The following is a 105696-nucleotide window of genomic DNA, read 5'->3' as shown; positions in this document are numbered from 1 at the left end:
TTCTTGGAGTTTTCTTTCTCTGCCTTTCTATTATGTTCCATTACACAACCACTAGGTGGCGCTGTGGTAGAGAGGTTCCATAACCACATCAGGGTTCTGTAATGCCATTCAGAAATATACTAGACAGTAATCATTAGGGGGAAAAACGTGATAATGGTTGCAAAGCGTGGGAAAAGCTCTGGAGGATGACGACATCATGTAAAGGACCCACAAGCTACCATGAGTGAAGAATCACGAGCTCATAATAAAAGCCTCGTATAGAAAGGCTCTCTCCCGCTCACACCCACTCACACACTACTTTATCCCACAGACATGAATGCTTGCCTTTCCTTCCTATGGGGGAAAAAGTAAAGCTATGCATTTTAGGACACTGTTGGTGAGGGACACCCCTGGCTTCCAAGCCTGGCCCTAGGTGGCCAGAGGGAGACAGTGGTCCATTGCATTACCTCACTCCATGCAGCTTCCCTGTTTTAGCAGAGGCGTTGCCTAACCCTGTAAAGAACCTTCTGACTGGAAATGCCAAGGACCGGCAATGCTAATGACAGTATACAGGACCTGTACAGGATACAGGACTCTGTATGACCATTCCCAGAAGCTTTTGTGACTGTTTCCAAGTCTCTGGAGTAGGGGTGGAGAACTTTGGGGAGTCTGGCAATCATTTTCTGCATCCCGCTGAATTGCTGCTGAATTTTGGTGACAATTTGGCAGCAAGGAAAAAGCCAGGGAATACGTGCCTTGTTTTAATAAAAATTCAGGCTACTGGAAGTCCCTGTGGAGCACAATTTTGCTTTAAAACAAGGAATCTGCTCTCCACATGCTTTGTTTTAAAGCGAAAATATAACTTTTATCTTGCTGCCAAGAAAATTCAGCAGTGCAGCAGAGATCTGGGGATTGTGGGAGCTGCAAAAAAGGACAGGCAGCCACATGGAGCCTGCGTGTTCCCACCCGTGCTCTGGAGTCTTTGGGGGAAGCAATTCACTTGGGTTTGTTTCCTATTCTGCTTTAGATTAGAATTCCGTTTTCAGAAATTGATTGGATTTTGAGGTTCAAATAACTGGAGAAACTGTTAGTTGTTGGGGCATGAAATTAATAGCGACTCATTCATCTCGGGGGTGGGAGAGTTGATAACTTATTCACCTCAAAACCATTGTGTGGTTTTAGGGTGATCGTTGTGTTTCAGGGGCTTCACTGTGGCCTACTTTATAGTTCTGGGCAATTTTAAGATTGTACGTTAGTTTATTGCATTGTTGAACACAATGTTTCGATGTTCTTTCCGACCTATGTTTAATGTGGGATGAGAATGAAGAAACTTTGTTTTGTTTTGCATGGATTTTTACTTTATCTCACTTTCCCTGATTTGTATTTGGGGGAAAGACTTGTGTTAAGGCAGTATTTCCCGTATTTCTAATGACTGAAGCATGCATTGTTTTTTCTATAGAACCAGAGGTGCACACACCATTGTTATACCTGAAGGTTTGCTCTTAAAGATGCCCCCCGCCCGCCCCTGTATTTCTGGATGAGCTACCCTTCTGGGAATACCTCCTGAGTTTAGAAGGAGTACACCTGGATGCAAAGTCACCATTGGCAGCTCTCCACTAAGGGCAGGGAATTCAACCTTATCTCTTTATTTGGAGTGTATGAACTATCCATTCACACCTGATGCAGAGACAGGGCAGAATTACTCCTCCTCGTTTCCAGCAGAGACTGGTTTGAAAGAGAGGAAGGGTACCAGCCCAGTACATTATACAGAGAGAAACCAGGTAGACTCTCTCTCTCTCTCTCTCTCTCTCCCCCTCCCTCCCTCCCTCCGTCCATCTGTCCATCCGTCCGTCTGTCTTGCATTACGTTATGTCTTGCAACACAGTAGCTAAGTTGCACTAGAAGTTCTCTCACAGCACACTGGGAAGGACTCAGGGGCAATTCATGTGGCCCTCTTGGGCAAACCAGTGGGTACTCTGTGCTTTTTCTTTTCTTTGTTGTTGTTGTTGTTGTTGTTGAAAAAGACCAATAATTCTGCAGCAACCTGATCAGAGTTCTGTGTCTTATATATTATGAAGGCCTCCAGACTTGGTGTGTGTGTGTGAAAAGAGCATCCTGGAGCCATGGGCCACATTTACAGGGAGAAATATGATTAAGGATTTGTTGGGGGGGCGGGACTTCCTGGTGGTGGTGCAGCAATTTTTTTCTTTTTTGCTGCCAATGCTCTGGAAAGGGTGGCAGTGTACAGGCAGTACTCCCCCCCTTCTGGTGGTTACTATTTCCTCCCCATCCCCAGAATGCCCCTGGAATGGTGCTACATCATAACGTGTTATTCCAAGGGCATTCTGGTAGGGAGGGGGAATGGTGGCTGGCAGAAAGACAGGAGCACTGGGCTGGTGCATTTTTGCATCCATCTAACCTGAATTTCACAGACGAGCATGCACACACATCATGTTTTGCCACCTGCAAATGGGAGGGTAACAATGGGGGCATTTCGCAACAGCCCTATAAATCAGTTTGAAGAAATATACACAATTTCTCTTATTTTGCGTATGTTTGGCTCACTTCTGCAAGTCGTGGAGGGAGGGGTAAAGAGCTATGCAAGGCCCTAGTGTCCTGTCCCCTGAGTCTGCTCTCATTCTAAGTTTCTGGGACTTCACAAAGTATTGCTCCTGCATGTTCAAGTTTATCTTCACATCCATAAGTGCTAGAAATGTGCTTTCTTGAAAATTCCTTGAAAATCTTGAATTTCATCCTTCTGCAGAATCATGGGATACACACAGCCCTGTTCTTAAGGTAGCAAATTGTGGACTACGCTGGGCAGATGATGAATCTGTGATCGAGTTCGCTCAACCCATTTACTGAAAGATTGCAATGGCGTGATGAACTGGATGTGTGGCAAAGGAATCTGATGGCCACTTCAACATGTATTTGGTGCTCGCCATACATCTGGTTGCCATGTATCAGCATGGCGTAAGAATTCTGTGACTAGTCCCTGAAAAGCTTTTTTAAAATGGGTGCTGCTATTGTGAGGGTGTTTATACACACTACAGATAGGTACGTGCATTTTTTTAAACTGCAATCCAAACACTACAGTCCTGTTTTATTTGGCTGTCTTCTGCCAATGAGCCTGGTGATGCTGAGAACCTTGAGACAAGGTGGATAGGGGTGACTATTTACTATTTCGTCACATAGCATGGTCTGAATTTAACCGAGTGGGAAGAGTTGCAGCTATAAAGTGTGCGTCTTATTCAAGATGCCTTTTTTAAGCCTCATCCTCCACCATGCCTTTCGTTTGCCCAAGGCAACTAGACTGCTGGGTGTTTGTGCTAAACACTGGCTATGATAGGGTCTTGCTACAAGTTAAGTTGGATTGGTACATTGTTGTTTTTTAATCTGTTAGCAGGCTGCTTTATCCTAGCACCAAAAAACGCAACAGGGTAGGCTCTCTCTGCATTGTTCTACAAATTAAAATAGAATGGACGGTCGTGGCATTTCACAGCTGAGAGTAAATAGGAATGAAGTATGAAAATGTTTTTCCCCTACAGTCTCCCTGTTTTTTTCTTATTTTCCACTGCCTCCATTCTAAAAGCACATACTTGTGAATAGCACCTGTTGAAATCTATGAGACTTGAATGAATATTACAGCCTGTGTGGTCTTTTTCCCCCTCTCTTTAATTTTATTTGCATCCTCAAAGCTTTGATATAACCTGCCTCAACACTGTCTCATGTGACGTGAGTGCTTTTCATTCTGCTTGGATCCATGTAGCCTGTGTCTGTAACTTTAGATACAGGGCAAAGACAAATGTAACTTACATTTTACAGCAGTAGGGCTTCCCCAAAACATGCCCTCAGTTCATTCAGTCCAGGCGTACTTTTTCTCTGCAGAATCAAGTTCAGGACAAAAAGAAAATGATTCTGCAAGTTTTAAAGGGAAGCAGGCTGTGTAGAACGCTGATTGGCTGGTTCCCATATCATCACTAAGAAATCTCTTCTTCTCCCCTCCCATCTTTGTAGAGGTTTTGCATTTATTTTTTTATAAAACAGTAGGAGAAAAATGCATGAACGTTCACATGGCATTTTTAAAAACTAAAAAGCTGGTGGACCTCTAAAGGAATGGGGGAAGGGCAAGACGGACAGCTGAGCCAGCATTTAACTTGCTGCCATGCATGTCTCTCATTTCAGATGGGGAGCTGGACTCACCCCTATATAAGCTCTGTTTTTATGTTCTGGTTGTCTTCACCTTTACTTGGGAGTAAGCCCCACTGAACTCTGTGGGTTACTTTGGAGTACAAATTCATAGGACTGGAACATCCCGCCACTGAAAACAGGCACTGTTTACATATTTATGGTTTTATACATTATGTTTGTTTTTATTTTTGCTAGTTCTAGGCATGGCTTGTCTGATAGCTTTGTTGTAGGGGGCTAGTTGAGTGTTTCCCCCAAACATCCACTCCAAAAATTCTGCCTCTGCCTAGGTCAGGCACCTTCTTTTGAGGCAAAAGGTTAAGAGGAAGGGAGGTGGACAGTGGTTTGAAATGTGGCTGCCTTCCCTCCCACCTGAAGTCTCCCTGTATTTATAAGAATAAAAGTGATCCATTCCCAAAAGGAGTGTGTTGTTTGTGTGTGTTGTGTTCTAAGTGCGAGAGAAGAACCACAAAGTCACTTGTTTCCTGAAAGAAATAAAAAATGGTTTTCCAAGCTGTCTAAAAGCTACCTGGGTCTGCACACAGATGCCGCTCTAAAAAACTACCCCTCTCCTTGTGTTCCATGTTTGTGGTTGCTGCTATAGATAAAAATTGGCATTCAACATCAATATCCTTGTCATTTATATAACAGTTGTCCCAAGTACTCAAAGTGCTCTACCTATGTTCTCATTAATTCTTAGAACAACTTGTGAGTTAGGCTAGTAGTATCTCCAAACTGCAGATTAAATTGGTGGGGGCGAGAGGGACAAAGAGAGACTGCCTTTCCAAAGCGCATCAATCAAATGAGTTTGTGAGTCAGGTGAGATTTGAAGTAGTACAGCGGTGTTGAACCCCAGGCTTGCGGGCCAAATCTGGCCCACCTGGGATCCAAAACTGCCTTCCGTGGTTGCTCAGATGGCTATGCCCCCTTTCCCCCAACAAGCTTTTGCAATTTTCTCCCATTCTGAAAGGTTGAAAATGCCTCTCCTGAGGCTTAGTTACTGGTAGTGAGAGTTTTAAGCTAAAATATGCTGGCATTTGGCTCTTCCCTTTTTGCCTTTGGCCCCACCCACCACTGGAATATAACCCCCAAGAGCTTCTCTGATATTTAATTTGGTCCTCAGACCGAAAGAGGTTGTTGTTGTGGTTATTTATTACATTTCGATAACCTCCCTGTAGCCAAAGCTTTCTGGGTGGTTTACAAAGATTACAAAATTAAAAATACAATATGCAAAATTTAAAAACATTTTAAAAATCCAACAGTCAGTATACACAGAGACAACATATATCCAAAAACAACTTTGAACAAACAGCCAAACCATAAAACAAATCCAGCATCAATTAAAACTCATCACATGCTGCCAAATGCCTGGGGAAAGAGAAAAGTCTTGACCTGGTGCCAAAAAGATAGCAGTGTTGGCGCCAGGCAGGCCTCGTCGGGAAGTTCATTCCATAATTGGGGGCCACCACTAAGAAGGCTTTCTCCCTAGTTGCTGTCTTCTGCGCCTCCTTGGAGTAGGCACCTGGAGGATGGCCTTAGATGCTGAGCGTAGCGTACAGGTAGGTTCATGTCGGGAGAGGCACTCTGTCAGGTATTGTAGTCCTGAGCCATGTAGAGCTTTATAGGTTAAAACCAGCACCTTAAATCAGGCTCAGAAACATATAGGCAGCCATTGCAAGCAGGCCAGAGTCGGTCTTATATGTGACCAGTCTTATACCTTCTGGTCCCTGTTATCAAGCTGACCACCACATTTTGCATGAGCTGCAGCATCTTAAACAGTCTTCAAAGGCAGCTCCACATAGAGCACATTGCAGTAATCTAACTTGGCGGTTACCAGAGCATAGACAGCTGAAGCCAGGTTATCCCTGTCCAGATAGGGGCGTAGCTGGGCCACCAACCAGTTGGTAAAAGGCACTCCGTCCCACTGAGGACACCTGTGCCTCAAGTGACAGAGATGGTTCAATGCCCCTGAAATAGGAGCTTTCCAACTGATGCTCTTCTGTCTGAACTAGGTATACGGGAAGGCAAATAAGGGGTTTCTAACCCCATAATGTACAAAGCAGGGCTGGGCAGGCATTTGCAGTGGACAAGCAGTGAGCAGGAGGGGATTCTTAACCTTCCTCTGCCTGCTGATTTTCCTCTAACCCATCTCCCTGAGCTGCCCCCCCACTACACTTGGAGACTGGACTTTCTAGTCCAGTGGCTGTGTGTGTGTGGGGGGGAATTGTGGAGAGGGGAAGCATTCGGCAGAACATAGGTTAAATTAATCCCACTCCATGCTTACTGCTTCTCCCCTATAAATGCCTGCTCTTGCCTTGCATGGTGGGGCCAAAATATTGATCTGGTTATTTGTGTATGTTGCCAAAATGAGTTGTTCTACCCTTTTTTAGCCACTGTGTTATTATATTCACTCATAAGTATGCACTAAAAGGATCCAAAAAAGTATATTAAAAAAATCCACCCCTTCTGCCATTCTTCCATACTTCTAGTAGCTTTTGTATTGATTTTTACAACGTAATATATCTATTAAAAAAAACACCTAAGATAACACACCCTTAAGGGCCCCCCCTCCCTTAACTGTAGCTTGAAAGTCTAGTTATTAGACTCTAGTACTTGCTCCACTATGACAAGGTCTTGCTAAAGTGAATGGTACATTCACCCTCTTGGTTTGTCAGTATAAGCAAACTGGATAATATCTGGCACATACTATCCATGCTCTGTTTGCAGAGTCCATGGAGGAGATAAAAGAGAACCTGTTTGTGTATTAAAGGCGTAACTAATGTGCTTCAAGGAAACGTTTTAATGGTTTGCTATATGTATATCATGTTCTCTCACTGGGCCTCCACTTCTCTTCCATTACTAATCGGGTTCCAGCAATGATACAGCAATATCTCTCCTTTCAGGGCAGCTTTCCCCAGCCTGGTAGACTACAGCTTCCATCATCCCCAGCTGACGGAAGCTGCATTCCAATGCATCTACAGGGCACCAGGTAGAGGAAGGCTGCTCCAGATGGAGCCCTGTGCTTCGAGTTATCTTGAGTATGCAACACAAATGGCTTCTGTAGCCAGCTAGCCACCCACTGTGGCTAGAGGGTGGTGCTGAAACACCAGCTGCCTTGATGTGGACTGCAGTGGTGAGGAAGGCAGAGGGGTGTTTTTTCACAGACCGCCTTCCTGCTATCTCCTCATATTTTAAGTTGCTTCCCAGATCCAATGTCCTCTCTCATAAAAACCCTGAAAAGAGATGGTTTAAAACTAAAATCCCGTTTATGTCTCTTATGTTCATGGGGGAGGGGGAAGAAGGGATGGTGCTTGCTGCCTTCTCCCACAAGGGCTTCCTCAGAGGAGGAGGAAAGTATCTGCAGAGTGTCCTTTGGGGTACATATTCAGTGTAATGTAATGTGGGCTACTACTCCTTTAGGATAGAATCCCTTTTCATGTATCATAAAGTTGTATCTATGTATTTTATATCCTGCCTTCCTGCCAAAGGAATGTCACTGGAACATGGAGGCAGTGTCACTCTACCTCACAGGGTTGTTGTACAGATTGCTGAGATAATGTACATGATGATTAATACTCTGAACCATGACGTGAATGCCAAGTGGTAGTATGTCATGTTTATGTGTACATGTCACAATAACCTTGCTGAAAAGGCCTTCAAGGTGGCTCACCTGCTAGAAAGATGAGATCAAAAATCAAGAAAGTAAATAAGGCACAATCCTATGTGTGTTTAGGTATTAAAAAAAGTCCTAGAACTCCCAGCACCTCCCTTTCCACAGGAAATATTAAAACATGTATATACTGCCTTTTTGCTTCAACATGAAATGCTCATGGCAGTGAAAAAATATTTTCCTGGGGCTGGGGGATTGTGTGTGTCCACTTAGAAGAATTATAAACTGCTTAGGGCACAATCTTATGTATGTTTATTCGGGCTGGCTGGGGAATGCTGGAGTTATAGGATTTTTTTTCTGTCCAACCATGCATAGGATTACACCCTTAGAGATTATGGTATATACATATTGTGAAAGAAAGAGAGAGAGAGAGAGAGAGAGAAAGCAAGCAAGCACTTCTGCACTCTTTCCACAAACAGGATTTATTTTGGGTTTAAGAGGATTAGAATCTTTGGCATGAGGAAGCAATAGGAAAATGACAATAGATAACAGAACTTATTTATTATTTACAACATTTATATACTGCTCCACATCTAAACAGATTTTGGAGTGGTGAACAACAAAAGATAAAAGGAATAAAACATATTAAAAGTTTTAAAAAACAGAATACCAATTAAAACCATTGCTGGTCAATTGAGGAAGCGAGGGATAAATAACTCGTATGCAAGTAAAACTAAAAACTCCACAGTTCTCATTTCCTTACAGCCTCTCACAAGTACTCCTCACTTTCCCCAAACTGCTTTCTTTAACCGTCTTCCCCCCTCCCCACATTCTTTCCTGTCTCCTTGGTAACTAGGCCCACTAACTCATTCACTCCCCATTCCACCCTCCCCAACAGACATCTCCCACTAATAATATATTCTAATAACAATACTTTGTATTTGTATAGTGCTTGCAAGCGTTCAAAGTGCTTCTCATGCACTATTGGGTTGTAATCCTCCTTACAACAAGCCTTCCAGGTAAGTCGGTATTATTATCCTCCATACTGCAGATAGGGCTGAGGCTGAGAGACAGGCCTAAACCCACTTAGTGCAGAGGGAGGCGCATTTTTAGGCCTCTGGGCACATCTGCAAATTTGAGAAACTGTCCTGGGCACAACCATAAAATGGTTGCCATGGGTTGGCACGGCTAGTCAACAAAGGACAAGTAACATCAGCTAGAGGCTCCCACTTCACTTAGAATCCCAGCTGTGCCAGTAAGAAAATATAAGCATATTTTAAAATAAAAGGAGGAGTAGGGTGTCCCGGTGGGCCCCAAAGAAGGTGTTTGTGGGCACATGAGCGCCATGTTGCCTACTCCTGACCTAGTGAGTTGGAGGCAGAGGCAAAATTCAAATCGGGGACTTCAACATTTGTCGCTGAGTGATTTGCAGCACAATCGTATGCCTGCCTACTCTGAAGGAAGTCCCACTGAGTTCAGCTGGGCTTACTCCCAGGTAAGTGTGCTTAGGGTTGCAGCCTCAGGTAGCATGCTACTGTAGCTCTCTCACTAGCTTACATCACATGTTTAGAAACAGTCAACCCAAAAGCATGATTCAATCTGGATCCAACCGCATGTCAAATGTTTTAACCAGTATACCACATTGGGCCCAGTAGTAATCTTGCCAGATTAATTGATGTGGAGATCAAGAAGGATTTAAACTGGGAGTTAAAGGGCTGTGCCAAAATCCTTCCCTCATGAATGACTTTTATTTGTAGGGGGGGTGGGCTTTGTTTTCTAAAACCATTTAATAGATACAACTTTATTATTGAAGTCCTATCATCCTGTCAACACTTTTTCTATAATTACAACCAAAAAAGGAAAATAAATGAGCGGCTCAGAGGCGGGCACAGCACCTCAACAATGAGTTGCACTGCACTCTAATGACCCATGACTAACTCTCCCGCTCCCAGGGAACCCAGGCATCCGGGCTCCCTGCCCTGCTTATGCGGGCTGGTTAAAAAGCCAGTGGCTGCTTGGCTTGTCACATTCCATGAAAGTAACGTGCATGTAAAAAGAAAAGAAAAGTTGAGCATGAATAGATATTGAATGGTTTCCACACCTGGGGTGGGGGAGGGATAGGAAAAGCCAGGACTCCTGGGTTCTCTGGAGGCCAAAAGGTAGGCTGGAAGTGCCTGTAATATATATTTATTATTACAATTATATTCTGCCATTTTTCCTCTTGCAAGGAACCTCCTCTCCATTTTATCCTCACAACAATCCTGTGAGGTGGGTTAGGCTGAGAATCCGTGATTGGCCCAAAGTCACCCAGTGAGCTTCATGGCCAAGTGGGGATTAGAACCCAGATCTCTCGAGTCAGTCCAGCACTCTAACCACTACACTACACTAACAAGATGACTACCCTAAACCAAACTAGCTGAAGCTTGATATAAAAGGCTCCCTTTGTAGGCCCACTCTGTTAAAAAAAAAAAAACAAAAAAAAAAGGAAAAAGGATGGCCTTACGGATGACTGGCGTTTTCTCAGGGAACGTTTGGGTGCGAGAACCGCACACGGATGGCTTACGCGGCTGGAGCCAAAATCAACAGCGGAAAAGAGCGCGACGTGGCACAAACAAGCAACAGGGCCCCCGCCCAGGTAAGTAACTAGTCCCTGGGAGGATGCAACACAGGCCCCGCGGCACGCCCTAGCAGCCGGGTATGGAAATGGGAGCAAGCTTTCGCTCCTCCCGAACTTCCAGCTCCGGACTTGTTCGCGCTTCTTACGAGCCTCCCCCACCCCGCAATAGAACCCAGGCGTCCTAGTTCCTGCTCTCTGCGGGCCGCCCACAGGGGAAGGATCAGAGAAAGAGCTGTCCCAGCTGGACAGCCGGACGGAGCCGGCAGGGCAGGCGGTTGGCTGACGTGTGGATTAGCCCGTGCAAATCCTTTTACTGCGAATCATCACATGGTCCATTTAAGTGGCTTGTTGCCTACAAACCTCTCCGCAAGGCAATCAGTAGTACAAGGAAGGGGGTTGATTACTTTCCCTTTAAAGGGAAACAAACCGACTGCGATGAAGTTGGTCCCGGGGGGAGGGGAAAAAAGTATGAGAGAGGTAAACCAGCAAAGGGAGAAAGAAGTGGGGGGGGGAATCCCCTTTGGGGCTCCTGCTCTGTGGGAACGCAGTCGGATCGATCTTCCAGTTTGAATCGGGACCCCTGCATCCTTTGGGAGAGTAGGATCGCTTGGCATCTAGACTTGGAGAAACTGTAGTGCGTCAAGGGGAGGGACTCTTTCACGGGGAAGGGCGGGGTTAGAGCTGGAGGCTAACAGTGCGATTCTGTACATGTCTACTCCGAAGTAAGGCCCATTTATGTCAATAGAACTTACTCTCAAGTAAGTCTGTATGATTGCAGCCTAAGGCTGTAGGACAGGTGTAGGCATCCTGGTGCCCTTCAGACGTTTGGAGTACAACGCCCGTCATCCCCAGCCAGCATGGTCAGTTGTCAGGGATTATGGGACTTGTAGTTCAAAACATCTGTAGGAGGACTTCCGTTTTTTTCTGGTGATATGGGATTTGGAAAACCTAGAGGAAGAAGTGGGGGTGGTGGCGGGGGGGATGGATCACCTGGAGATGACATATTTAGAGTGGACGCATTCCTTTTTCTGAGGCAGACCCCCGAACCTTGACAGACAATAGTTGGTCAGATATAACTCCCCCCCCCCCCCGTGATGGAGATGTGATTAAGAAGCTTCACCAGATGAAATTCTGCCTGTTAGACACAGAAGCGGGGAGTGGGAAGTAGCAACTTTAGATCTCGTAGGTGGAGGATGCAATCCTGTACACACTTACCTGGGAGCAAGTCCTTTAGAACTCAGTGGGTTTACTTCTGAGTAGACATAGATAGGATTGCACTCTAAGGCAGGCAAGGTGGGGTAGAGAATTGAGACAAACCCTCCCGCATTATAGGAACAAGTCTGGTTAGGGCCGGGACACTCAAGCTGAGAAGGAACCGGTCCGGGATCACTAAGTGGGAGTCCCTCCCTGGAAGGCGGAGCTTCTGGCTCAGGTATCTGCCAGGTGTGCTTATAATCTCGCTGCCCTTTGCTCAGGGTGGAGTGTCGGAAGGCAAGAGAAAGACAGGTAAAAATGAGAGAGTGAGAGTGCGTGAGTGTGCATTTGTTACAGCATTTTGGGGGGAAATGCTCCCCTCCCCCCCAGGTGAGCAGACAGGTAAAAATGCATACAGGTAAAAATGAGAGAGTGAGAGTGTATGGGTGTGCATTTGTTACAGCTGTTTGGGGGAAAATGCTCCCCTCCCCCCCCAGGTGAGCAGAGGTCCTAGGCTGCTAAAGGTGGGGAGGGGAAACCTGAAATACTCTGGGAGCTACCCAGAATTTTGCAGTGGGCGAGTGCATGCTGTCTTGCACTCTCCTGATTGGCTCAGAGTCCACCCTGGAGACATATTCTCCTAACCAGGGTTCCTTGGGGAGGAACTGTAATTCAGTGTCAGAGCCCCTGCTTTGCATGCAGAAGCTCTCAGGTTCAAACCGTGGCACCTCTGCTTAAAACAGGCAAGCACAACTGCTTTCAGCATGAGGGCTCAATTCCATCTTGGAGAACTGCTTGGGGGCCACATTCCAGTGGCGGATGGAGCTGAAGGGGGCAAGGGCAGAAAACACTCGAAATAACAGCATATTTCAGCTTCAGACTCTATCTGGCAGTAACTACGCTTTAAAAGAGGCATGTTAATCTTTTCGAATGGGGAGAAAACTGCAGAAAAACCAAGAAATGACCCAATGGGGGTGGGCAGCAGAGGAAGGGGACACTGCTTTCTGGGGAAACTGGAAGGACTGGATTTGGCCCCCAGGTGGTCCGGATTTGGCCTGTGGACCTGAGGTTCTGCAACCCTGATCTAAAAAGATCAGATAAGATGGGAAAGAGTTTCTACCTGAAACCCTGGAGACCCACACCCCATCAGAAAGACAATGCTAGGATAAATGGACCAATAGTCTGACCTTGTATAAGCCAACTTCCTATATTCCTATTTCCAGTTCTAGGTGAGGCTTGAAAATGAAGGCAAGTTCCAGAAAAGTAGTTTTCTTAGTCTCTAAAAGCAGAACATTCACTTGAGAGTCCTGTAGCACCTCTAGAAGATCAAGGGTGCAATTCTATGCATGTTTAAACAGAAAAAAGTCCTAAAGCTCCCAGCATGCCCCAACCAGCATGGCTGGCTGAGGCATGCTGGGAATTGTAGGACTTTTTTTTCTGTCTCAACATGCACAGAATTGTGTCCTAGCAGACTGATCAGGCCATATGATTTAGAAACTGCTGATCTGAGGAAAGGGGTTCTGGCCTACAAAAGTTTTATGCCCTGAGAAATGTGTTAGTTTTATTTTTTAAAAGGTGCTGCACAAATCCTTGTTATCTTTGTTGGTGTTATAAGTTGTTAAGGGAGCTCTTAGGTATAGGATGTATCCATGAGAGGGATGCCCTGTCCATGCGTACACCAGGAGTGTACTCACCAGGAGTGAGAAGATTGTTTGTCTCTCCATGTGTTGATCTTCTCTCCCTTTCTGCCTCTGATAAATTGATCACAATCTGCCCCTTTTCTCTCTGGCCACCTTTTGAGCATCTTGATCCAGACACCGGGTCGAGACGGGCTTTTTTATCCACCATGATGACCTCCGGAGGCCACCTTCTACCCTCTAGATTTATAGCCACCTCCAGCCTATCTGTCATGCTTGGAAGCAGAGGGAGTTTCTCTCCAGGACACTGGCATTAGCTGGTGCCTCACTTATGCCTAATGTGTTAAGCTTTTCCTACACGGGGAGTACTTCTGTAGCAGACAAAGCATTAAAACTTGCATTCCAACAACAAAAAGCCTTCCGACAAAAAGTTGCAGTGTGGTGTGGTCCTGTTCAGGGTGCTAGCCAGCCAGCCAGCCAGGCCCTTTCCCAGGGTACTCCATTCCATACCCTCCTTCCCTGTTTCTATCCACCACCACTACCACCCTGCCAAGTAGGTCAACATTTCCTGCCACTGAGCATATTCTGTCTTCATTGAGCTGTTTGGGTTTTTTTTCTCCCCCATTAGATTTTTTTTTTTTGTATTTCTACAAACTTTGGGGTCCCCCCAAAGCTGCTGATAATGCTCCTTTGTGTGCGGATCATTCTGTTTTGGCTACATAAGGACCCACACTCAGAGAACTGAGTTCACTATGATGTACAGTGGAAAACCTGTGATTGGCTGTGGCTTCCCAGCGTCTGTACGCTACATGTAGTGAAAAGCGCTCCTGTAGAAGCAAAACACGACATCGACATGTGGATTTTTATCATGCATTTCCTACCTGGAAATGATTTTTAGGGCTGCCACCTAATTTAAACAAATCTTAGTCAATGAATCCAACAAATTTTAGTTAATTACCTGCTTAAATTTGCATATAAGTTAAAAAAAACCTTCAGAAACAAAAGGCATATTTTCTTTTTAAATGTATTTATTTAAAAGATTTTTAACCCACTTTTCAGGGCACTGCCCTCACTAGTGACACTTTATGATATTATAAAAACACAAACACACAATTTAAGATTGCACACAGAGAGAGAGAAAGAGAGGGAGAGAGAGCATGCGTGCGTGCGTAGTAGGAGCAGCAGCAGCAGGAAATGATTTTTGAGCATGGAATGCAGACTGAAATATATGTATCTCCAGGTGTTTGTTTTTAAGCCAACAGTGATGAGGCCCTGCGTATCTCCTTGGGGAGGGAGAGCCAAAGGTCATGCATGCATTTACTTCTTTCAGTTATTTATGCTTTGCTTTTAAACTAATTTTTCCAGAGCAGTTCACAATTAAAAGTGAAGTATATAACAAAAATAAAACACAATTTAAAAACCAAATAAAAATGTTGTGAACCGTCCAGAGAGCTCCGGCTATTGGGTGGTATAGAAATGAAATAAATAAATAAATAAAAGACCAAAAATATAAAGCAGCATTTAAAACCAACAGAAACAGTTGAAACACTAGGTTCAAGCACCTTCTGAAACGTGCAATGTGTCATAGCAGGCATCCTCTTAGACCAGGCGTTCTCTCCTATGTGAGAAAATATTGTGTGTATCTGTAGATTAATGCTGATTCTAAAAGATTGCTTGGTGCCTGTATTTTTTATAAGTACCTGTATTTATTTATTTATTTATTTATTTAGGGGTGTTTTTGCCCCACTCTTCAGCCGAAAAAGGCTCCCAGAGTGGCTTACAAAGATGAATATTAAGACAGTCCCTGCCCTTGAACTTACAATCTAAAAACATGACACAAAAGGAAAAGGGATTGGGAGGAAGGAGGGGAAGGAAAGCAAATACACCAATGACGGATGTATAGGAGCAGGTTGGTCTCCCCCCTGCGATGATGTTCATCCTGGTAGGCAGGAGGCGCAGCCCCCCAGTGGCCCTCGGTTCTCTAGCTGATGGATGAGGCCAGAGTCTGCAGTCCCAAGGAACTGTCAGTTGGGTTTTTAAACCTTTTTAGTGAAAATGCTTAAAGAAAAGATTAATTTAGCTGATTCATTAATTCAACATTCAATTATTTTTATGTTCGGAATGTGTAAAATTTAAATTGGCCATCAGATTCTAGCTACTTTCTTTAGTACCTCTAATCGTTGCACCCAGAGAGAAATATTTCTTCTGGTCTTTGAGATGCTAAGTTTTGCTTTCATGCCCAGGATTAAACAGTATGCACAGAGTACACACTGGCATCAGAAATCCCAGTTTTGCAGCCAGGAAAAAGAGAGTGAGGCCGCAAACCTATATATGCTTACCTAGGAGTAAGTCCCGTTGATCTCAGTGGGACTTACATCTGAGTCTGCATGCACAGGGTTGAGCTGTCAGGGATCAGAATACATTCTGCTAATGACATCTTTGCTGAGTTTACATCACTTACTGACATGTGTGTTCTGGCCTTCAACTTGTAATTTTTAAATAGTTTAAAAACCAGGAGAACTAGAAATGTGTGTTGGGGGTGTGTGCACCTCTCTTTTTTAAACATGAAGGTATTTAATATGCCAAATTCTATGTGTAATATGTAATGGCAGATCAAACCTGTAGAACATGCACAGCTCTGGCTGGAGGCAAGAAAGAATTCCTCTGCAGGGAGGTTAGAATGTGGTGCAGTCTGCGGGTTTTCTGGTTGGTTTTGTTTTGTTTTTTGAACCTGGGTGTGTATTTGTAAAACATATTCCTTGCCCTGCAGGTACTTCCGGTGTGCTGTATTTGGGCAAAGACTCTTTTCTGTTTTGGGGAGATGATTTTTGAAAGCTGAACTGATCTAAGCTGTTGTTGATGTTAAAGTATCCTGCGTTCGTGTGGACCTGGCTTGCTGCCTGCTGCTTTCCCCTGCTGGGGAAAGCCCCCATGCACAGCAAAGCTGTGCCATCTCAGGCGCCACCGGATGGAGGAGCCTTCCGCCACCCCACACTTTGGTAGGGGATCTGGTTGCACCTTCCCCATTTGGGAGGACGTGGTGTGGGCAAAGCACCTAATATGCCGCTTGAACTTATAATTGGGGCAGCATGCGAAGGGAATCCCCACTGTTATCTCTGATCAGTGATTGGAGAGAACAGCGGGAATTCCCCATAGCATGCCGCTCACCTTTCCCATTTGGAGGGGAGCAGTGCGCAGGGGAATCCTCAGTGCTCTCTCTTACTAGCCATCAGAAATAACCGTGGGAATCCTTCTTCCCGCTAGCCCTGAAGGGGTGGGGCTTGGGGGAGGGGCCTCGACTCCATGGGCTGGTGGCAGGTCAGATTTGACTTGCAGGCCAGAGGTTCCCCATCCCTGATGTACAGTGCAGAGGGAGCCAAGCTGATTGGACCGTGGGCATTTCTTTTGCTGTGCTGTGCCAGATAGCAAGAATTCTCAAAATGTGATACAGAAAGCCTTAGGTTGTGGATTATAATACTCTGGACTTGTATATAGCCTCTAGAATGTTTGCATATACTCCTGAATGGTTTAAAATGTTTTTAGTGTTTAATATTGTATTACTTTGATATTTTTATTGTATTTTTAAAAGTTATTTTATTGTTGCTTTTTGATTTTTATAATTGCAAACCACCCCAATTACATATGCCAGTTGGGCAACATACAAATCTAACCAATAAATAAACTTTACCTCAATCATTATTACAACAGCCCTGTAAGGTAGGCCTGTATTGGCATCCCACATATGGTAGAATAGGATAGTGACTGATGCTGAAACAAAATAGTGGATTGCTAGGATTGTAGGAAAGAGAGGAAAAGATGAGGAATAACAGAGGGAGGAAGCTACAGTTGTAGCATCAGCAGTTTGAGCTGGGATATGGAGAGGGTGGATTTGAAAGTCAGTCTTCATTCCATTTCCCACCCCACAATACTGTCTGCTTAGAATTGCTTCTCACCAAATCCTGCCTCATTGCAGACTTGGAATGGTTTATCCTTGTGATCTTATGTATTGGTTTGCATTTTATTGATGCTGCCCAGAGAACACAGGTTATTGTGTGGAATATAAATATCATAAATATAAATATCTTATTTTTCACAGAGTTTCCATTTCAGTAGATAGGTATGGATATGATCTTGGTGGGGTATGTTGATTGGGGTGGCGAGGTACTGGGCCAGTTAGAAATAAGAAGGCAAGGCACTCACTCATCTGAGTGTTTCTCCCTTTCGTTCACTCCTTCCCCCCATAATGTTTAATCTGTATGCACAGATGTAATTGCTGAGAGTTCCATACTGTAGATGCTCAGAGTCTGATGCACAAAACTCGAGTTTCAATCCCAGATAAACAAGATCTTGGACTCCTTTGGGCAATCTAAGAGGATTGGTGCTGTTTAAGCCTTCTAATGCGCGATCCTATGCATGTTTAGACAGGAAAAAGTCCTACAATTCCCAGCATGCTGGCTGCAGTATGCTGGAAGTTATAGGACTTTTTTCTGTCTGAACACGGATAGGATTGTGCCCATAAGGACGCACGGTGTTGCTGTTCCAGGTAATGTTCCAAGCCCACGTTTGAAATACCCTAGAGACTCATGAACTAGCATAGTCAGAATTCTTGCTTGATGACAGCTTCTTAGCAAAAGAGTTATTAGGAATGTCAGAAGATGCCTCATAACAGGTCAAAGTAATTGTCTTTTCTTCTAACCCGCTATTTATCTACTCTAACTAGCAATAGATCTCTGTTGTCTGAGGCAGGGAGGGGTCTTTCCTGCTGCTTATCCTTTTAACGGGAGATGCCAGGGGTTGAACCTGGGACCTTCTGTGTGACGAGTGTGTGCTCTACTAGTGGGCCATGGTCTTTCCTCAGAAAACCATTCTTGCAGAAACCAAAGTCTAGTCTGATCCACAGAACCAATTTTTCCAGTGTTTCTAGGCAAGGATTGAGAACAAGAAGATTGTGGAATCTGGAGGGGAGAGAAGATATCCAGACTTTCAGCTGACCAGAATAATCTAGGCCTGTGATGTTTTCCCAGTTGGAAATACTTTTATCAAAGAATCCACATTCTAGTACACCTGCTTTAGATTTCATAATTCGTTTTCTTGCATGCAGTTGCTACCAGGAATCCTACTAGGAGAGGGAGCAGCCTGAATAATAGAATCGTGGGGTTTTAGTTTCCTTGAATCCCCAGTAACTTTACAGGTCTCTTAATGAGTTTTCCAGATTAAAACTGTGTTTCATGCTAGGTAACAGATGTCTAAATAGAAATCTAGAACAGATAAAGCAGCCATCTAGATTCACATCTGGTACCGTTAGTTGAAATACATTTTGGATTTTGTGTGGCTAATATACAACACATATTTTGAGATTCAGGTAGTGATCATAAAAGTTCTTTTTGTTTTGTTTTCCAAGTAGCAAACTATAGCAAGTGTGGGCACTCCAGAACTGGATTGGAAAAATGCAGCTTTAAACTGGATAATTATCTAGATACTGGCTCTAGATGTTTCTTGGATATAATCTTAGTTTGACTGTATTGAGTCCAGCTGTTTTCAGTAGGAGTTCTGGGTATGCAGGTATTTATAATCTAATTTTAGAAGCCATCGAGACTCTGCCCAGAGTATATTGTGATCAAGGGAAAGCCAAGAATCTAGAAACTGGTTTCTGGATTCTATTGGGGCCAGACTACACCTGAATTTGAGAGGCCCAGATTAACAAATCAAATTGAAACTGTTTGGAAGTGATCCAGAAACAAGAACTTGATTCGGAAATGAGTGCTAGGCATTAGAATTTAGAGAGAGAATTGGGACCCCATAGTTAGGAAAGATTTAGAATGCTACAGAAGGATCCAGGTAACAGCTAAAGTTTCTGGATTTTGTTCTTAGACTGACCATGCTGTTCAGTGCAGAGATGGTACTGGCTTAGGGTTGTAGAAATTCTAGAACTTGTAGTAATTTATAACCACGCAGAGCTACGTGGGGGATCAGAAATTGGAGAGGAGCTGTGAGCACAGGGTTCCGTTCTCTTCACTTCTCCCCTCTCTTCAGAATTCATGGATAGCCCCAACAATTTCTGCCGCCTCTGTGGCACGGTGCTGCGTGGGAACCATCGCCGATGGCTCTTCAGCCGCAGCAGTGGCAACTCACGCCCCGACCTTCTGGTGGTGCTGTCATATGTCCTCAGCCGAGAGCCACCCCAGCGCGGCGACGGACAGGGAGAGTTCTTGTGTGGAAAATGCGTGGAGGCCTTGGGCCGAGTGTACCGGTTCGATACCGTCATTGCCCGGGTGCAAGCTCTATCTATTGACCGCCTCCAGCGCCTGCTTTCAGAAAAAGACCAGCTGGCCCGCTCCCTGCGCCACATCCACGCGCGGCAGTTCCCGGATGACAACGTCTCTGTGTCCTACATAGGCCAAGAGATCTCTGCCAGCATAGCAGACTTGCCACATGTCCGGTACCAGCGGCTGTTACAGGATGACATGGCCCTCTCTGAATATGAGTGCTGGGCAAATGATGCTGGCAGTAGCCAGCCAGGAACGCCATGCCGCAACCGGCAGTGCCGCAGCTGCCACGGGCTCCGGGTGGCGGACTCTGATTACGAATGGGTGTGCCGGACCCCGAGACGGCTGGGCATGTTGTCTCCAGTCTTCCCCCTCTGCCGGGACAAGTCCCAGAGCATGCCTACGGTGCACTATGCCAGCTCCCAGGCCTCCCTCCGGTCTCAGAGCCTGGGGGATGCGGAGTCGTGTTCAATGCTGTCGTTGGATACATTGCCGGAGCCGGATCTGGCCTGGGAGGCTCTGAGGGCCCTGAGGGGTATTGGTAGGAAGCGGCTGAGAGCACCGGAGGGCAGCAAGATCCCAGTGCTGGCAGGGAACAGGCGCATGTCCACACCCCGGAGGGAGAGCCCGTTGGGGGAAGACACCTATGAAGAAGTGGTGGATGAGTTTATGCCGTTGGAGTCAAAGGTAAGAGGCCCAAAGAAGAGGGGAAACCTCAAGTCAGCGCTGGCTCCAGGTTTTGGAGGGCTCTTGGGCAAGACACCCTGAATGGGCCCCCTCCCTCAGTGAATCTACCTTCTCACCGCCACTATCACCAGCTGCTCTTGCGTCTCTTCCTGTTCTTGATCATAGCTACCACTTGCTTGCTTGACAGGCAGGGAGCCAGTAGGCCGGGGCATCTGCTGCTCTTCTCCTCACCCCCACTGTTGTCCGAGCCAGAGCAAGAGGCAGGTGACCAAGCGGACTGCAATGGTGACGAGGAGGAGCAGGTTCTGGGGCTCTTGTCAGTGGGGCCCCTGCTTGAGTGTGGGGCCTTGGCAGGTGCCCAACCATGTTTACCCTTGCCTCCAGCTCTGCCTGTGATCCTCTCAGAGAATTTCTGCCCAGCCATTAGTCCTGCTTTCCTCAGAATCCAACGCAGTATACGTGGGGCAGCTTTGGCCAGAATGGAGGCTGTGCTGCTCATACTAATTTTGAACAGGCCTCACATGTCAGACTACTGTTAAAGCCACAAGAGCAGGGCTGGTCCTTCTTGCCTTATGGACTCATTCAGTCCAGATCCTGAAAAGGTAAAGGAGCGAGGCCAAGCATTTTAAAAAACTGGCCAATCCTCAACATAAGAGAGGGTTGTCATAACCTCAGGCAGCCTTCCCCATCCTGGTGCCCTCCAGGTGTTTTGGACTACAACTCCCATCGTCTCTGACCATTGGCCATGCTGGCTGAGACCAAAATGCGTAGAGGGTACCAGGTTGGGGAAGGCTGCCCTAGAGGCTAGCACCCCTGCCCTGGTATTAGTGCCACAGTGGGCCCTTACTAGGGTTCCCATTCCCAGGCCTTAGGCTCACACCAAGGTGCAAGGGGTGGAGCCTAAGAGCTAAGAGGTGGTGCCTGGTAGAAAAGGAGGTGGGCCTGTGGTATAGGGGAGGCGCTTAGTTGGCAAAAGCACTCGCCAAGCAGAAAATAGCCTGTTTCAATGGTTTTTCTGGCACTTAGGAGTTTATTCCTTCCCATAGAGACCCTGATATAGAGGCTAAATCCCTGGAACTTCAGGTCAGACCCCGAGGGCCTTGCCAGAAGCCAAAATAATCTGTCTGTGAACTCGGGAATGTTCAACACGCCCTCTAACCCATTTCCTTCTCCAAGCTCCAAGCTCAGCAGATGCTGCACCAGGACCTCCAAGGGGCTTTTGACAACCTGAAGGAACGTCTTGAAGCAGCCGAAGAGCAGCTCAGGAGCTTTCGAGAGAAGCGGGGAGAGCCTGCGGGTCAGGTAGAGCCATTCTGCTTCCGTGTCTTTCTCATTTCCTGTACAGGAGGGGTGGGGAACATCTTCAGCCTCAGGGCCGAATTCCATTTTGGAGTGGGGGGGCACATTCCAGGGGTGGGCGGGGCTGAAGGCAAAAGGGGCGAGGCCAGAAATACCAGCATATTTTAGTTTAACGCTCTTACCACCAGCTGCTAAGCCTTAGGAGACGCATTTCAACTTTTTAGAATGGAGGGAAATACTGCACAAATGCTGGGAAATCGTCAGAGGAGGCCTTGCTGGTTATTCCAAAGCTAACAGAATGTCACCATGCGATACCCCAACAGAAGGCCTTCTCCGTGGTGGCACTCAGCCTTTGGAAAACCTTCCCTAGTGCAGTTCGGGAGGCAGAAAAGGTGGCAACCTTCAAATGCCTCCTGAAAACACACTTGTTCACTCGGGGTTTCCCTGGGTTGTCATTACATTAATCATGCTGCTCTGTCTCATTGCTCCTTGTATTTCTTTTATTGTAAGTGGAATTGTTTTTCATATTGTATTGTAGATGTGATTTTAATCTTTATATGTGAACAGCTTAGGGATGTTATTATATTTAGCGGTAAGTAGATAGATAGATGGATGGATGGATGGATGGATGGATGGCTAGATGGATGGATGGGGTGCAGCCAGGTGCAGGGGGCATGGCCATCTGGGGAACTCTGGAGGGCGGGATTGGGACCTCATGCTGGCCACATTCGGCCCTCAGGCTTGATGTTCTGCAACCCTGCTGCACAGGGACAGGGCTCCTGCACAGATGAAAGTTGCTCAGGAGAGGGTATTCTGACAGCTGCAGATTTCTCCTTGCTGCTCCCAAATGACAAGCTGTGCTTTCCAGAATTCTCTTTCCCGCACGACTCTTAAAGGTGCACGAGCTCTCCCTTGGGGGCCTCCTAGCGTTAGGCAGGGTGAAGCAGTTGGCTGAGGCACCAGGGGCTGAGGCGGAGTAGCACCCCCTCCTGTGCCCCAGGACATTCTCCTTGTTGTGACCCAGAGCCCTGGTGGCAGCCGCACTTGCTTCTTGCTGGCCTGGTGGGCTGCTTGTGTTCCCATGTCACGTTGTCCTGCTGTGTCACAGACTGCGCAGACTGTTGGGAAAGGCCTCCGACCAAACAGAGGGCATCCCTCAGGTGCAGTGATGGATGCTGGGTCCGATTTCCAGCTGAAGTTAGATTCAGCTGACAAGTGTCCTGCTTTGTTTGAGCTGTCCAGTCCAAATCCCATTTAAAGATAAAGAACCCTAAGAAAAGAGAGCACCAGAGGCCCTGAAGGCGCCCACCCACAGTTAGGCCCTGTATAGCAGATTGAGCAGGCACACACAGGCCACAGCCATTCCCATCATGGTGTGACGTATTGTATTTCTGTTTAAGCTATAGTAATTCTTTCTATATTTGCATGTATTTTTATATAGATCTTAGTACATTCAAATATTCAAATCTGAACTCTTTTCTGGGGAAGGGTGTATGACCAACTTCCTCTTTTTTGGTGATGCGTAAGTGGCCACCCCATGCCAGTCCTGTTGGCTTCTGTGTGTGGGATGGGAATGGGGTGTGGAAGGGGCGTCATTTTGTCCTTTGCCTCAGGCAGTGAAATGTCTTGGGCCAGCCCTGCCTCTGTTTCTGTGTATTCTCTTTCCTACCCCTGTAAGCCGTAAATATGTAGAGTCATACTTGCATCAAAGGAAGCAAACACCTTCCTATTGTTTCATTGCCTGCCTTTCTCATAGGAGGCTGGAATTCTACTTGAGAAGACTACGAATAGCCAAGAGCGGCTGGTCCAACAGCTGTCAAGATGTCTACAGAGCAAGGAGGGGGTGTTACAGGTGAGGGGGGGGAAGCGAGATAAATATTTGGCATTCCAGAATACCAGTGGGCCCCTCTTGTGTCCCATCTCTCTTGAATTCCTTTCTCATAAGCAGGTGAAAGGAATTAATAAGAGTTCAGAAGGGGGAATAAGAGCACCAAGGACGGGTTACTGGTTTTGGCAGAGTTCCTTTGGAATCAGGCAAAAATTCAACAGGGGCGCGCTTTCTTTTCTGGGACGGTTGGAATTGCAGTTTTAGGAACAGCTTCAACCGCTGGATATCTGCCTGCTGTAAGCACAAAAGGAGATCCAGATTCAAATTCCCTCTCAGCCATGGAGCTTGCTGCTTGCCCTTGGGGTAGTCACATGCTCTCAGCCTAACTTTCCTCACAGGGTTGTTGTGAGGGTAAAGTGGTGGTGTGTGGAAAGAACTGCCTTGAATTCCCTGCAGGAAGGGCGGGATGTGATAAACAAAATAATAAAAGATTTTTTTTAATGGCATTGGAGGTACAGGTGCCTCATCCCCAACTTGCAACGGAAAGTGGGGATGTGAAAGCGAGGGAGAAAAATAGGAGGCAAGGTAGGATTCAGGCCAGTCAGTGCGTAGCTCTACATCTGCCGCCCTCCTTCTCTTCCCCAGGACTGCCTGATCATCTTGCAGTCCCTTGGCTCTCCCAGGGTCAAGCCCTTCATGTTGGAAGCCCTGATAAAACAAATGGCCCAGCGCCTGAAAGAGAGAGACCAGGCTTTAGAGGTAATGTACAAAGTATATGTGTATATTGCCCCTTTAGGGAAGAGTCAGGAATCCTGGTTTGTTTGGGGTGGGATGTTGGGAGCCAAGATTCCTGGTAGGGGCCATAGCTCAGTAGCAGAGCATGTGTTTCACATCTGGAAGATCCCACGTTACGTGCAGAACAGAGGTGCGGAACCTCAGGCCCAGAGGCCAAATCCAGCCCTTCAGCTGTTCCAATCTGGATCTCCAGGGTTCCCCAGAAGGCCATGCCCCTTTCCAGGCTTTTGTGCATGTCTTCCCCATTCTAAAGGTTGAAGTGCCTCCCCTGAGGCTGAGTTACTGGCAGTAAGAACCTTAAGCCAAAATATTTGGTATTTTGGCCCCACCACTACAATGCCTGCGCCCCTACCCCAGAGAGCTTCTCCAAAATGGAATTCAGCCTGCTGGCTGAAAGTGGTTCTGTATCCCTGATGTATCCCTGATACATGTATCAGGGATACATGTATGTATACATGTATGATACATGTATGTACAGGGATGTATCCCTGTATCCCTGATCCTTGACTTCTCCAGTGAAAAGGCTCTGTTTTGGTCTGTATTGGGTAGGAGGGCAGGCATGGGCAGAGTTCAGGTTTTTGAGATCTATTTCCTTTTCTTTTTTTAACTACTACTACAGAGTCCACCAACAGGAGTCAAGTGCAAACTGGAGGGCGGGGGGGGGGTCACAGAGCAGGAGGGAAGCAAGTATGAATTTTTGGTGTTGCTACTATTAAACCATTAGGAGTCGGAAACCCTCGTGGATCGACTGGCAATCATCCACTGATCTACCAGCAGTAGATCCTAATTGACCTGCTTCCCACTCTTGGCGAAAGCCATTGCTCTGACTTGGAATAAGGCGGCTCCTGATTCTCCCTCCCAGTTTCACATTCTCTGACACTTTTTTGCCCCCACAGAAGACCTTGTCCAGTCACTTCATGGAAATGGAGTCTGTGCTTCGAGAGCTGAGGCAACTTCAGGAGGCGCTGAAGGACAAAGATGCAGACCTGACAAGGCTCAGCACTGCCCTCCGCACAGGAGAGGAGACCCTGCATGTATGAATGGAGAGATTGGTACTGGGATCAAGGGAGAAAGGGTCCAGTATTAAGGTCAATATGGTGGAAGGCTATTTGACTCATGGTGCAACATCATGGAAAAAGTATTTCAAGGCCTGTCTTCTCCTGTAGGCAGGGCATGGCTGGTAGTTTTGAATTTTGGATAAAGTCTGACAACTTGTTACAGAATTCTGAGAATCTTGGCTGTCTTTTAAGAAACCAAATCAAGTTTCTAGCCCTCATGGCAACAGAGGCTTGTTGGCCTGATGCATCTACCTCACACCAAATAAACATAGCATGGTCTTGCCTCATGCTTTAAGAAGAATGTGGGGGAGTAGTGTGGTCTTGCATGGCATCCTGGGAAATGTAGGGTGCTTCCAGACAGGGGACTCGTAGTGCTTCCAGTCAAAAGGCATGGTGCAGCTGTCTCATCTTTTCTTCCCTAACAGATTTCTTCTGTTAAGAAGAAAGACAGAAGAAATGGTGGGAAAACACAGGCGGGCTACAAATGAAAGACAATGACATCTGCCCCCATAAAATTCCATGATTAAGGCAGTTCCATTGCACAGTGAAAGCATCATCTGGAAGCACCTGTAATCCCACTTCATTTCACCTTAATTTCAGCATCAGGCTTCTCTCTTCATCTTGCCTGCCTTTCACAGCTTTTTCTTTTCTTTTCGATTAACAAAATGTCATGTGACACTTTACTCTCTGTCTTTTTGTCCATTGTTGCTGGACAATTAATCTGGATTTTTCCAGATATAGATGAACAGTGCTGGATACAAAACATCTGCTGGGTTAGCAGTCAGGGATTTATGGTTGCTAGGAGATGGAGGATAGATGTTATAGGTCTTGCTTTAGGACAAAAGAACATCCACGAGAGTTGGGTTGCCTGGTATGGTCTGGGGCATGGGATAGGCAACGTGGTGCCCATGGGCACCAGTGTGCCCCCAGACACCTTCCTTGGTGCCCACCGAGACATGCTGTTCCTGCCAATTTTTTATTTAAATTTTTAAAATATATTTTCTTATCGGCATCTGGGATTGCTTCAAAGTGAAGCAGGAGCCTCGAGCTGCTGCCAACTTGATCTCCCATGAAAGCCGCTGGGCAGGTTATTTGTCCTTTGTGACTAGCCATGTTAACCCAGGCAGCCATTTTATGGTTGTGCCCAGGACTGTTTCTCAAATTTCCAAATGTGCCCACAGGCCCAAAAGGCTGCCTACCCCTGGTGTGGGTCCTTGTCTTGTATACCTTCTTTACCCTCTGCAACCATTCCTCTTTCTCCAGGCCTTGCATGAGGTATTGCACCAGAAGGATCGGGAGATTCAGCGCCTGGAATTGCTCTGTGCCTCAACCCGGGAATCCTGGCAGCAGCGTGACCAAACTTTACTCCTGAGCTTGAAGGAGAAGGAAGCCTTAATCAAAGCCCTCCAGGTGGCGTTGAGCAGTAGCACCAAGGATGTGGAGGTAGCTACTCTTACATTTGCTCAGATCAGGGCTGAACAACAGTCAGAGATATCATAAGGTACAGCCCTTCCTGGACTCTACCACGTCATACTGCAGGTGGGAGACTGCGTTAAAAAAAAATTTAAATCCCTGTCTGTGGAATACTGGCATACCAATGGGAGGGGCAGGGTGCACCTTATCTGCATTTTGCTAATTTTCTGTATGCAGGGAGTTTTTGACATCACAGAATATTTAAACATGACATTTGTTTTATTTATAAAATTTATATCCCACCCTTCATCACAAAACAACCCCCGGACACGATGCACCATGACGGATGCGCCATCATTACAAACCCAATAAAAATGCACAGCAACCAGTCAGTATCAAAAAATGACAGGTACATCACTTGTCGACTATATGTCCGAATCCCACCCATCCACCTGCAGTTTAAAGGGTTGGATCTGGATTGAAGCTGGATCAACTGCTGGTGGAAGAGGACTTCCCTGCCTTTTCCTTCCCATGGCAGCTCCTCCAGCCCCCTGAAAATGCTGCACAGAGGCTCAGGGGACTACTGAATGGGGTGAGCTATGGTGTGGGAAGGAGGGAGTTGGACTCAATGGTCTTGTAGGCCCCTTCCAACCCTACAATTCTGTGAGCCCCCAAAATCAGGCGGGGTGACCTTCCGTGAGCAAAGCCCTTCCTCTAACCTGATAAGAATACCATTTTGGGAGGACTGTACCACTAGCTTTCTGAAATATGCTCATGTCCTGCTTATTGGCTCCCTGCAGGCATCTCTCTGGCCACACTTGGGAAGGCAGTGCTGGCTTAGATGGACACTTGGTCTGATCTAGAAGGGCTTTTCTTGCATATATGCCTAAGTGCACATGGAATTGAGAGGAGGTGGAATTGAGGGATTCAGCAATGCTGTTGTTGATAACCCACAACCCTTCTTTCAGGACCCATCATGCCCCTCTCCCTTCTCCCAGTACTACATCGTGCAAAATGAACTGCCAGTTTACCCCATGACTGCCATTGTGCCAGGATATTAGGCCATGTTCCAAGTGCTTCCCTTTCCCCCCACTGTGAAAGGGGCTGGCCCAGAGCCTTCAGTAGGGCAGTGAGAGAGTAACTCCCTCGAATCTCTCAGATGGAGCATTTTTCTTTTTTTGCTGAACAAGTGATTATAGTCGGCACACACCGTATAATGTGGGAAACCGACACTTTTAGTTGAAGTGGTATCTCTCCAGAACGTTAGTATCGATATCAAATAACTGGGAGGGCTGCCTGTGGCTTTTTCCAGCCTTCTTTAATACTTAGCATGTATATGGTGTTGTTCAGTCGTTAAGTCGTGTCCGACTCTTTGTGACCCCATGGACCATAGCACGCCAGGCCTTTCTGTCCTCCGCTCTCTCCCGGAGTGTGCTCAGGTTCACAATCATTGCATCGGTGATGCTACCTAGCCATCTTATCCTCTGCCATTCCCTTCTCCTTTTGCCTTCAATCTTTCCCAGCATCAGGGTCTTTTCCAGGGAGTTTTCTCTTCGCATTAGGTGGCCAAAATATTTGAGCTTCAGCTTCAGTATCTGTCCTTCCAATGAGCTGTCAGGGTTGATTTCCCTTAGGACTGACTGATTTGACCTCCTTGCAGTCCAGGGGACTCGTAAGGGTCTTCTCCAGCACCACAGTTCGAAGGCATCGATTCTTCGGCACTCAGCCTTCCTTATAGTCCAGCTCTCACAGCCATATGTTGCTACTGGAAAAACCATAGCTTTGATTATACGAACCTTTGTCAGCGAGGTGATGTCTCTGCTTCTTACTATGCTGTCTAGGTTTGCCATAGCTTTCCTCCCAAGGAGCAAGCGTCTTTTAATTTCACAGCTACAGTCACCGTCTGCGGTGATCTTGGAGCCCAAGAAAATAAAATCTAGCATGTATATAGTGCACTCCAAATATCCCAGGTGCTCCTCAGAGACATTACCCCAGAGATCCTTAGATAAACTCTTTATGGGAGGCCCATATTTAGGAACTGGAGAGACACTGGCTTGCCTAAACATTATAGGGCTAATTTGGCAGTGGAGGCTGGTGACTCTGATGTTGGTGGGGCATTGAATCCCCTCAAGGTTTCAGTCAGAACCAGTCAGGACTCTGAAGGACCTACCCAAGGTGTGGAAGCACCTTGGATGGCTCCTTTAGAGTTCTGACTGAAACCTGGAGTGGATTCACCGCCCCACTGACATCAGCTTCACCAGCCTCTACTGTAATCTGGAGTTCTCAATCCCATGTTTGCCTTGTGATTTAGCATCTTCCATGCTAGGAAACTGCACTCTTGAGCATCTGTAAAAGCATGAAAAGGTTAACAATTAGATGTGCACATTTTTTCTTGGGAAGAGCAAGAGGGATGGGGTAAACCTGAGTACTCCTCCCCAGTGCTGGTTGCAACATCTCTTGCTTCTCTGTCTGTCCAAGGCCCTCGCAAATTCCCTTGGCAGCCCAGACTTTGCCCCAGGGCTGCTCCAGCGAATCCAGGAGAAGGAAGGCTTGCTGGCCCAGTCCTTGGCTGAGCAGGAGCAAATCCAATCCCAGTGGCATAGACGCCTGCGGGCAGCCGATGATGCAGCTGCGGCCAGGGAACGGGAACTGCAGGTAGTGTTGGGGACAAGGGGCGAGAGTGTGCATTGGGGCAGTAGCCACAGGGTGGCCTGTAGGGTCTCCCCTCCCACCCTGCCTAAGGGACAATCCAGGCTCCTTTCCCAAATTTTTGTCTTTAATTTAAGTGGAGTGGAGTAGCAAGCCCGCTTCTTATTTAAGAAAAATAAGTGGGGTTGGGGGGAGAACATTCAGGTGGTAGTCTGTCCAAGAGCTCAGTAAATCTGTTTGTGCCTTCCAGATAGGATTGCCAACTGACAAGAAGAACCCTAGCCTGGTCTGCTCCTGTGCCTTTAAATAGCAGCTTAGTCTGCAGCAACCATCAGGAGACTGTTTCAGGAAGTGGCAAATAAGCATTACCCCCTGCTAATGGCTGCAGATGAGGCTTCTGTTTAAAAGCACAAGAGCAATTACTGATGGATGAAAAAGAAAGTTGCCAGCACTGTTCAGTGACTTGCAAAAGCCCAAGGTATGAGAATCAAACAATTGAGCACTTGTCACCAAATATATTCAGTCGCATTTAAATGTCTTGCTTTGTTTTTTCTTTAATAAATATAACTTCCCTGTAAGCCTATTAGGGAGCAATCCTACAGCCCCCAGAAAGCATCTGGGGGCCATAGGAGTTTTGGATCCAAAGTCGAAGACAGCGCCCCAGTCTCGGAGCCGGGAATCCAGACTCCCTTCCCCCTCGCAGCAGGCGTGGAGGGAACTGCGCCAACTGCCTCTCTGAGGTCACAAAGGCAGCCTTGGAGAGGGGGTAAAGGGGGCATGCCAGTGGGTGAGGAAGCCAAGATACGATGTATCCTGAGGCCACCACAACCTCCTACCCTCCCGCTCCAAGACACCCCAGCTAGATGGGCAAAAAAGCCCATCTAGCCAAAATGCAGAGCAGGAGGAGTGCAGAGGCAAAGGTTGCCTCTACTGCTCCTCCCACTCTGCATTTAATACCCATAAGCCTCTGAGTTTGGAGGCTTACAAGCATCGGCATAGGATTGCACCCTCACTTGTATTTAGACCAAACAGTTCTTCATTACTGGTTAACTGCAGGCCATTGCAACTTTAATATTTATATCCCATGTCTCTGGAGCAATCAAAGCAGCTCATAATTAAACGTAAGAAAATGCTTCTTTAAGAAACAGCAAGAACTCAACTTCTCTATCGCTTTGCAGGGGCAGGTGCGTCAGCATTTCCAGGATGCCCAAGAACAGTCCCAGGAAGCTGAAAAGCTACGCAAGGGCCTGGCGCAGGCAGAAGCAGAACTGGCCCACGGAGCCACAGCACTGGAGGAGTGTCGCGCGGAACTGGCTCGACTTCAGGGGATGGAGAATGAGAAGGACCTTGCCCTAGAGGTGAGCTAAGAAGTCAAGGAATACTCTGGGGGAACAGGAGACTTAGCAGTACGTTCAAGACTTGGAAAATATGTCAATAGCAGGAATGGGATTTCCATTCAGCTGAAAATGCACACAGGAAAACCTCAAACTTCTGTGTTTGCTCAAAATTATTGTAAATACTGTACCTTTTTCCCAAGAACTGACTGAGAAAATTGTATCAACAGCACAGTCCTATATATATCTACTTGGAAATCCCATTGAACTCAGTGGGGCTTACTTCCAGGTAAGCGGATATAGGATTGCAGCCTTGTTGTTGTTGTACAGTCGTTAAGTCGTGTCCGACTCTTCGTGACCCCATGGACCATAGCACGCCAGGCCTTCCTGTCCTCCGCTCTCTCCTGGAGTATGCTCAAGTTCATACTCATTGCATCGGTGATGTTATCTAGCTATCTCATCTTCTGCCGTCCCCTCCTCCTTTTGCCTTCGATCTTTTAAGCGTCTTTTAATTTCATGGCTACAGTCACCGTCTGCGGTGATCTTGGAGCCCAAGAAAATAAAATCTGTCACTGCTTCCATTTCTTCCCCTTCTATATGCCAGGAAGTGATGGGGCCAGATGCCATGATCTTAGCTTTTTTAATGTTGAGTTTCAAACCAGCTTTTGCGCTCTCCACTTTCACCCTCAATAAGATGCTCTTTAGATCCTCATCGCTTTCTGCCATTAGGTTGGTATCGTCTGCGTATCTGAGGTTGTTGATAATTCTCGCAGCAATCTTAATTCCGAGCTGTGATTCATCCAACCCGGCGTTTCTCATGATGTACTCTGCATATAAGTTAAATAAGCAGGGTGACAACATGCAGCCTTGTCGTACTCCTTTCCCAATTTTGAACCAATCGGTTGTTCCATGTCCGGTTCTTACTGTTGCTTCTTGACCCTCGTACAGGTTTCTCAGGAGACAGGTAAGGTGGTCTGGTACTCCCATCTCTTTCAGAATTTGCCAGAGTTTGTTGTGATCCACACAATCAAAGGCTTTAGCGTAGTCAATGAAGCAGAAATAGATGTTTTTCTGGAATTCTCTTGCTTTCTCCATGATTCAGCAAATGTTGGCGATTTGATCTCTAGTTCCTCTGCCTCTTCGAAACCCAGCTTGTACTTCTGGTAGTTCTCGGTTCACATACTGCTGAAGCCTAGCTTGTAGGATTTTGAGCATCACCTTGCTGGCATGTGAAACGAGCGCAATTGTACGGTAGTTTGAACACTCTTTGGCGTTGCCCTTCTTTGGAATTGGAATGTAAACTGACCTTTTCCAATCTTGTGGCCACTGTTGAGTGTTCCAAATTTGTTGGCATATTGAGTGCAGCACTTGAACAGCATCATCTTTTAGGATCTTAAATAGCTCAGCTGGAATACTGTCATCTCTGCTAGCTTTGTTGTTAGTAATGCTTGCTAAGGCCCACTTGACTTCACTCTCTAGGATGTCTGGCTCAAGTTCAGTGACCGCACTATCATGGCTATCAGGGACATTCAGATCTTTCCTGTATAGTTCTTCTGTGTATTCTTTCCACCTCTTCTTAATCTCATCTGCTTCTGTTAGGTCCCTGCCTTCTTTGTCCTTTTTCATGCCCGTCTTTGCTCAAAACGTTAAAAAACCCCAAACAAAAACCTGACAAGAAAAGGCAGTTAAGTTTGGATCAAACAGAAAAGTTCTTTGTTCTATGTTGCAGTGAAGAGACAATATAATATTCAGCTGGCTTTTATTTTGGAAGACCACGGCTGAGGTAACATTTGAACTAGGAATTCATTAGGGGCCAAACTAGGAGTGCAGAGCAACCACATGCATGTTTAACAACTTCTTTTTCCTCATTCATCTGTGAAGCAGGAGTGGAGGGCTCTATCTTGTCACAAAAAGGAATCTATGAGGGAGGGGAGAGAAACCCACCCCCTCCTCTGCCATACCTCCCTATGCTCCATATCTTGAAGCAGTTTTCTCCCTGCCTGTCTCACTTTTGATGTCAAAGCCAGGCAGAAGGAAAAGAAGCAGAGTGCAATGAAGTAATGTTGTAGGGTTGGGGGAGGATTTCAGTCCCCTCTGCCATGTAGAGCCAGCCCTACTGTTAGGCAGGGGTCGGCAACCTGCAGCCCTCAGCCTTTTTTCATGTGGGGTTAATTTCAAAAGCCTTCTGCAAGCGATTAATCCAGACTTTGCAAGAATGAACTGTCCCTCCCCTGGTGGACTGGTATAGAGAAATGGGGCTGGGGGAGAGAAAAGGAGATGCCCCTATCCACTGCTGGTGCACCCACTGCTGGAAGGCAGCCCTCGACAGATTACCCTGAGAGAATGTGACTCTCAAGAGAAAAAGGTTCTCCGCCCCTGTATTAGGCAGAGTGAGGCGGCCACCTCAGGCTGCTGATTTTGGGGAGTCATAAAAGGGCAGCAATTTATAACTTTTTCATTTTGTTCTTTTTTCTAGGGGGAGGCGCTTGCGGGATTTTCTGCCTCAGGTGCCAAAATAACTTGGCCATGCACCTTACGTCAATCTTCCTATTACATTTTTCCCGCTAATTGGAGCTGCCATGTGGAGTCTTTCTTTGCCCAGCTTTAGAAGTGGACTCAAATGTTCCATCAGCAAGGTTTAGCAAAGAGTTCTTCCTGTGGGCCTCATTTCTCTCTGTTTTGCACTCTTAATTTTTTAGCATCTGTGGCAGGAATAAAATTAGGCTTTTCAGTTTTTTTGAGAATATACAATTATCTCTTTCTTGCTGTTAGGCTTATCATAAAATCTCCCACTTGCCCTCACAGCACGTTTTCTCTTGTTCTGTTCCAAGAACTAGCGACCTGTTTTCCATGTAGAGTCAGCTAAGGCTCGTGGCTTTAATAGGAATTGCACATTTTGGCAGGCCAGCTTCACATCTGTGATTGGGCAGGTTCAGCTTTGTGGCTTGCAGCTGGTTCTGACATGAATCCCTTTCATCTCTGGTAGAAAGTTCTGCGAGAGGGAGAGGAGAAGGACCGGATCCTGAGGATGTTGCAGGAGCGCTTGTTGAGGAGGATGAAGCAGGTGCCAGCAGGAGAAGGTAAGCAGTGTGGAAGGGCTGTAAGAATGGGAAAGGACCACTGAAAGTGGAGGGTGGGACCAGCCCAAGGCATTTTGCAGAGCAAAGCGAAAGTCCAGCATGTGTGTACTCCTCTGTACGCCCCACCAATAGAAGCTAGCTGGACAGAAAGTGAAACCTTACTTCCACAGAGGAAACGGGCAGCATCCTCCACTGCCCGTCTGCTTGGTTTCCCTGCTATCCATGGAGTAAAGAAATCCTGTCCTTTCTCTGCTAACCTACTTGGTAGAAGGCTGGGTTCTTTATTAGTCTGCTAAGGGGCTAGCATCTCATCTTTCAATGCTGGCTGTGTAGGAGCCCCCCCCCCCTTCCACAGCTGGCATAGAAACAGACTACTAGCCTCTTAGCCTGCTAGTTAAAAAAGAAAAAAAAAGGCAGGCTTATAACCATCGTGGGCTTATTTACAAGGCTGTGTTATCCCCTCTGCTTCCATAGGAGCCTTTGTTAATGGGGAACTTAAAAAAAAACTTGTTTAGGAATTGCAAAAAGCATTGACAGTGTTACTTCTTCCCAGTTTCAGACCGGATTCTTCTGCCTCCCACCTGACCTGAAGAGTTCCAGAAATCAAGAGATGCTGGAGAAAATGGAATGGGCCTTCATCAGCAAAGCCGCTGTGCTCACGGAGGCAGGGAGGGATAGATAAATAGATAGGAGGGAGCTGTAACTTATTTCAGAAAGGGAGTTTTGTCAGCCGAGTTTTTCTCCCTGTTCTATTCCTGAGGATGGAAGCTAATGTGGTGAATATTGGGGGTGTTGGAGAGCAAGTTTCATGATACCAAAGCTGTTTCCTATTAACGCACTGCCTGAAACAATGATAATAAAAAGTGTTCTTGCTTTAACGGGGTGTGAACGCTCTTCTGCATTCCACTAGAGGGCACGCCACTCAGGGCCAGCACAAGCTCTCCTGCCTCTGCTGCATGTCTCTCCCACCCCCCACCCCACTGCATCTCCCACATACCTCCCTATTGCTGCTGCCACTGTTGTGCAGCTGCAGTACCAGCAATCTCTAGGAACACTCCCTCCTGAATAGAGCGGTCAGAAGTGAGGTGGATCCCCGCAAAATCAGATGGCAGGATCTTCCATGAGCAGAGCACTCCCTCTCGCAAAAGCTCCCTTCCTCTTAGGGAAGGCAGCTCTTACAGTTTGGACAATTGACATGGGAGTAGGTGGTTCCTGAAGTAACTAGGCCCTTGATGGGCTTGGGCTTTAAAGGCCAAGATGAGCAGTATGAATTGGGTCTGGAAACAAGTCGGTAACCAACAAAGATGGAACAAAATTGGAGTGATGTGCTCTGAGTGTTGGTCATCAGATGAAGTTCTGGATGCCACATTTTGGACCAGTTGAAGTTTCTAAATTGTTTTAAAGGCATCTCTAAAGCAACACACCTATTTACAAGAGCTAGCATAAATCACACAGCATGAGCAGGATTATGTAAATTCAATTATAATGTAATTAAGGCTGTCTCTGAAGCATCTGAATATAATACCCTTGAGTACAGGAGAAAGAGGTGTTCTTGTATTTGTCTATACCAGTGCCAGCAAGGGAGGTGTGTAGATCGATTTGTTGGTTTCAACATAGGTTGCATGAATGAGAGAGACAACAGTGAAGTTTAGTTAAAATCAGCTTTAATAAATTTGTCTCCTTCTTATAAAAAAGCTTTTAATTTTTGTACAGAAAGAAAGAAGTCTTATATACAGTACATTTTAGCAGCTCACATGGGCAATATAAAAAGGAATCTGAGGAGTGTTGATTGCATTTTTCACCACAAACCGGAAATTGTTTTTGTATTACAAAAATGGGCAGCCAGGCCCGTAGAAACAATGTATGGCTAGAAGCTGATCGGTAGAAGGTGGGGCTCAAAGTGTAGGAATAAAAAATAGTATGGCTGACGGGAAGTGGGTCTGAGCCAAAGTAGTTCGCAAACCAGAAGTCCACAAGAATTGGCACAGCAAAACTAGGAAGCAAATTGGGAAAAGATAAGTGTAATTTGTTAATAAAGGCACTTGGGAAACAAGATGGTTACCATTCAGGGCGGAGTTGTGCGTGCTTAAACCCATTTGTTTCACTAGGTTCAAGTGCAGAACTCTTTGTGAGAAGTCTGGCCAATGCTGTAGAGAACAAACAAGATAATCTGAAAAAGAACTACCTGGACAAGAATTGGCACATTTAGACCTGAAACTCAAGATGGCAGGTGAAATCTATTAGCAACAACAAAAAAAGAGTTTTGCCAGGGTTAGATAATGAAACTGACCTGGAAGACCAAAAGAGCTAGCAGAAAGAGAAATGAAACAGAAAAGTGGGTAGGCACAAGTAATCTGCAAATGGTCAAGAGCCAAAAATAATAATCCAGAAGTGGCTATCAGGGTGGAAACAGGCCACTATGAGACCCACTGAAGCCACTTGAGAGCTTGCTTTGCAGTAGTTCTCAACAGCTGGAGAGGAAATCAAATGGAGCTGCCAGCCACGCAGTTAACCTAGGGCAGCCTTCCTCAACCTGGTGCCCTCCAGATGTGTTGGACTACAACTGCCATCATCTTCAGCCAGGGAGATGTCATCCAACACACCTGGAGGACACCAGGTTGGGGAAGGCTGCTCTCAGGTTTCCTTCCCCACTGCAGTCATTCAGAAAGCTAGGGAAGCACAGGAATCCTGAGCTTGCCATGTGGCTGGCAGCTAGAGCAGATGGCCTCCCTGCATGGTAAGTTTTAGAACGGACTCCTACGTGGTTCCCAGTCACCTGATTTGATGCAGAGAATGGCACAGGCCACAAAGAAACCTGCTGTTTATTGAAAAATGGTAAAGACCAGAAAAGTGGCCAACCATGAGTGGAAGAACAGTCATTTTGGCATATGGTTGCCCCCAACATTAGTCCTGCTTAGGATGGACTCATTGAAATGAGCAGGACTTAAGTAAGATTAACACTGGATACAACCCCACCGTCTACAAATTGATTAGCTTCAATCAAGAAGATAGCTGGCAGGAAATTATGCAAAGGCGGCAAAGGTTTGCTTTCCTGTGTTGAATGATCAGGTGGGGGGTAGCCTCTTGTGAAGTAGTAGTAAGGGGATTGGAAGACAAGACAGACAGCAAAATAGCAGTCTGGAAGGGGCAACGTGGAGTAGAAGTGATGGCATTGGCAGGGAAGTGAGGCAAACTATTAGAGTGTGGGGTGGGTGGGCGGACACAACAGTTGGTCATAGAAGCGTTAACCTCCCCCCCCCCCCCGCCGCCCATGGTTGGATTAGAAGTGGGGCATCATGTTAAAATGGTTGCCATCATCTAAAAAATAGGATCGAAAAGAACATAGTCAATAAAATGTTGCTCTTTTGAAAAAGGTGAGGCAATGTGGCAAACTAAAATGAGGCAAAGGCTGGTCAGTTTTCTCGTGCAAAGCCCAGAAAGCCAAAAAAGGATGCAGTATGGACCGGAATGGGGGAGAAGGGATATGTTGAGCTGTTCCTGATATGGGCATAGGGCCTAAAAATCCAGAAATGGCTGACGGAGTGATACAGCAAGAAATGATATGGACGGGTAATGCAACGTGACAAGTTGTAGGGGGAGCAGCACCCCCTCCCCCCGGTATTATTTCTACTTGTCCTTGGCTTTCGTGTTCTTTTTGTTGAGGATCTTCATGAGGGACTTGGACATGTAATAAGGTTTCTCCTGGGAGCCATCATTCCGCTCCAGGTCTTCCACTACAAAGAGAAACAAGAGTCTTGTACCAGGCCCATCCATATACTGTATAGTGAAATGTGGTCAAGATGGATGAGGAACAATACTCACAAAAACAGAGGAATAGAGTGTCGACACACATATTATAGACACTGAAGAATCCTTGGGCTATGAAGTAGGAACCTACCACCACGGTCTGAAGGAGAGCAAGAGAGGGGAAACACGGAGTGAAATGGGAGGGAGCAGAACTTCAATTATAAAGCACCCCCAGAAAGCCAGACACTTTACCACAGCCTCCCCCAACATGGTGCCTTCAGATGTTTTGGACTACAACTCCCATCAGTCCCAGCCAGCATGGCCAATGGCAAGGGTTGATCACAGTTGTAGTCCAAAACATCTGGGGGGGCACTAGATTGGAGAAGGTTAGTTTACAACAGGGATGGGGGGATGCCATGCCTGGGGCTCCTCATCTGGCCCAGCAACTTCTCCCCCTGTCCCACCCCCTCTGTAATGGAGGGAAAAGCTCTTATCTCTGATCAGTGGCTGATCGGATATAAGAGCTTTTCCTGTGGGGCAGGGACAGAAGAGGAAGCTGCTCAATAATTCAGTCCTGCTTCCTGCTGAGCCATGTCGAAGGTTGCCCTGCTTAATTGCGAGTAGTCATGCTGCTACAGGCAGAGGCTTGGTGTTTGGGATGCTATTTGCTGCTGAGTGATTCTTGTCCTGCTTACTCTGAATAGCCATGCAGGGACTTGTTCTGGTTACTTCTGAGTAGACATGCAGAGGCCTGTCCTGATTATTTGTGAGTAGACATCATTATTACTATAATTTGGTAACAATGGAATTAGCGGGGGGGGGGGATTTTTCAGCCCCATTTGCTTTGCCTTTGGCCCCACCTATCACCGGAATGTGGCTTCCACAGCCTTCTCCAAAATGGAATCCAGCCCTTGAGCTGAAAAAAGGTTCCCTGACCCTGGTTTACAATATCCCTGTCAGCCATTTTCTGAAGGCTACCAATTTGTTGGGAACAACCGATATTATTTCTGCAATGGCTTGTGCAATTATTTTGTCAAACACACCATTTCTGAAGCACAGAGCTATCAGGTTGCCTTTATACCACGTTAGGTCACTGATCCACACAAAGCATGTGTTCTACAGCTGAGCTGCGGCCCCTCTTTGCAACAGGCCCCTCTTTCCTCCGCTGTTCCTTGCAGTTTTCTGCCAGTAATTTTGTTTTTCAGGGTATGTCACACTTTTTAGCTAATTCAATCCATCTTTTTGTATTGAGTCAGCCACCATATCAGATTTATGGATTGATTGCAATGATTTATATTGTGACTTTCGGGATAAAATCCTACCAAGGCCGCTTACAAGTAAAAACAACAATATATTTTTAAAAAAACACATTTAAAAATAATATTAAAAATAACTACTCATAAGGATCCGTCATGCAAGGCTTGTAGATGGTAAAAAGCCATCTTGGGGGGCAGTGGGTTGGTGGCTATAGTCCAACTGAAGCAAGGGCATGAGGAGATTTTTGCCTGCCTGCCTCGAGTCCTTCTTCCCCTGCCCAAAACTCCCTGGGAAGGGGCAGTATTAAGGGCCAAAAAATGGTCACAGTTACATACCAGAATGGGAAGCCAATAGTAGTTGAGGACGGGGGATCGGAACTGGGCGTTGTCAATGGGGATTCGCCCCGTGAAGAAGAAGAATGCCAGGACGCCCACTCCACCAACCACCAAGAGCTTCCCAAAAAGCAGCAGCAGGTCTGTTATTTTATCCAGCACAACAACTCTGCATGGAGAGAAAGGGAAGGACAGAACAGAGAACATCTTCCTCCCATTCAGGCCCATTGGCCCGCTTTTTCCTGCAGCCTGCTGCTCCCAACCTTTTGCCCTGGTTACCTGACAACGTTACGCATCAGTAGCTTGAAGGCATTTTTGGCTGATACACAGAAATTCTTTCCATAAATGGCAATCTGGGGTCCCGGGAGACAAAAGAAGTAAATTAAATCTTTTGAAGGGATCTAGGTCATCTCCCTTCCCCGTTAAAATACACACACGGCAACACCACACTTTCCCCAGAGCTTTTGCTTCCTCAGAGTTGACAAATACGCAACCCTTCCACACTGACCCAACGTTTACCTGCTTTTCTGCCCCCCACACCCCAATCACCACTACTCGTGTGCACAATTACTTCCTCTTAATTCTGGTTTTGCTGGAGAAAAGAGCCTGGAACTTTGATTGTATCACTAACTGCCAGTGACAGTCAGGGATCTCTAAATATCTCTGACACATTGCACATTTTTGTAGATTTTAATTGTACAGTCCACAAAAAATGTGAGTCAGGAGCCAATCTTGACTGAGAAGGGTTGCATCTGTGTATGTATATGATGTCTCCCCAACTGTTGAATGCTGTCCCCAGCAAGGCCCACCTGGTGCCGACATTGTCATCTTTTCAGCATCAGGTTAAGACTGTCCTCCAATCCCAGGCATTTGATGGCATTCAATGGGCTTCTTAATGGAGTTGTTTTGTCAAGTCATGGTATTTTACAGTTAATTGTTTTTAGCTGTTCTAAATTGTTTTAAAGTTTTTGTAGGTATTAATTTTTGTTGTAAGTTGCCATCGTCTTTTTTTCTGAGAAAGGTATCTAAGAAATTTAAGGCAAGGAGGGGATCTTTGCCTCCATTCTCCTCCTGGTCTGCATTTTGGCTAGATGGGCTTTTTTGCCCATCTAGCTGAGGAGTTGCAGAGCAGGAGGGACAGAGACTGAACTGGCCACAGGATACAGTGTAAACCAGCCTCTCCAGTCCCCTCCCCACCCACCAGCATGCCCCCTTTACCCCCTCTCCAAGGTCACCTCTGCAACCTCAGAGAGGCCACTGGAGCAGTTCTCCCTATGCTGGCTGCAAGGCGGAGGGGGAGGGGAGCATGGATTCCTGCATCCGTGGCCAGAGCCACATCTCCAGGAATCTGAATTGTCCTATGGTCCTCCAGACTCCCTTAACCAATCAGTCAAATGCATGTGCATGTATGTGCGTATAATAAATGCTAGCCACAGAGCCCTTGAAAGCACAATTTAGGTTTGCAAACCGTGATTTTGACCTGGTTTGTTTTAACTGTGGTGTATGAATAACACAAATGATGAATGCAGGGAAGGAGAAATTGCTCTGCTGGTGGTGCGGGGGGAATTAGAGAAAAGGCACCTATGTTTCCCAGGCTGGGTCCTCCTGTGCAAACCATAGTTTTCAGGGAGCCAGTGTTGCATTTGCACAGGGGTCCTTTGGAAACAGATTAGGACCCACCAAGGGAGGTTGGTGGTAGCCAAGCAAGGATTTGAACCTAGCTTTCCCACATACAAATGTACCACTCTAACCGCTGCACTGCACTGCCTTTCAGGCCTCCTGGGTACACTTTACCCATCCTTTTTTGCTTTCCTCACATCAAAGGCCCCTTTCCTCACAACCAGCCCAGTGGCCCCCCAGATCTTCTCTTTCGCCCAACAGCAAGGCTCACCATGATGTAGGCATTTCTGTTGAGGAACTTGATGAACTTCTCCAGACACCAGAAGCAACATTTCAGACAGCAAAGAATACAGCGGGCAGCTGGATTGTGGGAATCTGCAAACACCACAGTAGAATTAGACTGGGGGGGGGGGGGGCTCACATTGGTTATGTTGCAACTGTACTTTCAGACTGTACTAGGCTGTGTCCACTCCTCTTTGTAAGTACATCTGTACACAGCTAAAGATCACAGGATGGATCCAGGATCTGCCTTTCGCAGAACGAAGGGTTCCACTCGTGGAAGGTCCTTCCACCCAGTTTTGGAGGATCCAAGCTCCCCCCACACCAGAGCTCACCCATTCAGCAGGGTCTCCTGACTCTCTGTGGCCCAATTTACACATGGGTTATTCAACCCACGATGAGCCACGGGATGTGCCGGGTGCCATTGTGAATATGCAGTCCCCAATAGGATTGTGGCAAGTCATCTGAACCCTTGCATAACCCTCGGTTTATTGTAGGGTTGTGCAGGGGTTGGTTAACTTTCGCACAACCCCTGATGGACAGGTTTGGATGGCACACCACAAACCCATTGGGGGTTGCATATTCAAAATGGCACCCGGCACACATTGCAGCTCATTGTGGGTGAAATAACCCACAGTGGGCCTAGCGTGTTGTGTGAACTGGGTCTCCGTGTAGCATTTTCAGGGAGCTGGAGGGAAGAAGAGGACAGCCAGTGCGGTTGCTCACATGTAAATCATGATCCAACTCAGTATCTACAACTCCTTCATCCTGACCCTGCCAGTTAAAGGCCAGCTTCAAAACCCTTCTAGAATTTGAAAGACTATGACTCCTAAATCTACTTCCAGTGTTACTGAACCTGACTGGGGGTATTTGGGGTATTTATTCCTGACTTATTTTGTGAGCTGCGCAGAGAGTTTCGGCTATGGGGAGGTGCAGAAATATAATAAATGAAAATGACCCGCCTTCTCGCCTGCTCTGCACTTGCCTTTCAGCTTGTGGTCCAAATATTCCAGAATGATGCGGATGACTTGGACAATGGTGAGGATGAGGGCACCAAATGCGAGAGACCCTACATGGTATCTGTGGAGAAAGAAATAGAGCAGAGACCCCATTATATGGACACACCTCTGAAAATACTCCATGTTAAGACTGGGAATGGGTAGTTAATTTGAAGACCAATGTGGAGTCAGAATGGACTCCACAAACAGGCTCTCATGTACTGATGACATCTTCAAGGTGCAGGGTGGGGAACCTGTGGCCCTTCAGATGGACTCCAACTCCCATCAGCCCCAGTCAGAATGGCCAATGGTCAGGGATGATGGGACAACATAAAACCAGAAGAAGAGCCCTGCTGGATCACACCGAAGGCCTATCTAGTCCACCATACTTTTCATACACTGGCCAACCAGATGCCCATGGGAAGCCCACAAGCAGGAGATGAGGGCTTCTGCTCGTGTTCCCTGGCAACTGGTATTCGGAGACATGCCGCTTCTGATACTGGAGGGGAGATAAGGCCATCATAACCAGTCCCCATTTATAGCCTTCTCCTCCATGAATCTGCCTAACATCTGGTGTGCCACAGGTTTCCCAGCTCCGGCCTGGAGACCTTCATGAAAGGCCAGACCTCTTGGAAGCATGGGAAATGCAGTTCCCATATGCCGTGCTGGGACCTAGAGAAGGCTGCAGTATAGAGGGAGGGGACTGGGCCCACAGAATCATGTGAGGGGAGGTGTGGCAGGGAAGAACTTGTGGACCCCAACTAACCCAGGCCAATCTAACATGGACTAGGTAAGCACTCAGATCCAGATAGCACAGATTTCAATGCCATCCCTAATTCAGACTGGGTTTGTTCCACTTATACAAAGCTTCAATTTTCATGTATTTCCCAAAACAAAGCCAAACAACACTAGCAACTTCTGTGGAACTCCTTTTAGAATAGGGATGGGGAACTTCTTGCCCATGGGCCGTATGTGGCCCATAGGGTTTCCCCATGCCGCTGCCAGCCACTTCCTCAATCCCCGCCACCCTCCCCTGGTAGGGAAAACCTTATCTCCGATCAGCAGCTGATCAGAGTTAATGGCAACCCAACAGGGAAAAGGTAGTGAACTTTCCATGGAGGAACAATGGTGTGTGTGTGTGTGTGTGTGTATGTGTGTGAGAGAGAGAGAGAGAGAACAGGGTGAATGGAACATGTGTATGTCTGTGCATGCACATACAAGCAAGCCCAAGGCCACTTGCCATCAGCAGGGGTGGCACTGCCACTCCGGGCTGGGGCTGTGATCCTGCCCACTATTGGCATGTGGTCCCTAATGTGCTGCCTGGAGCCAGTACAGTTCTCAAGTCAAAAATGGTTCACTACCCCTATTTTAGAGCATCAGGTAGATCAGACACAGTCCCAGGCCATGGTCAGAAAGCACATGCAGCAGTTACTTTGCTGAAGCTAAGCGGGTCTGGGTCTGGTCAGTGCTTGGAGGGGAGACCACCTGGGAACCATATGTAGCCACCTTGAGTTCCACGATGGAAGAAAGGTGGGATATAAATGTAATAAATAAATAAAATTTTAAAAATTAAAAACTGGCAATGGTCCCTGGATTCAGCCCACACAGCAACAGGTTCTGACCACCATCCTATATAAATTAGCAATGGATGCGTACATGTCCCCACCCTAGTTAGAACTGGCAACACTATATGGTAATGTGTCTGACCCTGTAAGGCAGGGGTGCAGAACCTCTTTCAGCTCAAGGGCTGAATTCAGTTTCAGAGAAGCTCTCGGGGGCCACATTCCAGTGGTGGGCAGGTCTGAAGCCAAAGGGGGCAGGGCTAGAATAGCAGCATATTTTAGCTTAAAGCTCTTACAGTCAGTAAGTAGATGTTAGAAAACAAATTTCAACCTTTTAGAAGGGGGAAAAAAACTGCAGAAAAGCCAGGAAAGCACCAAGTGACAGGGGTTTGTGGGAAAGGGGTGGGGCCAGGGGGAGAGGGCCTGTCCTTCTGGGGAATCCCAGAGGGCCGGATTTGGCCCCTGGGCTGAAGTTCTGCATCCCTGGAGCCACCACCCCCATTCCCAAAGGAGATACTGGAGAAGGTGCCTTCGAAGGGGGGAATAGCCACAAGCTGCACACCGTAATGTCCGGAGGAAGGCACTGGTCACAGCGCAGGCTGGAATATCTCGGGGCTTGTCGAAGGCCCAGTAGTAGGAGGCAAAGGCGCCCGCCAGCACACACTGTCCAAGAGCGATGACAAAGTTCATGCACCAGAGGAAGCCCAGGACATTGTAGATCTGGAGATTGAAGATGTTGCGCTGGAACAGCCCTTCGTCGTTGTACTTGTAGAAGATGCATTCGGTCATGCAAGGGAGGTCTTCGGTGGCATTGAACGTCTGCAGGAGGACATGAGGGAACATGGAACAGCAAGGCATGAAAATGGCTGCTCTCAAAAAATGGAGAGGCAGAAATGCTGGCAAAAAGGAACAAACTACAGATGGGGCTACCCTTTAAGGTATTGGTCTGGCTAGATGAGACGGCAACAGACATTACTGATCACTAAGAAGCCAGGAAGCTTCTGTCACCCACAAATCTGGACCCAGGGGAAGAGCGATCATCATCCTCCAGTCAAGGAGAAGAGGAAGATCTGCCTGGCCAGCATTCTTCAAATGCACCCAAAACAAAAACCTGCAAGTCCATCCCCAGAGGGCAAAGAAGCTCTAGATTTTGACGCAGGCCATGTTTCAAGTAACTCTGCCATGCTTTGACCAACTGGAGGAGAGCTGGGGGTATGGAGTACGAAACACAAGGACATACCTTGATTAACATGTTTTGAAAAACAGTTCATTGACAGTTCAACGAAACAGTTCTTTAACATTAAAGGCTAAAATGGTGAAGGGGTGGGGCAGGGATGGTGTTATGCTGCCATGTCACTCCTGACAGAAGCTGAGCCACTGGGTAGCCACAGGCTAAACATATGGGCAGGAACTCCGGGGGGGGGGGGCGGTCCAGGCACAGTGGCTAATGTTAAGGCCCCCTTCCCCATGTCCCACCCCAATCACTGATCACTGGGTGGTTTCCTGGCTGATCTGGTATAGGGCAGCTTCATATGAACCCATATATACGTAAGTGAAATAAACACACCTTTCTCCCCTATTTACCCCCGCCTCCATTTCCCTCTAGCAAGGAATGATCAGCTTCCTCATCAAACTACAATTCCCAGCATTCCTTGAACAAAGGGCACATGACCTATCCAGACCTGTCATTTTGGCAAAAACGTCATTGAAGCTGACGGATGTATACATGCGGTGGGTTACGCCAGAGGCAGATCTGGGAACCCAGTGTGCTTCCAGAGGAACTTTCATCTTGCTATCACCCTGCCTCATGCAATTTTACAGGGTGTGTGTGTCCAGATGTTGTCATCTTCAACTAATAACCCTCCCATGTTTTCCCACTGCTTCTTCCGTCTTTTTTTCTTTCCACAAAAAAAAGTTAAGGAGGAACAGACAGGATTCGCTGTACGTCGCCTTTTGATTGGTAGCTCTAGGAGCCCTCTGTTTTGAAGCTCCCCAAGTCGCCTCAGTCCTGTTTGTGATCACTCACCAATGGACTGCAGCTCTTATTACCAGAGATTTCGCTACAGCCAGGAGCACTCTCATTTGTGGGGGTGATGCGATAAAGCGGCACTCCGGAGGTGGCGAGATATCTAAAAGGTGAATAGTAGTCAAGGACGAAGATCACACACACACACACAGTCCCCCCACACACAAAACAACACAGAAACTTTTTCCCCTCCCACTTTTCACCATCTTAAAGATGGAAATGTTATGGCTTCAGATACCATTGTGGCTGTTTTTATTAATAAGCGTGCTCCTAGCTATTTCTAACAGAGCTTTTGAAAAGCTCTGTTAGGTAGTCTTTAAAGTAGGTGAACAAAATAAGGGCTTCTCTGCATTAAGCAAAAGTGCTGCACCCTTACCCGGGCTTTCTTCTTCTGGAGTCTTTCCGGTTTTACGATGGGGTTCTTTAGACAGCAAACACATGAATTTGGAATTGAAAACTTCTCTTCTCGGCAATGCTGTATATGTTCAATGAAACAGCACCATCTAGTGGCTGAAATATAGTGCAATGGTGGCATTTCACACTGCCAATATAGTGCCATTAAGGTTTATTACAGCTTATCTCCGATCTTTTTAAAAGCAGGATAAAGGGGGGAAAGTGCAGGAGATATCCCCATCATGTAAAGTACCAGCAAACGTCCATGAGTGACCAATCAGAAGCATGCAATAAAAGCCTCATGTAGAAATGCCCTGAGTCTTTAAAGTGGGTGAATGCCAACAAAATGGAAGGTGAGTTTCAGTGTAAAGTAAGTGAAAAAGGATGCACATTGGGGCAAACATTTCTAACTTCACCTGTACGCTGATGGGAACTGAACTATCTGTGACTACCCATGAAATGGATCACTTCAGTGTGTAGCAGTTATAGTGAAAAAGGCAAATTATGGGTCAGAAATGACCAGGAACACGCTTATGAATACAAACAGCAACAGAAAAAGTATCAGAATGCTTTCATATGAATCTACGGTGCAGCAAAGTATGGAATGCTATTTATAGTTCTGGGCACCCAATCTCAAAAAGGATATCGTGGAGCTGGAAAGGGGCTTGGAAATGGGCAACCAAAATGGTCAAAGTGCTGGAGCACCTTCCCTGTAATGGATAAAACATTCGGACTTTTTAGTTTAAGGGAAAAAAAGCGGAATAAAAGGAGATGATAGAGGTGCGAATGGTGTAGACAGTGTTGACAGATGAAATGTTTTCCTTCCTCCCTCAAAATACTAGATTTTGGTAGTATTGGGCCAAAATATTTGGCCCAGTGATCGAAGACTACTAGTTCTGGCAGAGGTATCTATCATTTCCATCATGGAGGTATCCAGTCAGATACCTTCAGGAAGCCCACTGGCAGGGCATGAAAGCTACAGGGTTTCTCTGTAGTTTGTCCCCTGCAGCTAGCATCCAGAGGTATATTGTCCCTTAAAAATGGGGGTTCTATTATAGCGAGGGAGGGAGAAAGCATTGGTGGTAGAAAGAGGAAAAAAGGGGCAGGTAAAATAGATGCGTGTGTCGAGCAAAAGGGACCTGGGGAGAGATGAGGGAGCTTGCTATGGATTCGAAAGAAGGGGAGGGACCCTGGCTTGGTGGCAGAACACTGGCTTTGCATGCAGGTGGTCCCAGGCTCAATCCCAGGTATCTCCGGTTAAAAAAGAGTCACATAGCAGGTGCTGGGACCTCGGGGGGATGCTGCCTGTCAGAATAGATAATACTGGGGCAGATGAACATTTGGTACAAGGCAGCTTCATATAAAACTGGGTTAAACATGTAAAAAAACATTATGTTCTGTTTCGAAGTTAATGCAGCAGTGCAGCCCTCCTGAGTTTAAAAAAAAATGTAGAACTGGCCCTGTGAGGCGGACTGTACTATTTCAGATTGTATGTGGAAGAGTGCCATTTTTAACATGCTTTAAAGCAGGGAGAGGGCTTGCGTGCTAGTATTTTTACTTGCAGGGAGTTGGTTGTTTTTTTTTACACAGGGAGCATTAAAAAATGCTATTCCCAACCTGTAGTCTGTACAGCTCTACTAGCTCGTTCTGCATGATCTGTAGATTAAGGGGTCTGTCACACGGGGGCAGAAATCCGCACCAGTACCGGGGCTTTCTCCATCCGGTTTCATCGCGGGATTAGATTGGGCTCCTTTACACAGTTGTTTCTATCTTGTTATATTCCGTCCCTTACCATTTCACAGGGTGGCTCCTTTTCCGTGAAAAGCCATTACATGCACTGGGGGCATTGAGAAATGTCCTCCCTGGCTCCTGCCCCGTTCCCTCCCCTCGCAGATTACTGGTGGTTTGGTTGTGGTTGACATGCAATGTGGGTGGACAGCAACCTCCACCGAACTGCCCAAGCCCCAGCCCCGCAGGCACTGGCTTCCCGGCGAACTGCTGGCAGGCTGGCATGCTGACCGTTCTGTGTTGTGGAGTGAGCAGCTGAAGTCGGGAGCAAAAGTCGGTGCATTGCATTTAGTCACAGTGTGGCGGCAAGCCGGCAGGTCAGGATGCCAACACGCCCACCACCCCAACTGTGGTGCTCCTGTTGCACAGGCTGAAAAAACGCTGCATTTTTTTTTTCCATTTGGGGATAACACGGGATAGGCAGGGGAAATGGTGGAACATCACTGGAGGATTGTGACGTCGTGTAATGGACCTGCAACCTTCCGTGAGTGGCCAATCATCAATATGCAATAAATTGCAAGTGCAGAGACGCCCTTAAAGCTCACCGGCTCCCTTTGAAGGGAGGGGATCATGGAACAAGAAAGAAGTCTCCACTTAGGAAGGATACAGGGCAGTCATTCCCCAATAGGCCACACATATCACCAGCAAGATGAAGGTCAGCACTGGGTAAGCGAGGGATGACATCATGTGTCCAATGGCTCTGGGGAACAAGACAACAGAGACACCTGTAAATACAGGCCATGGGGCCTCCAGCTTCAATCAGTTCCCACTAGAAGCAGTACTATGGGTCACAGAGACTCACCGGCTGGCTTCCCGGATGAGTGCAATGGCAATAAAGATCCGATTGCGGAGGAACAGGAGGGTGAGCAGCAAAATGGCTTCTGTCACAGAAAGGACTATCACTGGGGGGCGGGGGGGAGGGGGGAGAGAGAGAGAGAAAGATTCATCTGGGTCCGTGACAAAAACAAGCTGGGAAAGAGACTTAAAGGAGTCAGTCTAAATAGAAAGTTAAAACTAAATCTCATTTGATGGGCAATCCCAAACCTTGGTGAGGGATGAAAGCCAAAACTGGGCCTCGGGTCAGTTCCCCAGCCCCAAAGGCTACCCACATACCCCTATCTTGATATACCAAGCTTCTCAGGTCTATATTTCTGGAACACATTTGTTTGTTTGATTTTAATACCACCACCTTTTCCTATAAAGGCAGGTTACGTGAATGTAAACAATTTATAAACAATGGCTCAATTCAGACATTATACCAAACAATGGTTAAAGAAGCTTTAATTATGGTTTTAACTGAAGTTGTGAATTAACAAACCATGGTTATGACCACAGCTCTGCCTCCAGAGGCTGCTGCACCATGACAATGGGAGCGAGTTTATAGAGAGGGGTGCTGAGAGGACAGAAAGCAGTCAAGCAGCTCTAAACCATGGTTTGCCAGTCGCACATTTTAATGCTCAAATCACGCCTGGGATTCTAAACCACGGTTAGCACATGCCATGGCTTGACATGATGTTGGAATGGAGCCCTTGTCTCCAGAACTCTCCAATTCTTCAAGTTGTAGAAGTCTCTTACACACTAGGCTCACAGCAAGTAACAATTGGAAGCAAGGCTGTAACCACAGGAAACTCATGTGACCTGGTTCACACAACATGACAGTTCATTGTGGCTTAATTTACGTGTGGGGGATGCGTGTCACATTGTGCCAGGTGTCCACAAGCACCATCTTTGCATGGCGGCACCCATGGGCACCTAACACAAAGCAACAGCTCCTGCAGGTAAATTAAGCCATGGTGGGTTGTCGTGTCATGCAAACCAGGTCTATGTGGGGTGGGCCCCCCTCAGGGAATTTCCAGATCCCCTTCCTGAATTTTCAGCTTTAATAAATATTTTTTTTAAGAAACCTGTATGCCTCCAGCTGTCTTAAATTTGCAGAGATTATAAAGAAAAGCAGGATTCCACCCATTTGGTCATGAAAGATGAATCCTGCTCTTTCCTTCGGAGGTAAATTAGCCCAAAGGCACTGGGACCAGTGTCAAGGACTGGGCCCTTATTTTCAAATGGTATGACATCAAATTTTATTCTGTTGACATTTAATTTTAAACATATTAGCTTTCCTGCATTTAACCAGTGACTATTCTGCAATGATTCCCTGATTCCTCGTCACACGATTTCAGTCTCTGGGCCCGTTTGCAACACCAGTGTTGCCTTTGGAAAAACCCTTCTCCCCGCCACACGCACCCTCTACCCCGCCCCCGCCCCAAGCCACAGGAAGCCCACTCCCCTCCACCCAGACTTACAGGCCGCAAGCCAGGTTTCTTTAACGCTTCCGTACGCAACCAAATTGGTGGTAAATCCAATAGTCTGGATGGTGGCGCCCCGCTTGTTGAGCTCGGTGTACTCCATGTAGCAGTGGTAGATTCCTGGAAAACAACAAGCAGAGGTGGAGAGAAATCCCCCAGACAGGCACGGTTCCCAGCAATGGAGGCTGGTGGCGCCAGTGTCCGCGGGGCAGTGAATCCACTCTGGGTTTCAGTCAGAAGCAGTCAGAACTCTAAAGGAGCTATTCAAGGTGCTGAATCCCATCCCCAAGGTAGGTTCAGCTCCTTGGATAGCTCCTTTAGCGTTCTGACTGAAACCCAGAGCGGATTTACCGCCCCACTAACATTGGAGCCCACCAGCCTCCACTGGTTCCCAGTCCTCTTTCTTTTCTGTCGGTTTATAAAGGCCCTTTTCCTGTGTGTGTGAGGCTGGCTGGAGGGTGGGAATGTGCCACATCATGGCATCAGGTCGCTGGCCTGTTGGGCAAGAAGATGACACCCATCTGCCATTTTTGGCAGCAGACACAGGTAGATGGTGACCTCCACTTGCAGATGTAACGGCTGGCCCAAATCACTTCAAGACTGAACTGGGAGTCGGAACCCAGATCTGTCCAGTCAATATCCTATGGAATTGTTTAGTGGTGGCACTGGAAAAAAAATACAGAAAGGGCAAAGTGTATTTCTAGGGACTGAGCCAGTCCCTAGGGTGGCCAGGTGGGCTTACTTTACAGCGGACAGTCCCCTGTTTGAAGAGCTGCCAGAGGACAGTCCTCTGTTTGAAGGTGTCCTCTATTTGATGGGCTGCCCAGACCAAGTCTGGTTGAAAGCTGAAGAACCCTAAGGAGGGAGAGCAGCGGGGGCCTTGAAGGTGCCCATTCACAGTTAGCACCTTGGAAGCGGACTGAGCAGGGACAGGCAGCTGGTCGGCCACTGTGTGAAAAGAAGGCCAGACAAGGCGGATCCTTGGTGTGATCCAGCACGGCTCTTTTTATGTTCACACCGGTCACCTAGTCAGTCTTACTCACTCTGGTGAGATGTATTGCATTTCTATTTAAATCAGCAATTCTTTCTACATTTGCATTTATATATAGACATTAGTGTATGCCAGTGTTATGCAAATTGGCCTCTTTTTGGTGATGCATTTCCTCTTTGGGGGCAATGTGTAAGTGGCCACCCTAGTAAGCGAGCTCCATCCCACCTGTTAAGACTTCTGAAGAAGTAATGACATATCTCACATCAGTGCGCCCACCTTAAATGTACTGGGCCAGTTCAGATGTAACAGGAAACCATGGCTTCCCACTATGTTGGGATGGGGAACCTTTGGCCCATGGGCCAAATGTAGTCCGTGGAAATTCTCCATTTGGCCCGCAGAGGTTTCCCTCCCAAGCCAAACCCTTCTCCGCGGAAAGAACAAGGTGAGCATGCGCACCGCGTGAGATCGTCACAGCGTGGCCATTGGCTGGGGCCCTCCACTGTAGCGCAAGGCCCTCCCCATTGGCTGGGGCCCTCCACTGTAGCGCAAGGTGAGCATGCGCACCGCGTGAGATCGTCACAGCGTGGCCATTGGCTGGGGCCCTCCACTGTAGCGCAAGGCCCTCCCCATTGGCTGGGGCCCTCCACTGTAGCGCAAGGTGAGCATGCGCACCGCGTGAGATCGTCACAGCGTGGCCATTGGCTGGGGCCCTCCACTGTAGCGCAAGGCCCTCCCCATTGGCTGGGGCCCTCCACTGTAGCGCAAGGTGAGCATGCGCACCGCGTGAGATCGTCACAGCGTGGCCATTGGCTGGGGTCCTCCATTGTAGCGCACTTGGCCTAGCCGCTAATGGTGCCCTGTGCTTGGGATTCTCTGGTTCAGCCATTTGCCACCACTCTACTCACCGTATGCAGTGACAGCCAGCACCCCCACGATGAGAATCCACACCAGCACCCCGGCCGTGAACCGCAGCAGGAGGAGGAACAGGAGGCTGAGCACCATGGCGATCAGGAGCCCTCTTGCGGTTAGAAAGAGGCGGGGGAGATTTACAAAACGAGGGCACAAAAGTGGCCTCCTCCGCATCCACACTCTGCTGAAAACAGCACTCACCCAGACTCACACCCCCCCCGGGGACTCCCACCTTTTGCCCCTGCTGGGCAGCACAGCAAAGGCCAGAAGGTGCTGGAGTCTGTCCCCCTTGTCCCATGCCAGGGCCCTGTGCATTTTTAAAAGATCCAGGGTGCTCTACTGGATCAATTGGCATTGGACGGACTGAGGTGATGCAGGTTCGAGTCCCTGCTCAGCCACGAAGCTCAGGGCCAGTTACTCTCAGCCTACCCTACAGGACTGTTGTGAAGATCAGGCACATACAGTAGCTCGAGCCCCTTGGAGGAACAGCACGTTACAAACGGAACGGGTGGAACCTGCAACATGTTGCGCTGTGGGGCGCTCCTGTTCTCTGTTCCAGTCAGCCAGCCAGTTATACCCTCCTCCGCAATACTCCATTCCATCCCAACACCACCACCCCGCCCCAGAACAGTCAACTGCGTTCCATGGCCGCTGAGCATGCTCGGTCCTCACTGGGCTGTTTCTGGGGTCCTTCATATTTTTTCCTAAGGTTTTTTGTATGCATGTGGGGTACTTCTGCAAAACCTGGGATTCATGCTGACTTGTGCGTGGGTAGTGCCGTTTGACTACATAAGCATCGGCACTCACAACTGAACCTCAGGAATAGAGGGAATTATAAGCATTAGACTAACAATAATGCTCAGATTGTGCCAGGCATCTCTGACATACCAGAGACAGCACAGGAAATTCAACAGCATTCTGATTCTGGTGCAGCTGCTTCTGGCGGCCAATGTGTAAATTGGCATCAAGTACAGAATCCCAAAAATTAGCACTGTAAGTGGTACCACTGGAAGGAATGCAGGACCAGCAGTAGTCCCCATCTACTACTGCACTCACATCCTTCCTTCTTGACCACTGAAAAAGCTACTCCCTTGAGATTTCACCACTGTTCACACATTCTCACATTTTTCCATGCATCCATATGGATTAGAACTTGATTTGTTTTTAAACAAAACCCAAGAAACCCAAGACGCTGGATTCCAAGACAGAACCCACATCTCATACTTGCACAGTGAAATCACATGTATGCAACATACACACAGTTCTGACCATGACCTTGCACCCATAGCCCCGAGAGTCATTCTCATTCTGTCTGCTAACATACAAAGTACTGTTGGCCCCTCATTCACAGTGCTTGTCTCCCAACCACTCACATCAGGATCCAGTACCACGACCGTGTGATATCCTCAAAGATCTTCAAGCCGACATTCTTAGCACCAAGCGATTGTATCAGCTGTCTGCCGAGAGAAGGAACCACAAAGGGACCATTAGAGGGGAATCCACAGCTAGGAACTAAAAGCTTTTGCCAAAATTGGGGGGGAGGAAGGGGGGAAACTAGTAAGTGAGTTGAGGACAGGCTCACCCTTGCCATTACGGGGCAGTAGGTGGCTGTCTAGGACAGCGCTTTTACTGCTGCAGCAAACTCACGGAATTTGATGCTAACCTGGGGCATGTTGGGGCTGCCAACTTTTCATTTCAATGGTTTAGTAAATGCAAATTTATCAAAATACAAAACAAACCCTGAACAACAAAAGTGCTGTAAATCTCTCAAGAGAAGAATACTTCCATCACTGATAAAACATGATACTAAAACATAATTGCAAGAATGAATACTATTCTAGCAATGAAGAAGGATATTCAAACTTTTTTTTTAAAATGGGCTTGTATCAAGTTTGGCCTCCTGCAAGAATTTTATAGCATGAGACATTAGGGACATAGGAAGCAGCTTCATAATAGAATACTAATCTTAAATCAGACTATTTGCCCATCTAGCCCAGGGAAAGGCCTATTTCAGGCTTGCAAGATCTACTTTATTTTTTACTAGAACCCCAAGATCACCCATCAGAGCCAGATGCAAAATAGTGTGTGTGCGTGCGCATGCGCGCGGGGGGACATACTTACAGTTAGGGAACAAGAGTGCCTCTGAGCAGATGCTCAGACCAGGGATTTAGAGTTTTTGTACACGAGGGTGTTAATCGGCTGTTAATCTGCTGTATCTACTTTCAGTTTCATTACAGAATTGAGATCTGAGCACTACAGGAAGAATGTTTCCTTTCCCGCTTTTCCACTACATAGCCTCTAGGTGGCACTGTGGTATAGCAGAATACCACAAATACCAAAGAGGAAATCACACTGTCTTTCATTTTCACAATTAAATGTCGCATTTTCCCTGCTCTAAAAAAACTCGCTGAAACTGTGTCAAGATCTTCCTTGGAGGGCTTGCTTCCTCCACTGCCTGAAGTATGGTGGATAGTGGCACAGGTCAGGGCCTTCATTGCAGTGGCACCAGAGCTGTGGAAATTCCTCCCTGAAGAAGTTGGCCCTGCACCTCCCTTATTGACTTTTAGATGTTAGTCGAAGGTGGCCCTCTTCTGGAGGACTTTCCGGTTACCCTAATAACCTTGTGAGTGTGTGGGGGGGGAGCGTTACTCTCTTTAATAATGTGCGGCTCTAAATAATGTGTGGCTACTACTTGGCAATTTCTTTAACACCTCAGTCAGGACCTATTAGATGGGATGGTGGATGTCCATGATTGGATCTCCATTCTTTAAATTTTAGCCAAAAGCATCCATGGGAGGGGGCGATTTGGATCAGGGCCATGGCACTGGGGGAAGGAGAGTTAACCCTTTCCCCCAGTGCTTTCTCAGTGAAAATCCATTCTCCCCCACTTCCCATGAAGCTGCTTTTTGCCTGTTAGGGGAACACTATGCTCCCTCATTGCCATGGTCCCCATCTAACCTCCCACCCCTGTGAGTGCTGTTTGCTAAAATGTAAAAAGATATGAGATTCAATTACAGATTCCCATCATCTCATCTAGTTATGTCCTGAGAACTAGGCCTTTGTGCAAGAGGGAAGGTGACACATTAATAGGGCATGTGCCACTTTTAATAATTTTCCTAGAGAGCCCCAAGGCTTATGGTCTCTTTGGCTGAGGCTCTGGAGAAAAGGACTTACTCTGTACCAGACTTGATATTTTCCAGGGTTTCATTGGCTGTCATACTACCCACTTTAAAGTTTTCAGCTTGAGAGATGTCAAAACTAGGGAAGCAACGATTAATGACTGTATAAAAAAACAGATGGAGATTAGGAGTGGTTCTGAAGAACAGAGGTTAGTATAAACACTGAAGGCCTCACACCACACAGCTCTCCCCACACCTGCAATTCCCAGGCCTCAGGCCAATTACATTCCATATCGGGAGGGGATATTTGCTGAGATTTTGAAGGGATGCTTAAATTCTGTTCCATTCTGCTTAGTTCCACCTGCCCGTTACAGACACCATAACATCAGACACTGCCAACAAGAGATGGACGAATCTGTAAGGGCGTAATCCTATGCATATTTAGACAGAACAAAGTTCTACAGCTCCCAGCATGCTCCAGCCAGCACAAATTCATCCCAAATTCTGAGAATTTTTCCAGTCTTAACTTCAGATCATCCTGGACTTTGAGAATATTTTTTAAAGTTTGCACTGAAATGTATATGCATTTTTATGTGCATTTCTCCAAACACATGCATTTTTTTGTATGCGGTTTTGCCTAATATACCCATTTTTGCAAGCAATATTCCTAATATACCAATCTGAATTCATTTCTCCTCTACCCCTATCACCAATGTGTTTTTAATCCCCACCCCCGACCCCAAAGTTATGATAGCTAGACACTTGGAAACTGAATTCTCCAGATACAACATCTCCATATTCTTTGCTTGCAATAAAATATTATTATTCTTTATTCTATTTATATCCCACCTTTCCTCTAATGCGCTCAGGGAATGCAGGGAAGGTTCATGTCCTTTTAAAAGTTGTAGAGAAGGTCACATTCTGCTAGGTGCTGCTTTTCCCTTTGCAGTGCTGATGTGATGGGAGAAGCAGCACCTGACAGAAGTCTCTCCTTTGGTACAACTCATCAAGGTAGAGAAGCCCTCGCATGAAGGATCTGGAGCTGGTGACCCCACTGAGCCGGAATCTGTAATTAGCACTTACTGGGTTTGGTTGGGATCGTGAATTCAGGACAAAGTTGCTGGTTGAGAATGTCTGCCGTAGTCTAGGGGCGGGAAAAAAAAGAAACGAATTTGTTTGCTGGTGCAAATGAGATTATCATCTACTGGTATAGCATGTTGCTTTCATGTTATATCTAGAATATTATTACCTTTGCTCTGTACCTCAGCTAAATAGCGAGCCACAACTGGTACCTAACAAAGGCTGGGAGATGTGCATGACAGCATTGCATTGCGTTAATATGGTATAACCCCTTCATGGATCACTGCCTTGTTGTGGCGAAGGGGCTTGCGTAACTCAGTGAAGCCATAAACTATGCCGTGCAGGGCCACCCAAGACGGACAAGTCATGGCAGAGAGTTCTGACAAAATGTGGTCCACTGGAGAAGGAAATGGCAACCCACTCCAGTATTCTTGCCAAGAAAACCCCATGGAACGTATCACAAGGCTAAAAGAGATGACGCCGGAAGATGAGCCCCTCAGGTCAGAAGGTGTCCAATATGCTACTGGGGAAGAGCAGAGGGTATTTCCAAGTAGCGCCAGAAAGAGTGAAGCGGCTGGGCCAAATCCGAAAGGACACTCAGCTGTGGATGTGTCTGGTGGTGAAAAGAAAATCCGATGCTGTAAAGAACAATATTGTTTAGGAACCTGGAATGTCAGATCAATGAATCAAGGTAAGCTGGAGGTGGTCAAACATGAGATGGCAAGATTGAACATCGACATCTTGGGAATCAGCGAACTAAAATGGACAGGCATGGGCGAATTTAATTCAGGTGACCATCATATCTACTACTGTGGGCAAGAATCCCTTAGAAGAAATGGAGTAGCACTCATAGTGAACAAAAGGGTGGGAAAAGCAGTATTGGGGTACAATCTTAAAAATGATAGAATGATCTCAGTACGAATCCAAGGCAAACCATTCAACATCACAGTAATTCAAGTCTATGCCCCAACCACTGAGGCAGAAGAAGCTGAGGTTGATCGGTTCTATGAAGACCTACAACACCTTCTAGAACTAACACCAAAAAAAGATGTCCTCTTCATCATAGGGGATTGGAATGCTAAAGTAGGAAGTCAAGAAATCACCGGGATAACAGGCAGGCATGGCCTTGGTGTACAAAATGAAGCAGGACAAAAGCTAATAGAGTTTTGCCAAGAGAACATGCTGATCATAGAAAACACTCTTTTCCAACAGCACAAGAGGCGACTCTACACATGGACGTCACCAGATGGTCAATATCGAAATCAGATTGATTATGTCCTTTGCAGCCAAAGATGGAGAAGCTCCATACAGTCAGTAAAAACAAGACCTGGAGCTGACTGTGGCTCAGATCATGAGCTGCTTCTTGCAACATTTCGGCTTAAATTGAAGAACGTCGGGAAAACCACTAAACTGTTCAGGTATGACCTAAATCATATCCCTGATGAATATACAGTGGAGGTGAGGAATAGATTTCAGGGATTAGACCTGATAGAGTGCCTGAGGAACTATGGACGGAGGTCTGTAACATTGTTCAGGAGGCAGCAACGAAATCCATCCCAAAGAAAAAGAAATGCAAGAAAGCAAAGTGGCTGTCTGATGAGGCTTTACAAGTAGCTCACGAAAGAAGGGAAGCGAAAAGCAAGGGAGAAAGGGGAAGATATACCCAACTGAATGCAGAGTTCCAGAGAATAGCAAGGAGAGACAAGAAGGCCTTCTTAAATGAACAATGCAAAGAAATCGAGGAAAAGAGCAGAATGGGAAAGACTAGAGATCTCTTCAAGAAAATTGGAGATCTCAAGGGAACGTTTTGTGCAAAGACGGGCATGATCAAGGACAAAGAAGGCAGGGACCTAACAGAAGCAGATGAGATTAAGAAGAGGTGGCAAGAATACACAGAAGAACTATACAGGAAAGATCTGAATGTCCCTGATAGCCATGATAGTGCGGTCACTGAACTTGAGCCGGACATCCTAGAGAGCGAAGTCAAGTGGGCCTTAGGAAGCATTAGTAACAACAAAGCTAGTGGAGATGACAGTATTCCAGCCGAGCTATTTAAAATCCTAAAAGATGATGCTGTTAAAGTGCTGCATTCAATATGCCAACAAATCTGGAACACTCAACAGTGGCCACAAGACTGGAAAAGGTCAGTTTACATTCCAATTCCAAAGAAGGGCAACGCCAAAGAGTGTTCAAACTACCGCACAATTGCGCTCATTTCACATGCCAGCAAGGTGATGCTCAAAATCCTACAAGCTAGGCTTCAGCAGTATGTGAACTGAGAACTACCGGAAGTACAAGCTGGGTTTAGAAGAGGCAGAGGAACTAGAGATCAAATCGCCAACATTTGCTGGATCATGGAGAAAGCAAGAGAATTCCAGAAAAAGTCTATTTCTGCTTCATTGACTACGCTAAAGCCTTTGATTGTGTGGATCACAACAAACTGTGGCAAATTCTTAAAGTGATGGGAGACCAGACCACCTTACCTGTCTCCTGAGAAACCTGTACGAGGGTCAAGAAGCAACAGTAAGAACCAGACATGGAACAACCGATTGGTTCAAAATTGGGAAAGGAGTACGACAAGGCTGCATATTGTCACCCTGCTTATTTAACTTATATGCAGAGTACATCATGAGAAATGCCGGGGTGGATGAATCAGAGGTCGGAATTAAGATTGCTGGGAGAATTATCAACAACCTCCGATATGCAGACGATACCACCCTAATGGCAGAAAGTGAAGAGGATCTAAAGAGCCTCTTCTTGAAGGTGAAAGAGGAGAGTGCAAAAGCTGGTTTGAAACTCAACATTAAATAAACTAAGATCATGGCATCTGGCCCCATCACTTCCTGGCATATAGAAGGGGAAGAAATGGAAGCAGTGACAGATTTTACTTTCTTGGGCTCCAAGATCACCGCAGACGGTGACTGTAGCCATGAAATTAAAATACGCTTGCTCCTTGGGAGGAAAGCTATGGCCAACCTAGACAGCATAGTAAGAAGCAGAGACATCACCTTGCCGACAAAGGTCCGTCTAATCAAAGCTATGGTTTTCCCAGTAGTAATGTATGGCTGTGAGAGCTGGACCCAGAGAGCTGGAGCGCCGAAGAATTGATGCTTTCGAACTGTGGTGCTGGAGAAGACTCTTACGAGTGCCCTGGACTGCAAGGAGGTCAAATCAGTCCATCCTAAAGGAAATCAACCCTGAGTGCTCATTGGAAGGACAGATAATGAAGCTGAAGCTCCAATATTTTGGCCATCTAATGCGAAGAGAAAACTCCCTGGAAAAGACCCTGATGCTGGGAAAGACTGAAGGCAAAAGGAGAAGGGGACGGCAGAGGATGAGATGGCTAGATAGCATCACCGATGCAATGAATATGAACTTGAGCACACTCCGGGAGAGAGCGCAGGACAGGAAGGCCTGGCGTGCTATGGTCCATGGGGTCACGAAGAGTCGGACACGACTGAACGACTGAACAACAACAACAACAACAACAATATGGTATAATCACTCCCTCTAATAGCAAATGCAGGTGATAAGTGCCAACAGGACTGGAACCAATCAGGGGTCATTGAGAAACAAGAGGGAGGTATCTGCATGCTCAGCAGAATCCTGAGGTTTGCAGAAATACAAAAACTAATTAAAAACAAACAAACCAATGACTATGGAGCATGCTCAGTAGCCGTGGAATGCTGAGCGTCAGTTGTGGGGAGGGGGAAAAGAAAATTGGTGTGGCGGAAAATGGAATGGAATATCTGGAGGAGGCCATGGCAGCTGGCTGGCTGGCACCCTGAATAGGAGCACTCCTGCAAGAAGGTGAGGATGCACTGCAGTATTTTGTTGAAGGTCCCACTTAGATCAGACCACATCTCATCAAAGATTGTAGCCCTAGTTACCTGAGAGCCAGTGTGGTGTAGTGGTTAGAGTGTTGGACTGGGATTTGGGCGATCCCGGTTCTAGGCCTCACCTGGCCTTGAAGCTCACTGGGTGACTTTGGGCCAGTAACAAGCCACCCAGAACCCTACAGCAGGCCATGGGTTCTGGGTGGCTTGTGTTACCCAGAGCAACAAGCCACCTTGCCCAGGTGTGCAAGCTGTGCTGGTGGGGGTAATTACGCTAATCCCCCCAGCATGCGACCGGCATGTGCAGGAAGGGGAAATTAGCCACCGTGGCTTATTTCTCGTCTATGATCATGAGAACTGACTCTCAGCCTAACCTCACTGAATCTCAGCCTAACGTACCTCACAGGGTTGCTGTGAGGATAAATGGAGAGAAGGAGGGCCGGGTATGCCACCTTGGCTTCCTTGCAAGAGGAGAAAAAGGCAGGATATAAATGTAATAATAAATACATGTACAAATAAATAAATAAAAATATTGTAATATATTATACAATTATAATGCAAAGAGTAATGAATAAACTACCTCAAGTCTGGGTTCGTACTGAGTTACAAAACCACTGGCTATAGTCCCAAGTAAAGGATTACTGACATAACTGAAATCTGTTTACTCCTGAGGCGGAGCCTTGGTACTGATTCTGAAGATTGCCTTGGTGGGCCTTGGTTCAGTACTTAATTTTGAAAAAACAGAGGTGATGGCCAGAAGCCTTTTAAGAAGCCCTGCCCGGCTCTGTGATCCTAGGTGCAGAGAGGGACATGCTATGGGTTCTTCATGGTGGTGAGGGCATGGCCTTCTGCACATGCTCAGAGAAACCTTTGCACCAGTTCATACATCCCATTATTCAGCCTGGGTGTGGAAAACAAGTTCTGGAGCTGAACCCTGGCACAAATTAATCCCCGCCTGGGTCAAAGCAAGCTTGAAGTATGATATGTTTGTGGGGCTATGGGAGGCCGACATCCATCCATCCATCCATCCATCCATCTATCTATCTCATTTATATCCCACCTTTCTTCCATTGTGGAACTCAAGGTGGCCACATGGGAATCCCAGGTGGTCTCCCCTCCATGCACTGACCAGACCCAGACATGCTTAGCTTCAGCAAAGTGGCTGCACCATGTACCCTCAGACCATAGCCTGGGCCAGGAGTGACCCTGGGCAAAGAGCCAGGCTGGCCTTGCAAAAGGGTGAACAGCGCCTCACTTACCAGATTGGTAGTACCCAAGTCAATACTTGGCTGGCACAGTGTCTGGTTCCATACTTTGGAAGGGCGCACGTGTTGTAAGGAATTTGGAGGAATGAAGGCACTTGGAGGCACCACCCAGAAACTCTCAGAACAGGACGAGACACAAATCTGGAGAGGAAAAGGAAGAGGCGTGTGGAATAAACTTGGGTGGAATCTGCAAAGTTATTCATCGCTTCTAGGATGTGACAGAATCCCTGATCACTGTATCCGGGGTCTGGAAGGAGTTGCCCCCGAGCCCTACATGCACACACCGTTCCCAGGGTTTTGCCTTCTCTTGCAGGCAGGGTGGCCAACATTTTCTCCCGTGTCACTGCTCCTGTGCCTTTCGCAGCAGCATGGTACACACAAGACAAGGGCCACAACTCAGGGGCAAAGTACATGCGCCGTATGCCAAAGGTTCAAGGTGTACGGATTCCCTGGCTGGCATTCCAGGTCAGGGCTGGGAAAGACCACCTGAAACCCTGGGAGAGCCGCTGCCAGTCAGCAAAGATAAGGGATGGGAAACTCGTGGCCCTCCAGATGCTGACAGACTACAACTCCCATCAGTCCAGCCAGCAAAGCTAATGGCCAGGGATGATGGGACTTCCAGCCCATCGTCTGGATGGGCTGCACATTCCCCACCCCTGGATAGACGGTGCTGTGTTAGCTGGATCGACGGTCTGACTCAGTATATAAGGCAGCTTCCAATGTTCCTAGAAATATAGTAAGTGACGCTTTTCCCACCACACAGATAAGGTGACGGGGGGGGGGGGAGATGTCCTTAGTCAATTATACCTGACGGGGTGCTTCTTCTGATATGAACCTACCTGTATACTACATTCATCATCTGAGGCCGTCCTCTGACTGCCTTCTCCAGGGGAAGCTCAGAGGATGGCAACAAGGGAAAGGGTCTATTTGGTGGCGGCCCCCAATTGTGGAACACTCTCCCCAGTGAGGCCCACCTGGCACCAAGCTTGCCATCTTTTATGTGCAAGGTAAATACTTTCCTCTGCTCTCAGGCATTTGACACCATATTTTAGTGGGATTTACTGTTGATTGTTTAAAACAGTTATATTTTGTACATTGACATTATATTATATTGTATTTTTAGGGTTTTAATCTCTGTAATTTGCCCAGAGAGCTTTGGCTATTGGGCAGTATAGAAATGAAATGGAATTTCTACTCCTCATGCAATTTCTTTGAGGCACAGGACTTGACAAGAGAAAAGGAAGAGGGGAAAACCCTTGTGCTCATCGAACCCACATGCCCTGGCTCCCCGTGCCATCTCCTGCTCCACCCAACTCAATCGCCAGGCTTCCCTAGATCAGGGGTGAAGAACCTATTTAGTCTGGGGGCTAAAATAGGCCCAGAGCCAGGCCAGATGACATCAGAGGGTGGGGCCATGGCACAAAGCCCCTGCCCCTCCCTGATGTCATGCGCTCCTCCCTGCCCATTTTGCCTTTGTGCATGCAGAGGAGAGGCACAGAGTTCTGTGCTCCCCTCTGCATGGAGGAATGGACTCGGTGAGCAGCTCCTCTGGGCATCAGCTGAGCTGGTTGTCTTCTCCGGGCGCTGTGCACCTTCCCAATCAGTGTGATGGGCAATGTGTGAAGGCCCACTCTGCCGGTGCCTGGAAGAGTGGCTCTTGCAAGGGCTGGCTGAGTTGAGTGCCTCCTTCAGGGTAGTGAGCAGCACACAAAACCACTTGGCCAAAACTTGGGACTTGGCTCGACTGGGACAACAGACAGCACACAAAGATGGGTCCCCACTGTTCTCTCTAATCTGTGATTGGAAATAACAGTAGGGATTCCCCTTAGCACACCTGTTGCCATCCCCAATTGGGAGGGGAAAGGAAGTGCAGGGAAATCCCTGCTGTTATCTCCAATCACTGGTTGGAGATAACAAAAGGGATTACTCCATGGGCTCAAGGAATCCTAGGGGCTCTGCAGGCCAGGTTGAGAACATCCGGGTGGGGTTCCCCACCCCTGACCTATATCTTACCTGTGTGGTAGGGCACTGTAATCCATTCATTGCGATTGACAACGCGTTCAGAGTTGTGACACATTTTATGATGTTGAAATAGAGAAGAAAAGGTTTGTCGCTGCAAACAAAGAGGGGGGGGACCAGATTAAATAATTCAAGGTAACAAAAAGGACGAGAGGGTATTAAGCAGGTGCACGATCAATCCAAGAGTTCAGATGTCAGGGGCCAAAGGAGGTTCCCTCCCAGGGTTAACAGTAGCAGCTTCAGAGGAGGGGCAATTTTCACCAGGATTATAGCATGGGGAAAAGGGGGTAACCCTCCTTCCCCATGTGTCTTGGTCCCAATCCTGCTTGCTGCCTGAGGCAAAGCAGCCAATGGCACCGCCCCAGCCAAGTCAAGGTGCATAGCTCCCAAGGCTGGTTAAGTTATTTTGGCACCTGAAGTGGACAATCCCATAAGCATCTCTCCCCCTCCCTGGTAGCAAAAACACAACAATGATAAATTCAGTAACTAAGATTTTGCTGCCCTTTCCACAACACCAAAATCAGCTTCCTGGGGTGGCTGCTTTGCCCAGTGTAATGATACGGCCGGCCTCATTCAATTAGCATCTCATCTCAGTTGGCCCCTGAGTGGTCGTCGAAGAATTCCATGATGTTCCCACCACACACCCTTGCTCGTACATTCACAGGCTGCTGAACTCCCCCTGTGGGAACCATGAATTCCATCCTCTACTGCTATGCACCAGAGGTCACACACTTCCTCCCCTTGTTTTTATGACCACTAATCCAAAGAGTGGTCATAAAAACCACTGACCACTTTTTGTGAGAGCTGGACTATAAGGAAGGCTGAGCGCCGAAGAATTGATGCTTTCGAACTGTGGTGCTGGAGAAGACTCTTACGAGTCCCCTGGACTGCAAGGAGGTCAAATCAGTCCATCCTAAAGGAAATCAACCCTGAGTGCTCATTGGAAGGACAGATAATGAAGCTGAAGCTCCAATATTTTGGCCACCTAATGCGAAGAGAAAACTCCCTGGAAAAGACCCTGATGCTGGGAAAGACTGAAGGCAAAAGGAGAAGGGGACGGCAGAGGATGAGATGGCTAGATAGCATCACCGATGCAATGAATATGAACTTGAGCACGCTCCGGGAGAGAGCGCAGGACAGGAAGGCCTGGCGTGCTATGGTCCATGGGGTCACGAAGAGTCGGACACGACTGAACGACTGAACAATCCAAAGAGGGATGAGAAGAGCACTGCTCTTGCCAGGAGCTAGCAGTTCTTTTTAAAAACGATTGGGCACATAAATCAGAAAATGAATCCAGCACTTATTCATGCAATGCATGTTTAACTTATGGAAATCACTGCCACAAGATATGGAATGGATTTTTTTTTTAAGCAGGGGTGTAGAACCTTTTGCCTGAGGGCCAGATCTGGCCATCTGGGGAACCAATCTGGCCCTCCAGGGTTTCCCAGCAAACCACACCCCTTTACCCCAACCATCAATCGATTGGTGGCTTCCTGGCTTTATTGCTGTTTCCCCTCCATTCTAAATGACTGAAATAAGAATATAAGAAGAGCCCTGCTGGATCAGACCAAGGGTCCATCTAGTCCAGCATTCTGTTCACACAGTGGCCAACCAGCTGTCGACCGGGAACCCACAAGCAGGACACAAGCACAACAGCACCCACCCACCCACGTTCCCCAGCAACCGGTGTACACAGGCTCACTGATTCTGGAGGTAGCACATAGCCATCAAGACTAGTAGCCATTGATAGCCTTCTCCTCCAGGAAATTGTCTAATTCCCTTTTAAAGCCACCCAAATTGGTGTCCATTACTACATCCTATGGTAGCAAATTCCATAATTTAACTCTGCACTGTGTGGAAAAGTCCTTCCTTTTATCTGTCCTGAATCTCCCACCCATCAGCTTCATGGGATGACCCCGGGTTCTAGTATTTTAAGAGACAGAGAAAAATGTCTCCCTATCCACATTCTCCACACCACACATAATTTTGTACACCTCTGTCATGTCTCCCCTTACCCTCCTTTTTCCAAGCTAAACAATTCCAGCTGTTGCAATCTTCTCTCAGCCCCTTGATCATTTAGTTGCTCTTTTCTGCACTTTTTCCAGCTCTCCTAAGGTTTACTTCCTGCCAGTAAGAGCTTTAAGCTAAAATATGTTAGTATTTTGGGTATGTTGGCCCCTCCCCTTTCCCCTTCGGCCCTGCCCATCACTGGAATGCAGCCCTTGAGAGTTTCCCTGAAACTGATTTCAGCCCTCAGGCTAAAAGTGGAGTGGAATGCATCCTTTAAGGATTAGACAAAATGTTGGTTGATAAAGATTATCAACAGCTATTGGATACCAATATTTGCCCATGCTTTAAGATTAGCATCAGAAGCCCCACTCATTGCCCCGCCATTAAGATCCATTAGATTAGCAAGCACAAAAGACAGGGCCTTCTCAGTAGTGGCTCCTACCTTATGGCGCTCCCTCCCAAGGGATTTGTGGTTGGCCTCCTCAGGGGGTATTTAAAAAGGCTTTGCAAATGCACAGGTTTTGAATGGCTTTTAACTGATATGTTTTATTGGTCATACTGCTGTTTTATTGCTATGGCTCTGGAAATGTTTTTATACTGCATTATTAGATTTTAACTCACTGTTGTTTTGCATTTTTGAATGTTAAGTTTTATTAAAATATTAATTAATTTTATACTTCTGTTATGTTCGCCACCTTGGGTAAACTTGGTCCAGAAAGGTGGCTTATAAATATGTAAGGGCGCAATCCTATGGCTGCTAGCCAGCGGCTAGGCGTCCATAGGACAGGTCAGTTCCGGGAACCAACCCCTACCCCCTCCCGCCCTGCCTCGTAGGCAGCATGGATCAGCCCCATGCTCCGCGCTCATAGGAGCAGCACAGAGTGGCGAAAACGGGGTGTTCCCTGGGGTGGGGAGGTTGGAAATGCCGGTATGACACTTCCTAAGTGTCGTCTGGCTGCTGCGTCCCAGGGTCTGAGGTCCCATGGCTAGACCGCCAAAATTGGCGGTCTAGCCGCAAAAGCTGGGGGGGGGGGGCGAGGAGGAGATCCGCTCCTCACCACTCCTCCCGCCCTGCACTGGATAGGTGGTCGCCCCCGGGGTCGGAGGCGACCGTCGATCCAGATAGGATTGCTCCCTTCATGTGTGAATATGTATATCAAAGCAATTATTACATTCTTATGTCAAGGGATTCTTATCCCAGGAGAATTGCTTGCCCCCAAAATCCCTGTGAAAAATCGTGACTTCCCTTCCTTTCACCCGGTCATGTTAGGAAGCCCAGATAGGAACAGAACAAACAAGTAAAATGAAATGGGGAGTCTCAGTGGCAGAGGTAGCAACAATATAGATATGCAAACAGGGAGCCACAACAGAGAAGGCTTTACCCCTCATCACGTAACGGATCGAAGGTTCTTTGAGAAGAGCCTCCCCTGCAGATCTTAAGACACACAAGGGACCTCTTTTAGGTAGAATTTTGTCTATATCTTGTCTTCTTCTGTTCAGCCTTCCCCAACCTGGTGCCCTCCAGTCATTTTGGACTGCAACTCCTATCATCCCCATGCAGCACTGGGCATGCATTTGAACACATCTGGAGGGCACCAGGTTGATGAAATCTGTAGCATTATGATATTTCAACTATAAACTGGATGAAGATAAGCTTAATAAACTTTTTTTGAAGTAAAAGCAAGAAGGACAATGAGAAAAACCAGGAGGGAGAAAATGAGATTCAAGCGTGTCAGCCTAGCCCCCAAGTCATGTTTTCCTGGCATGGATTCCAGCCTTTGTGTGCTGATTAAACACCGCCCCTGTGACAACACTCCCCACTTCCATTGGTTCCCCTTTCTTCTCAGGCATCTCCGAACCCACCGGTTGACACCAATTCCACAATAGGATCCAGTTGAATTCCTGGGATAAATAACTTGCCGAGGATCACCGTACAGCCAGGCTTGCATATGAGAGAGAGAGAGAGAGAAAGGAAAGTGAATGTGCTGTTAACACTTTACATATGAAAGCCAGTGTCGTATCATGCGGTTAGAGCATCTTTCCCCAACCTGGAGCCCTCCAGATGCATGGTTGTTGTTGGTTGCTGTTACATTTATATCCACCTGTTCCCCTCTTGCAAGGAACCCAAGGCGGCTCACATGGTCCTCTGCCTCTCCAACAACAACCTTGTGAGGTAGGTTAGGCTGAGATTCCATGACCAGCCCAGAGTCACCCAGGGAGCTTCATATCCAAGTGGAGACTAGAACCCGGATCTCCCGAATCCCAATCCAGCACTCTCACCACTTTACCACACTGGCTCTCGGTGTGGACTGCAACCCCCATCATTCCCAGCCAGCAATGCCTCTGCTGGCTAGGAATAGTGGGAGTTGCAATGCAACACATCTGGAGGGCACCAGGTTGGGGAAGAGTACGTTACAGTGTCAGGTTAGGTTTGAGGAGACCAGGTTCAAATCCCCACTCAGCCATGCTCCCCGCGGGGTGTCCATGGGCCAGTCTCTGGCCGCATTCGCATGTCACTTTAGGCCAGGAATCCTGCCTTCTTAAACCACAATGTGCATGAGCCGCGTGCTCATACCCACAGCCTACTTGCTCTTGTTTCACCCCTCCCATCTGCACAAGCAGGTAAACAAACCATAAGTGAGTAGGTCAATATTACACTTGAATCCAGGATGATGGTTTATTGACCACTTAAAACATATGCTTGTTGTCAAACACCTGGGAGTAGAGGAAAACCTTAACATGGTGCCAAAAAGATGACAATGCTGGTGCCAGGTGAACCTCACTGAGGAGGGTGTTCCAAAATCGGGAAGCCACCACTAGGAAGGCCCTGTCCCTTGTTACCATCCTCCATACTTCCCTTGGAGGAGGCACCTAGAGGAAAAATGTATTATTTGGCCTGTTATTGTAGTTATGTATTATTGCAATCCATGTAGTGATATACATTCTTGTTTTTGTTATTTCTGTTCTTGTGCTGTGAGCCACTTTGAGTAGATGGTGTGCATACAAATTAAAAGTGACGATGATGAAATACAAGACATCTGACCATAGTGGGGAGTGACTGGGCAAGCTGTGTGCCTGCTCATTCACCTTTGTCCAGGTGGCAACTGTTGAAGGGCAACTTCAAGGCCCCTGTGCTCCCTCCCTCCTTAAGGTTCTTTATGGTTCTTTATCTTGGAACAGCCTTTGGACTGGACAGCCCTTCAAATAGAGGGCACCTTCAAAGGGAACACTGTAAAGGAGGATGCATGGCCACCCTAGGTGGAGACAAACAGCTCCAAGCAGCAAATCCACTGCCCGGCACCAGTTCCCCAGCTCAGTACAAAGGCCAGTGTTTCTAACTTTCCCACACCTGCCAAGGCTGAACTGAGTTTGCCCCCAGAACTAAGCACGAACATAAAACTATGTGCACAAATTCATTCGTCATACGGGGCTGGCAAAATCTTGCTTCCCAGCAGTGGAAGCATCGTGTTTTTGTTTGGTTCTGATTTCCAGTTAAATGCTCTCTGCCTGCCAAAGCCATACTCCCATACTTCCTCACCCTCCTCTCCAAGTTATGAAGCTTTCTGTGCTACTTACCCAGAATCCCCACCACAATGTAGCCAGCAATGAAGACCATGAAGAGAACGCAGCAAATGATATCAGTGCAGCTCCTGGAAAAAGGAACACGGCGCCAAACACAAACATATGTCGTCACGCAGATATATAGTCAGTCTCTCCTGATAAGACTGGTGGGGAACCAGTGGCCTTCCAGATGTTGCTGGGCTGCAACTTCCATCAGCCCTAGCCAGATGAGCCTCTGGTGAGGGCTGACAAGAGTCACAACCCAAAAACATCTGGAGGACCACATGTTCCCCATCCCTGCCCTATCTCAACCTGCCTGTGTCTTAAGATCTTCAGAGGAGGCTCTTTTCTAAGTTCCCTTGCCAGGGGAAGCTCATTGTGTAGGAACAATGTAGAGGGGCTTTTTTTGTGGTGGCACCCCATCACTGGAATGCCCTCCCCACTGAAGTCTGATTAGTGCTGATCATTTCAGTGTCAGGTTAAAACTGACTTATGGCACAATCCTATGCATGTTTAGACGGAGAAAAGGTCTAAAACTCCCAGCATTCTGTCTGGGGAAAGCTGGGAGATTTAGGACTCTTTTTCTGTCTAAACATGCATAGGATTGCTCCTTGATTTGCCCAGGCATTTTAAAGTATTGTGCTGGTTTGTTTGCCCTGTAGTTTTCCTGCTTTTGATTTGTTTCTATTGTGATGTTTTATTATTTTATTATATTATATTGTGGCATATTTTGTGCCCCCCAAAGGGCAGTGTACATCAAATGATCTAAAAACAGAATGCCTCTTGTATACCACCCTGCTCTCCTAGGATGAAGGGTGGGTTAAAAAAGCAACAACTTTTAATCATAAATACATACATACATAAAATAGACTGCTCTAACTCCAAACCTCTAACCCCTGACTAGAGCACTTAAATTTAATTCAAGGCTCAGCATTGGAAGAAGTCATAAAAAATAAACAAAATGCCTCTAAGCATGCATTTTATTTGCCACTGAGTAACCTTAGCTGACCTGCACAAATCTGAAGCTGGGGGCACAGCTGCCAGGCAAATTTGAGTTCCAGGCACTTCCACAGGCAGGAGCTGTGAGGGGAACAAGACTCGACCCTAATGCTGGACCCTATGGAAATTATGACTAAATCATTAAGTGGAAATTAAAATAAAACTGCAGTCCTATGCATGTTCAAGTAAAAGCTAACTCCATCGAAATCAAATAGACTTGGGGCACAATCCTATGCATGTTTAGACAGAAAAAAAGTGCTACAATTCCCAACATTCCCCAGCCAGAATAGCTGGCTGGGGAATGCTGGGAATTGTAGGACTTTTCTTCTGTTTAACATGCATACAATTGCACCCTTTCTTGAGAGAAAGTAGGTTTAGGGTGGGGCCATTCATGCGAAATCTCCCTCTAGTTGTCTTTCAGAAACCGAATGCATGGGACAAAGCTTCCATCCCCACCCCCAAAAATGCATTTGGCTCCCCAGTATTTCTTTCTGGTACACCACTGCTCCAGGCCTACCCACTGCCCTCCAAGCTAACCTGGCTTCCTGCCTCCTCTTCAACCCCACCAGCATCCCACGAATCCAACAAATTCTAGTCAGCATATCTGTTCATGCCACGAGGGGTTCTTACCTTTTCTGGATAGGACCACGGAAAGAGGGGTCATATTTACATTTCTCCCCTGGTGAGAGAAAAAGAGAGGGAGTAAACACAGAACATGGCTGATTGACAAGAGCATGGAGTTCTTCAGTAGGCTGGTCTAGGGATGTCGGGCAAATCCACGACAAATTCAATTACGTTTGGATTTCTGTGAATCCAACTGGCAGATTCTGCAGTGGACCAGCTTTTTCCAAGCCACACAAATTTACCTGCAGACTTTTTCAGTTTTGTGTGCATGATGGATTTGAACTAATTTGCATCAGTGCTACTGCGTACTTGCACAATGCACAATGCACCAATCCACATTAGCTAGAGAGCAATCCTGTGGCCCCTAGACACTGTCTAGATGGCCATAGGATTTTTCAGTTTCTAGGAACTGAGGTCATCTGACCTCGGTTTCGAGAAACCACACTCCCCACCTGCTCCTTCTCATAGCTGGTGTGGTTCTTTCTGCACAGCCGCTGTCTCAGTGCTCATAAATGGAGTGCGGAGAAGGCGAAAAGGGGGCGGTCCCAGGGGCGGGGGGGCGAGGAGACCACAGAAGCTGCTTTAGACGGCTTCCTGTCGGGTCTCTGGGTCCTTTCCCTCCCCGGAAACACACATCTAGCCACAAATGCAGGGTGACTGGAGCATGGAGGAGAGGATCCCCTCCATGCTCTGTCCGCCCTGCATAGGATACGGGTCAGCCTCTAAGTTTGGAGGTTGACATCTATCTCCATAGGATTGCACCCTTAATGAGCATTCATAATAATTTGCATTAACTAATACAGTTTACCGTATTTGCACAAATACACAGTAGCGCTAATGTGCATTACTTAGACGCATTAGTAATACTATGAATTAGCGCAAGTAGAATGAAGTTCTGGTAAAAAGAGGCCTTGGATAGCTCCTTTAGAGTTCTGACTGAAACCCAGAGCGGATTCACCACCCCACTGACATCAGAGCCACCAGCCACCACTGGGGGTGGCTTCTTTCTGGTTGGAAGTCATTGCCCATATAAATTTTCTCCTTGAAAAATCTGTGTTAATTGTGGATGTTCATGCGCTTTTAAATTATGTCCCTGTGATGTGGGGATTAACAGATGACCAGCAACAGTGGACACTGAGAGCCCATACAGCTGGCAAAGAGATTCTGGTCTTTTCTACATGAGCCTTTTATTGTGTGAGACATCATGACCCTCTAGTTTCACTTCTGTTTTTTAAGGCCACTTTTGGGGGATGGGGAAAATGCAGTATTTTTTTTTTCCATCCCAAAACAAAGCACAAGTCTCCACTAGCGTAATTGTTGCATTATTCTGCTATACCACAGCACCACCTAGAGGTTATGTACCAGAATGGCAGGAAAGGAAAAATTCCGTGTAGAGATGAAATCTTAATTCTGCAACGACTTGGAAGTAGATATGGCAGGTTAACAGCTTTGTCTAGAAAAGCTCACACTTCAAGCTTGGAAGGATAAACACCCACCACCTATTATTTAATGATCTGAAGATCTTACTGCTATTGCTGCATTTGGCTGTATACCCGACAGTCATCCGTTTTGACTGGATGCTTGTTTATATATATGGACTGCTTTATATTAATGTGTGGTGTAGTATGGTGAAGTGTCTAGAGTGTTGGACTGGGAGTTGGGAGATCCGGGTTTTAGTCCCCACTCAGCCATGGAAGCACACTGGGTGACTTTGGGCCAATCACAGACTCTCAGCCCCAACCTCACAAGGTTGTTGTTGTGAGGATGAAATGGAGAGGAGCATTATGTACACCAGCTTGGGTTCCTTAAGGTGGCAAAAAGGTGGATATAAATGTAATAAATATATATATTTGAAGTAGAAGTGTTGAATCTTCTTTTCTTTTTTATTAATGGTGTTGTGGATGGTTATTGTGGATGGTTATGTTTTTAGTCATGTTCTTTCTTTTCTTTTCTGTTTTTGTTCCCCCCACCCCATTTCTGTTTTTCATTTTGCTTATAATTGCAAATAAAAATAATTATTTTAAAAAGGCCCCTGCTGTTCCCCCTTATGGCTCTATATGACTCAGGTCACACATAATAGTGGCAATTCATGAGTTAATTAACCTACGATTTGTTGGGTTGTGCGACACACACGAACCGCTTCTGCTTTGTATGATCAGCCTCCGATTGGCCTGATTGTAGGTTGCGGTGTGAGATGTGAACCTAGACACTATGAGTTATTCGTGGGTTAAACAACCCACACTTAACCTACGATTAGTTCTTAGGTTAACTCTGGGTTGTTTAGCCCAAAAATAACCAATAACATTCAGATTCGCACATCACGCAGCAACCTATGATCAGGCCGGTCAGAGATTGATTATGCAAAGTGAAAGCGACTCATGCGCAGCACATAACCCGGCAAATCTGGAGTTCGAAAAGAGGATGCGTTCAACAGAGGCCTGTCCTCTGACAGCTCTTCAAACATAGGACTGTAAGGGAGGACACCTGGCCACCATAGTCTTCAGATGTGGGCCCTGGGCCGGGCTAGTCAAACTCAGAAAAGGGGCCCCTGGATTCTCAGAGGAGAAATGCAGTACATTGGAGGAAGAAATTTGGGGGTTGTGAGTAGGCCTTACATTGTGAGCAAGGAACCACCTGGATGTTATTCCACAATCTGTTTGCAATGCCAGAGCTTAGACGTGCAAGTAAAGTCAAGCAGAGAGAGTGCCTTGGAGCATGCACAGAGTAACTCTCTCTTTGCCCACTGAGTAATCACAACCAGCTTCACTACATCTGGTCATTAAAGGAAAGCATTTCCCAAAGGTCTGAAATCTTGGCAACATGCTCAGATGAAATCCTCTAGCCCCTGTGCTCGACACTTCCCAGTTTTAGCTAAAGCGCACACCCTGTAGCCTCCTAACGGCTATGAAGGCAAGATTACCAGGCAGCAGCATCCAAACTACAGGGGGACATTTTGTACTAAGAGGACCGTCACAAAAGGTAAGGGGCTCCCGCCTCCCTCTGCCCCCTTGTAACTGGAGCACTGCCTGGTAAGCTTGAGTTCTATGCACTGGTTCTTTTTAGACAGCATTGGATTAACAGGCTCTCAGTGTTTTGTTTTTTAAGGGAGAAGGCAGCACCTGAACTGAAGGGCACACATGTTTCAGAATGGGGAACAAAACCCAAGCATTCCAGCTCTCATATGACAGATTCAGAGTGGATTGGCCAGGCTTGGTGCAGAACTGTGTGTCCTGGTCTCTGACTGTGTCTCTGTGTGTTTTGTTTGCGAGTCAATTCTCCAAGTTCAATGACAACCCTGAGATTGACGCTGTTAGGTCCAATTACCAGAGATAAGAGATAAGCAAGGACTTTCTGGCTGTAAAAAATCAACCAGGAAATAACCAAAGGGGCGGGGGGGGGGGAGCCAGAAAGTGTTTGTCAGGCGCTAGAAAACTGTAGCGGTCACGGCTGTGGAATGTGAAACGTCATAATGGAGCACAGGCAAGCTTCTTGCCCAGAATGACATCACCAGGAGATTGTCACTCCACAATGAAATGAGCAAAGGTGTATCAGGCTCTCGCCAAACAGCAAACAATCAATTAGCTGTGGAATTCAAGAAGCATTAATTCCATCTCAAACTGATCGGATGCCAAAGTGCCCAATCTCTTGTGTGGGGACTGGTAACCAATACAGCAGTTACCACATCCCAGCAAGATTGGCAAAAGGAACCTCGAAGATACACTCTGTTTCCTCATATTTATTCCTTATGACCATTGCCTCTCCCTTCCCTGCAGTCACCCAACTGTCAACATTTTTATTTCATCTCTCAGGGGAAGGAATCTGTCTCTCCCCCACCCCTATTCATTTTCCCCTGTAAAGTACCACATAGTTATACAATCAGAACTTTTTTTACCCCACACTTCACACAGAAACTTTCAAACAACGTACAATAAATAACACATAATCATGCAAGGAAGGGAAATTGGGGTACACACTGATACGTTGAAACTTTCATGTTTCATGTATATCAATGGTATAATAAATAAAATTAAGCAGGCGCTCCCCCAAATGCATTAGAACAGGCTGAGGAACCCTCTTTCTGTTGAGGTCCACATGCCCACATATTTTCCCTCTCTCAAGATCATCACCACCCCACACTGACTTTCACTTTGTCCCCCCCTCCCGCCCCATCATCCATTCACACAATGGATGGGTGAGAAATTAACTGGGTTCGCATTCTAATGCAAGATTACCCAATTCGCACCCCACAGAGCTGAATATGGAATGGAACGCAATGTGCAATCAGAAATCTGTACGTTTTCAAGTGATGTGTTCAACATCATGCACACATTTGGAAAATGTGCATGGAAACGTGTATATATTTCTAAAATGCACACAGACATACTTTAGTTGATGGGTGCATGTGTACAAAAGAGCAAACATTTGAAAAATGCACACCAAAACTGCACACATTTTGAAAACCCTGGACAAATAAATGCATACATTTCGAAAAACACACACACAAAAATATACGAATTCCTAGGCAGAAAAATAAAGGTTCCCAAGGAACCAGGACTGAATGAGCCTAGAGATGGAAAACTGAAAACCTGAACGACCTTGAACTTAACATTTCTAGTTTTCTGTCACTCACTCACTCACACACCAAGTGTTCTTCCTCAGGCAGAATTCCTCCCGAATGCAATGCTTGTAATCCAGTGAGGTAGGCACATCTGTGCAAGTAGGTTTTTCCCACTGCCAGATATCTAAAAACAGCTGCAGAGCTCTGTCAGCCTCAGGGTGCAACCCTACGCATGTTTAGACAGAAGAAAGGCCTACAACTCCCAGCATGCCCCAACCAGCCAAGCTGGCTAACGGTGCCTAGGACTGAGATTTTAGCCAACAACAAAGCCCCCAGGTACTCATGGGCCTCTGGACAATGGCCGGTGCGTGTTTACTCCAATAAGCCTGAGTAACTAACAGAAGTCTTCATCGCCCCAGTTTACAGGAGTTCCTTTGCTCGGCTACTGCTTCCTTTTACAGATCTTTCTGATCTGTTTTGTTTTTTATTGACCAGATTCTTCTTTTGTTCAGGTGGCCTACAGCAGATTTACTAAATTTCAGGGCAAGCTACTTTTGTCTTCAGGGGGAGGATCTTGACAGAACACAGTTCCCTTGTCCTGCCTCAGGAAAGGCAAGGCATAGATGCCTTGGGAGCCACCCCTCCCAGGTGCTTGGGATGTTTTGAGGCTTGGTGTCCTACGTTACAGAGAACGCGGTGCTGGAGCTGGAGCACCTCAGTGACGCCATGAGCTAAACCGTGAAGGGACACTCAAGACGGGAAGGTCATGGCGGAGAGGTCAGACTAAATAAGATCCCAGTATCCCCTAAATACGACTAAATAGGGAAGGTAATGGCAACCCACCCCAGTATTCTTGCCATGAAAACTAAATGGATCAGTACAACCAGAGATATGTCGGTATACCATCGGAAGATGGGACTCCCAGGTCGGAAGATAGTCAAAATGCTGCTGGGGTGGAACAGAGGATAATTTGATTAGCCCCAGATGGGATGACGCTGCTAGCTCGAAGCTGAAAGGACGGCTAGCGGCCGACGGTGCTGGTGGTGAACGACGAATCCGATGGAACCTGGAATGTAAGATCTATGAGCCAGGGCAAATTGGATATGGTTATTGGGGAGATGTCAAAATTAAATATAGACATTTTGGGTGTCAGTGAACTGAAATGGACTGGAATGGGCCACTTCACATCAGATGACCACCACATCTACTACTGTGGACAAGAGGACCACAGAAGAAATGGAGTAGCCTTCGTAATTAATAATAAAGTGGCTAAAGCAGTGCTTGGATACAATCCAAAAAATGACAGAATGATCTCAATTCGAATTCAGGGTAAGCCATTTAACATCACAGTGATCCAAATATACGCCCCAACCACAGATGCTGAAAAAGCAGAAGTAGATCAGTTCTATGAGGATCTGCAGCACCTACTGGATAATACACCAAAAAGAGATGTTATTTTCATTACAGGAGACTGGAATGATAAGGTAGGTAGTCAAACGACACCTGGAATTACAGGCAAGCATGGTCTGGGAGAACAAAATGAAGCGGGACATAGGCTGATAGAATTTTGTCAAGACAACTCACTGTGCATAACAAACACTCTCTTCCAACAACCTAAAAGATGACTTTATACATGGACTTCACCAGATGGTCGACACCGAAATCAGATTGACTACATCCTTTGTAGCCAAAGGTGGTGGACATCTATACAGTCAGTAAAAACAAGACCTGGAGCTGACTGTAGTTCAGATAATGAACTTCTTATTGCACAATTTAGAATCGGACTAAAGAGAATAGGGAAGACCCATAGATCAGTTAGATATGAGCTCACTAATATTTCTAATGAATATGCAGTGGAGGTGAAGAATAGATTTAAGGGACTAGATTTAGTAGATAGGGTCCCGGAAGAACTATAGACAGAAGTTCGCGACATTGTTCAGGAGGTGGCAACAAAAAACGTCCCAAAGAAAAAGAAAACCAAGAAGGCAAGATGGCTGTCTGCTGAGACACTGGAAGCAGCCCAAGAAAGAAGGAAAGCAAAAGGCAACATTGATAGGGGGAGATATGCCCAATTAAATGCAAAATTTCAGAGGTTAGCCAGAAGAGATAAGGAATTATTTTTAAACAAGCAATGCGCGGAAGTCGAAGAAGATAACAGAATAGGAAGGACAAGAGACCTCTTCCAGAAAATAGAAACATCGGAGGTAAATTCCAGGCAAAAATGGGTATGATCAAAAACAAAGTTGGCAAGGACCTAACAGAAGCAGAAGAGATCAAGAAAAGGTGGCAAGACTATACGGAAGATCTGTATAGGAAGGATAATAATATCGGGGATAGATTTGACGGTGTGGTCAGTGAGTTAGAGCCAGACATCCTGAAGAGTGAGGTTGAATGGGCCTTAAGAACCACTGCTAATAACAAGGCAGCAGGAGACGACGGTATCCCAGCTGAACTGTTTAAAATATTGCAAGATGATGCTGTCAAGGTGATGCATGCCATATGCCAGCCAATTTGGAAAACACAATGGCCACCAGATTGGAAAAAATCAACTTATATCCCTATACCAAAAAAGGGAAGCACCAAAGAATGTTCAAACTATCGAACAGTGGCACTTATTTCGCATGCCAGTAAAGTAATGCTCAAGATCTTGCCAGGTAGACTCCAGCAATTCATGGAACGAGAATTGCCAGATGTACAAGCTGGGTTTAGAAAAGGCAGAGGAACTAGAGACCAAATTGCCAATATCCACTGGATAATGGAGAAAGCCAGGGAGTTTCAGAAAAACGTCTATTTCTGTTTTATTGACTATTCTAAAGCCTTTGACTGTGTGGATCATAACAAATTGTGGCAAGTTCTTGGTGGTATGGGGATACCAAGTCATCTTGTCTGCCTCCTGAGGAATCTGTATAACAACTAACTAGCAACGGTAAGAACAGACCACGGAACAATGGACTGGTTCAAGATTGGGAAAGGAGTACGGCAGGGTTGTATACTCTCACCCTACCTATTCAACCTGTATGCAGAACACATCATGCGACGTGCTGGACTTGATGAAGCCAAGGCTGGAGTTAAAATCGCTGGAAGAAACATTAACAATCTCAGATATGCAGATGATACCACTTTGATGGCTGAAAGCGAGGAGGAGCTGAGGAACCTCATGATGAAGGTGAAAGAAGAAAGTGCAAAAGCTGGGTTGCAGTTAAACCTAAAAAACCCCAAGATTATGGCAACCAGCTTGATTGATAACTGGTAAATAGAGGGAGAAAATGTGGAGGCAGTGACAGACTTGTATTTCTAGGCACAAAGATTACTGCAGACGCTGACTGCAGCCAGGAAATCAGAAGACGTTTATTTCTTGGGAGGAGAGCAATGACAAATCTTGATAAAATAGTTAAGAGCAGAGACATCACACTGACAACAAAGGTCCGCATAGTTAAAGCAATGGTATTCCCTGTAGTAACCTATGGCTGAGAGAGCTGGGCCATAAGGAAGGCTGAGTGAAGGAAGATACGTAGATGCATTTGAACTGTGGTGTTGGAGGAAAATTCTGAGAGTGCCTTGGACTGCAAGAAGATCAAACCAGTCCATACTCCAGGAAATAAAGCCAGACTACTCACTTGAGGGAATGATTTTGTTTGTTGTTGTTGTTCAGTCGTTACGTCGTGTCCGACTCTTCGTGACCCCATGGACCATAGCACGCCAGGCCTTCCTGTCCTCCCCTCTTTTCCGGAGTGTGCTCAAGTTCATATTCATTGCATCGGTGATGCTATCTAGCCATCTCATCCTCTGCCGTCCCCTTCTCCTTTTGCCTTCAATCTTTCCCAGCATCAGGGTCTTTTCCAGGGAGTTTTCTCTTCGCATTAGGTGGCCAAAATATTTGAGCTTCAGCTTCAGTATCTGTCCTTCCAATGAGCTGTCAGGGTTGATTTCCCTTAGGACTGACTGATTTGACCTCCTTGCAGTCCAGGGGACTCGTAAGAGTCTTCTCCAGCACCACAGTTGGAAGGCATCAATTCTTCAGCGCTCAGCATTCCTTATAGTCCAGCTCTCACAGCCATACGTTACTACTGGGAAAACCATGGCTTTGAGTATATGAATCTTTGTCGGCAAGGTGATGTCTCTGCTTCTTACTATCCTATCTAGGAATGATATTAAAGGCAAAACTGAAGTACTTTGGCCACATCATGAGAAGACAGGAGACCCTGGAGAAGATGCTGATGCTACGGAAAGTGGAAGGCAAAAGGAAGAGGGGCCGACCAAGGGCAAGATGGATGGATGATATTCTGGAGCTGGGGGTGGCGACGGCCGACAGGAAGCTCTGGCGTGGGCTGGTCCTTGAAGTCATGAAGAGTCGGAAGCGACTGAACAAATAAACAACAACCGGACCAGAAGCCTTGAAGTGGCTCATCCACAGTTAGCTTCTGGACAGCAGACTGAGGAGGCAAGCAGGCAGGGCCAGTGCCAAGGGTAGGCATGGTTGGGCACCTGCTGAGGGCCCACACCCCAGCAGGGGCCCACTGACAGGGTCCCCCTGGAGTTGCCCCTCCTTTTCTCCATGGCAATGGTGAGAAAGAGGATGAGGGGCAAGAGCAGCTAGTGACAATGTTGGTGAAAAGGCAGGCTAACTGAGGGAGGGGGCCCATCAGGGGTGTCTTGCCCAAGGGCCCTCAGAAACCTAGCGCCAGCATTGCATGCAGGTCACTTGGTCGCAGTCTTCCCCATTATGGTGCGATGCATGGTACTTCTATTTAAATTACAGTCATTATCTACCTATTGGTACATACTAGCATATTCAAATATTTTGCAAATCTTTCCTCTGTTTTGTTCCCTCTTTTTTGGCCAACCTAGGCAACAGCCCCTGACAGAGCACACTATCCCTGCCCTTCACCCTTCTGTCCGGAAAGGCAAGGGGTGGAAGCATCGGAAGCTGCTGGCCGGGCATGGGGCAACAGCAAAAGAGGTCCAGTGCCAAAGAGGAAGGGGCAGGAGGAGGAGGAGAGAGCGTGGGTGGGATGGGTTGCACCGCAGGCCAAATCTGGCCTACCAACAGTGGTTCCCCACCACAGCATTAGAATTTGGTCTGCTTCACCCATTACGACGTTCCCAAACAAATGGAACTCCAGGAATCCTGGGGTGCTTCCTGGGGTAGGAGCCCTGGCGCACTCGGATGCTTTGGACTACAACTCCCAGCAGCCCCAGCCATCGTGGTCAATGGTCAGGAATTATGTGGGAGTTATAGTCCAAAACATCTGGAAGGTGCCAGGTTGCCTGCCCCTGCTCTAGATGGGGGGGGGGAGCCTATCATTGATAGAAGGCATTGTGCAGCTTTTCTGTTTTGTTTTTTTTCTTTAGGGCGCAATCCTATTTGGATCCTATTTGGACCACAAAAAAAGCCTACAACACCCAGCATTCCCCAGCCAGAATGCTGGGAGTTGTAGGTTTTTTTTTCTAAACAGGGGATAATACCTTTAATGGATTTTCTGCAGTACGGAAAAAGATGAAAGCAGCGATGGTAAAACCCCAGAGGGTGGCCACCAGAAGATGATGATGTCTGGACCCCGCGCAAAATTCCGTGAATGAGGCAGGGTGATGGCAACATAAAAGCCTCGTCTGGAAGGGCCTGGAATCTATCAGAAGCGCTCTGGATAAGCTGCAGTAGATTCGCCAGAGTTTTCTAACTCCTCACTATTTAACAACAGCATTGTTTTAACAACAATGAAAAGGCTTTTTTTGGAGGTCCTAAGACGGCTAAAAACAAACAAAGCTTGAAGGGGAGCAGGAGTAGGTTTTTGTGTAAAAGGACTGTGAGCTCAGTTGTTGTTCAGTCCTTAAGTCAATTTCCTGGGTTGAGCATGTGCTCAGAGGCTTGCTTTTGCTTAATTCTGAGCCAGCGGTGTCAAACCTCTTCAGCCCAAGGACCAAATTCAGTTTTGAAGAAGCTCTCGGGAGCTGCGTTCCAGTGGTGGGCGGAGCTAAAGGCAAAACGGGCGGGGCCAAAAAATACCAGCGTGTTTTAGCTCAAGGACGCAACCCTATGCCTGTTTAGACAGAAAAAAAATCCTACAACTCCCAGCATGCAGGCTGGGGAATGCTGGGAACAGTAGGACATTTTTCTGTCTAAACGTGCATTGGATTGCGCCTTAAAGCTCTTACTGCCAGCCACTAAGCCTTAGGAGAGGCATTTCAACCTTTTAGAATGGGGAAATACTGCACAAAAGCTGGGAATCCCAAACGATGGGCAGTCGGGGGAAAGGGGCGCGTTCATCTGGAGAACCCCCGAGGGCTGGATTGAGACCCCAGTCGGGGCGGAGGCTCAACACCCCTGTCCCCACACCCCTGTTTTGCATCTGGCTTTGGTTGGACCTCGGAGTTCTAGTAAAAACAAGCAAGCATGTAGATCCCACAAGCCTGAAGTGTGCCCACTCCTGTAGTGAGTAAGTGAGTGCATAAGCCCCAGGCTTCAGCTTGCGCAAGGCTAGGTACGTTGCACCACCAGTGCAACACTGCGGAGTGGGTTTCCTGCACTGGTGCAAGGCCACAACATGGAATGGTGCAAAGAGCCCTCACCCTTGACTGGAGACAGTTCTCGCCCGGTACAGTGGGATTGTAGGATCAGCTTGCAAGCCTCATCAGTGTAAAGGGATATATATATCAGAGGACCATAAGAAATCATGATTTGTCCTCAACCTGTGCCTGCCCTGAGACTCTGCCACACTGCATTTACTTCAGGAGGAGCGTGAATAATTATCATAATTACACTGCGGCAAGAGGAATGCCATCGGTGCAGTGCACTCGCTCTCGGTTGCGGGCACATTAAGTGCATGAACGCAGCAGGGCAACGAACATTCCAGGCTTTCCCTGGAGAGGAAGGGCTCACCCTCTCACTCTGCCTGCTGAGCATGGAGGCGCAATGCTCACATTTCTGGTCAGACCAGTTCACCAAGGACGTGACCTGCAACAGGGAGCCCTGCCATTCGTAAGCTGATGTGGTCCAGTGGAAAGAAGGCTCAAAGTCCAAGTCAGCAAAAGACTCTAGGCTGCTGTTGTGCACATTACGAAGTTCCACAACAGCTTAGTTTAGATAGTTTTAAAAGGAGCAGACAAATTCATGGAGGACCGGATCTGTCAATGACTATTAACTAATGACAAGTGGGACCTGCAACAAAATGTTGCAGTGTGAAAGGCATCTGGTCACAGTGCCAGCCAGGCAAGCATGCCCTCTTCCAGGAGACTCCATCCCATTCCCCCTCCCCTCTAGTTTGTCAGGTTCCCCCCCTCCAACAGTCAGCCAACATTCTGTGGCTACTGATCATGCTCAGTCCTCATTAAGCTGTATTGGAGGTTCACTGCCACCACCACAAACTGTAGGCTTTTTTTCCTGAAAGATTTTCGTGTACTTATGCAACGCTTGAGGTTTCTCCAAGCCTGCCAATACCTCCCTCTTGTGTGCAGGTTGTGCCGTTTGGGTTACATAAGCGCTGGCACTTGGAGAATTGAGTTTGCTCTCAGGCTTCTCCAAACTGTTACCCTCTGACTGCCTCAGACTACAAACCCCATTGTCCCCAGCCAGCATGGTGGGGGTGATGGGAGTCGTGGCCCAAAAAATCTGGAGGGCAACGGGTTGGGGAAGGCTGGCATGTATGATAACTCTACAGAACCTCCAGTTTCAGAGGCCATGTGCCACTGAATACCAGTCTCTGGGGTGGGTGGAAGAAGAGAGGGCAGTTGCCTTCACTTCAGTGCCACTGTAGGAAGCAGAACCAGCAAGATCCTTTGGTCCTGGGCCAGCTCAAGGCATTTTGCTGCCTGAAGCAAAGGACGGTGCCCCCTCCCATTCCACGTACAACAGCTAAATGGACTGGCAGCTGAATCTTTCTTCAACACTGGCAACGGGCCAGCATCTTCCACCACACCTGAAGGCAGCAAGCTAGCTTGGGCAGTGCAAGGCAGGCTGCATGGTCCATAGCTAGGCTGACCATACGTACCGTTTTAAACGGGACAGTACCGTTTTTTTCATATTTCCCGACCGTCCTGACATTTTAATATAAATGTCAATTTCATCCCGTTTTTTATTTTTTGTAAAAAATTGAACACGCTTATCATAAGGCTCTATGCTAATCAATGCGTGCAGTAAATCTACTGGTGTGATGAAAGAGGAAGTTCCATTTCCTTTATCCAGCCAGGGCCAGGCTTCTTGAGCTAGCGACGATCAGACGCCACCCCCTTGCTTGTCTGCAGTGGTGGGGAATTCAAGAGGCGGCGGCTAAGCCCCATTCAGCGTGTGTGAGCCAGGAGGGTGAGTCTTACTGTTATTTCTACCATTATTCCATCCACAGGGATTCTTTCTGCCCTACATTCAGTTTGATTCGGACTTTTCAGACTCATATTTCAGCTCAACAGACTATTAGCTATTTTTTTTATTACAGCGAAACTCTCCGGTGGGACATTACATAACCCCGTCCCGTTTTTGTCATCCCAGTATCCCGTTTTTGTCTCAAGGAAATATGGTCAGCCTATCCATAGCTCTCTCCTCCAGCACCTTGCTGCCACCTCCCAGCGTCTGCCACCTGAGGCGACTGCCTCACTTTGGCTAATGGTAGGGCAGGTTCTGGTTTGGCCTGATACTGCAATGCTCTTCTTATGTTGTTAACATAAAGGCAACTTTGTCAGCACCATAGCACAAGTTGGATCCAGCCTGTGGCAGCAGATGCACAAGAGCCAGCTCAGAGCAAGGAGGGAGCTACACCACGCCAGCTTTCCAGAGGCTTTTGCTGTAGTTGCCAAGTCCCCAAGAGTCTTAGGAATAGGCAACTGAGCGACTTGACCAAGGACACACAATAATCAGTGGCGGAGGTGATATTTTAATTCAGGAATCCCAGCAGAGAGGAGGGGTGAGCTGAATCAGGACCATCCATGGCAGGCTCTCTGCCCCAGCCATAGTCCCAACCCGAACCATGGGGGGGGGCACAGGATTGAAGCCTCCCACACCATGGTCCTGATCTGGCTTGGGCTGCCCTGCATCAGTGATTGGTTAAACAGAAAGAACTATGTCAGGATAAACTACATGGCTAGGGCCGGCCCTACCAATAGGCAGAGTGAGGTGGTCGCCTCAAGCAGCAGATACTGGGAGGTGGCAGCAACGTGTTTGAGGAGAGAGCTGTGCACTCCCTAATCTAGCCTGTCCCTTTCGTTGCAGTGGAGGACACTGACCCATTGCCCGTGTTGAAGTCCGGTTGGCTTTTGTACATGAAATGGGAGGAGGCATCATCTTGTTCTTTGCCTTGGGCAGCACCATGTCCTGGGCCAGCCCTGTACATGACAAACATCCTGTCTGGTTGGCCCATAGTTTAAACTATTGCACAGCACGTTCATGAGGATAGAATTAACCCCTGCTATTCTAAGCTCCTTGGAGGAGGAGAATAAAACCTGAAATCCCTCCCCTTGGATAGAAGCCCCCGAGCCCCGTTAACTCTCCTCTGATGTATTTGCTGCATGATGGCTTTGCTCTTACCTTTCCCTCCAAAGACTTGTAAAGAGGCATATGGGTACGCCGACTACGAACCAAACAAATGCTGCAAAATAAATGGACAGGGCAGCCTGCTCCAAGCTGGTGCCCTCCAGGTGCGCCAGACTGCAACTCCCATCAACCCCTTCGGCTAGCTGGCTGGAGATGATAAAAGGAGTTGTTGTCCAACACATCTGGGGGGTGCCATAACTCAGGGGCCAGAAGTGCGGCTCAATTACAGAGCAACTGCTTTGCATGAAGGTCCCAGGCTCCATCCCCGGCATTTCCAGGTAGGGCTGGAAAAAATCTTGCCGCTGCCAGTCAGTGTCAACAGTACTGGGCTACATGGACCAAGAGTCTGACTTAGTATAAGGCAGGTTGCTATGCAGGGCCAAATGGCCTTTAATGTATCCCATGGACTGAAGGATGGAGATGGAGCATATTCCATTAAGGAGGTGCAGAGATCTGTTGAGAGCTTTTGCTTACCACTGTTTCCTGCCCCTGTGGCAAATAAATATTAATCTCAGATAATGAGAAAGGATAAACTTCCTTTTAAACATCATAATAGTGCCGTGAGAGCCTCCCCCACCTCCATGGTTCACCCCACAGCACAGTTGTTAATATTTACAGGAACTGACTGCATACTATCAGTTGAAATTGAAAAACAGAATTTGACTATCCCAAAGTACTATGGGGCTTTCACATTAGCAAGGTTTAATGTGATGCAGTCCCAATTATTAGAGGATTTGTATGGAGAAATACTTACTGCTGTAAGACTCTGCCCTTGTGATTCTGGGGATATTGAAACACTGACCTGGTTCGCACATAACGACAACCCAGAGTACAGGTTGAGTATGGGTTGTTGTTGAATTATAGGTTGTCATTACATGTGAATCCTGCACTATGGTTTAACTATAGACTGTTAACCATGAACAACCCAGGAAAAGAACCCACAGTTTATTGTTGGGTTGTGAAGTCTGGGTTGTTTGTGGTTAACAACGCATAGTTAAACCATAGTGCAGGATTCACATGTAATGACCACTCATGCCTCAACACATACTCAACACATGCTCTGGATTGTTACGTGTGAACCAGGCCATCGATACATATGATGTTTTATTGTGACTTCCACCAGGGGGCTAGAGCAAATATGATTCATTCAGACGTGGTGCTACTGGAGGAGAGTCATGTCAACATTACCTAGAAGGTTTCAATGTTTTTAAATACACTTTTCAAAATCAGACCACAGAGCAGTGCTGGCTCCAAGTTCTTGAGGACAGTGAGGAAAGGCACCCTCCACGGCCTCCCTCCCTCCGTGAGCCTGCCTTCTCGCTGCCGCTGCCACCGGCTGCTGTTGCGCCTCGTCCTCTTTCTCATCTTTGCGACCACTTGCTTGCCTGACACGGAGAGAGCCAGGGAGCAACGAGGCCGAGGCATTTCCTGCTGCTCCTTCGTACCACCACTATTGTCTGGGTCGGAGCGAGGGGCAGGTGAGCAAGCAGGTTGCAGCGGAGAAGAGGAGGCACAACTTCAGGGGGGTCTTGACAAGCACACTCCCAGGCCTACCCTCATCCAGAACATACGTGCAAATGATGATCCTTGATGTTGCTCATTTAATATTACGTATACGCGGTTGTTCTCCTGATACTGTTACAAGCATACATTTTTGTCTGTGGGTGCATTTTCATTTTATTTGTAAAGAAATGCAAATAGTCTGTGGACTAATGCTAAATAAATATATATATCTAAATATTTACAGGCCTGCAACCTTGTTGTGCTGAGTCAACTGTGCAAGCCGGTAACACAAAATGTTAGGAAGTTTTGAGGCCAACAGAATGCTTCTTCAGGCTTGAGAGTAAAACAAAGCAACACACAGAGGGGGAGAGAAAGGATCTGTTTGCTTGCAGCAGACACAGTCTAATCTAGGGATGGACAACCTACAGCCCTCCACCTCATTTCCAAAGCTGTCTGCAAGCAATAGGTTCAGAAGTTCAATTTGACCTCCCCTGGCAGCTTGCTGGGCAGGGAGGAAGAAGGAGAGAGAATGAAAAGGGAAGGGGAGAGAAAGGAAGGAAGGAAGGAAGGAAGGAAGGAGGAAGAAAGAAAGAAAGAAAGAAAGAAAGAAAGAAAGAAAGAAAGAAAGAAAAGGGGGTAAGAAAGAAAAGGGGGTAAGAAAGAAAAGGGGGTGCCCCACCCAGTTTTGACTTTGGCCTCACCCACTGTGAGGCCAAAAGTATGCACAGTGTGGAGAAAGTGGATAGGGAGAAATTTTTGTCCCTTTCTCATAATACTAGAACCCAATGGAGTCATCCCATTAAGCTGATTGGCGGGAGATTCAGGACAGATAAAAGGGAGGACTTCTTCACACTGCGCATAGTTAAACTACAGAATTTGCTGCCACAGGGTATAGTGATGGCCACCAATTTGAATGGCTTTAAAAGCGGGGTCAGACAAATTCCTGGAGGATAAGGCTATCAATGGCTACTAGTCCTGATGGCTATGTGCTACCTTCAGTACTAGAGGCAGGAAGGCTATGTACACCAGTTGCTGGGGAATATGGGCAGGAGGGTGCTGTTGAGCTTGTGTCCTGCTTGTGGGTCCTGGTTGACAGCTGGTTGGCCACTGTGCAAACAGAATGCTGGACTAGATGGACCCTTGGTTTGATCCAGCAGGGCTCTTCTCATGTTCTTATGTTGGGAAAGGCTACTCTAGAGCACATCCATGTCACTGCATGCACACAGAATTATAGAGCTGGTAAGGACACCTTGGTGGTCATGGCTTCTGGGTGGGCAGAAGGTAGATCTCTGGGTGATTTGCAGTAGTAGATTGGAAAGTGTTTCTAACTCCCAGTTGTTTAATAGGAGAAGCAACCTATTGACTGTATACATACACATACATGATGATGTATTTTAATTTTTTATTTTCTAAACCAAAGAGATTTTTAGATATGTTATATAAATTGATTTTTGATAAATAATCATAACAACACTCACACCTAAATTATAGTGCTGAAACTAAGGAAGCTTGGGGTAACCAGGAGTAGATTGTTTGTGCAGAAGGACTATGAGCTCTGCTCAGTTCTGGTGTTCAAACAAAGTCTTGGGCCCCGGCGTTCTTAAATTCTGAGCGTTCTTAAATTCTGAGCGTTCTTAAATTCTGAGCGTATGTTCTTTGCACCAGGCTCCTGTAGGTGAATCTTGGGATTCTAGTTAAAAACAAAGTAGAACCCACACGCCTGACCCCTGTTCACCCATTCCAGCCCCAAACGCTGCTCAGTGCAGGACAGCCGTCCAACCCAACCTCTGTTTAAATAACTCTTTGAAAGTCCACCACCCACCACTATGAAAGCCACCCGCACCCCCATGGCAATCTGTCTCTTCCACTGTCAAACAGCTCCTACCATCAGGAAGTTTCTCCTAACATTTAGCCAAACTCTTCTTCCCTACAATATCCACTCATTAGGGGCATCTCTACATGAGCCTAAAGTCCTGCATTTAAAACGGGACTTTCTGCTTCCGTTTTAAATGGAGGATCACAATGACTCCCTTTTTCACCTGCTTCCTTTCCCCCCTCCCCCTTCTCCCTCCTTCTCCCTTGGATTCTCTCTTGGATTCCTGCGTTGAGCAGGGGGTTGGACTTGACGATCTTATAGGCCCCTTCCAACCCTACTATTCTATGATTCTATGATCCCCATATCTGAATCTTCCATTATCTTTCATTGATCTCGCTCCTCTTCTTGCCGCTTTCCCTCTTTTCATGGAGGGAACTCATGCGGAACACAATGGGGTAATTTGACAGCTCTTTATCTGCGATATATTTAAAAATGGAACGAAGGGCATTTAGTCCAGGAGATGCCCTGGAGGTTCACAGTGTCATGTAAAGAGCCCGCAAACTTCGTGAGGGAGCAATCTCAAACGCAGGATAAAAGCCATGTGTGAAGAAAGCCTAGTTCTGGTCCTGCCCTCTGGAACAGGAGAGAAGAACTCTGCTCCACCTTCTGCATAACAGCCTTTCAGATATTTGAAGGCCGCAGTCATGGCTCCCTTAGTCTTCTCCAGCGTAAATATACCCAGCTCTTTCAACCATTTTTCACATGACTTGGTTTCCAGACTCCTTACCATCTTGGTCACGCTCCAATATCCTTTTATAATGTGGATGTGGTTTGACTCCAACTCCAACTCCCATAAGCCACAGCCAGCATGGTCAATGGTTAGCAATGGTGGAAATTGTAGTCCATCGTCATCTGGAGGTGCCCCATACGCAACATGTCCCTAAATCCTTTCCAAACATACAAGGCTTCTTTAGCAAACCAATTGCTGGCGGAAAGGCTCCCCAGCTACAAGGATTTTGAAAGGGAAATGCCACAATCTGAGAGGGTGCTGTAAAACTTTTATTACAGGTTGGGAAAGGTTGCTCTAAGCAACCCCACCTTGCCATGTGGTATTCCTTACTGCAGGGCCAGTGTCAGCTCTCCTGCTACCTGAGGCAGGAGAGCACACACCCGCCCCTGCTGCATAACCCCCCTCCACCCCCCGTGCCAAACACTGCATTTCTCCCCTCCATGGCTCCCATCTCCTACTTCCCCGCCATTGCCACTGCTGTTGCTCTCTGAAGAACCATGTCAACCCTAAAAAGCAGCCCGGACAGCTCTGCAGAGACACAGCCATGCCCAAATGCCCAGCTCTGAGGGTTCCTTCCACCCAGAGGGTGGATTGCTGCTCAGAAAAGCCCCTTCGGTTTTTCTTCCCAACAGCCCCACTGTTCTACTGCGGACATTTTCCGCAGTAGGATGGTGGGGCTGTCGGGGGTCCATGGAGCACCAGTTATTGTGCTGCTGGGCTGGGCAGCAGTTCCAGAGAGCCCTGGTGGCTCTGCTCTCCCACTGTGGCAAATGCCTCATCCACCTGCCCGGCAGCATCTGCCCAGCGGCACGCATGGGATGGAGGCTTCCTGGTGGGGGTGGGGGGAGCACACAATTTGCCACTCCTCCTGCTCTGCCACCTGAGGCAGGAGATTCATCCTGCTTCATGGGAGGGCCGGCCCTGCCTTGCAGCATCAAACTCTGCTTTCTAAACCAATGTTAACGTCTGTAATTCGCAGGTGAAGCACTGGCCATGTTTCCACGACAACAGAAGGGTGAAGTGAACGAAGGAATACTGGATTTTCATGGAATCGGCATGGCTCTGTGCAGGGCTCCACGAAGGACTGCACTGCATCATTATAGGTCGCTGACAGAAACATACTTCCAGGTGGGGTGGGGGGATTGGAAGTGAACATCATCAGACTGGCAGGGGCTGGTCAACCAATAAGAGAGGCTCTCCCTTCCAGGCTCTACTCCCCTTTCTCCTGCCCCCCGGTTAGGCGATGATGCAAAGGATTGAAGCTGGCATTAATTACTCCCAAAAAGCCTTGAACTAAACTGCGGAGACACACAGCTTTGGAAAAAGTGCTTCATAGCCATTAGGGGATTTACTATGCCTTTTACCAGATGAATACATGATGTACCCTGGGTGTACTTAGTGTTTTGGCTTAATAGCAATCACAGTAAATTCGAGAACAAGCCTTGTTGACTGCAACGGGAGTTACTTCAGAGTAGACTTCCTGGACTTATGCCTGATTCCACCCATTTTTTTCCTTTCCCTCTAAATACCGGGCTTCCGCATTAGAAGGCGGATTTTATCTTCTATTAGAAGATAAATGCGCTATCATACAAGAGCACAAACGCGTGATAGTGCACTTTCAGGAACAAGCCTCATTGACTACAACAGGAGTTAGCAGGAACCCCTGAACTAATACGTTATCGCACAATAGCGCAAATGCCTGTTAGTGCTATTTCGTGTTTGTGAGATACTGACATAGGGGGCATGCATATTGATGGAAGAAATGTGCAATAGTGTTATAAAGCAAGGGAGGGGGGTAGAGGTGCTGCTGGAGAACTAGGGCTTTTTTCACTGTGGAGTGATAGTGATGTCTTCTAAATGCGCAACTGAGGATTCTGCAGTAACTACCTCTAGAACTGCGATCTGGATGGGAACTTATATATGCACACTTCACCCCATGGCTCTTTTAGTAGCATCAGCCTTAGCCCTTGATAAAGTAACGACTTTAAATGTCCAACATCAATACAGTTAGAGGCTGGTGAATGGGGAGTGCTTACTTCTGGTTTGCGACATAGTGCTAAAGCACTGTTTTACTTTAATCCTTTACTAAGAAGAAAAAAAAAAAGAACTCTGGTGGCCAATGGGGAAATGGCAGAAACATCAGGGAAACACAGGAGGGGAAAACATTGGGGAAACACCCCTTGACCGGGGTCACGGTGAAAGGCACACCTCTGGTCAGGGCTAACACACTGGAGTAAATGCGGGGGGTTGGTGTATGCCACAACAAAAGCACCGACAAGCCGAATTAAGGAAAAGAATCGGACTATAAGCAATCTCAGGAAATCTGTTTGTTCTGCGATAAGCAGGGAAGGGGGTTGCTGGATGGCCACGATGTCATATATCCCTATCAACCTCCACACGCAGCCAGTTCAGAATAAATCGCTAGTGGAAACAGGCCCGCTGACTAAAGGACTGTGCAGCCTCCCATTTCACACACAACTGCTGAAGTATATTTGGGAGAGTCAGGAACAAACTAATGGATAATTATGTGTTTTTCCGGTATATCTTCTAATTCAGGGTACACACGTCATTTTGGCTTTTAAATTTGTGGAGAACAGACTGTTGCAGGGTTAACAGATAGAGCAAGTGGAGCAAGGCCTACAGCAAAGATACTGGTGGGGGGGCAGCCTTAGGCAGTGACCCCTGGCATAAGGGTCTGTCATAAATATTATCTGTCTTCACCTGTGAAATGCTGGGGGGGAGGCCAGCCTGAGGAAGAATTGTAGCAAACTCAAGCGCTTGCTTATAATTTCAGATCACCGACTGGAGGCTGTGGCTCCAATGTCAGTGGGCGGTAAATCTGCTCTGGGTTTCAGTCGGAACCAGACAGAACTGTCTGGTTCTGAGTGAAACGCGGAGCGGATTCACCGCCCCACTGACATCAGAGTCACAGCCTCCACTGAGTTCATCCCAATAAAGGTATTTCACTACTGTTGCTTCCGCATTTTTCATAACTCATCTTTCATGCAGAACGCAGCAGTTTCAGGGCTGAGGTCAGAACCTGGCGTCAGTTGCCACGGCCCCAGCAGGACCCATTGCTAATGCCTCCCCTTGATCTAACTGCCATTTAACTTTCCCAGAATGCCCCCACTTACAGCACTCCTCTACGGTACTGTGAAAAGTTAAAATGCTGGCTGGAGTCAGCTGTCCCCCGCCAACTGTGTTCTTTGGAGCGCTGCTGCCTGTCGCCAGGTAAGCCTGCCAGGGCCCACAGGTGGGGAGGGTCTAAAGGTTGAACTTCTGTAAACTACCCAGAGAGCTTTGGCTATGAGGCAGTATAGAAATGTAATAATAATAATAATGGACACTTTGCCCAAAGCCCCCTCAAGCTCTCAGTCAGCCCTAAAGAGTTTTAACTGAATGACACTTGAGGGACAGCACAAGCGTTTTATGGGCCTGATTCGCTTTGTTGGCATCTTTAAGCCAAGGGAGAAGATCCAAAGGCCATTCATGCCAATGGAATTCCAGCCCCACCTTTACATTCCTGGAATGAAAGGAATAAAGGAAAGTCCTCCCTCCATCCCTCCCATACCCGCCCCTCTCTACTCCTTTCTGAACACAAAATGTGCTGGGCTTGCCCTCAGGATGCTAACAGTGTGAGAAGAATACAGTCAAATGTGTGGAGTCTGTTTATAGCAGAAGTGCAGAACCTCTTCCAGCTCATGGGATGAATTCAGTTCTGGAGAAGCTCTGAGGGACCCCATTTCAGCGGCAGGTGGGGCCAAAAAAAAAAAAAAAAAGCCATCATGTTGTAGCTTGACACTCTTCCTGCCAGGAACTCAGCCTTTGGAGAGGCATTTTGACCTTTCAGAATGGGGGGAATAACTGCACAAAAGCCAGAAAACCACCCAACAAAAGATGGTTGGGGGAAAGGAGATGGGGATAGGAGAAGGGGGCGTGGGCATAGATTTGGCCTGGGTGCTTGAGGCTCTGCACCCCTACTTTATAGCAAGAAAAACAGCTTTAGTTAAAGCCTCTATCATACCATCCTCATCAGTGTACCATGGCAGGATCAGTTCTCCTGCTTTTGACTTACACAAATACCATGCAAATACAGGGAATCCACTTCTGGGTGTGGTTTGGATGCCACAGAGCCAGGACTTCATTCCTTCATTCGATGGCAGGTTAGATTTGCCCAACAATCGGAGGGAAATGAATGACTGGCAGGGCTGGCTCCAGGTTTTGGAGGGCCCTTGGGCAAGACACAGTGAACGGGCCCCTCCCTCGGTGAGCCTGCCCTCTCACCGCCATAGTCACCAGCTGCTCTTGTGCATCATTGCTGCCTCTTTCTTGTTCGCCAGGCAGAGAATCGGCGACCCAGGGGGCAGCGGCACCCACCGCTCCTCCTTCGGGCCACTGCCGTTGTTTGAGCCAGAGCGAGAGGCAGGCGAACGAGCCGGTTGCAGAGGTGAAGTGGAGGAGCAATTCCAAGGGGCTCTTGTCAGTGGGCCCCTGCTGGGGGGGGGGGCTCGGTAGGTGCCCATCCATGCCTACCCTGGACCCAGCCCCGATGGCAGTGGTGGCAGCAAGCAGCCGCAGTGAGGTGGAGGTGGTGGCGAAAAAGAGGAGCAGTAGATGCCACTCCCCACGTGCTCTGCCTGCCAAGCAAGCCGCAGCAACGATGAGAACAAGAATGAGGAACAATAGCAGCTGGTGACAATGGCAGTGAAAAGGTGGACTGGCTGAGAGAGGGGGCCCATTGCCCAAGGGCCCTGAGAGCCTGGCGCTGGTGCTGTTCTTTCCTCCTTCCATTTAAATAGTTTTGCTTCCTGCTGGCTGCAGAAGCAAACTGTCCTGATCACGACCTTGGGTGTTTTATAGACTCCCAGTGAAAGCGGCTTTTTTTTTTTTTGCGTTTCCTTATTCTCGATTAGGCAGAGGTAAGCAAATATCCGCCTTCTCCTTCTCCCCCTTGTTGGGCTACACCCTTCTGGCCAAACATGTCGCCAGGGATGGTTTGTCACCCCCTCAAGAAAAGGATACAAGCCCATTTTGCCCAGACAGGGAGAGGACCGTCGCCAAAGCCACTGAAGAGGATTATTAAAAGGGGCATGGATCTCCAGCGCTTGCCAGATGAAAACAACTACACTTGTTTTGATACCAAGAGAAACATTTGCCAGTGTAGTGTATTGGTTAGAGTGTTGGACTGGGATTCAGGAGATCTGGGTTCTAGCCCCAGATCTCTGCCATGAAACTCATTGGGTGACTGTGGGCCAGTCACGGATTCTTGGCCTAACCTATCTCACAGGGTTGTTGTGAGGATAAAATGGAGAGGAGGAGGAGCATGCAAACCCCCTTGCATTCCTTGCAAGAAGGAAAAAGGCGGGATATAAATGTAATAATAACAATAATTAAAAAAAAAAAACACCTTAGGGGCAGTTGGTAAAATATGTCATGCCTCAACTGCTTGGATCAGGAGGATGTTAGGAAAACTATAAAGAGCCTTTGAGGGCACAATCCTAAAAGCCTACAACTCCCAGCATGCCCCAGCATAGGATTGCACCCTATAGCAGCAATTTGGTGACTTGTAGATGTGTTTGAACTGCAGCTGTTATAATTCCCAGCCAGCATTAGTCATGCTGGCTGGGAATTATGGGAAATACAGTCCAGCGCATCTGGAGAGCACCAGCTTGGTGAAGTCCGCCTTAAAGACCAATAAATGTATTGCAGCAGCACTTTTCGTAAGCAAGTCCCTGTTTCAAACAGAGATGGACCCATACAGGTACATGGCCAGATGTTTTATTATTTTACAGAGGACTGTCCAGTGTTTGAATGGCTGCTCAGTCCCAGTGCGGTTTAAAGAGAAAGAACCACCAGAAGGAATAGCTGGGCCTTGAACTTGCCCATCCACAGTGAGCACCTGGACAGCAGAGCGGGTAGGCACACAGGCCACCCGGCCACAGCCTTGCCCATGACAGAGAGATGTCTCATATTTCTACTTAAATTACAGTAATGATTTCTTAAATGTATACTGTATATATATATATATTATCATATGCAAGATGAATGCAGACTTGTCCTCTTTTATCGTCTTTTTTGGGCGGTGAATTACCTCTTTCTTGGCTCCTAGGGATGCCAGCTTTGGGGGTCTACAGGTGACCATATAAATGACCATATGACGCTGCCTTAATACAAGGGCAATGGACCACCTAGCCCAAGACTGTCTCATCTGATTAACAGCAACTCACCAGAGTCTCAAAGACAGGCCTTTCCAACCCCGGAGGCCAATGATATTTCTCAGTGGAGATATGGGGGCTGAACCCTGGGACTTTTACATGTAAAGTGTATGTTCTTTCGCCGAACTCTGGCGCTTCAGATTGGCATGGAGCGGGTTCATACCTTTGGGGCCGCTTCAGTGTGCATCCCTATCTATTGGGATAGACAACCTACTGCCCTCCTGATTTTTTTTAGACTACAGCTCCCATCAGCCCCACCCAGCATGAGCAATGGTAAAGGACTGTGGGAATGACATCAGGAGAGCACCCAGTTGTCTATTCCTGATTATCTATTATCCATACAGTGCTTTCAGACTACACGGGGCTTTATGATTTCTAGATTCCGTGAAAGGGACATGTTAAACCAAGGGATGGATGCAAACTTTCTGAACAATGCTTCACTCCCTGCCTGACTCTTGGCCATTTCCCTGAACTCTGACCACAAGACATCACCAAAAGTTGTGAAACTAAATAAATTATTCACTCAGATTGCTTTCACTCTTGCTAAGTTGTTTCCCTGCATCCAACACAAGCCAACTTCTCTTTTAATACACACACACACACACACACACAACTCTCTCCAGGTTCTCATTCCAAGTCACTGCAAAGACCTTCAAAGAGATGGTACCTATATATTGCTAGTACGATTAGGATGCCAAAATATTGAACTATTTGGGCTGTTGGCCAATACATGCCTATTATTATTATCATCATCATTATCATCATTATTAAAAACTAGAAATTTCAATACCACCTGTCCATTGGAAGCCCTAAAAGGAAGCTAGAAGGGAGGAATCTTTGGCGTCCAGAGTCAGAAAGGCGTAATGGAAGTTAGCCACTTCACGCAAGGAAGCTATCTTGAGTACATGTTACAGCAAGCAATACATCAGCCTTTGCCAACCTGGTGCCCTCCAGCTGTTTTGGATTTTAACTCCCATCAGCCCCAGCCAGCATGGCCAATGGTCAAGAATGCTAGGAGTTGTAATCCAAAACAGCTGGAGGGCACCAGGTTGGAGAAGGTTACAATACACCATCTAAACAGTCCCCTCCACCCCAGTAAGACCATTCAGTCCAGAGTTTAAGACTACCCAACTGCAGCACTGGTTTGAAGTGCTAAAGGTTTAGCAGTTGTGCCTTGAAGTAACTTATTAAACAGCTGGGTACTAGAAGGACCCTTGCGTTTCACGCAGGTGATTATTAGCTTGACATTCAGCCAGACAAGGACTCCTTGCATAATACAAAAGCGTCCATACGCTTTCATTCACAGGAGGTGTGACTCAACAGGATACATCCTCGTACTTATTTGGTAGAGCACGTGGCAGGCTGAATAGAGGTAGGTGTGGGTGGACTTCGAACATGTGAGACCGACTTTATTTTCTTTTTACTAGAACCCTGAGCAGTGGAGGCTGGTGGCTCCTATTTCAGTGGGGCGGTGAATCCGCTCCGGGTTTCAGTCAGAACCAGTCAGAATTCTAAAGGAGCTATCCAAGGTAGGTTCTTTAAAGTTCTGACTGGTTCTGACTGAAACCCAGAGAGGATTCATCTCCCCACTGACATCGGTGTGGTCCTTTAGAGTTCTGACTGAAACCCGGAGCAGATTCACCGCCCCACAGTCACCAGCCTCCTCTGACTCTGAGATCTACTGAATGGAGCCAGATGCAAGATGGTAGCTCGATGCAGGCAAGGGAGTCATCTGTCTACTGAACCCAGTGTGGACCACCAAAAAAAGGCAGGTGATAACGGCAGCAGAAGTAAACACCATATTATTCCTGTAGCTATGATGGTGCTATGATTTAAGCGAGTTTAAAATACAAAACTGCACGTGCTCAGAGTTTGTTTGTTTGTTTGTTTGTTTGTTTAAAATCAGGGTTGGCAAATAGTTTTGTTGTTGTCATCCTAAGATCCGTAGACTGTAGAAGCAGTTATAAAGCATGGCATAGTGGTTGTGGGAGAAAGAGAAACGTTAGTGGTGTGTTTCACAACAGAATTATTGATGTTTGTGTTATTTATTTATTATTATATTTACACCGCACCTTTTTTCCGCTTGCAAGGAGCCCAAAGCGGCTTACACGGTCTTCCTCCTCTCTGTTTTATCCTCAGAACAACCCTGTGAGGTAGGTTAGGCTGAGAGTCAGCAGTTGGCCCAAAGTTGCCCAATAAGCTTCATGGCCGAATGGAGACTAGAACCCGGATCTCCTGAGTCCCAGTCTCTAATCACTACACCACACTAGGTCTCTAAAGGGGGCTCCAAAAGTCCATTAAGTCCAGGGTCTAAAATTAGCTAGCTGCATCACTGCCTACACTTCATGAGCTCTACACTGGGATAAGCCACATGTACAAGCACTTATGTACATATGAGTTAGATCAGAGATTCAGATGGACTCACTTAGAAAGGAGGTGGGTGGGTGAAGCTTTTCCGTTGTTGCTATTTAAAAAAAACAGGGAGTCAAAAAGCCTTGCTGGTCTAAGTCACCCAGTAATCTACCAGCAGATCCCCATTCACTTCTGTCCACCCGCAAAGTAGAAAGTACTGGCTTAGATGGATCAGTGGTTTTGACTCAGTATAAGACAACATCATGGGTTTCAATGCTGCCAGCAGACACAAGAGCATTGGCACATTTTGGGTACACAACTTGCCAGCAAGAACTGGTGCTGAGAGAAGGTTTTCCTAAGCCGAATCAGGCATTTGCCACATTTGCAAGAGCAGCAATGCTACTGGACTGATAATTCTTGATTTCCCCAGGCAGACAGGGAGAGTGTGAGTGTGAGTGTGTGTGTGTGTGTGTGTGAGAGAGTGAGATAGAGTTATCATTACAATTTTGTCCCGACTGTTCTATTTATAAGCAAGTATTGCTTCCTGGTCTCATCTGTGAATAGCAGGGAGTAGGGTAGCAATGTTAGCTTATATTTTCCCCTTGCAGGCCAAACAGGGAACCTTTATTTCCTTAAGTTTAGGAGATCAATCAGTTTTTCTATATACTCTCCATAGAGTTCTTCTTGGCCATAAGAGTTTGAATAGCAGCTAGGAGATTGAGCTACAAATCTGGAGGTGATCTTGATAGCTACAAATCTGCTATCAAATCTTGATAGCAAGACCTCTTGCTATCAACTCACCAGGGTGGTCTTTGAGAAGCTGCTATCTCTGGGCCCCATCTCCAATACTACCTATCCTCTCTTACAGGATTGATGCAAGGATGGCAAGACAAGGCATACCAGGAAGTACTTTGAACGTTCTAATCTAAAGCACTATATAAATGCTAATTATTATTATTAAGTTAGTTATGCACATATGAAGTGGCCTTATTCTCAGGAGTCAGAACACTCGTCCAACTGCCTTAGTACTGACTGTTCTGGCTGGTTGAGACCCTCTGAAGCCTTTTCCATTACCAGCTACTCGATTATTTAGCTAAAGATCCTAGAAATTGAGCCCAAAGACTAGGAATAGGTAACCTGGTGCCCTTTAGATGTTTTGTACTACAACACCTTAACTTCTGTAAACTACTCAGAGAGCTTTGGCTATGGGGCGGTATAGAAATGCAATAAATAAATGGTCAGGGATGATCATGGGAGTTGCAGTTGAAAACATCTGGCAGGCACCAGGTCGCCTACCCCTGCCCAAGACCTTCCACACACAAAGCAGGTGCTCTACCAGAGCTATTGTCCTCTCTGCTATCACTACTAAAGGCTTACCTGGAGTAAGTTTCTACAGGAAGTAATCCTTGAGTTGTCAAGTGGAAACTTTTCACTCCCCCTACCCATCTCCTTTAGAAACTAAACCAAACAAAGTATTCCAGAAGCACAATGCCTTAGTCCACATCCCTTACTGTGGGGGTGGGGAACCTGTGATTCTCCAGATGTTGCTGGACCACAATTTCCATCATCTCTGACCATTGGCCACGCTGGCTGGGACTGATTGGTGTTGGAGTCCAACAAGATCTGGAAGGTAAGAGGCCCCGCACTGCTGCTCCAGATGTTGTCAGACTCCATCTCCCATCAGCCCCAGCCACCATGGCCAGTGGTCAGAAAAGGTGGGAGTTGTGGTCCTACAGATGTTGTCAGAACACAAGTTCCCCACTGGAAATAAGCATAAATACTTGCAAGTGAACTGAACAAATTATCCATTGCCTGTTGACTTCTTGCCCTTGTGTCTAAGTTTAGATTGTAAGTTCCTCAGGGCAGGGAACCTGTCTTCTTGTTACTCTGTATTGTGCCATTGATGGCGCTATATAAATAAAAGATTTAGGGTGCAATCCTATGCATATTTAGATAGAAACAAGTCCTACAGCTCCCAGCATTCCCCAGCCAGCCAGGAGTTGTAGGACTTTTTTCTGTCTAAACATGCATAGGATTGTGCCCTTAATCACTTGCAAAAATGGGGGGCTGATATTCCTTGCTTCTAACCCCCCCCCTGCCCAATATACACCTCCTACTTTCAGATCCTGGAGTTAATGAGTGGATACTGATCACATCCCAATGATCCAAACACTAAAGAACTAGATTTTCATTCCTCTTCCAGAACAAGCACATACACAAAATAAAAAATCCTTATCTCCACCGGTGAGCTCCTTTACTGCATCAACTCCACCCACCCCCGCTGCCAAAAAACACATTACAAATATCACTTGCAAATTTGTGCGTTCAAACCTCTGGACCCAGAGAGATTTCCCGACTTCTTCCCAACCCTTCAAGTAGTTTGATAGTTCCAGCTAAACCCGCCCCCCCCCCGAATTTCCCCTCTGGCTGTGTTGGACTACAACTCCCATTGCCCCAGCCAGCAGACTCGCCGGCCACGCTGGCTGGGGATGATGGGGGTTGTAGTCGACAAGCCTTCACCACTTCCCATCTTCTTCAACCCTCTTCCTGAGCTCTCCCCAACAGATTCCTAAAATCTCGAACTTGCAGAGATGGGGATGGGCGGGGAGAGCACGGAGTTGGGCCTTGAAGGCCCCCCAAACACACCAGATTCAAGTTCCACCCCCCGATCTTTCAAAGCCCCCAAATGTCCCCGCCGCACCCTGGATCTGTCCGTTCTCCTGCGTCGATATCAGAGAAATCCTCCAATAACTGACTGCTCCAAAGAAGAAAAACAGAAAGGGGGCGGGGCGGGGGGGGGACATTTGTTAGCCAAATGTCAATTTATCCCCGAATTCTGGAGCTTCGGGAGCCCTTCCCGAGCCCCCGATATTTCCTCCCTCGAGCCCCCTCCCTTCTCCCAAGCACCTGCGAAACTCAGCGAGCAAAGATCGCTGCAGGGACTCACCGTAGAGGCCAGTGGAAGAGGACGCCTCGGCAGGGGCATCGTCCTTCTTTTTCTTTTTGCCCCCCATGGTAAGGAGGGAGAAGTTGAGGGGGGAGAAGAACTGCGATCAGGCAGGCGCCACCTGATTGCCGGCGATGGAAGGCGAAACCGAAGTGTCAGAAAAGCGAGATTCTGATCTGGAACCTGTTGCCTGGCAGTTGCGTTCCCCCGCCTGCTTTGACATCATCGCCGCCGCCAGCCCTGCCTTGGGCGCAGCCACGCTCACCTGCGGGCTGCGCTCACCTGCCTCTCAGCCGGCCGCCACGCCCAGCGGAGCCCAGGCCGCGCCCCTTTCCCTCCACATCTGCGCGGCAGCCCGCCACAGCTGGGCTGGACTTTCGCGCCAGGCGAGACCTCGCGCCCCCCACCCCGTGCTCAGCTGAGCGCCGGGGCTTGCCACGTGCTCCAAACTTTTCCTACAGAGGAAAGAAGCCTCTTTCTCTCCCCCCCCCCCGCCCCTCAATCCTTAAATATAACTTTGGTCAGGCCCATGGGAGGGGCGGGGGTGTTGCCAGATCCAGCTAAAGATAGGGTTGTCGGCTTTATAAATATTAATATAATAAATAATAATAATAAATAGTGATAATAATAGGCAACTTTGCTTGCCCTACAAAAATGGAGCAGGGTCTACCACGATTGCAAGCTGTTGCTATCTTGCCTGTACACTGACTATTTTATTATTTGTACCACACTAGCTGTGTACATACTCGATCTTGGGGGAGCTGGGGGTGGCGACGGCTGACCGGAAGCTCTGGCGTGGGCTGGTCCATGAAGTCACGAAGAGTCGGAAGCGACTGACTGAATAAACAACAACAAGCTGTGTACATGGTGCCCTATCATGTATCTGTGAAGATTTTTACCCTGATTGTAAGACAATTTACCATCAGGAACACCAAACTAGAACCACACACTTACATACTAACTTCAATTTAAAACAGTCTAAAAACCAGAAGATACTTTTTGCCTGACCAAGTTTCGTTGGCCACATAGGCAGGTTCCTGCTCCATAGTAATTTATAAACTAACACAGGTGGGTAGAACGTAGTCTGCAAATGTCTTGGACTTCAGCTCCCAGTATTCCTGACCATTGACCTGCCTGCAGGGACTTCTGGGAGTCGTCTAAAAAATCTGGAGATTTACCTTCTGTCCGTCCCTCATCTAAAACATTAGGGAAACAAAGGGACAAATAAAATGTCAATTTAACACTATAAACACAGAGGCTGGGGGGAAGAAATGTAAGAGTAGAATATCTCACCAGGTATACCGCCATGCCAAGAAAAATAAGATTCACTTGCTTGTATGACAAGTAGCTGTTAAAATTGTTTAACAGTTAAAGCCATTGAAGCCTTGCCAGCAAAAAAAAGTTGAGGGCCCTTGTGCCATCAGCAATTGCACAGAAAGGAGACCTTTGCAAGCTGCAGCTTCTCTTGCTACAACAGCATGATAGTGGGAGAAGTTGAAATGCCTGGTGAAAGTTTCCTTTCTGTGCAGCAGTGAAGAATACAGAAGGCCCCTAGAGTGTCCCATCAACCCTGGCAATACTATCGCCCCCCCCATCCCTCTACCCTGCTCCCTGTTGAGAAAAAGTTACAACATATAATCTGCACGTTAGTTGCATCCTCAGTGAAACCTGTGAGGTAAGTTAGGTTGAAAATGTTGTAACTATCACCCTGTCGGCATTCATGTTCTGCTGTTCCTGGAAGGGGCTCAAGAACAGTGGGTTTTGTTTTGTTTTACCTCATGACAACCACAAGAGGCAGGATAGGCTGAAAGAAAGAGCTGCCCACAGACCACCCCATAAGCTTCCTGGGTCCATGTCCCATATTCAAACCCAGGACACTATCTACTACATCACCATGGCTCTGATGGCAACTTACTCCATGCCCAGGGGTTGTCAGGACCAGAGTCTGAAAAAACTCGACCTTGGGGGAGCTGGGGGTGGCGACGGCCAACAGGAAGCTCTGGCGTGGGCTGGTCCATGAAGTCACAAAGAGTCGGAAGCGACTGAACGAATAAACAAACCTTTATTCAACTGATACATTTTTTTCTTACATCTTTCCATCAGTGAGCGGACAACAGAATGAAAGGTTCCTGACAATCTCTGAAATGTAGATGGAACAGATTTTACCAAATCCAACATCCCTAATCAGAATGGATGTAGCAACAGTTAGACAGCTTGAGCTCTGAGTTGGGAAGCCCCAGCTTTGAATCTCACCTCTGCTTTGAGGTATTTAGGTGGTCTTAGGCATGACATCATAAAGTCTCTACCAAAGTCTTCTGTCAGGAAGAGCCATCTTTATACAAATATCAAGATATTTGTCCAGATATCAATTATAGGCAAGGTCCTCTTTATTTTATTACACAAAAACATTTTATTACAAATAACCAGTGTGGTGTAGTGGTTAGAGTGTTGGAGTGGGACTCAGGAGACTCGGGTCAAAGTCCCCACTAAGCCATGATGCTCACTGGGTGACTTTGGGCCAGCCACTGGCTTTCAACCTAACCTACCTCACAAAGTTGTTGTTGTGAGGATAAAATGGAGAGGAGGACCATGTAAGCTGCCTAGGCTTCCTTGCAAGAGGAAAAAAAGTTGGGATATAAATGTGATGATGATGATAAAAAATAGAATATGAAAATATTAATAGAAGCTAATATAAATAATAAATCAAATAATAAATCAAAAAGGAAAAAATGAATCAAATAGTAGCCCCAATGTCCCTCACTCTCTATTGACCCCCACTGGCACAAAACTTAAGGACAGTCAGTCTGCTTGTCCCTGGAACAAGGCAGATAAGTTTCTCCAGAAAATCCTCCCCCCTACTAAATCCTCCTTATTCTCTTTTAAGTTCTTCATTCCCCTTCCAAAAATGTCAGCCTGTCCCTCTATGTCTAAGCAAACAGCTTAATCTCCCTTCCAGAAGCAAGACTCCAGTTTTGACTAGGCATGGACTGTGAGAGTCTCTTGGGTGGCAATTAGCAAAATGATGTGACCTTGCCACTTTCTGGCTTGTCTCCAGTTTTTCAAGCATGTTATGTGAAAAAGGAGAGAGGGGCAAAGTGGCAAACACAGTCCTTGGCCCATCACGGAGTCCATTTCACTTGTATGTAAGCAAACCTCCGCTTGAGCCAATGAAGCCCTTGATGTGGTTGCTAGGATTTCACCATTCAAGCCCCATACACTTCATAACCTATGATACTTTTAAGGGCTAGAGACTTGCCTTAAAAAAAACAAGATATAAGCAAGTGTTATCCATCTTTCTTAGCTGAACTGAATGGGGGACATGACAGGATGGTGGCTATTCATTCAGCCTTGGCCTCCTCATCTGCAATATGGCAGTAATGCCAGCCTACCTTACAGGGTTGTTGTAAGGAAGACAACAGTATATGTGAAGGGGGAAGGGCCCTGGCTCTGTAGTAATACACATGCTTTGCATGTGAAAGGTCCCAGGTTCAATCTCCAGCATGTCCCACTAGGACTGGGAAAGACCCTTTTGCATGAAACCGCTGCAGGGCCGCTGCCAGTAATTGACTGGGTTCACTCAACACACTAACCTACACTCAGTGGTTGAGTGTGGGTTGTTGTTGAACTATAGGTTGTTTGTTGAACAGTGGGTTAGTGTGTTGTCTGAACCCAGGATATTTTCTGCAGGATGGCTTGTTAACCATGCAATGTGGCTTATTTTCTCAAACAAGTCATCCTGGGAATCCATGTTATCATGTTGGGTTGTTCAGTGTGGTCAACAAGCCACCCTCTGGAAAAAGTCTTGGGTTCGAACAACATACGAACTCATGGTTCAACGAACAACCCACAGTTTAACAACCCATACTCAACCACTGAGTGTGGGTTAGCATGTTGTGTGAATAGCCCCATTACAGATAGACAATGCTAGATGGAACAATGGGCTGACTCGGTATCTATGTGAATCACAGACCTCACAGGCTGCACCCGCATACATGAACACACTGTAGTGGAAACACTGAAGATAATAGTTATTTCGGGGAGTTAGTGGTGTACCACACTTGGTCCTTCTGTGCCTAGACTTCCAGTTGGTCCTGTTGCTTTAAGTTAAGCTCCTCCTCCTATTATTATTATTACTACTACTACTACTACTACCCAGAGTCAGTTATCTGTTGGAGACTGAACAACCTGAGAGGCTAGGAGATAAGCCTCTGGCGAGATCTCAAGGTGAGCCATTTGTTAGGAGAGTAGCTGGGATGGCGTTATCTATGCTGGCTTACTGCCACTGTGCAAGAGTGTGTAAACATTCTCGAAGTCATTGGTGTATGGCCAGGATAGGGGTGGGATAAATATGAGCCTAATAGTATATATGAATCCCTGAGACACTCTCAGTGTGGGGTCTCAGCGCAGGCTGATCTGGAAAGGTGCTGCGTACCAGGCAGTTATCAGAGTCACTCCTGTTGCTGTATTTTGATGGGATTCCCAACAACTGTAGGAACGTAAGCCTTATCATCTTGCTTTGTATTTGCTTGCTGCAATCATTGCATTTCAGTGTTCTGCTTTAATCACTTTGTTAATTTGCTCCTGCTTAATGCAATTTGTAGCCTTTACCTATTAGTGAGTGTATTGTTTCTGAATCCTCAAAAGCACCGTTGTCTCTTGGCACATATCTTGGTTAATGGTACAAACAGACCACCACTAAACAAGCTTGCAAGAGGGTTTATATGGGTCAGGGTTCAGTTCTGGAATCTGTTTTCTATAGCCCTGGCATATTTGAATCTGGAAGAAAAGTGTTTCTCTGAGCATGTGCAGAGTTAATCCCCTCCAGGTGTTTGCAACCAATCCCCCACTAGCCAGGGATAAAGGGAATGGAAGCCCAACACAGTTGTAGGGGAACCAGGCTGGGGAAGGCCAATCAACATGAAACAACTGGGAGAGGTCATGTGGGTTGAGGTGTCCCCAGGATGCAGACAACACCTGGCTTTCTCTCTTTTCCATCAAGTGCAGATGAGACTGTGGATATCCTGGATCAGGGCATAGGCACAGGAACAGGCTGGATAAGGGTGAATAAACTGAGATGCAGCCCAGACAAGACGGAGGTACTGTTGCAGGATGGTTCATCCACCCAGGTAAGTGATGTTCAACCCATCCTGGAAACATGGATGAGGCTCACAGTCTGGGGCTTATTGACCCAGGGTTGCCTTCAGAGCAGCCTTCCCCAACCTAGATTGGTTGCAAACAGCTCTCTGCTGGCCAGGGGATTCTGGGAGTTATAGTCCAACACATCTGGAGGGCACCAAGTTGGGGAAGGCTGCTTTCAAGGTGCAGGAAGCCCCAGGGTTCAAAGTGCCTTTTATCTCCTTTGGCTGATATACCTGCTGCAACCACGCCTGGATGAAAATTGCTTGGCCAGACACTTGTGCTCTGGTAACTTCCCATCTAGACCATTGCAACATGTCATACATGGGGATGCCCTTAAAAACGGTCTGGAAACTGCTGTTGGTTCAAAATAGGGCTGCTAGACGAGGAACTAGGAAGGGGTGCTTCGATGGTATACATACATATTTACCAGCTGCACCGCATCCCAGTCTGTTTCTGGGACCAATTTTTAAGGGCTGGCTTTAATCTATAAAGCCCTTAATGTGGGCC

The 105696-nt window shown here is 47.0% G+C and overlaps 2 protein-coding genes across 6 annotated transcripts; one reads left to right on the top strand and one right to left on the bottom strand.

Moving 5' to 3' along the window:
* Positions 1-10109: 10109 nt before the first annotated feature.
* On the top strand, positions 10110-35322 carry LOC146355587 (uncharacterized). Of its 3 annotated transcripts, XM_084841077.1 has the most exons (12): positions 11873-11900; positions 15996-16224; positions 19259-20178; positions 21355-21480; positions 23234-23329; positions 23951-24064; positions 24997-25134; positions 26422-26601; positions 29050-29226; positions 30399-30578; positions 33541-33634; positions 34188-35322. In XM_084841077.1, exons 2-12 carry the CDS (start codon positions 16194-16196, stop codon positions 34217-34219), a joined length of 2088 nt encoding a protein of 695 aa, XP_084697203.1. In that variant the 5' UTR covers positions 11873-11900; positions 15996-16193; the 3' UTR covers positions 34220-35322. The 3 variants fall into 3 exon arrangements, with proteins under 3 accessions (XP_084697202.1, XP_084697203.1, XP_084697204.1); XM_084841076.1 differs by lacking the exons at positions 11873-11900; positions 15996-16224 and adding an exon at positions 10110-10412; XM_084841078.1 differs by lacking the exon at positions 15996-16224.
* SLC44A4 (solute carrier family 44 member 4) lies at positions 35277-100303 on the bottom strand. Of its 3 annotated transcripts, none has more exons than XM_084841080.1 (22): positions 100051-100209; positions 70359-70407; positions 69739-69846; positions 68745-68818; positions 67032-67110; positions 63153-63252; positions 61134-61280; positions 56042-56102; positions 55014-55119; positions 53213-53296; positions 51836-51948; positions 49937-50059; positions 48439-48538; positions 48244-48336; positions 45456-45558; positions 43992-44248; positions 41855-41949; positions 40862-40965; positions 39250-39323; positions 38974-39139; positions 37457-37541; positions 35277-37368 (listed from the first exon to the last, which is right to left on the bottom strand). In XM_084841080.1, the coding sequence occupies exons 4-22, from the start codon at positions 68782-68784 to the stop codon at positions 37262-37264; spliced, it is 2037 nt and encodes a 678-aa protein (XP_084697206.1). In that variant the 5' UTR covers positions 68785-68818; positions 69739-69846; positions 70359-70407; positions 100051-100209; the 3' UTR covers positions 35277-37261. The 3 variants fall into 3 exon arrangements, 2 of the variants coding, with proteins under 2 accessions (XP_084697206.1, XP_084697205.1); XR_014788644.1 differs by lacking the exon at positions 69739-69846 and having other exon boundaries at positions 35285-36167; positions 36450-37368; positions 100051-100271; XM_084841079.1 differs by lacking the exon at positions 69739-69846 and having other exon boundaries at positions 100051-100303.
* Between the last annotated feature and the right edge of the window lie 5393 nt (positions 100304-105696).

Source organism: Heloderma suspectum, chromosome 2, assembly GCF_057233095.1.
Source record: "Heloderma suspectum isolate Gila_16-S chromosome 2, 16-S_ref, whole genome shotgun sequence".
Lineage (NCBI taxonomy): Eukaryota > Metazoa > Chordata > Lepidosauria > Squamata > Helodermatidae > Heloderma > Heloderma suspectum.
The sequence above is the reverse complement of the archived record's forward strand: the minus strand, read 5'-3'. Positions and strand labels throughout refer to the sequence as shown.

Bases quoted from the DNA above. Each gene is read 5' to 3' on its own strand.
- LOC146355587 (XM_084841076.1), top strand. From the start codon at position 10,271: ATGGCCTTACGGATGACTGGCGTTTTCTCAGGGAACGTTTGGGTGCGA. The intron at 25,135-26,421 runs GTATGAATGGAG...CTCTTTCTCCAG, and splicing joins CAGGAGAGGAGACCCTGCAT to GCCTTGCATGAGGTATTGCA. The intron at 33,635-34,187 runs GTAAGCAGTGTG...ACTTCTTCCCAG, and splicing joins GCAGGTGCCAGCAGGAGAAG to TTTCAGACCGGATTCTTCTG.
- SLC44A4 (XM_084841079.1), bottom strand. From the start codon at position 100,117: ATGGGGGGCAAAAAGAAAAAGAAGGACGATGCCCCTGCCGAGGCGTCC. The intron at 51,949-53,212 runs GTGAGTGGTTGG...TCTAACCGCAAG, and splicing joins TCGTGGTACTGGATCCTGAT to AGGGCTCCTGATCGCCATGG. The intron at 39,324-40,861 runs GTGAGCCTTGCT...CCGGGACCCCAG, and splicing joins ACAGAAATGCCTACATCATG to ATTGCCATTTATGGAAAGAA.